The sequence below is a fragment of the Camelina sativa genome, chromosome 3, assembly GCF_030686135.1.
Source record: "Camelina sativa cultivar CO46 ecotype springtype chromosome 3, ASM3068613v1".
NCBI lineage: Eukaryota > Viridiplantae > Streptophyta > Magnoliopsida > Brassicales > Brassicaceae > Camelina > Camelina sativa.
The window spans coordinates 24,774,400-24,896,295 of NC_141882.1; the positions used below are offsets into that span (position 1 = coordinate 24,774,400).

A 121,896-nucleotide genomic window follows, 5' to 3' on the forward strand; every position below is an offset into this window, starting at 1 on the left:
CTTATAGTCACATATATATATTGCTTTAAACTTTGAAATGAGGAATATTTTATCCACAATAAGTTTATACGTAGTTACTAAATTTTACAATGACATTAAGAAAAGACTCTTTAAATCAATTATTAACCTCTATAAAACATTTTTTTTTGGTAAGGAACTAGGGGAAATCCCCTAGCTAGTATTATTAAAGAAGAGAAAAAATTACACCTGGACACGTTGAGGACACGACACATCTGACATATCCTCCCTCGACAGAGACTCAACACATATCGGAACCGAGCTAAGTACATGGAAACCCAAAGGTAAAGTAAACGCATAGTTCGCTAATCCATCTGCGAGGCGATTAACTTCCTATACACGTGTGTAGTACAGTCTAACCAGTCATTCAATAAAAAGCTTTGGCATAAACGTAACAGGAACGACAGCGGATGAATTCCCTCGATCCCCGTCTTAAGAAAACCGACCACCATCTCTGAATCCACCTCCAACTCCAGCCTTGTTATCCTCTACTCCCAAGTGATGACAAGTCCATAATAAACGCCCCATAATTCCGCCAAAGGGGCAGAACATCAACCAATGTTAAAGGCAAAGCCTCCACACCAATCCCCATACTCATTACAAATTAAGACACCTGCAGTTTCTAGCTCTGGGTTACCATGAGATGCACCATCAGTATTCAGTTTTAACCATCCAGTCGGCGGTAGTAACCAGTTCACCAATCTTTCCACTCGCTCTACAATGGAGCCTGATACCGCAGCTTGAGCCGCCATCACTTCAGACGGTGCATCCTCAAGGAACTTAACTCTGTCCTGACACAACTTATTCTCCCCAAAAACATTACCACAACGCCACTTCCACCCCCACCAAACGTCTATAGAAAACAAAGTTGACCATCGTCGGTTCTCTATATTCGCTCCCCCACCTAAATTTGCATACAACCATTCAAGTAGAGTCTGCTGGAAAAGAACCCTCTGCTTACTTATCGGGACAAAACGTCCCCATACACCTGACATGGCAGGACAAACATGGATAACATTTATAATAGTCTCCATACCCCCCCCCCTATACACCTGACAGACCTCTGTATCAGTCAAATGACGATGATGACGCTTTGTATTGGTCATGATAACCTGTCTGTCCACCAACCAAAGAAAAGTTCTAACCCGTTGCGGTACTACCAACTTCCAGACTCTATCATAAAACAGTCCCATACATTGCCTCGGTGCCTCCTCCTTAGTTAACAACGCATAAGCTGATTTAACGTTAAACCTGCCATTAGCAGTTTCTCCCCAAGACATACGATCTTATGCACCAGTCACACTATCAACAACCACGGCTGCTAGTTCCAATCTCTCATTTTCAGGCACAAAGGGTATAATATTCTCCTAGACCCATCCGAGACCATCCTGCCAAACATCTCTTACTGTCAACAACTCATAACTGGATAGGAGATCACGTATAACCAATTCTGTCAATGGTTGTCCAATCAACCACTTAGTAGTCCAAAAACGTATCTATCTCCTGTCACCAATAACCCCACTTAGACCCTGAATGATTACATCCCTCAAACCAACAACAATACTTCTCCAAGTAAAGGACCACTGACCTTTACTCACTAACAATCAAGGGTCAAGCATATCTCCAACCTTATATTTAGCTCTCATTACCTTGGCCCATAAAGTCGTTTTATCATGAAGAACTCTCCATCCTACTTTTGCAATCAACGCCTTACTCACTTCACATGCTTTGCGGACACTCAGTCCACCTTTACTCTTCGGGAGACAAACCTTTGACCACGTGACTAAATGCAACTTTCGTTTTTCTATAGTAGAGCCCAATAGGAAGTCTCTGGACACCCGATCTAACTTTTCAAGCGTGCATTAGGTAGTTTAATGGTACTCATAGTATGAATAGGGATAGATGAGAGAACCGCCTTTGTAAGTGTAAGTCGTCCTGCAAAGCTCAACATCCTACCCCTCCAGCCAGCTAGACGAGAAGAAACTTTCTCCAAAACATCCCTAAATGTATCCTTGTTGATTCGCTTTTGTAGAATTGGCATTCCAAGATACTTCCCTAGCTCACGCGTCGATTTAATTCCATTTTCAGCACTTACACGTTGCCGTAAGTCGCGAGATACATTCTCTAAGAAATTAATTTTTGACTTTTCCAAGCTAACATTCTGTCTAGGGCCAAGCAAAATTTTTCTAAGACCTTCCTCACTATGCGAACTTGAGAAACAGATGCTTCTACAAGCAGAATCAAGTCATCTGCAAAGCAAATATAAGATAATTGCGGTCCACCATTTGATAGCTGGATAGGTTTCCAGGCTTTACTACTAACCTCCCACTCAATCATATGATATAGCCGCTCAATACATAACACAAACAAGTAAGGCGATAGGGAATCACCTTCCTCATTTTCTCCAAAGCCTCACAGGTAGTAACATTACTATCCCACGAGGCTTGCAACAAATCTTTAAACCCTTGGTGCTGCAACCAAGCAGCTTCGAACCGGAAAGGTCTCCTCTTTGGATTTACCTCTAACTCTGGTACTAGCTGAACATACAGAGGTGCATGGTCTGACGCAAGGAAGGGCAGATGAATGACTAAAGCTTTCTGCCATTGGAGTCGAGCATGTGGAAAACATAGAACACGATCCAGTCTTTAAGCAACAAAATTTCTCCCCACTCCCCCCCATTGCCAAGTATATTGGCTCCCACGGAACCCATTATCAATCAAAGAAAGATCGTTAATCCACTCCCTAAAGGCAAGTGAATCCGACGATAGCAACCCATTTCCACCCGTATCATGAAGACGAACACTCATATTAAAATCACCTCCCACTACTACCGTTCCCAGGATCATTCTGACCACCACTCTTAGTCGATCCCACAGACTACCACGTCGACTCACCGTCGGAGCGGCATACACGAGGTTTTTGGGAGATTTGAGGTTGTTCCTGTAGAGATCTGTAGCTGCAATCATTGTAAGAGCTTCCTAGGAGCGTTGTTTTGCTTGTTTGAGGTTCAAAATCTTCTTGGCAAAGGTGAGTGCATGACCATGGCTTATCTAAGCTTGAGACTTCTCTGATCTGCTTGTTTATGGGTTGTTTAGCTTATTAGAACGTTGTTTAAGGCTTCTTGTAGCTTTCTTGTGGCTTGGGATCGAGTTTGATGGTTGTAGGAACGGAGATTCGGCGAGAAGCGTCGGGGAAAATGATGCTCGACACGTGCGTAGGTCGATGCATTTTGTGCGTCGGTCGATGCAATGCGAGGACGGCGTGTTTGACCTAGGAGCGTCGGTCGATGCCATGTGGAGGTGTCGGTCAATGCAATTAAGGATTTTGTGCAATGTCCAGCATGTGTCGGTCGATGCAGTGTTAGTGTCAGTCGATGCAGGTTAGTCGTGCATCGGTCGATGCAAGCTTGTGTTGGTCGATGCAACCCCTGTTAGTGTCGGATGATGCATGGTTGGTGTCGGTCGATGCAGTTCCTGGTTTGTTTGTTGATTGTTGTTTGATGGTTAGAGTATCTCAATTGCTTGTGTATATAGCCCAGTAGATGGGAGGATTGCCTCACTGAGTGTTTATCAAATACTCATGCATCTCAATTTGTGTTTGTGGTGCAGGTAAAGGCAAAGTGTGAACGTGGAATCAATGCAATGAAGAGGAGGATGTTCTAGTGATTCATTTGGTTGCTCTATGGCTTGCTAGGTTGCTAGAGTTGAGTCCATAGAACATTGTTAGGATTTCTGGTTCTTTGATTCTTGTTATTAGAATTATTGAATATTACTATGGTTTAGTATTGGTTATTGGTTTTATTGGATTATTGGTATTGGTTATATTTTTCGCTGTTTTGTTTGATTGTGGTTAGGTGGCTAGTGGATATGAGATCACTAGTTTAGAGTATTAATTATTATTATTATTTATTATTTAAAAAAAAATGGGTTGGGTCGTTTAAGCTATTTTCATGTCTTTGGATGTCTCTGCTATATTCTGAATGATAAGGACCAGCTGGGCAAGTTTGACTCCAAGAGTGATGAGGGAATCTTTTTGGGTTATTCCGTTCATAGCACTACATTACGAGTCTACAACAAACGCACATGTTTGGTTCAGGAAACTGTTAATGTTGTCATTGATGATATTTCCTTCCAGCGAGTGACAATGGTTCCTGTCATATCCGACAACGATCTGGTAACTGATGATGAGAAGTCTTCACAAGAACCTGTCAGTCCTCCAGACACAGCTGAGCAGTTGCCTTCTACTGAGGTTCTTCCTCTCACCTCTCAGGTACATCAGAATCACTCTTCTAATGATATTATTGGTGCGATTCAGGGGGGTAGAGTTACCAAAGGAGAGCAGATAGATTTTGCTCAGTTAGCTGGTAAGAAGCAGAAGGCTGTTCCTGAAATTGTATCTCAGGACTCTGATATTGTTCAGTTTACATGTTTTGTCTAAACGATTGACACTACAAGAAAACAGGCGATTAGTGACTATAAGTAGTGACTACAAATGTAGTCGCCAAAAATAACGACCACATAGTGACCACTTTGCGACTACGTTGCGACTACAGTAATTTAGTTGCTACTGAGTCACTACGGTACTGACCACAACTGATAGTCGTAACATAGTCGTTAAATTAGCGACTATTGTGTGACTCATTCGAGGAGTCATCAGATAGTCGTAAAGTGGACGTAACATAGCGACTACATACCGACCATAGCTGATAGACGTATATTTGGCGACTGCTCTGCGACTCATACGGAGAGTGATTAAATAGTCATCTCGTAGTCGTCAAATAGTCGTAAAAGACAGTTTACCAAAGGAGAGCAGATAGATTTTGCTCAGTTATGAAATGCATGAAGTATGGCTTTGAGAGAGAGATAGTGCATGGACCTTGGGTTATAGTTTTCCATATCTTATATTTTTATAAAAAATTATAGTTTTCCATATCTTATATTTTTATCAAAACTTAACCCAAAATATTTGTTAAATAATATTCAGTTTAAAAAAACCTGTTTTCATGTGATGAAATGCATGAAGTATGGCTATGAGAGAGAGATAGTGAATGGACCTTGGGTTATAGTTTTCCATATCTTATATTTTTATTAAAAAATTATAGTTTTCCATATCTTATATTTTTATCAAAACTTAACCCAAAATCTTTGTTAAATAATATTCAGTTTAAAAAAACCTGTTTTTCATGTGATGAAATGCATGAAGTATGGATTTGAGAGAGAGAGATAGTGCATGGACCTTGGGTTATAGTTTTCCATATCTTATATTTTTATAAAAAATTATAGTTTTCCATATCTTATATTTTTATAAAAAATTATAGTTTTCCATATCTTATATTTTTTATCAAAACTTAACTCAAAATCTTTGTTAAATAATATTCAGTTTGTTAAATAATATTAAGTTTGTTAGATAATGTTATGTATGTTTCAGTATTTTCATCAAAATCAATTATATTTGTAATTTGTAATTTATATTAATTTCACCAAAATAATAAATTAAATTTCCTACCCTATTCTCGAAGCCCACTAAGCCCAAAATTATAAATTAAATTTTCTACCCAAATTTTCCTAAACTAAGCCCACTAAACACTACCCTAATCTCGAAATCCTCTCCGCCTCTCTCACAGACAAACCCTAATTCGTAAACTTGATTCTTCTTCTCAGTTTCTCTCAAACTCTCTCGATAAATCCAAACTCGAAACCCAAACTCTCTCCATTCTTCCTCTCAGTTTCTCACTCTCTTCGAATCTATAACTCTTCGAATCACTCTCTATCAATCAGTAACAAGATGCCGACTCGAGGAACAAAGAGGAAAGTTGCTCCTAACGTTGCTCAGCGAACGAGAGGGACAACACCAAATCGACGGCCTAGCACTCTGCCTAGTCAGTACAACTTCACTCCGGCAGTCCAAGATACTCCTCCTCTGCAGACACCTGAAGTACAAAACCCTGATTTGCAACGATAGTCTTCAGCAGCCCAGATCCGAAACTATCCTCCGCCGCAACAACTTTTTCAGAACTCATTTACACACCCAACTCAACCCAAAGCACACCGGACTCCTTCAGAAGAAGTTCACTTCAATCCGCAGACTCAGTACAATCTTGGGGATAACCCTCCGCCTTCTCCAGTTCTACCCTCTCAAACTCGATCGCATCCATCGTCTCAAGGGAACAACTTCCAAAAAGAATCTTCTCCGGTGTCGCCGGAACTCCAGGATGACCTGTTTGTCTGCTCTAAATGCATTGCTTCTCGTTCCAGACAGGGATAAGTTCACCACCGTCCTCTCTCCAACACCAATTTCGAACACCCAATGGTATGATTTTTCCTCTTCTCATGGTCTTTTGTGATTATTAGAATAGTTTGGTGGGTTTTGTATTGTTTCATGTTTTATGTGATTGTTAGAACAGAATTGGTGAGTCAATGTATTGTAATGGAAATTTGTGATTGTTTTAACTGAAATTTGTGAGTCAATGTATTGTAATGGTGTTTTGTGATTGTTAGATACAGAAATTTTTAGAAGAGAGTTTGGTGGGTTTTGTATTGTTTCATGTTTTTCGGATTGTTAGAACAGAGATTGTTTAGTCAATAAATTGTAATGGTGTTTTGTGATTATTAGAAGATAGTTTGGTAGGTTTTGTATTGTTTCATGTTTTTTCTATTGTTAGAACAAAGATTGTTTATTTTTCTATTATTTGATTTAAATTAACCGACTTACTTGTTTTATTGTCTCATGTGTATGGAGGTTTAATCGTGACAAAGGATCTAAACTTGTAAGGAAGATTACTAAAATTCTTACAAACAAGTTCGATGCTCCCTACTACAGCTGGACATGTGTGCCGTGGGAGAAACAAGAGAGATACTTCCTTGAGTTCGCGGTAAGGATTTATGTCACATAGCCTTCATACATAGCTTTACATTTCTTCTTCTTACTCACAATAGCTGCCTTTTTGTCTAGAAAACTCACACCTGGGATCCTTTCATAATCGGGACTGTTCAAACTTACTTTGATTCAATATGTCAAAAGCGGATAAAAGACATGATAAGAACTGCAAGGACTAGTCGAGTTCAACCAAAATGGATTAGAAAAACTCTCTGAAAAACAATGACGGAATACTGGGACACCGAAGAAGCACAACAAAAGAGTAAAACCTATTCTGATGCTCGTATGTCTGACAGTGACGGCCTAGGTCCTTATGTCCACCTCTCAAGGCCAAAGTCTTATCAACAGATCCAAGAAGAAATGGTGAGTCAATTGTGTTGTTACAACTTTCAATTCTTACATAGCTGTCAAAAGCGGATAAAAGACATGGTAAGCACTGCGAGGACTAGTCGAGTTCAACCAAAATGGATTAGAAAAACTCTCTGAAAACAATGACGGAATACTAGGACACTGAAGAAGCACAACAAAAGAGTAAAACCTATTATGATGCTCGTATGTCTGACCATGACGGCCTAGGTCCTCATGTCCACCTCTCAGGGCAAAAGTCTTATCAACAGATCCAAGACGAAATGGTGAGTCAATTGTGTTGTTACAACTTTCAATTCTTACATAGCTGTTATTTTTTAATATTAATCCTTGTTTATTTGCTAACATCGAAGGAAGAAGAATTGGGAAGAGTTGTCCGTATTGGTGAGGTTTTTATCAACGCACATACAAAGCTTGATGGTACATATGTTGATCGGAAGGCAGAGAAGATTGCTCAAACATATGAGAAGAATGTGAAATAGAGGTTGTCTCAGCTCGAGGCAGATCCTTCTGCTGTGTCAGATGGTTCTTCTCGGCCACGGGATCTCACAACAGAAGAATATACAACAATTTTCCTTCAGGTTACATTTTCTTAACTTTAACCAATACTCACCAAATAGTCTTCTAGATTTATTTACATGCTCTAATCTTTAATATTCTCTTACTTTGTAGTCCACTGAGAAGGACTCAAGAGGAACACCTTTTGGAGTTGGAAGCCTCAAGGACTGCCTTGTCAATGGCAAGATGATGCAAGGACGTGACTCTTCTACTTTTGTGGCTATGCAAGAACAATTGAACCAAGCTCAACGCATGATAGAAGAGCAAGCGCCTCAAACGTTGAGGCGTGATGCAGAAATTGCTGTTCAATCCGAAGTTATTGCTGAACAGAAGGACAAGATTGACCAATTCTCCACGGTTCCAGAATTTCATGGCAACACATTCAGGTAAAGCCACAACCACATACCCTCTTCAACAAAAAGATCCAACTTGAACTCCAACAACATCTGCTTCATAGGTTTCTAAGTATTAATTACCTCTTTTCTAATGAACTCAATGACAGTTTGATATTGTGTTGTACTTTTTGTAATTTGTTAAGTTGACAAAATACATTGGTGTTTAATTTTCAATATTATGTATTGCTTTTAGCAAAAAAAAAATGTATTGCTTTTAGTTTTCCAAATTCGAATCAATATTTTTGGTTTTGTCAGGAATCAGTATTTTCCAATTTCGAACCAATTTCTGAAAACATTAGTCGCCAAATAGTCGTTGATATAGTACATATAAGTCGCTAGATTATGTGACCATATAGTGACTAATTCAGCTTTTAGTCGCCAATAAGTCACCAAACATATACGACTATATACCGACTACACTAAGGAGACATTATGTTAATCACAGTATAGTCGCAAAATAGTCACTATATTATACGACTATAAGATGACCAAAAAGTGACAACATGTGTATAGTCGTCAAATAGTCACTAAAAGACAAGTATTTTTACGACTACAAAAAATTAGCGACTCTCGATTAACGACTGTACTATATAGTCGTAAGTTAGTCGTAACTTCTATTTTAACGACTATATGGCGACTAATATCGTAGTCGCTATTAGGCTGTTTTCTTGTAATGTGAGCCCAAGAATCATAAGGAGGCCCTTCAGGATGAATTCTGGATTGCCGCAATGCAGGATGAGTTGGAATAATTTGCACGAAGTGATGTGTGGGAACTCACTCAATGTCCTGCTGATGTTAACGTAGTAGGAACGAAGTGGATCTTCAAAAATAAGAGGGATGCTAGTGGTTGCATTGTGAGAAACAAGGCAACGTTAGTAGCTCAAGGTTACTCACAAGTCGAAGGTGTGGACTTTGATGAAACGTTTGCTCCGGTAGCAAGGTTGGAGTCTATTAGGTTTCTGTTCGGAATGGATTGTGCTCTCAAGTTTACTCTGCATCAGATGGGAAGTGCATTTCTGAATGAAATATTACTAGAAGAAGTCTATGTTGAGCAACCCAAAGGGTTTGAGAATCCACAGCATCCTGAGCATGTGTATCGACTTAAGAAAGCTCTTTATGGTCTAAAGCAGGCACCAAGAACATAGCATGAGAGGTTGACGACGTTTCTCATAGATCAAGGATAAATTCGAGGGAATGTTGACAAAACGTTGTTTGTTCTATATAGCAACAATGAGCTGATGTTTGTTCAGATCTACGTTGATTACATTGTCGTTGGGTCCACTTGTCACCCATTGGTGAATCAGTTTGTGTAAAGCATGACTCAGGAATTTGAAATGAGTATGGTGGGTGAACTGAAATTTTTTCTAGGTTTGCATGTGGAACAATCAGCTGAAGGAATTTTTGTGTCCCAGAGCACCTATGCTAAAGAGTTGGTACAAAGGTTTGGATTAAGCAAAAGTAAAGAATCCAAGATTCCCATGGGCACAAATGACAAACTCTCAAAAGATGAGTCAGGGGAGGATGTAGATGAACGTCTTTACAGGGGAATGATTATAAGCATGTTGTATCTAACCGCAAGTCATCCAGACATATGTCTGTCAGTGGGGATCTGTGCTCGATATCAAGCTAAACCCAAGAAGTCACACTTACTAGCAGTGAAGTAAATCATCAAGTACATTAAGGGAACAGTGAACTTCGGTATTCACTACACCAAGGATACCAACACAAGTCTGAGTGGGTACTGTGATGCTGATTGGGCCAGTTCAGTTGATGATCACCGTAGCACAAGTGGTGGTTGCTTCTTCATGGGCAACAACATGATATCATGGCATAGCAAGAAACAAAATAGTGTCTCACTATCAACTGTTGAAGCTTAATACATTGCTTTAGGGAGCTGTTGCACTCAACTCTTGTGGATGAAGCAAATGTCTGCTGACTATGGTATGGATTCTGATACTCTTTTAATTTAGTGTGATAATCTGAGAGAAAATTTCTAAGAATCTTGTTCAGCATTCACGAACTAAGCACATTGACATTAGACACCATTTTATTTGTGATCTTGTAGAGGCGAAACTGATTGAGATTGATCATGTGAGCACAGAATTTCAGTTAGCTGATTTGTTTACCAAGCCTTTGGATTTCAACAGATTTGTGAATTTGAGAAAATCCATTGGAGTTTGTGAGTGCTAATCTTTTGCCTGAGCTGTGTTGATCTGAGACAAGAACGTATGCTAGGACAGATCATGTAAATCCTGGAATATATAGAAGATCATCACTCTGTAAGCAATTGTGGTAAATAGCTGCATGTCATGCCGGTTTGTCCACCCTGTGAAATGTTGTCAATATTTAAGGATGTTAAAGAGTTGTGAAGAGACATGCACGTACACCAACAGAAATAATTTCCTAGTAGATGGTTGGTCTTGCATCTGAAGTTTGTTTAAAGAGAAAAAAATATTAAAAAAAAAACAAAATGCGTGCTCTTCAAAGAAACAATCTTCAACTGCCTTAACATGTTGGGGTGGATCAACAGATTAAAAGGCATGCCAGTGTGGAAGACTACCCACAAGCATCAAGCGTTTGATCTTCAACAATTCAAAAGGTTGTGATAGCTCCTGGTAAGCGTTCCGAACATGTGGTTGACATAGCACAGGTATGGAGTTTGCTCTGTTACTTGAATGCTACATGTTTATAAAAGGAAAAAGGGGATTGCTCACATGGTGTTATCTTTGATCTGGGTCCCTGTATACATGTTCACAATAAATGGATGTGCATATCTTTAACCATGTGTATGAGTCTCTTAAGCTTGAAAAAGGACAAAAATATATTTGTGATTGCTTGGTGATTTATCATTGATGAGATGAATTGATAGAGTTTTTTTTAAAGGAAAAAGATAGCCGTGCGCACTAATTGGTTATTTTGAGTGTTTTTCAGGGCCTTAATTTTTGTTCTGGGCTGAGTGTGTGCAGCCCATTAGGCCGGTCGAAGCTTTATAAAAGGATAAACTATGGTTTTGGCATTTTTCCTCTTCTCTCCTGCAATTTCAACCCTTTGTCGTTTAGACTTCTATTGCTTCGTCTCTCTTGTTTCTTTGCTCCAGTCTCTAATCACCATGAAATCAATCTTCAGTGGCTTCCAGCGCCTGGTACACCCAATCTACGACTCGAGTTCGGATGAGGATCTTCTGAGTCCACCATCATCACCGCCTCCACCGTCATCTAATGTGACGATCGATTCAACCAATGAAATGGTTGTGTATGAGCCTCGTGCGTAGCCATCTACAACGGTTTCGGCTCCTGAAGATCCTGTGATCACACCCTCAGTTACCGAGGTGGACCATGATGCATGTGCCTCTTCGTCTTGTCCACCAAAGGAGATGCCGCTTCGTTTCCCTGTGGTCAATCTCACTGGTGATGTTTCGGCACCTGCACTATCGAATCTGGGAGTGTCATCCCGTTTACACAAGAGACAACCGATTGTCGATGCTGCCAGCCGAGATCCCAAGTGTCCGTCTCTCGCTAAGGAGAGGTGTGTCTCCACTTCCCGAGGGGCAAATTCCAAGGATTTTGACTCCAAACGGTTCGAGTCGTCCGAGGCTGCTCGTAGGTATGGTTTCTTTGCTTCTCGTACCTTGGCTTCAGAAGCTTGCTTCTCTCTAGGGGTTCATGATCCGGCGAGGGAGTTGATAGATAGGGCTGGACTATTGAAAACCTTCACTCAAGTAGGATCCTATGATTCGGATGTTGTCTATGAGTTCTGGGCGAATCTCCCTGCAGTTAAGGTTGAGGGGGGATTCTGTTGATGTTCTAGTGAGAGACTGGGTGTATGAGTTTTCTCCAGGTCGAATCAATGGCCTGTTCGGTTTACAGTCAGTTGATGTACGTGAGCAACGGTTGCAGACAGCTGCAATATTGGAGGAGGACCTGACTCTTTTCTTGTCAGATGGCAAGGTTAAATCCTGCAAGCAGCTGGTGCCGACAGCAATAAAGAACCCTGTGCTTAAGGATCTACATAAGATTTGCTGCAACAACTGGTCTCCAACAGTGAACACGGGCTATATCTCGACAACCAGAGTGATGGTGATCATGCACCGCATCCCGTTTGACTTCGGGAGAATGGTCTATGATCAGATCATTTAGTTGGGGTTGCAAGCTCAATCCGGGTTCCGGTTGCCACTTCCCAGCCTTATCTACCAGCTGTTGGAAGCTCAGCATCCTGTTCCAAGTCTTCGATCTCATGATGCTAGACGAGGGCTAACCGCAGAAAAAGGTTAGCACTCAAGAGCATAGGTTGTGAGATTTGTGACCTTCAAGCAATCATAAAAAGCTTAGAAGGTGAGTGTTGTTTATCTTTTTTAGATCTACACAGGATGTTGTGTTAGATAAATAAAAGAGTGTGCTGAGTTTCAAGTTTTGTAAGAAACGTGAGTTTTTTTATAAGATTAAATAAAAGTGTTTGTTTGGCGCGTTACAAGTGATTCTAGTTGTTGTGTGCATCTCTATATCTTAACACACTCTTCCTACCGCTCTCGTTATCTATTGTGACAAAACAATGGTGCGACTTACTTGTGCGCCAATCCGGTCTTCCACTTTTGAATGAAGCATATTGCGATATTACCACTTCATTAGACATCAAATACAAGAAGGAATGCTTCGCGTCTCCCATGTGTCAACACAAAGTTTCGCATTGTCCGATAAATTGGTGTTACTAGAGTACCTCCATCATGTGAGGACGTATAAAGATATAAATGTAGTTAGTATAGTTAGCATTACTTGTAACCTAACTCCGCTCATGTATGATGTAGCTATGTATATGTGTACAGATCTAATAATATTCATTATGTTCAACATCTATATTTTTCACCCCCCTAGTAACCACTATTTTCTTTCTCCTTAAGTTTGACTTTCTATACGATATTAGTATCCTTATCCAACAGTTAAAAAACAAAGAAATCACCAAAAAGCTTTTTGATAGCTACGTCAAAGTCGATGGGGAGGATTATGAGAGAACACGGACGCATGAATAATTTAAGGGCATTTTCTTTCTTTTCCATAGTTGATCAAATTTATTTTCTTAAGTGACTCCATGAGGCACTTCATCGACAAGGATTTATGAGGCCAGTTCACCAACAAGACACACAGACACAAATCATAACACTTTTGACGTACTATAATCATTAATAAAAAAAACAAAAATTTATATTACTCATGAAACTGAACATTTTTAGAAAGAGTATTTAGAAGACTTGGTCTTCTCTCTTATATTATATGTTTTTGTTATTAAATCATCCTCCAAAATATAGATATATATATATATATATATATATATTTAATTAAGTAATAGAACACTACAGTAAAACCTATCTCCTATATATTAAAAGATAAATATTTTTGAAGAAATGTTGACGTGTCGTCAGAGAGCTTTATGCCCACTTTATTACTTGCCCTTAATATTCTATAATATTACATAAAACTGTCATTACTATTCAATTTATTTGTATACACAATATTTTGTTCCTATAAATTCTAAAATTGGTAAATATTATTCAAATATTAATAAATATTATCCCCTACATGTTTTCGAAATTATTTTCAAAACCTATGTATTATAATATAATAAAAAATTATAACATGAGAGGTAAAAAATATATATTTAAATCATATTTTCAAAAATATTAATAATATTATTTCTTATTGTTTAAAATTTTTTGACAAAAAAAAATTGAAATTAATTTTAAATAATAGATATTGGAAAATCTTTAAAAAACAATTGACGGCATCTTAAATTTATTTTAAACTATAAACTATTTAAATTTATGCAAATCCTAATTTTCAGTTTTCCATATAGAAATTTCTGATATATAAGACCAACATATATTAAAGATTCCTTAATTTCAAAATTAACATATTAAAAAATAGAAAATCTTATATATATTTTAATATTATTTCTTAAAGATTTTGAGGGACGAGTTTTTATAGATAAAAAAATATTATACCCCTTATGGAGTATGGCTACCGGGACGGATTTGACCCGCTTAAAAATTTAGGTCATTCGTTTCGAAAAATTTTAATATTTTTGATGGTTTTTAACTTTTTATCCGTTTCATAATTTACAAGTTTTATACAATTCTGATTAATCACTAATTCGATAAATGTTAGATTCGGGTATGTTGTTTTGTGAATCTTAATTTTATGTTGAAACCTTTTTTATTTCAAAAAATCACAAACTGAATGAAACCAAACTAATATAAATTTGAACGGTAAATGATTTAATAAATAATTATATCTATAAATGTAACTCTATATGTACATAATATATTACAAACCTTATAATAAGTATAGTTTTTGAAATTAATCATCTACGTACGAGTGGATCCGTACCTAGTAACTTAATACTCGATAAGATACTAATTTTTTTAACTTTTTTTTTTTGTAAAATATGATCTCAATAACATTATATATTAATAATCATATATCTATGACAAAAGAAAATAAATAAGTTATGGAATCTGAAATTACTGGGCAAAACAGCCACCAAATAAATGTGGAAAATGAAATCTGCAAAAGCAAAAAAAAAAACCCCAAAATTTGGATACTCAGTCAAATCCCTAAATTATTCGAAATCGAAAATTTCACACACAGAGAAGCGCCATGACCTAAAAAACCTCAAAACTTCCCCCACAAAAATGGCGCTTTTACTCTAACCCATTTCCTTTTACCTTCCTCATACATTAACAACCCTTCTCTCAAATCTCTCTTTCCCCATTGAAAAAAAGAAAAAAAACCATGGCGGAGAATCAGAACTGTACGAGGATGACGAGGGCGGCGGCGAAACGTAAGGCTTCGTCCATGGCGGTGGACGAAAACAACCCAGTTACCAAGAAGAGAGTTGTCCTCGGTGAGCTTCCGAATATGTCCAATATAGTCGCTGTTCCGGTGGAACCCAATCTAGAAAGAGATACCCTTAAGGCTAAAGCAAGTGTTAACGCCGCGAAGAAGCAGATGAAGAAGAAGGCTTTGATGGTTCCTGAACCTATCGTAGTGATTGAACCGAGATCTGTTGATCCTCAGATGTGTGAGCCTTTTGCGAATGATATTTGTGCCTATCTTCGTGAAATGGAGGTAATACAAACTTCTCTAGTAGATTTATTCCTCGATTAGCCCATTTTGGAAAGAGTTCAAAATTGTGGTTTCAGTTTATGTCATTTGGGAAATTAGGACTGTTTTTGGGACTTGATGTTGACTAGTTGCAACTTGCATTCATGGGTTTGATTAAAGTTATGTTTTTTGATTAAGTTTCTGTGATGTTGTCCAGTCTCAGTTTATGTTTAAAGAGCTTAGGGATTGAGGATACTTTGGGACTAACTAACTAACTAATATAAATTTTTGGATTGGTGAAATTCAGGGGAAGCCGAATTATAGACCTCTACCTGATTATATTGAAAAGGTTCAGAACGATCTAACACCTCATATGAGAGCGGTTTTGGTGGACTGGTTAGTTGAGGTTGCTGAGGAATACAAACTCGTCTCGGATACGCTTTATCTCACTGTATCCTATATCGATAGATTCTTGTCTGTGAAGCCTATTAACAGACAGAAGCTTCAGCTTGTGGGAGTTTCTGCAATGCTTATTGCGTCGTAAGCATCTTAACCCTCTTTTGCGTTATTGTTTTCTTGGTCTGTAGCTGCTTATGGAATCTTTGTTTTGCTTTTAAAAAAAAGTAGGAAATATGAAGAGATTGGTCCTCCTAAAGTGGAAGATTTTTGTTACATCACGGATAATACATTTGCAAAACAAGAGGTGGTGTCCATGGAGGCAGATATACTTCTTGCTTTGCAGTTTGAATTAGGAAGTCCAACCATCAAAACATTCCTAAGGTTCGACTCTGATCAATCAGTTCTGGTGTTTTGTACTTGCTTTTGATTGTATGGTTTTACTTATCTTCATTCTGAGTGTTTTGCTTCTTCTTTTCTTATGTTCCGTATGTGCAGACGGTTTACACGGGTTGCACAAGAAGATTTCAATGTAAGCTCAAAACCAATCTACCTCTAAATTGTGGCATATGTATCTTATAAAGTGTCAGATTGTTAAATATTCTCTTATTTCCTTGCCTTCTTTTTCAGGACTCACAATTGGAGATAGAGTTCCTTTGTTGCTATCTATCAGAATTGAGTATGTTAGATTACACATGTGTGAAGTATTTGCCATCTCTTTTGGCTGCTTCAGCTGTCTTTCTTGCCCGATTCATCATCCGTCCAAAACAGCATCCTTGGGTTAGCAAATTAAAAAACCACTACTAATTCTTTTACAAAGAGTTCTTGTATTCTAACTCTCTTCTGGTGATGTATAACAGAATCAAATGTTAGAAGAATACACGAAGTACAAAGCAGCTGATCTGCAACTATGTGTGGGTATCATACATGACTTGTATCTAAGCAGAAGAGGAAACACTCTAGAAGCTGTTAGAAATAAATACAAGCAACATAAGGTAAATTCAACAAAATACAATGATATAGCGTCAACTTGTAATATATGTTGCAACTTATATCTGATTTCTATTATTTGTTACAGTACAAGTGCGTTGCGACCATGCCTGTTTCACCTGAGCTTCCTCTTGCATTCTTTGAAGATATTTCCATTAGAGGAAAGGCGTAAAAGAAGCATGAAGCTTATGTATTGGAAATTGCTTGTACCTAAGTTTTTTTGAGTTGTATATATCTGTTATTAGAGTGGCAGATTAGTATTATCGAGTATCTCTTTTTAATTTGTGTTCAATGATTTTTTTGCTAACGTTAGTTAAGAAACTCCTTTCTTGGCTTGGCCAATTTTTTCAGTGGTTATATTATTAGCTTTTGTATTGGATTCGCTTTCTGCTTTTTTCTTTATGATGTAATCGTGTAAAAGCCTCTTTCAATCATATTGGAATGTGCACATCCTCTTAAAAAGAAGAAAAGTACAACAAAGACTTTGTCACTACATATTTAATATTTGTGATGTCACATTCACAAAAGCTATGCTAAATAACTCTTATCACCACTTTGGGGTATGTATAAAAGGTGAAGTTGTTTACCGTATCTTGAGGGTAGTTATTTTTTGTGCACCTAGCTATCTGAGATGGACACTCTTTTGGGTAGTTCTATTGACGAGGAAGACCAAGGAGAAGGAAAAAAGTTGCTGTGTGAGATGAGGTAGACTATAAAGGCAACATAAGCAGTTGTCCAGACGCAGACGGTAACTCCAAACATGAACCCGTCAACTTCTGAGACAAAGAAATCCAACAGAAGATACCCATTGATGATCATTACAAGGGCAGCCACAGTCCAAGCTATTCTCTGCAATATAATCATAAATCCAATCAACACTCATCATGCTTCTTTCTTCAATTCAAGGACTTGGAATCTAAATCAAATACTAAGATAACAGCACAAGTGAAACAGAGGCACCTATAAAATGATAGACTACACTAATTCACCTAATGATTCTAATGGAGGCGCATAAAAAAGTGGGAAGCTCAGAGCATTTAATTAAAAAGTGGAAGTTAACCTGAAGGATAGGCCCAATCTTGAAGTCTCCCATAATTTCTTCTTTGGATACCAAGGTTAGAAGAGGGAGAAGAGCAAAAGGAATTTGTACAGACTGAAGCACATTGAGCCATTCATTCAAAACATCCAAGGAAGCTTCAGAAGTGTTGAAGACAATTGCCACAATCATAGTTGGCACTATAGCACAGCTTCTTGTTATTACTGCCCTCATCCATTTCTTAAGCCGGAGGTTCAAAAACCCGCCCATTATAAACTGTCCAGCATATGTACCAGTTATTGTACTGCTTTGTCCGGCTGCTAACAACCCGATACCCCAGATATATAGAATCGGTAGAAGTCCACCTCCAAATTTCTCTTGAAGATACTGACCCGCATTAACTAGGCCAATGTTATTAGCTTTCTCGGTTCCATAAAATCCTTTTGCAAAGACAGTCGTCACAAACAAGTTAATCATGAACGATATGAAAAGGGCGACCGATGACTCGATCAAATAGTAATTAAGTGCCTCTTGAACTCGTGACTTCCTCTTTGGATCGATTTTCCTCGACTGTACAAGAGCCGAATGCAAAAACACATTGTGAGGCATTATGACACAGCCAACCACACCTACAGCTTGCCTAATTGTCTTTGAGCTAAGTCTCGGGAGTAAAATACCTATCCATGATCACAAAGACTTGATTTTTAAACACTCAAATCAAAGCAGAAGAGAGTGAGGAGCAAAAAAAAAGAATCTGAAATCTTTACCTATCATAAGTTCTTTTCCATTTGGCTTGGTTTCACCAAACATCCAAGCAAAGGACAAACCCATCGTTGCTATCAAAACTGCAAAAACAGCTTCTAACTTCCTCACACCGTAATTCTCTAGAAACAAAAATAAAAAACTGTTTGCAAACAGATTCATCAGCCAAAATTTCCAAGAACAAAGAAAACAAAAATTTCTTAACTTCAGATTTAAATCACAGATCTTTCAACCAAATCTTCTACTGATCTTTCGAATTCAGATCATCTTAGCCAAGTTTTTTCAAGAAAAGAACCAAAGCAAAAGCAAATTTCTCAAATTCACATTGAATCATATAGATCCGTAAACCAAGTTTCTACTGATTTCCAGGTTCCAATCTCAAATTCACTAAGAAGTTTGAATCATAGAAATCTCTAAATCAAGTATCATCAAAAAAGAATGATCTGAATTCAAATTAAAAAGAACTCACCAATCGGAAGCCGTAATGACAACACCAGCCCAAAGAGGCAAGACACCACGGCTAAGAATCTGAATAGCAATAGCACTACCAATAACCTCTTGTATATCAGCACCAATCAAAGCAAGCTCCGCCATAGACCAAAGCACATACCTAGCCCAAGTAGGATACTCATCACGGCAAAGCTCAGCTAAATGACGACCAGTAGCAACACCAACTCTAGCTGACAACATCTGAATCAACAAACCCATAGCCGTAGCCCACATTAGAAGCCACAGCAGAGAGTACCCAGCGATTGCACCAGCTTGTAGATCTCCTTCTAAATTCCCCGGATCCAAGAAGGCTATACTCATCAAAAAACCAGGTCCCGTGAACAGCCACAGTTTCCTCCACGAGAACGGCGGTGCTGCGTCTCCGGTGGTCGGATCGTCGGGAGATTCGAAATCGACGATCAGGATCTTTTCGTTTGTTTCGTAAGCGGCTTCGGATTCGGAATCGTCGGAGGAGGTAAGGTGATGATGAGATTGAGGATGAGGAAGAAGACGGTCAGCTTCTTCTACCTTCTCGTCGACGACCTTGACGTCGTTTTCCATGGTGGAAGAGGAGGAGATCGGGATATTCTGTCGGTGGTGGTGGTGTGGTCGTCGTCGCCGTGTACCTGAATGTTGTATTGAGGTGGAGGGAGGATAAAACAGGTTGCAGCAGCAGCAAGCACTGAGGCATGAAACAAAATACTTTTTTTTTTTAATATATATTAATGCGTTTCTTTTTCATATCTTTTTAAAACTATTAATGCACCCAAAAATAAAATAAAAAAGGAGAAAACTTTATGTTATTAATTTTGCTTTTGAAATTTTGTATAAACAGATTACGATTAGGGTTAGGAATATGACACAACAACTAGTTTTTAGTGGGTTTTTGTGTTAGTGCTGTCATAGTAGTATTGTCACGACTTGAATCTATAAAGCTTGCTTTTTCTCATGTGAACTTAAATAAGGTCTGAGTAATGCATGTTTTAATACATTGTTTTTGGACTATTGCTAGACGTCACATAACTTTTAGATTTCATTGCTTGTTTTGATCGACCTCTTCCTCTCTTTCATAGATCACAAACGTGTGAGATTGAATCAAACATCCTAATTCCCAAATCAAAAGTTTCCTATATATAAGATTCATGATTGCTTTCTTTTTTCCTTAAGATAACTTTGTCTAATTTGATCTCCTACCAATACCATCATTATATTACAACAATACTACATATTGAATGTGATTTTATAACTCGTGTTCCAAATATCTTTTAGTTGAAGACTAAGGTATAAGTTTGTCTTAATTTGATCTTCCCTCGTTTCTAGTTAAACGCTAAAATTCTTGTCACACATATTTCCAATTAAAATTCTTTGGATGCAGGTTATGCATGCAATTTTAACCTCCTCATCTTTTACCAAAACATTGCTTTTTGTTTAATTGTTGTGTGCAAATACCAGAACTCCCTTTACTAACATTTACTGAAAACTTTGTTGAGTCTGTCACGGTAATTAAATTGTAAAGATACTTTGTGACTATTTTCGCAATTTTTCTTTCATCATTCATTAAAAACATATTATTTGAATTTTATGTGAGTCTTATTTAATAGTAGCCAATGTTCAAAAATGCGTTCAGCACTAACTACGAGATGATCCTAGATCTAACATATAAAACATCTAATCAAAATTTAGGCAATTTTAGGTGGTTTAGACAATTCTACTATAACCTGTTATATATATGATATTAAGTATGAAAAGTATACAAAAATATTTACGCGAATATAAAAAACATTAAATCGTAAATGAAAATTAAACAAAAACATTTATTTAATTCATATCAGATAACATATATTAACATTTCTAACTACGTATATTATTTTAAGCAGTCAAAACAGGGACTTAGACATCGCTATAACATTTAGTTGAAGCGTAAGTCCATCGCTATAACACGATTCATAAACCCATAAGTCCATTGAGTTTCTCGTAAGCCCATCTTGCTTTACTTCTTCTAAAGAGAGAGACCATCCTCCCTAGCTTGAAGCAAACGAAAAGCTCCTAAACGAAGAAGACGAAGAAGAAAGCTAAGAAAAATGTTCAGGAACCAATACGACACAGATGTGACGACATGGAGCCCCACAGGTCGGCTATTCCAGGTAGAGTACGCAATGGAAGCCGTGAAGCAAGGCTCGGCCGCAATTGGACTCAGATCTCGCTCACATGTCGTCCTCGCTTGTGTCAACAAAGCTCAATCTGAGCTCTCTTCTCACCAGAGGAAGATCTTCAAAGTAGATGATCATATCGGTGTTGCTATCGCTGGTCTCACTGCTGATGGTCGTGTTCTCTCTCGTTATATGAGATCTGAGTCTATCAATCACTCTTTTACTTATGAGTCTCCTCTTCCCGTTGGTCGTCTTGTTGTTCGTCTCGCTGATAAGGCTCAGGTAAATTGAGATTTTTGGGTGAGCTTTTGTGGGTTTCGTAATCGTATTTACTTGATTTTGACCTAGAATAAGATGTGTAGTTATCTGAAAGTTCGAAGCTTTATGAAATTAGAGTGAAGTTTAGGTTTTTTTATTAGCAATGTGGTCAAGATGATCAGTGAATTGTTGTGTATGGGTTATGTAACTAGAGCTTCTTGATGGTTGAATTAGAGCTTTTCTTGAGTTGTTTGGTTATTCTAGTCATTTCCAATTGTGTTGCTAGTTTTAGCTTCTTATCTTACCAAAAGCTTTGTCTAAGCTGTTTAATCCGAATATATACCAAGAGGATGCCTTAGACTGTCCTGTTTTGCTCCTTAAGTTGTATTAGTTGTTTCTGGTTGGCATCGTTGAATTATCTTCTTTGTCGATAGAACTGTGAATGTGCTGGTTTTCTCCTTCGGTTGTATTAGTTGTTTTTTGTTGGCATTCTCTGCCTGGTGAAGAAAGTTGTTTTCTTTAGCAGTTGAAAATGGGTATATGTTCTTGTTGATCCCTTTTCCTTGTCGTGTCTCTTCACTTGCATGATGAACCATTACTTAGCAAGATGTTGTTGTTTTATGATTTCCATATACTGTAACTTTTTGCTACATTTTCACTACTTTTGGCATCTAATGTAGTGTTTTTAACTTCAAAAGGGTTTTGTTTGCTGCGACCTAGTCATTTTCATGTCTGTCAAACATATAGTTAGCGGCTGTATTGCCAATTTATATTGTTTTCTGAGATGAACCCTCATATATCCGTCTTGTACTTTGAACAGAACTCTGAATTTGTTCATCGGTGAACCCATTTATTGGTCTTGCATTTACCTTCTTCATACTTCTCCTTGAGCAGGTATGCACGCAACGGTCATGGAAACGGCCTTATGGTGTTGGTTTGCTGGTAGGTGGATTGGACGAGTCAGGAGCCCACCTCTACTACAACTGCCCTAGCGGAAACTACTTTGAGTATCAAGCATTTGCTATCGGCTCACGTTCACAAGCTGCAAAAACCTATTTGGAACGCAGATACGAGAGCTTCCAAGAATCATCAAGGGAAGATCTGATAAAAGATGCTATTATGGCCATAAGGGAAACTCTGCAAGGGGAAACACTGAAGAGCTCGCTCTGCACTGTTTCTGTTCTAGGACTCGAGGAGCCGTTTCATTTCTTGGACCAGGAAAGCATACAAAAGGTGATCGATACGTTCGAGAAGGTTCCTGAGGAAGAGGAGGATGCTGGTGAGGGTGAGGCCGAACCCGAGGCTGCTCCTGTTGCTGCTGGAACTGGGGAACAAGGTGGTTCAGGTGATCAAGATGTTGCACCAATGGAGATGTGAGCAAGTGAGAATATGTTAAAGTTGGATTTACAAAATCAACTTGCGGGGTTACAATTTCTCTTGTTTAGTTCTTTGGTGTCAAAAAGTTGCAAGTCACTCGATGTCCTAAGTATTTTGGTTTTTACTCTTTATAACTAGCTGTGTGACATAATGGATTTAACTCGAATAACAATGAGACGTTTAGGGTTGAAGATTAGACATGGTGGGGATAAAAGAATTGTTGAGTTCCACTTCTCCCTGTTTTTACCCTTTAAGTTCGAATAATTTACCTTAGATAATTGAGAATATTAAATAGAGCCCCTGAAGTCTTATATGATTCTCTTATAATTGTTTAATTGTTATAGAAAGGGGAAGAACAGTGAGAGAAAGAGAGCAAAAAAGTAGTGAATGCAACTTTGTTTCTCTTTCTGCAATTGTTCCTCGAAGAAATGACTTCATAATGTAACCGTACATTATTGAGCAAGGGTGATAAATCCCTTTGCTTGCTCGGAAGAAAAGTGAAAACCAAACTAATCTCTCTCGACCATCCAGAGAATCAATTCTGTCTTGAAATGATTGAACACACAAAAACAACCTGAGACTGGAATTAGTAGTACTGAGTTGTCGGGACCTGGGCTGGGGGTTTACCACCAGGTAACACATTGTCGGGAAGAATCAACTCGGGAGGAATTTCACGGGTAATCCCAAGCATTGAATCGTAATCCTCGTCCTTGCGTGCATACTTCCTCCTAAGCGCCCTCTCAACCTCGATCTGATCAAATGATTTTGAATTCTCTGAGGCATGAATCTGTGCGAGATTGATGTAGTTTTTTGCTGACTGTGAGATATATTCTATCTCTTCATCTGTTAACTTCCTCATGAACTTTGCTGGATTTCCTCCCCACACCTGCCACATAAACCCCATTAGATATGTCCTTGTAAATATGTTTTCAAGGAGATGGTTGAAGAAAGTATTTCAAAAGAATAGCAAAACAAGAAATCAGTTTAGATCCTCATCAAACAAATGGAAACACAAGCACTCTCTATTACTCCAGTCACCCTGCATTGCGGTACGTAAGTAACAATGTATCAACCAAATTCTAAAGCAAAGACACAGTGGGTCTACTTGAGAAGTTCAGCTGGGCAAGCCTTTGTTATAAAAGGTCTACGATAACTAGCCTATGATTGAATGCAATTCTTGCTGGTGTTACTTTTGGGAGAGCTTCTATGTTCTAGATAACAAACCTAGGTGTCTATCTTTGTTTCTTATTACTATTGATTCTCTGGTTCTACTTCAATTCAGAGAGAAATAAAGCAGTTTCCGGTTCCAGACCTATCACAAACCCAGTAAGGAAGTAGTAAACTACAGAAAAAGATAAACAGAAAGATACCTCTCCAGAAGGGATCCGCGTGTTCTGTTTCACAAGGGAACCAGCAGCAACCATGGCATGTTTCTCAACCACCACACCATCGAGTAGTGTAGCTCCCATGCCTACAAAGGCATCATCTTCAACAGTACACCCATGTATGACAGCACTATGACCTGCTCGGTTTCATTTAATAAGTTAATAGACAGAACATTTAAGTAACAATGATACAACTATGTCCTGCTCAATTACATAAAACAGATATTCTAAAACTGATAAGTCACTTTTTAGGTTTACCTACTGTTACATTGTCCCCAATTAGAGTAGGTAGAACCTTGCCACTTATGTTGGTTTTTGCAACATGGACAAGAGTATTGTCTTGGATGTTTGTCCCTGATCCAACGCTAATGTTATTCACATCACCTGCATAAGTTTAAAACCCAAGATCAATATACAGAAAGGTCTTCCATCAACAATACACTAAATCTAGAACCAAGGATCAGACCAGTAACCAATAACAGCAATTAGAAGGACTCTTGAACTTCATTTCCTAAAACTAGTCCAACGAAAAAGGCCAACCCACAACTCACACAAGTCTTACTAAACGAAACTAGACTAGTGTTTGTATTATGATGTATGATTCAACCAATCAGTTAGATTCCTTAACACTAACATTTGAGGCAAACAAGAGACTAAACTATGACTGCAAATTTGGTACTTCGTTTGAACCAAAACACCATTAAGACTATATACTCCCATTATCTAGGGCTCTCAGGAATAATAACATGGAACCAAAATCTCTTAAGACTAGTGAAAAAAAAATCAAAGCCTCACCTCGAAGAACACACCCATACCAAATGGACGAGCTTTTCCCGATCTGAACATCACCAATAACAGAAGCACTTGGAGCAACAAACACATCCTTATCCACCAACGGAGATTTACCAAACACATTCATCAACGTCCTATGCCTCGACACTGAAAAAACAAAAACAAACCACAAAATTTCTCGAATCAAAAGTCCTCAATCCAACCGCAAATTTCTCGAATCAAAGGAAAATTTCTGTAGAAGACACAAATTAGAGATATGAATTGGATCTAGGGTACAATATAGAGCGTAAGAAAGTGAAGGATCTGAAGAAGCTTACGATGTTCCTCGATGCGGTGGCTCCCTTGAAGAAGAGAACCTACGCGATCAAGAGCTTGACCAGTCCCACGAATCCAGTTACCCACAGTGTAAATCGCTCTTCCTAGGGTTCCCATTTTTGTTTGTTTGTTGTGATTCTCCGATTACACAAAGACGGACGAATCTGTGAAATGCGAAGGTTTATGGAGGCGTTCTGTGGCTAAATGTGTACGGATTTTTTTTTTTTACTCGAGTGAGTTGTTTCGTTGTTTTGTTGACCTCTGAAATTTTTTTTTTGAGTGGGATGATAAACCAAACCGAATTGAAGTGAACCAAACCGACATTTATTAGTCTAAGATCGAACCAAATGATATACAGTAAAACCTCTATAAATTAATATTCTATAAATTAATTATTAAATTTGGCTAGTTCCAAGTTGGACAGTATAATACAATAGTTATATTGTATCTTCAGAGTATAATGATATAAAATATTTTATAACATTTCATAAAACAGCTAAAACTTTTTAAAGTTTTCAATTCCTAAATATGCATCATTTACATTTTGATAGTTTGATAGACTACTAAAATACGATAATTGATATTCTTATTTATAAATATAAATATTTATGTCATGTGTTTAAGAGAATTTGTCTATAATATTTTTAATTTATTTTCAATAATATTTTTTAATTATTTCAAATTCAATTCCAATACCATAAAATTTACAATATTCTTTAATTTATAATATTTGTAATTTATTGTTAAAAATTTTCGTGAATATTTGTAATTTCATAATCTTATTTTTGCAAAAAATGTCTCAATTCATAATTTAAAAAATAAAAAATTAAAAATATACCTATAAATTAATAATTATTAATTTACACTATAAAATAATTATTCTAACTTATAGATAAATTAATGATAAATTAATAAAATATCTTGGTCCCAACATTATTAATTTATAGAGGTTTTACTATAAGAAATAATAGATAGGCCGCGTAAATATGCGGGTTAAAAACTAGGATAATAATACAGTAATTGTACATTCAAAAAGAACTAAGAAAATACTATCATGTAAGAAAATTTAGGTAAGTACCATCATTTTTGAGAGAACAAAAAAGATCAAAACTGCACTCAAACAAACAACAACCCATATTGTTATTTGTGAAATAAAATATGTCAGTTAATAAAAATATCATGATATATTGAAAGAAGCGTATGATTTAGAAAAACAATGTGTTTTAATATTACAAATTATGTTTTCAAAAGAAATCACATGTAATCTTAATAAAGAATATGTAATTTAAGAAAATAACGCATTAAAGAGAGATATTATGTTGTCATGTGTAATTTGATAAAGTAGTGTAATACAAAAAAAATGCCATGAATGAAATAAGAAAAAACACAAAGATGGAGATTCCAAGAGAATTTGAGATCCAGAGTGATAAAATGAGATATTTTCTGCAATTTAAAGAAAAGAAGAAAGATGAAGCGAAAGAAAGAGTTGATGTTGTTTGCTGTGTTTGTGAAGTCAATTGTGACATATTATGACCAAGAAATGATGGTGTCTCATGGTGAAAAGAAGAATATGGTGGAACAACAATGAAAATATTAAAAAGGAGAGAAACCGAGGAAAAAACAAAAAGAATAAGATAAATTTTGGTAATTTTATTACACTTTTGACAAAAACATTATGGACAAATGATATTTTCTTAATTCTTTTCCATTTCAATGTTATTCTTCGATAAAACATAAATGTAAAATTTTATAGATGATAGTATTTAAAGCTACATTTTTTTTTACTTTTTTTTTCTCCGGGTTTCAACCTTACCACATACTCCATTTTTCAATACAATTTAAATTTTTATTTTAGCACAAAACCAGATTTTAATTTGATGTACTTGTCTAAATGGATAAAATTAAAAATATATATATTAAAAAAATAATTTTTCATCGTATCAAATATATGTCTTAGTTAGTGTTAAAGATATTAAAAACTTAACAAAACATAAATAGTATAAAATTTCATAAATTTGTTTTGAAATCCAACATTTTCCTAAATTTAAATTTTCTATCTCATAAGTAATAATTTTAGCTCATGTCAAAAATAATTTTAAATGACTTTGAATTGATGAAATAAAATATACTAACATTTTCATCAAGTTATCAAAAAATTCATTCCTATAAGCTAATTTTATATTATTTAACCTAACTCATGAATCTACTGAATAAACAAAATTAATTTGTGACCTGAAAGAATATGAAAATACATTTACGTTTGTGAAAATAAGGAATACGGTACTTTCATTCGTTTTTGTGCATAATTAAAAAGTTTACTTAATCAACCTAAAGCTAGTGAAAAAAGAATGTTGGTCTTGGCTTATAAAGAAATATTAAGGTGATTTTACAAGTAAACAAAATTCTATGTCGGTTTAGATTTATGAAAGAGTGGTTGAAGTTTTTAATTTACAATTAAACAAAATTATATGTCGGTTTGAATTTATAAATATAGATTATTGTTTAAATTTTACAATTAAAAATTTTATATGTTGGTTTTGGTTTATAAAAGAATGATTAGTGTTTACATTCTACAGTTAAACGAAATGAGATGTTGTCTTGGTTTATAAAAATGGTTAGAGTTTATATTTAATAATTAAAAATAAAATAAATAGTATTGGGTCATTGACTTTGCAATTTAGGATTTTTTTCTTGTCTTATTAAGTTATGTTGATTTATTTTAATTGTTTTTTATATAATTTTAATATTTTGTTTATTTAGGGGGTGTTATTGGATTAAAGATTTTAATGGATTTTAATTAACGTAGGACAATAGTGGATTTAAAAGTCTAATGTATTTGTGTGGATTTTATAATGCATATAAGGTGGATTTGAAAATCATTGATAATGTATTTTTGGTGATTGTTATGGATTTTTTAAAAATTTATTTATAGAAAAAAAAAATATCCATAAACTGTATTATACACCAAAACCATATTAAATTAACAACACCGAGACTTTTACACAGATCACCATATTTGTCTTCTCTAGACATAGGGTTTATGGAAGAAGAAACAAACATTGAACCCAGAAAAAAAAAAGTGTGATTATATCATGAACCCAGAAAAAAAAAAGTTACAGATAATGAACCGAGAAAAAAAATGTTAAAAGAACACAAAAAGAATTCTCAAAAATAACACAGAACTGATGAATAAGTGTGATTATATAAAACGATTGAGAAAAAAATCAAACAATAATATGTTAAAGGCTATAGATCCATCTAGAGAGAGAGAGGGAGGTAAAAAAATGAAATGTTTCAGAAAAGTGTGGTATTGTATTTGTTCATATTTTAGAAGCAAAGTACGTTGAAATCCAAAATCACACAAAATCCAATGGATATTGAATAACACTATATTTTAATAGATTTTTAAAATACACAATTGAATAACACCTGATTTCTAAATACATCAAATTCCTTTAAAACCCACAATCCAATAACATCCCCTTAATTAAAAACATGGTAAATTTTGATTGGCTAACTAAGAGAAGGTGAATAAGAGAGGTTGACCCCTAGAAGAGAAATCGTGTGAGGAGTCCACTCTGCTGTTTCAATAATCTCTTATCTCCCTATTTAATCTACATATCCCTTATCCATTCAGAGAAATGTGAACGGACAGATTTACTCTTCCTTCTTATTTTTCCATTTTTGATTTTTAATAATTAAATTTGAATAATAATAAATAAATAAAAACAAAACAAAAACGAGCTCGAGCTCCCCCTCGAGATCCCCCTCTCCATCGGCGCCGTGCCTTCCAGAATCTGCATTGAAGACGCCTTCAAGTAAGTTCTTCTCTTCATTTGTGGATTCGTAGTGAATTGCAGATATGTAAATTGATGAGAAGAAAAGATCTTGAATTCCATAATATGCATTGAGCTTGAATCTTGATTCCATTATTGGGGTATGTACATTGGGTGTTATGTCATTGTTTTTAGTTCGATTAGTAGTTTGAATTAGCAAGAAATAGATTTCATTTGTGGAATCGTAGTGAATTGCAGATTAGAGAAATCTCAACGATTTAATTTGTTTCTGTGCGGCGATAGTAGAACTTGGTAAAACTGTGTATCACTGTTTTATATAGTATAACGAGTTAGTAAGTAAAACTTGATAAAACTAGTATTACTATTCAACATAGTACAACTATCAAAACTGGTAATAACTAGTAGAACTTGGTAATACTGAACAGAGTTTTGTATGGTTTTGGCAGGATACAATGAGCGTCATCATACATTTTAAATTTCAAGGTCTCATGTATAGTTTAATGATGAAGATAACTTTGTCGATGGTAGAAGCTAGGATATACAAGAAGCTTGCATTAGATGAAAGTGAAGCTATACTTCGATTGACTTACAATGCACTGCTGGTGGGAAGTGGGGATCCATGGAATATTACTGACGATGATGATATGCAAGTTTATCTATCGTCCATGATAAGGAGAGTCGTAGATGTATATTGTATGTGGAGGTCATCACTAATCTGGAAGAGCCCGTGCAAGTGTCGAAAGTGGTGAAAAGTTCTACTGGTGTGAACTATGATGAAGAAGGATGTAATGCCATCACTTTGTATGTAGAAAAAGAACAAGTTGAGCCGATAAAGGAGGTTGATGGTAGTAAAAGTAAAACCGATGGAATCGTATCTTGTGATGAAGGTGTGGATAACGGTATAGTTAGATCGGATATGGGTGATGAATATGTAGAGCCCCCACCTGTTGTAGAAGCTAGTCAGTATGTAGAGCCATGGGAAGACGGTTTGGGTTTGAGTCTCCGTCAAGAATTTCCTAATAAGAAGGCATTGCAAGATGTGGTGAATAAAGGCGCATTTGTTCTCAGTTTTGGTTTTCTTATTAAGAAGTCCGATCCTGTACGTTTGGTGCTTAAATGTACTAAAGATCTGTGCAAATGGGGTTTAAGAGCCGCAAGAGTTAGAAATACATATATTTCTTGATTAGAAGTTACACCAAGATGCATACATGCTCTAGGGTAAGTCAAAGTAGAACTAACAGCATCGTGAAAAGGCATGGAACATCAGAATTAGTCGCATCTCTTTTGCATGATCATTTTCCTGGAAAAATGGAAACTCCAACTCCTAAAATGATCATGGATCTTGTGAAGACCAAATTAGGTGTGAATATATCATACTCGACAGTGTTGAGAGGAAAAAATGAAGCTATTACCGATTTGCGTGGTAGCTCTGAAGATAGCTACAAGAAGTTGTATTGCTATTTGCACATGTTAGAGAAGGTGAATGAGAGCACAATAACACGTGTGGAATTGGATGGGAAGGAAAGATTCAAGTATCTATTCATAGCTTTGGGAGCTAGCATTGAAGGGTTTCAAGTAATGAGAAAAGTGATAATTGTAGATGCAACTTGGCTCAAGAACGGATATGGTGGTGTAATTATTTTTGCCTTGGCTCAAGATCCTAATCGTCACCACTATCCCATAGCGTTTGGTATACTCAATGGTGAGAAAGATGAAAGTTGGACTTGGTTTTTGGAGATGCTGAAAACTGTTATACCAGAGACTTCCGAATTGGTATTTATGAGTGATAGAAATGCAAGACTTATCAGTGCCATAGCTAATGTGTATCCCCAAGCTCATCATGGATATTGTATTTGTCATTTGTCTCAAAATGTCAAAAGTCATGTTTCAAACGTGAACAAAGACGTAGTCGCATGGAGATTCATGGAGGTGAGTAGGCATTACACAGTGGCTAATTTCAGCAGTGCATATATTGCATTTAAGATGTGATATCCTTCTGTTGCGGCTTATTTTGAGGAGAGTACTGTGAAAGAAAAATGGGTAATGTGTTGTTTTCGTAGAGAAAGATACAACTTAGATACATGCAATTGTGTGGAATCTATGAACAATGTCTTCAAGGATGCAAGAAAGTACACCACGAATTATGGCTCGTTGCTGAGAAATTGATTGTGACAGAGCTAAACAGTTTTGAACTTGAATACAATGTCGTCGATTGTGATGGAAAGCCTTATTTCGTGAACTTGCTTCAAAAAAGTTGCAGTTGCAAGGTGTTCGATATTGAAAGATATCATTGCTTACACGTTGCAGCCGCTTTAATTGAATTCTTAAGGCATGATGATAGAACTCATGAGATCGAACTACATGAGTTGTGTTCAAAATATTATTGGACATAGCTGTGGGTAATGGCTTATTATAGGACAATATATTTAGTGCCAGACAGGTCGCAATAGGATGTCCCAGATGAGACCAAAAACAAAAAAATCATACCTCCACCTCGGAAAAAACAAGCAGAGAAGAAATAAAGTTAAAAGGAATCCATTGGTTGGGGGAAAACGGCCAAGGACACAGAATAAAAGGAGGCCGAGACAAAGACTCCAATGGTTGATATTTGGGAATGGTAGTGGTAGTACTGTCTGATAAGATGTAATACTATATTTTGGTCATGTTGCAACTTGGTAATACTGTATTTTGATTCTGTTGCAACTTGCTAATACTATATTTTGGTTATGTTATACTCTGGTAATACTCTGGTAATACTCTAGTAATACTATGTGGGACTTTGGTACTATAAAACACTATTAAACACTATAACTGCATAAAATACTATTAATCATACCTTAAACACTATAAATCAATTGTAAAACTAGAAAAGCAAATGTTAATGATACGTAATACTAAATAAATGGTAAAACACCAAAAGTACAACTATGTGGGACTTTGGTACTACTAAAATCTCTAGTATAACTACGTTGATTGAAATAACGGCGCACATGGGGAAAATACGGCGCACATAGGGATATTATGCGCATGTGGGGGTACAACTAAAAATTTCACAAAAACTTTATTTCCCTCTCCCAAGCTTTATTTCTTGAAGACCTTGTCATTCGCTTCGGTGGTGAGTCTGCAGGACAACCCGTATCTTTTGGTGCAAGGTTTGAATCGTCTCCAGTGTCTACAGGACCAGCCGTATCTTCACGCGTCTGCAATCTAATAATCTAGTGTTAACAAGTATTAACAACTAACTGTTATACTCTAGTATTACCAAAAATATCAAACCTTACCTTCGATTTCTCTTCCAATGATGCAACTCTTTCTCCCAATGTTGCGACTTTTTCTTCCCACCCATTAAGCCTATCCACAATTCCTTTCATCTTCTATCCCATCTCATTTTAAAGGTGTTTACGAGATCCACCAAATCAGATACACTAGGTTATACCGGTCCTTCAATCAAGCCTATTTCCTCGTTCATGTTCTCAGGTTCCCCTCCTACTCCTCCTACTCCTGCTCGGGAGTTTACATCTTCATTGAACATGTTTTCAAACCAGACATGATATCCTCGTAGATAACGTTGCATCCAACTGTTGACAACAACATCATGTGCATCATCAACGTCATATTCTTCAGTGATTCCAGCCAGAAGAGACTTCTCATTATCATCTTCAGGTATTAGGATACTATCTATGTCCTGCGAACATAAAAAGATTAAAACCTATTACCCGAAACTCATTCATATGAAAAGGATAAATAGGATGTTAAGAATAACTATAAAACTAACATTAATTGTACCAAGTTCATCATTTATTCTCTCAAGAGGAAACCCTCTCAATTCGCATGTAATGTCTGCTCCTGGATTATCTTCTACAAATTGATTTCTCAAATGTTGAATCGCCTTAAATGCTAAAAGCTACACAACAAACATATAATTAGACTTAGCTTCAATTATAAGAACAACACGCAACATCCAATACTAAATATATTTTACTTACCTCCAAAGGAATACATAAACCTGCAACCGGCCATAATACACTTTCTGTGACGGTCCCATCAAAATGATTCATCGTGTGAGCTATCGATTCCAGAATGTAATCAAACGAATATCTCCCCCAAGGAAACACCGTACAAAAATTAAGATCATTAACCGCTTTTTGCAAAAACTCATCAATTTATGTTGCTTGTTCTCCTGTCTTTACTGGTGCTCTAACAATGCTGGATAAGAAGTATATGACAACCATCTTCAACCTATCTTGAGACCGTTCCATAGGTACCATCTCCTTGAGATTTTCTCTCACTTCTTCACGAGTAACCTTCTTAGACGAAAAATGATTGTTCACGAAGGTCTTACTTCCAACTTTGTTATAGTCAATTGGATAGTTGCGGCAATTGAATCATGATAACAAGGTGTGTTCCTTGATACCATAACGGATGGGCACGCCATTAACAACAAACCAAACTTCCCTTTTCTTTTCAATGCATGCCGTTCGGAGAAGGAGCATCCACATGCTCATAACCTTGTGATTTTTGTCCCTTGGCAAGTGCCAAATGTGTTTGAAATGTGAATGGTTCTCAAACCAATTCCTCTCAAACATAGTGAGCGGATGCTTCAATTTATCAAATGTTGTCAAAACTTCCTTTATATAACACCTCATACCTAACTTAATCTTCTTGTTATACTCCGCCGCTGGGAGGTACACTCTTATAGGTTGTAGTGCCATCGGTTCATCATCATCGGCATCCTGCAACAAACAGTTGTCTCAAGTATTACCAAGTTATACCAAACTAATAGTTCTACCAAGTAATACCAAGTTTTTCCAATAAATATAGTTATACCTAGATATGCTAGTTTTTCAAACCCAAACAGTTATACTATGTTATCCTAGTATTACAAACCTAGAATAACATGTTTTCCCTATTTCTACATGGTGAAGCAATTGGTACTACGTACCATTGCCTCGGTGGAGTCGCCGAATCGGTCTCTCCCAAGGATGCGTCTAAATCTACTTCTTCTTCCCCATCGAGATCTGGTTCGTTCTCTTCTTGTCACTTCTGACATCCTCTTCGTCTCCATTCTCATCTTCTCCCACAGTCTCTGAGTCAACTCGCTCATCCTCTTTATCACTCCTTTCGACTTCGTCCTCACCATCTCCATCACCAACCGCAGGGAGATCCGCCGGCTGAGAAATCTCCGTCGTCTCTGAATCTTGTTCTTCCTCGACAATATTTCTCTTCTTAGTCCACCTCGTCTTCACCATTCTGCTAACAATCGATGAGTGACCACAATCGATCGAACAACACAACAATTAAAGAGAGCAAATGATCTCTTGATTAGTATCCCCTAGTTTTCACGAAGAGAGAGAGACAACCGTTATTTGGAATTACAAAAAATAGTGGAGTAGATAGATCTGATTGGGCTTGTGGGTCATTTGTGGGTGGAGCAAAAAAAACCTAGATATTTTTGGTAATTTCTGAGTTTTAACTAGGGTATGGTTTTTTTTTTCTATCAAACACTCCATTATATTAGATTAAAGGTTTACAAGCTTCCTTTGAAGAGGAGCCAAATACACCAAGAAACTTACACAGGAAGAAAAGATAAGATAAAGAGTTGCCCCACAAAATGAGGCCACTCGAGGTAGAGAGTGACCGACCACTGCCACATAGCCAGCCACTTTGATAACCATTGCCGCAGATGTTGCGAAAGAACGATCGCGGTGTTTGGATTCCGTACGTGCGCCAAAGATCCCTGGAAAGGGTGGTCACACGCTAGACAAGACGAGAGTCTTGAAAACCAAGAACCTAAAAAGATAGTTGGAGGAGGTGTTGTATTGCAGAGAGCTTTAATTGCCATTTCTAGGCCTTCCACAAGGCTCAATCGGAGAGGAGAATATGCAAAATCCTTTGTGACTTGTAAAACCCAAATGCCTACCTTTATATGGACTTTCACAAAGTTTTTTCTAAAAAGATAGACACACGCTCTTCCATCTGAGGTATAGAAGAGGAAGGAGCTCTCCCCAAGGGAGGAGTTAGACATCACAAGCGCAAAATGGCGCCATATGCATACCTTTAAAGGGGCGTTCTTGAAGATTTTCCTAAGGAGGTGGACACACGCTCTTCTATTTATGATATAGCAGAGGAGGGGACACTCCCTCAGGGAGGATTTAGACAACACAATCGAAACAAGATGGTCTCGGCTTACACTTCTAAACCGCTGTGGAAAAATAACAGGCGGATTACCAAGACTTGACCTTTGTTTAGTGTCATGCCTCAAAAATAAGGAAGTTAGTATGATACTCTTCAAAGTGGAGGATTGCAAATTAAGATATCTCTCCAAACAGGAAGAAAATGACAATATATCATAAAAAAAATTTGGAGGAAATTGCGGTTACAAGACCTTTACGGTCAATATAAAACTTAATTAAAATGGTCAATACCAACATAATTACACACTGGTCCAACAACCAGGAAATGAAAAATTGGCCCACATTTTTAAGAAATCTTTTTAGGCTCGTTAGGCCCACTAACAAAGAACAAGATATCTGGCCCAAATGCTTGAGAAACAGCAACTGGCCCACCAACATTAGGGTTTCTTCCCTTACTCTGCCGGCAAAGAGGTGTTTAACCAGAGAGATAAGAAAGCTCGCCGGCCAAGCATTTCGGATTCGTGGACTCGATCTCACCCGCGGTTGGGAGAGGGCGCTTTGGGCGGCTTGTGGAATCGACGTATCAACCAAGTTAAATGTTAGACAAAGTGGATGGTTGGCCGTACCAGGGGATTTCTCGACGACGGCAAGATGCCTCATCGGAAAGAAGGAAAGAAAGGAGGTTGACGGTGGAGAGCTTCCCGCGTGTCCGCATCGAAGGCCTGTGACCTACGGTTGCCAATGTTGCAGCTTGTGGTAACATATCTGGATGACCGGAATCGGGTCATGGGGAAAGCCATAGATCCGTTGGTGGAGGAGGGTACATGGGAGAGTTTGACGATGGCATACGGTGGTATGGATCTTTGGGAAATGCGCCAGAAGATTCTAGATCCGGCAGAGGGTTTGTTTATAAGATGAGTCGGAGATCGGAGGTTGACAGGCTCTCGTCGTGTCAGCGACAACGGAGTATAGAAAGAAAATATCTTCGGGGCTTTAAGAGGGATCCCGAGAAAGTTTACCTTAGGATTCATAAAGAATAGGTACATAGGTCGTTGCTTTGGACTATGTGCATTCGAACTTGATCTCGCCGGCGAAAGGATCAACCAGCGAAAGGAGAGCAAGAATCTCACCAGAAAAGGCCGACAGAGGGAAAGAGGTATGAGCACCGCAAGGATAATAAAGTCTTCGGCCACCAGATCCAATATGACAGACATAATACGGTGGCCGAGAAAGATCGAAACTGAAACAAACATGGACTGATGAGCTTCATACAACAGGGAAAGAGAGGGGAGCGAACGGTCCGACGCCGGCGAGCAACTGCTCTACCAGCGTCGGCAAGGGTTAACTCGAGACTTGTCTTGGAAATAGTGCCTTAGAGAAAATAATTTTTTTTTTGTTGCTCGTGAACAATGGGAGTAATGATTGTGATTGTAAAATAAAAAAAATGTTTTATATAGGAGAGGTTTCAAATTTTCCTTCGAAATTTAAGGACTCCTCCTTGGCCGATTTCTCCCCTAGAATCCAATATAATTCAAATCATTAAACTTATTAATCCATATAATCATTAATCTTGTAAAATCCAAATTTGAACTTATGGAATCCATGGATTGGATTAGTGTGAGTTGATCCATCAATTTTAATAATATAATATAATCCATTAATTTCTTGAACCATTTTACTAGATTTATAAAATAAGCCCTTGTCAAAATCTCAGATATGTTTACCCAATTAGTAAACATTTTGAAAATCCAGTTGTAATAAATAACCCTCTAAAAAGCAAAATGTAATTTGGTTCTTCCATAATCCTATTTTAAGTAATTTACTAATTTCAATTGCAAAAAAAAAAACATGAGCCACGCTGACTAGTCTTTTTTGTCCGTTTTAATAATTAATTAAGAAAAATAAAATAAATAAAAAAACTCTAGGTCTTCTCTTTTTCTTTCTTCTTCCTCGAAATTATTGCGGTTACTGTCGTCTTCCTTCCTTCCTTCCTTCCTCCCTCCTCTCCGTAATCGAAACTCACGTCGGCTAGGAGAGGTGGTGGTTTGGTAGTAGTGGTGGTGGTTCCGTTCGTTTTTTTTCACCTCCATTTTCTGGGAAGACAAGCTTTAATTTCATCGGAAGAAGAAGAAAGAATCGAAAAAACTTTGTCTCAATCTGATTTTTTTTTGAGCTTCCCCATGGATTTGTCGCTTTTGTTGGTACATTAAACCTCTCTCTCTTTCTCTTTTCTCAATGTTTTCGTTTTTTTATATAAAAGCTTTTCTCGAAGTCTTCACGATAATGCCGGAGAAGCCGGATCCATGCTCTTTTCATGAAGTGGGGGATTTTTATTTTTATTTTCTTTTGCTTTATTCGATGAATAATTCATGGAATTGAGTCGTTTAATATTTTGATTAATCTCTGATACATTTCTGTTTCTTTTGAAAAAAATAGCTTTAACGAAGCTGAGAAATTTCTTGGGGGAGCAGACAACAAATTCAGGTAAATTTATATATATATATATATATAACATAAAATTTGTGTTATTGTTTTGATTTGGTTTGGTTTAGTTTCAATACAGCAGCAGTGTAGAGCAATGTCGTTTAAGAACATAGTAAGAGAGTTTAGGGTGAAGAACAAGTACAAAGGTATTGGTTGTAGACGAGGGAGGTCACATATTGCACCAGAAGGATCATCTCTGTCTTCTTCTTCTTTATCATCAGCTAATGAAGGTTTGAATCAGAGTATTTGGGTTGATTTGCCTCCTGAGTTGCTTCTTGATATTATCCATCGGATTGAGTCTGGACAGACTCTTTGGCCGGCTAGGAGAGATGTCGTTGCTTGTGCTTCCGTTTGTAGGTCTTGGAGAGAGATGACTAAAGAAGTTGTTAAGGTTCCTGAGCTCTCTGGTTTGTTGACATTTCCTGTTTCTTTGAAGCAGGTTAGGTTGCGTTCTTTAAACACTCTAATCAGACGAGTTTATGAATGGATCATTGTCTAAAAATTTGGATTTTTTTTTGGTTCAGCCTGGTCCTAGAGATGCTCCAATTCAATGCTTTATTAAACGGGAGAGAGCTACTGGAATATTCCGTCTCTATCTTGGTTTAAGCCCTGGTTAGTTTTACTATTATCACCTTCAGAACCTCTTATGAATTGAGTTTGGACTATATAATATCACTCCTTCCTCTTTATGGTTGCAGCTCTTTCGGGTGACAAGAGTAAGCTGTTGTTATCTGCAAAGAGAGTCAGGAGGGCGACGGGTGCAGAGTTTGTTGTATCCTTGTCTGGGAATGACTTCTCAAGAAGTAGCAGTAATTACATAGGAAAACTGAGGTAAAGTCTCGTTTTTTTCCTTGCCACCTTCATCATCATGTCAAGTTATTATAACTTTTGTTGTGTGTGTGTGTGTGGACAGATCAAATTTCCTGGGAACCAAGTTCACAGTCTACGAAAACCAACCTCCTCCGTTTAACCGAAAACTCCCACCATCAATGCAAGTGTCTCCATGGGTATCATCAACATCTAGTAGTTACAACATAGCTTCCATCTTGTATGAGCTGAATGTTCTGAGAACAAGAGGGCCAAGAAGAATGCAATGTATCATGCATAGTATCCCGGTTTCGGCAATTCAAGAAGGCGGCCAAGTCCAGTCACCTACTGAGTTCATAAACCAAGGAAAGAAGAAGAAGAAGCCTTTGATGGATTTCTGCTCGGGGAACCTAGGAGAAGAATCCGTCGTAAAGGAACCATTAGTTCTGAAAAACAAGTCGCCGAGATGGCACGAACAGCTCCAATGCTGGTGTCTCAACTTCAAAGGTCGAGTCACGGTTGCCTCGGTGAAAAACTTCCAGCTAGTGGCAGCTGCTGCAGAAGCAGGGAAGAACATGAACATTCCAGAAGAAGAACAAGATAGAGTGATATTACAGTTTGGGAAGATAGGCAAAGACATTTTCACTATGGATTATCGTTATCCGATCTCTGCTTTTCAAGCTTTTGCCATTTGTTTAAGCAGCTTCGACACGAAGCCAGTCTGCGAATGAACCAAACATATCCAATTATAATTCTTCTATTTGCAAGTTTGTGTGGTTTAATGTACATACTTTTCCCTCTTGGAGCAATCAAACAATCAAGATCTTTTTCATCCAACTTTAACTTCTTAATTTTTAATTAAAAAGCAATTAACTTTTGGTTTAGGCAAGGTATGTCTTAGTCTTTCTTTGGAAGCAAAGAGTCTTTCACCTTCCTTTATTACAAAACCCAATTCGTGTTTTTGTTTCATTTTGTTTCCAAAAGAGAGCCTATCAAGACAAAAGAATGAAAGCGTTTGTGAGAGGTTTGTTAGCAAGAGCTCATGAGGTCCCTAAGATTCAGAGGAAAGTATCAGCCGGTTTTGGTTGCGTTACTTCACCTCCGCCTCCGGAAAAAGGATTGGAGAATCTGACGGTGGCGGATGTGCTCTCCACAAAGGAGACTGATGTTGCTACGTGGATCTCATGCCGAACAAACGACACTGTTTTTGACGCAGTTAAGAATGTTCGTTCAACTCCTTACTTTTTATGATCTCGTAAAATGTATGATTTGCTCATCACGTTACTTACATACACGTATTTCTAAGCGTGTTTAAGTTGGGCACAAGTCTCTATAATTATTTAGGACTGATTACTTGACATCTATGATCTATGTGGTCTACAGTGAGCAATATATTATTCTATCTATATATATTTGCCGATTAGTTTAGTTTAGGTTCATTGTCTACTCCACGTTGTATGTGTCCCAGCTAATAAGACATGATTACATGTATTTGTCTTTTATGTAATAACATTATAGTGCACATATGTTTGTATATTATGTCATGCATACACGTATAGAAAAACTTAATTACAAATTACCATGGCTCTGATGGGTAACATGATTTATTGATGTTAAGTTGCACAAAATATTATAATTTGATGTAATTTGCTGTAAAAATTATATGGTAAAAACAACGGTTTGATGTAATGGATCGCTGTAAAAATATGATTTATTAATCTTATTAAAATCACTGACTGGTGATATTTTTGTGGTATATGTTACAATATGTATTATTTGACTATAATTATTAAAAATATTAGTAAATATAATTCACAAAGTTTTAAAAAATAAAAATAAATAAAATATACAAATAATAAAATAATTTTAATATACTAAACTTCTTTGTTACATTGCAAATTAAAAAATTAACTATGTGCATGCCATAATATTTACAATCTTATCATATTTAGATTTATGCCTATTTTCATTTCAAATGATAATAAAAAAAAAAATAATTTACGAAAAATATAAAATAACTAATTAAAAGAAGTTATTAAATAAAAGAAAAACAGTAAAATTTTTTTTATTGATATATGAATTAAATAAAACCGAAAAAAATAAATATTTGTATTATATAACTGAATTTTCGTTTTTTTTAATTAAAAAATAGATAACTCAACTTACCACATCTTAACTCATGAAAATTTCATGATGTTAAATAATGTTTTGAGTTAATAATTTTACAAAGGATGTAACTCAAAATTATAAATCAATCATAACACATTATAACTGAAAATTTTAGTTTTGTTGTTGATTGGTAACATTTTTTAATAATCTATGAATTAAGTCCATAACTCAACTTAAGTCAATGGTAACTCATGTTGGATTAATGGTCTTAGCAATCGCGACTATGTAGTTCTTTCTATTTGTCGCATATATAGGATATAGATTTGTTTAGCTTGCTAGCCACTTTCAAATTTGTATAATGAATGCGAATCCGTAGAGTATTTTGCTGTTTTTTCGTCTTTTTTTTTTAAATGTTTGGGATGTCTTAGTTATAGCTTTATTTTTTAAAAATCAAACAAAAAGCAGATGGCAAACCATAATATTGGATCGTTGGTTGTCTTGAAACCTGGAGACCAGCACTATATTGCAGGAATAGTGACAGAGAGAGGTATAAAACAAATAGAGTTAGGCTCAATTTCATGAAATTAAGTTACTTTGAAGTGCTATTTTTTTAATAATTTTTTTATAACGACACTACATTTGATTGGTTGATTCTTCATTTGTAAAACAGACTATATGAAAAAGATTATTTGGGCCGGAAGATCATCAAAACTTACAAAAGTTGGAGAAGTTATGACTGATGAGGTCAGAATAAACATAAACATTCTCAAGTTAATATTTGGAAACATTTAGTCTTTTACTGATCAAGTTAAATTTATTAAAAAAAATTGTGGGAATTAATTTGACCAGAGCAAATTGGTCACTGTTTCGTCTGGAACAAACATAATCAAAGCAATGCAGCTTATGTCAGGTAGTTTACTATACATATACTGATATACATAGGATATACAAGAATCCAATATGTAATTCTTCAATAGCTACAATGATCCCGCTTAAAACCGTTTTTTCAATGTTTGCTTTTAAAATGATGTAGACCATCATATAAGGCACGTACCGGTGATTGATGGAAAGATAGTAGGACTAATCTCTATGGTTGATGTGGTTAGAGCCATCGTGGACCATCAAAACGGAGAGCTCAAACGATTGAATCAATTCATCAAAGGAGACTACTACTAGTTTAGATCAAATCCACAGATGAAAAAAGAAAAAGCCTAGCTTACATAATACTATCAATAACTATGTTTATACTATTAATAATGGACCTATATGATATCATATATTTAGATCCCCATTCAAAGAGATTATGAGCATAAAGTCCAAAATATCTAAAAGAAGTTGTTTATACTTAAAAAAAAAATGTTGTTTATACTTTATAGGTTTCTATGGGTTTGGGCTGCATATATAACAATTAAAATACAAGAAATCGAGACATATCTAATCTACGAGTGTAAGAACTTAGCATTCGACAGGTAGCTCTAAAAGGTTTTTAGAGTTAAACCCCAAGAAAAATAGACGTAAAATCAAGATTTTTATTAAACTTAACAAATCTACACTGAGTTTTATGAACCCCAAAGATCTTACTGATCACATTAAGGCGTGAAAAAATAAAAGATCTAATCATCTCGAAAATTTCACCCGGATAACTTATAACTCAAGTGTCTGAAGGTAAAATAACACTTAAAATCAATACAATAAAACTAGAATGTTTCTCACCAGAGCAAGACACCTCAACTTTTTAGTTGAAGGAGGAGTTGACACATAAGTTAAAATATATAACCAATAAAATTATAACATTAATACACATCAGTTTTTTGTTTGCCTACATGGACACATCATTGTCTCAATGTTAAAATCGATTTCTTCTACTTCCAATATCCCTATCTCACCCTCTCTTTAGTGTGGTGGTTCTCATGGTCCCAAGGTTCAGCATTTGTATGTCTGCAATAGTTGATCCTAATTTTGGGGGTTTTCAAGAATAACCAGAGTTAGTGTTTGATTTTATCTTGTCACCATTTTCTTACTCATCTTTACAAATCTCCACCCTGAGGCAAAGATGATCAAAACCAAAGAGCACACACTTTCAGATAGATAATACCTTGAAAACCAATCCTCTGTTTGATTCCAAACCAAACTTTACACGTTTCAGAGTAACGTCACGGTAAAAACCCTTTGGCTATACGGTTCTTGTTACACCACAAAGAGGACACAAAACTCCACCTTGGTTTGAACTTTGAACGTACAAACCAAAATTGATTCCCTTTTGAGAATCTGAATAAGAGCAGCACTTAAGAACCTTTTAACACCTGCTAAAAAACATGCAACTTCAATGTCTGCATAAATTACAAAATGCATGCAAACCAAATACTCAGCAAACTGATCCATACACAAGACTATAATCACCAGCACATGATATTTATGTATCTTATGCAAATGCAAAGAGAGATTGTATAAATCCAAAGTCTCACTAACACATATTGTACCTGTATTTTTATTGTTACTTTGATTTTTGGCCTCAGGATGGCGAAGAACACTGCAAATATCACACACAAACATATTCTCATCATTTTCATATGTACATATTGCACATCGCCATGAAAATTCAACAAAAAAAAAACCCAACATGACTCTCGCACATTTCAAACAAACCAGCCTAAGACTGTACCTCTGTTCAATCACAACCTAGCTACTTTCTTCCAAGAACTACATTACATTTGGTTACCTTATCTACATCTTGTAGAACATGTGTAATCAAGTCGCCATTAACAGCAACAAACACAACAATGTTAATGTTACTATTGTAATTAAAACTCTTCCCATCTTTGCAGCTTGCATTCACCACAGGATGTTGAGCAATGATTTAAGCATTTGCTTCATACATAACAATGTGCGTCTATGTTTCATTCAATTCAATCTCACCTTTTCGTATAGTGCATCAAGAGCATCGGTGTTCACGTGGTAACCAACACGGAAGGTATGAACATAGACTCTCAATCATATTCTTCAATATTGCAGATTGAATCAGGCAATAGAGGAGGCAAATTGGTGGTCGTGGTAGCTTTTCCCTCCGTCGCCGCAGCAGGAGGAGGAGGTGGTGGTGCCATGGAAGATTTGGGCGGAGCAATTCCAGCCACCGCAGCATAAGGCGTCACTATGGTCTTCCTCGGACAATCTACTAAAGTCGTCACCAAAGTTTTTTGAGCGATCGTCGGAGCAGGAGTTGGTGATGACGACGGACAAAGATTGATCGGCTTGGAGAAGTGGAGAGAGAACAGAAGGAAGCGAAGAAGGAAAAAAAAACAATCACAGCTTAACAGACACTCAATAAAAAAAAAAGCTAAATTAAGCTACAATCACAACAAAACTTTAGCTGGTATAATTAAAAATAAACTGTTTTAATCAATACAATCCTTAACACTTTTTTTAGCACCACTGTTGGACATGACCTTATGGCCCTGTGTATGCTTAAGTTTTTTTTGTTGCAGGCTTGTTAGTGGTACAAGACTGGTCTTCATTGGCACCACTAACGGTTTTGATTGACATCAAAACCTCTGTTTCAATTGGAGTATTCTTAATCGCAAAGACAACTGTACATGGAAAACAAAGAAAATTTTTCTTAAGCGCAATTATGTTTTTTTACATTATTACATTACCTACACAATTGGTTTTAGCTCATCTACCAATAGTATGTATAGAACAATCACTAAAATACATCGAAGTTGCTAAAATAGATTTTTTAAAAAACATGTATCTCACAAGAAGACACTTATTCAATAATAAATGCAAACAAAGTCAATGTTATCAAAGCCTGCATGCTAATGATTCATTAACAAGTTAATCAATACGTAAAATCTAAAAACAAATACCATTTAACATTTATCATTTCCTTTATAACTTATAAAATCTTAAAATAGATAGCCCCAATTAAATTTAAATAATACAGTTAAGCATTTTATGTTCAGTAAAAATCCTTTTATGTTCCACATCACGTTTATCATTAGTTAATAATATTCCTTTGTGATATTAACAAGTTATGATTAGTTAAGTTATTCATTTCTTTTGTTTATTTTTGTCAACGCTTTGATATTCTAAATTTGAGAACAAACCATACAATTGCTTCTCGACCAAAAAGAAAGAAAAAAACCATACAATTGCTTAATTTACAGTTCATTCTAAGAATGAGCTACGTTAATCTCTCAAGCCTGTGTGGAGGATAAACATTAGTTATTAGATTCTTGGAGCAACATACATAAACTTTACATATTATCAAACAAAAATTATCATATGTCTATCTTATTGCATGCATTTACTACGAATATATATGTGATTTCTTCTATGGTGATGATTATAGTGTTTGAATTTTCGTTAAGCCAATTATACAATTAAATTTATCCGACTTAAAATGTAAACACATAACAAATACTACGAAGTTACAAACCATTGTAGTTTTTTTTGCAATACACTTTTTTTTTATTGTGTAAATCATAATTTTTATGATTAATATAATTTCAGAAAATTAAAAATCATATATTTAACATCAAATGTATTTAAAATGTAATAAAAATATTCCGCGGCATCGGGCGGGTCTAACCTAGTAACACTTAAAACTATGAAACAAATATAGTTAGGCTCAATTTCGGTTCGGTTCAAGCATTAGCATCATCGATTTCGATTTGTTCGGATTAATTACTGGGCTGAGAGCCCAATGGGCTTAACTAAAATAATTATAGGGTTTTATTTTTATTTTTTGTTCGGGGTCTAAGGGTTTTGTATTTTCGAAGCTTCTCTGTCTTTCTCAATCTGCGCGATTTGATTCACCATTTCTCTCGTCTCTCTCAGAAGTCGTTGATTCATCTTTACTCCTACATTGTAAGTACCTCTTTCTCCCATTCTCTCTGTGCAGATTAGTGTTTTTGATTCGTTATTCGACGATTCTGAGTTTTGATTTGATTACTTAGGTTCATTTCATTCTTCGCTCGGGATCTGAGATTCTAAACTTAATTTTGGTTTTGATTTTGTAAACCATGATTCCGACCTTTGGTTCCTCATATTTGTTTCTTCTTCTTCTCTTACGATTTCATTTCATATGTTTCTACAATTTAGAAACTATGTGTTCTTCATTTGTTAGATTTTGGAATCTTTTCCTTACAAGCATTCAGTTTGTAATTATAGTAGTAGTTTTAATATCAAGCAATAGTTAGTTTACGGTTCCTCCTTAGGAACACTGTGTCTGTAATTGTAACTGTTACAAGAGCACATGTGTAATTGTAACTGTTACAAGAGCACATGTGCTCTCTTATTAGACTAGTCTTGATGGTCTTTGTTTGAAATTAGTCGTCACTTAACCCCTGTGATTGTTTTGATACATTGTACAAACCTCTCAGTGTCATAGAAATGAGTACTTCTTAGTGTTTTGTGGGTTAATCTCAATGTTCTTCCTTTCTCTTGTTTTGGGTATCCTTATTTAATACCAAGGGTTTAATCAGTCGCTGTAAAATGTAATTGATTGATTGATTGTTTCCTGTTTTTTTTTTTTTTTTTTGGTTTCTGGTTCTGCAGTTGGTTGAAGGAGCTATGGGGAGAAAGGCTGGGAATTTGTACATAAACCCGAAAAAGCTGGGGAATATGGCAAAACCGTGTATGAAGGAAATGGTATCGTTCCTCAACTGTATGGCGCTTAACCATATCAAAGATGATAAGTGCGAGAAACAGAAGCAACTCCTGAGTGTTTGTATGCACGGCCAGGTCTATAAACTTAGCATTTTGCACCGCGTCTTTTTTACTTTTATTTGTCACTGCCTTTGCTAAATGATGAACTTATTATTATTTTTGTTTTCTTTGAAACCCTTTGCTTTGCAGACGGATAATAAGAACAAGTCTTGGGGAAACATTAACTACCATTTGCAGAGGCTTACCCGAGGAAGAAAGTGATATAAGCATGGATATTTTGTATCCATAGACCGATAGATTCCGTTGTTGATCTCTTCATTTGTCTCTCTGTTCTTTGAGGTATTCTATATGTACAAGTTGTTGGCATCTAGAAGACGAAACATTGGACACATTGCTCACCAAAAGAAATGATTTTTGGTCTCTTTGTTTTGCAATAATCATGTCTTCTGAGTGAACTGTGTCTAGGCAGAAAGAATCCCTTAGTGTTAATGATGTTTTGTCATACGATTATCACTTTTATGTAAGAAAATAAAGAGGATATGATTAGCTTTGTTTAGGTTGAAACTAAATCATTCACGGGTTTTGGTAATCAAATTTATTTGAATGGTGCATGTTATCGTTGCTAAAATTTACGGTTAAGCTGCATTTTGTGTTTCCTCAACTTGAGTTGTGTGTTAGTGTCTTGAAAAATTACGTGTTAGCATTACTGGAAAAAAGTCTTATACAATAAGAGTTTCCGTGAGGTACAAGTGAATGCAACAGAATTGTTTACAATATGTTTTCTTGATAAACATTTATGCATATTGTTAAGATAAATGTTTACTTAAAGACTTCGATAACTTTCAATCTGATCCGGGTACTTTCTCCAAACCGCCAGGATGTCTTAAAAACATAAAATAAAAAATGGTTAGTGATGACGATGGTAGTACACAATATATCAGTAAATGGTAACAATATGAATAATATTTCTCTAAGCTTTTGAAAAGTTTAGGAATCATAAATTTTCACTTCAAAATTAATTGGTGATAAGCTTTTTTATGCAGTCCAAATGTTTTTGTAATATGGTCCATTTCTTCTATTCTATCCATCAAAGAAATCAGTCAATGGCTACGAATGTCACAACGGATTTTAATTTGGTGTTGATTTTGAATTTAGGATTTTTGGTTATGCTATATTTTAAAAAAAAAAATGACCAATCTCGTTGAAAAGGCTTTTGACAAGTATTTATAAAATCATGGTTTTCTAGTTTGTTTTTGTTTTTGTTTTTCTATAACACGTAGGCAAACCATTCAAGAACTAGTTTCTTGAATGGTGAACAAACGAAAACCAAAAAACTAGTTAATTTTGGAACCCTAATATACAAAAGCATATTCCTACAAGGTTTAAAAAACCATACCAAATTATGAAATCTTAAAAATTAATTTCTGTTCAAATAAAATATGCATTCACTTATCTCAACAAGAGTCAAAATAGAAAATGAAACTAAGTCAGTTGGATTGTAATTTAACAATAGCTAGAAAATAAAAAGAATCCAAAGTAATCGATAATCGTTTTTGCACAAAATATTTGACATTTAAGGCACCAAGAAATACGAAAAAGTCACCTGATTTTGCTAGTAGCCCAATCAGCCCATGTCTTGGCTCCTTGAGCAGCCTCTCCGGCGCTGCTTTTAAAACTTGAGGCGGCAGCCTCCATCGCAAGAGTCACCTCATTGGTCGTCACTTGCACCGGTAGCTCTTCCGCCGAAACACTTGTCATAACCATTGTCACAATGAAGATTATCGCAAAGAATTTGACTTTTTCCATTTTTGCTTGCACGATTTGCACCTATTAAAATTTTAGACAATTATTACTATTGGTTACGATTTTTGTTTTAAGATAAAAGTTTGTTAGATTGATTTGTCTCTTTTATGACAAAGGAAGTGTACTATTTATAGGGATATAAAAGCGATTTACAAGGCCAAAAGAGTGGAACACAATTTTATTGTTAAGTATATTTTTGATTTACCTAAAACTTGAATGCATGAATATTTACAGCGATTTTCCTTTTTAAAACACTTGCATAATTTGATTAAATGAGAATTTTTGATTCACAAACTCTCATTTCTATCATCAGAAGATAGCTAATAATAAGGTATATGAAATTTTGACATGAAATGAGCCGGATATAAGAGATATCATTTACATATATGATATAGTGCGGTTCAGTAACTAGCCATGTCAATTTATCCTCTTTAACATTTTTCTAAATACTAAGGATAAAGAAAAATAATGGAATTCTTGCTTCTCATACTAAAAAAGATGGTCATTCGGTTGGAAAAGATGTCGGGCTGAGCAGTATGTGAAAAAGCTACATCTCGCTTATCTGCACTAAGCTATATCCCAGATAAGTGCTTCCACTTATAAATGAAGAGAAGTAAGACTTCGGCATAGATTGGAGTATTAGATTAGGTATAATCTGAATCGATGATATGTGAGTATTATTAGACAGAGGTTATATATATACAGAGCATAGAAGAATATAGCCGTTAGAGGCTAGTTATGAGGTTCCCTAAATTACTTACAGAGATATATAATTTCCTATTCTAATACCCTCCCACAGTCTAAACGTTATGAATGTGTAATGTGGAGGCTGGACTTGAAGGCATTGAATAAAGGAGCAGGTAGCCCCTTTGTGAATATATCCGCATACTGATGGGAGGAAGGCACATGGAAGACTCGAACTTGTCCTAGTGCAACCCGTTCTCGGACAAATAATATGTCAAGCTTGATATGTTTTGTGCGTTGATGTTGTATGGGGTTTGTGGAGAGATAGACCACACTCACATTATCGCAATAGAAGAGTGTGGCCGTAGATAGAGGACAGTCGAGTTCTAGGAGAAGATTGCGGATCCATATGGTATCAGCTACCGCATTCGCAATACCTCTATATTTGGCTTCTGTACTAGAGCGGGAGACCGTCGGTTGTCGTTTGGAGGACCAAGAGATAAGGTTGTCGCCAAGAAAAATACAAAAACCAGAGGTGTATCGTCATGTGTTTGGGCACCCGCCCCAATCCGCGTCAGTGTAGGCCGTAAGAGTGGAGGTTGTTGATTTGGACAAGCGTAAGCCTTGAGAAATGGTTCCTTTAAGGTAGCGAAGAACACGCTTCATTGCTTTAAAGTGTGGCTCTCGAGGATCATGCATAAAAAGACATAATTGCTGGACTGCGTATGCAGTGTTGGGGCCTGTGATGTTTAGATATTGTAAGGCACCAGCGAGGCTTCGATACAGTGTGGGATCTGCGACTGGCGGGCCAACACCGGCTTCAAGCTTGGCGGAGGTATCAATGGGAGTGGTACACGGGTTGCAGTTTGACATGTTAGCTCGATGTAAGATGTCTGCAGCATAATTTTGTTGTTGTAACATCATGCCATGAGTGTCCCTGCGAACATATATACCTAGAAAATAGTGAAGTAATCCAAGATCGGTCATTGAAAATTCAGAGTTAAGTGAGGAGAGGATTGACCTGAGTAGAGTGGGTGATGAAGCTGTGAGAATGATATCATCCACGTAGAGAAGAAGATACGCAATCGATGAGCCTCGACGTAAGATAAAGAGTGAAGTGTCACTTCTACTGTTTTTGAATCCGACTTTGATGGCGTATTGTGCAAAACGTTGGAACCAAGCCCGAGGAGATTGTTTAAGACCATATAGAGATTTCTTGAGAAGACAAACGTGATTTGGTTTTGTTGAATCAATGAAGCCTGCTGGTTGATGCATGTAGACAGTTTCTTCTAGATTGCCATGGAGGAATGCATTTTTGACATCTAATTGGTGAATAGGCCAATCTTTTTCAAGAGCTCGGTGAAGGACGGTTCGAATCGTCACTGTTTTTTACAACGGGCTGAACGTATCTTCACAGTCAATATCAATTTGTTGAGACTTGCCGTTGGCAACGAGCCGAGCCTTGTAGCGAGAGAGAGCCATCTGCATTAAATTTATGTCTAAACAACCACATAGAGTGAACCAAATTAGTATTAGGTGGCCTTGGGACTAAGGTGTAGGTGCCAACAGACATTTGAGAATCATATTCAGCTTGCATTGCATTGGTCCAATGGGGATCTTTGAGAGCTTGAACGTGAGATAGAGGAAGAGGAGAAATGAGATCAGTGTGAAGAGATAATATTTGTTTTGGCTTGTTGATGCCGCTTTTGCTTCGAGTTTGCATTTGATGAAGTTGTGGGGGCAGCGGCAGAGGTATAGGTGCGGGTTCGATTGGAGGAGGCGTAGGCGGAGAAGGTGAAGGAGATGGTGAATTATCAGGTGTAGGAGAGGATGATGGTGTGGTGGTGTTCGATAGAACAGGAGGAGAGGATGGTATAGTAGGTGGTAAGACAGGTCGTGGTGGTTCAGGTACAGTAGTGAGAACCAGAGTAGAAGTAGAGGCAGTAGTGGAGACTGGAAGAATAGAAGACTGAGAATGTGGTGAGAGAGGTAAGGTGTGAGAAGTAGGAAGAGATGAACTAGATGAGGAGATAGAAAATGGAAAAATGGACTCATCAAAAACGACATACCGTGAAATAATTATGCGACGAGAAGAAAGTTCAAGGCAACGATATCCACGGTGGTTGGACGGATATCCAAGAAATACACATTTAGTGGAGCGATGTGAGAGCTTGTTGGCGGTGGTGTGAAGAAGATTGGGGTAACATAAACAACCAAAAACACGAAGATGATCATAACGAGCAGGTTTGTTAAAAAGACAAGTGAAGGGGATTTGATTTTTTATAGCACTTGAAGGGAGAATGTTAAAAATATGAGCAGCCATGTTTAAAGCTTCAACCCAATAGGTGTTGGGCATTCTAGCTTGAAAGAGAAGAACACGGGCAAGGTTGTTAATGGTGCGAAGAGTGCGTTCAGCACGACCGTTTTGTTGGGAGGTATATGGGCAAGAAAACCAAGGTTGAATACTATGAGCGGAGAAAAAATCCAAAATTTGGCGATTGTTTAATTCTCCACCATTATCACATTGAAATGCTTTAATGGGGGTTTGAAAATGAGTTTTAACAAAATTAATAAAATGTAAAAATTTGGCAAAGACCTCACTTTTGTAACGAAGAGGGTAAATCCATATGAAATGAGAATATTGATCTAAGAAAATAACATAGTATTTGATGCCACTAACACTTGCAACAGAGGAAGTCCATATATCAGAGTGAGTTATTTCAAAAGGAGAAGAAACAATAGTAGTAGAAGTATAAAATAGTTGACGAATATGTTTTCCAATTTGGCAAGCATGACATAAAGAAGAAATATCATTGTTTGAACAATCAAATAAACGGGAAGAGATTAAATTGCGAAAAACAGAGTTGCCAGGATGACCTAGGCGGCGGTGCCAAGTTGAAGCAGAAGTGGAAGTGAGAAAGACTTCATGAGAGGCAGGAGAAGAGGATGAGGAGACAGAGTATAGAGGACCTTGGCTATCACATCGGATGAGAGGCACTCGGGTATGGAGATCCTTAACAAGAAAACCAAAATGATCAAATTCAACGGAACAAGAATTGTCAATGGTAAATTGATGAACAGAAATGAGATTTTTAAAAAATTTTGGACAAACAAAAACATTGTTGAGAAGGAGAGGACGAGAAGAAGACGGGATGAATGAATGGCCAAAAGAGATAACAGGTATGACAGAGCCATTACCAACAGTTACCAAGGGAAGAGGAGTCTTAGAAGACGAGGATAAGGAAGAGAGTGTACCTGGTTGAGATGTGAGATGAGCAGTTGCAGCTGTGAACAAAACCACATCTAACCTTGAAAATTTATTAGCTTCTTTCAGTAATCATCTACAAAACGTATAAATCCCGTGAAATTTGTGTTTTGTAAAATTTTATGTCCAATCCTGAGACCCTTGACTGAGACCTCCCAATCACCCCTGATTATCAACCATAGTATCTAATTGTGCCTCCCTCTAACTTTCTCCTTGATAAACTCAAATTTAACCATGAGCTACTCTCTCAAACAAGAGATCAATGTAATACTTAGGGGTCGAATCCACAGAGACTCAAGATCAAACACAATGGATTATAGAGTTTTTGTAATTACGCTAAACGAATTAAATTGTATTAAAAACGAAAGAAGACAATGCAAAATATTAAATCAAAGTGTTGTGAAATCAGGAAATCAAAAGGTTAAGCCTAGGGAATTTCCCAGGTAATTATGAAATACTAAATCAATAAATTAATTAGGGTTCATGCAATAAAAATCAGATCTAGAACTCTAAACAGTTTTGTAAAATACTTCTGTTCTCACTGCAATTATTATCTAGATTTAAAACCAGAAAATCCAAATCTCTTTGTAAAATTCTAAGTTAAAAACCAGCTTTAAGAACAGGTTTAGAAAAGTTTACAAAATCACTAATCCAAATCTCTTTGTAAAAAGTGATTTTGCTCATCAATGGTTTTAATCAGGAAAACAATTATATTCTCATATTAATTAATTTCATTATGATAATAATTCTAGGTAATCAATCAAGAACTATTGTGAAGAACAACCAAAGATGAAGATCATAAAAGATTAAGAACCCTAAAAATTTCAGATCTAATAAATCATAAAAACCCTGAACCTAACAAGCAGATTACTCAGACATGTTTAATGAAGAACAAATCATTCTGAATAACATGCAATATATATTAAAAGTAAAAAGAGGGAGTTTAGAAATCTTCTCTCTACAAAGAACTCAGATCCTTCTCTCCCAAAAGCTCTCAATATCTCTCTCTCAACAACTGCTAGAAAATAAATTAAGGGTTTTCTAAAACCCAAAAACACTATATATATGTCCTAAAACACGTCAGGAACTTGTGTTGCAATTTAGGAAATCATTGGGTAAAATTGTAAAACTTCCAATTTCTTCTTTCTCTCGTCTGATAAACACGGGTGCGATGCTCTTTCGGTGTCGGAGTCGATGCCATAACTCTGATCCGACTCCAAGTTCTTTTCCTTCTGTAAAATGCTCCAAAATCATCCAAATTGCTCCACTTTGCTCCATCCGTGCCAAATTCCTAAATAACCTGTAAAGACTCAAAAACAACCTAGAAACAAATGAAAAGACTCAAAAAGCACACTTATATCATGGTTAAAAACCGTAAAAACCATGATATATCAACTCCCCCAGACTTAGCTTTTGCTTGCCCTCAAGCAAAACAGAAACTTAGACCTGTGAAAGAGGTTTGAAAACATAGGAACTCACTCAACTGCAGATAACTGATCTTCGCACTCTTCACCGCCTTGACTCTCAAGAACTTACTTCATATACTTTGTCATTTGAAAAGCATCAACATTCCTTACTCAAATCCCACAATCCTCTGGAATCTCTAGTCTCACCATTGTCATCTCATTACATAAATTAAAGCAAGTACATGTGAGTTTTTACCTTGGTGAATCGATCAGTGGCATATGGACTCTCTTCAGGCCAAGACATTCTTCATACATCTCATTTCCTCTTTATTTTCTCACTTCGATGAATTGTTTTCTCCTAACTTTCTCTTGTTGTTTTTTTATCAAAGATGTAAGTGAATACCAGGGTCATTGGTAATTTACCTACCCCTCACTTCCAAGCTTTGTGTGATCATTTGACTCAAGAATAGAATAATAAGGTCACGGGTAATTTACCTACCTCTCTAAACTGATCAAAATCATCACATCTTTTATTCTTCCTTTTTTTTTCTGATCTTTCTCTCTTTTTTTACACAACACTGAAGGGAAGAGAGAGGGGGGACATACTTTGAAAAATTGCACTGTCTTGTATGGCCTGAAAAAGAAGTCTAGTCCACTGATTTCCAACCCAAAATTAAGAGATTAAGTCCGGTTAAAATCCTGATAAAAGTTGAGAAAACATTAGTTTAACTAGATATCCTTTGAATAAGGGTTTTCGGGATTGTTGATACAGCTCATAGTCTTTTCCACACTTCAGTTCTGAGGTCAAGCTTAGTCAAGAGTCATTAGAGTGTTAGCCAAAGAAAAATAACCATTAGTTAGAGATCATAATTGATGAGTGTGGAATTTCACTTCAATCTTTTACCTCAAAAGACTACAGAAAATACTGCAAGTGCACAATTGATCGGTAGTAGTATTTAAGGATCGATCCCACAGAGACGAATAAATCACGTTAAGAGTTTGTTTAGAGAGGACTATGGCTAAGACAATAATAAGATGGGGGTTTTGGTTGGGTTTCTAACTAGAGAAAACAATAACTAAATGCGAATAATCTAAGAAAATATAAATGGACGGAATGTTGGGCTGTAGGGAATTCTTAGGGTATCAAGCACCGGTCTAAGCCTAAAGGGAATAGGATTGGAAGTTCAATGGTTAAACGTTCTTGGATTACGAAACACGAAAGAACGGGAGATAAGCTACTCGCTAATCACCTATCTAAAGTCCATATACTTCGTTACTCGACTTTCGCAGGCAACGACGCATATACACTAGCAGTTAAAGTAAGTTCGATTCTAATCCGTAAGGTTCTATAACTCAACTTACGCAGGTTATAACACGATACTTGTCTAGGCTATTGCGAGCGAGTTTACAACACTTGTGATGTGTAAAACGCCTAAGATCAACCTGCTGTTGAGGCGTGAATGAGTGATTAAGAGGCGGAAAAGAGACACCAAGGAAGCACACCTCAAAACCCTAGGTCTTAAGAATATTTATAGGGTTTTGTTTAGGGTTAGGGTTTTGTAAGGGTAGAAACGTCTTCTCTTCTTAAGTGCAGGACAAAGGGCGGCGAAGGAGGCTTCTGGACTGTGGAGGAGGCTGCGACTGGGCCGTGGTGATTGTCGCTGGTCAGGCCTTGGATAAAAGCCCATCCGTAGGTCGGTTCTTCTTACATCGGTTTATAACACGTCTCGGTAAATCGGGCATAACTTCCGGATGAATGAATGGATTGACTTGGTTCCACTTTGAGGAGAAAGATGACTCTTCCAGATTTTCATAGACACCAAGCGTGATATATTTTGATTTGTGGAAGGTCTTAAAAAGTGGCTCGTACTGTAAAGCTCTGAAACTTTCCTAAAACGTATTTTCCTTGTCTTTTGGTCCTTTTTGCTATAAAATCTGTAAAACCTTCTTGAAACCTAAAATACTTGATAATAGACATTAAAGCATTGAAATCATATCAATCTCTTCCTAAATGCATATGAAAACTATAGCTTATATGAGTAAAATAATGATGTTATCAACTCCCCCAGACTTAGACTTTGCTTGTCCTCAAGCAAATAATCAGAATAAGTCATGGAAAAGAGGTTTTGAAAATACTGGGAATTCACTTATCTTTGGGGATATTGTCTTTGCACTCTTCTTCGCCTTGACATTAGGAAATTCCATTTGTAATCCACCATGAGAATCATCAACTCTCCTTGATCCCACAGTTCTTTAGAGTCTCCAGAATCTCTATTGTCATCTCTTTACATAAATTAAATCAGTAATAAAAAGTGAAATCTTACCAAGGGAAAATCGATCAATGGCTTGTAGACTCTCTTCAAGCCAAGACTTTCTTCATATGATTCCTTTCCTCTCCCTTTTCTCACTTCTCTTTTTTTTTTAATCAAAGGTGTAGGCGAATACTGGGGTCATAGGTAATTTACCTACACCTCGCTTCCAAGCTTTGTGTGATCATTTGACTCAAGAGTAGAATAATGAGGCCACAGGTAATTTACCTATCTCTCTAAACTGATCAAAATCATCTCATCTCTTATTCTCTTTTTTTTTATTTTATTTTTTTTCTTTTTTTTTAGAGTATTGAAGGGAAGAAAGAGGGGAACATACTTTTGAAGAAGTGCAATGTCTTGTGTGGCTTGAATGTAGAGATCTAGTCCAATGTATACCAATTCCCAGGGCTTGAAAATTAAGTCCGGTTTAGGTCCTATAAAAATTAGAGACAACGTTAGATCATCTGAATATCCATCGAATAGGGACTTTGGGGATTGTTGAGTCGGCTCACAGTCTTTCCAAACTTTGATCTTGTTGTCAAGCATAATCAAGATTCATAAGAGTGTTAATCCAAATCAAATAAACCATTAGAATAAGATCATAATCCCCTACTAGTTTTGACTCAATAAAAAAAATGTGACTCGACAAAAACTTCAAAATTATTGGTGTAAAAAGTGGAAAAAGGTCTCAAGTCAACAAAATAGAAAGTAGCATTAGTATAGGATGGAATATCCTTCCCCCCAGACTTAAATCACACCGTCCTCGGTGGGAAAAAAGAAAGAGATGAGGATTAAAAATCATAAGGAAAAGTGTAGGGTTTAAGAACATTGTCACCTTGATGGAATGATGTTTGTGTCGACTCTTAGACATTTTATGGTTGCCCCAAAGAGTCTAGAGTTCGGCTGTGGTAATGAAAATGTTGTGACTAACCGTTTGTACTTCCTATGGTTGCTTGACATCGAGTTTGAACTAGGCTAAGTTCAATCGAATTCTATTTGATATATCTCTAAATGCATCCTCCTTGAAACAAAAACCTAAAACCATCAATAATAATGAGAAAATAAAAAAAGCATACTTACTAGCTTGGGTTGCCTCCCAAGAAGCGCGCTTGTTTAACGTCGTTGGCTCGACGTTTGTTGTCCTTATCAGGCCTGTGGAGCATCGATTAGACTGATTGATGCACTCTCTTCCTTGCCAATTTCTGCTAGATAAGGCTTTAGTCGCTGTCCATTTACGGTAAACGGTTCACCTCTATCGTTGAGAAGGACGACGGCTCCGTATGGTTTACCTTCCTTTATTTTAAATGGTCTGGACCACCGAGAACGTAGCTTTCCTGGAAAAAGTTTAAGTCGACAATTGAAAAGTAAAACCTGATCATTTGGGGCGAATGATTTGGGTATGATCTTCTTGTCGTGGTATGCTTTAGTCCTCTCCTTGTAAATCCTTGCATTCTCATAGGCGTTGTGGCGGATTTCGTCTAACTCGTTTAATTGAATCAAACGTCTCTCGGCTGCGCTTTTTATGTCATAGTTCCACTCCTTCACTGTCCATGCTGCCTTGTACTCCAGTTCAACGGGTAGGTGGCAAGCTTTTCCATAGACATTATGAAAAGGTGTAGTACCTAATGGGGTCTTGAACGCAGTTCTGTATGCCCATAGAGCGTCATCCAATTTGGTGGACCAATCCTTCCTTGATTTTGATGTAGTCTTTGGCAAGATAGACTTGATTTATCTGTTTGAAATCTCGACTTGGCCGCTTGTTTGTGGATGATAAGGAGATGCTAACTTGTGGAGAACTCCATTCTTCCTGAAACGGTTAGCAAGGTTTTGATTTATGAAATGCTTACCTCCGTCACTTATCACCACTCTTGGTACTCCGAATCTTGGAAATATAATGGTCTTGAACATCATGACCACCACACTTGAGTCATTCGTAGCACTTGCTATAGCTTCCACCCATTTAGAAACATAATCAACATCAACAAGAATGTATTCGTAGCCGTTAGAGGTGGGGAAAGGGCCCATGAAATCAATCCCCCATATGTCGAAGACTTCCACTTCAAGTATGAAATTTTGGGGCATCTAATTTCTCTTACTTATATTGCCCATCCTCTGGCAAGCGTCACATCTTTAATGAAACTTTGGGCGTCTTGAAACATGGTTGGCCACCAAAAACCTGCTTGCAAAATCTTAGAAACAGTTTTAAAGGTGGCGAAATGACCTGCATAATAGGACCCATGGCATCCAAATACAATTCCTTCGACTTCTTCTTCGGGGATGCATCTTCGAAATAAACCATCAAAACACTTCTTGTAAAGATAGGGTTCATCCTAGTAGTATCTCTTTACTTCTCGCAAAAACTTCTTTTTTCTATAACCATAGAATTGTGGTGGTTCAACGTCGGCTGCTAAATAATTAGCATAGTGTCTAAACCAAGGTGTATCATAAGTTTGTGAACGTAGTGCTTGCGGTGGTTCTGGTATGTTAGTCATGGGGACAGCTTCAATGACGTAGACATTTTCTTCGGGTAAGCTATCATCTAGAGGCATTGGTTCCTCTACTCTCATTCGCGAAAGGTGGTCGACGACTCCATTTTCTGCTCCTTTTCTATCTTTAACTTCAATATCAAACTCTTGTAGCAAGAGGATCCACCTTATGAGACGTGGTTTGGCATCTTTCTTAGACATTAGATATCTAATAGCTGCATGGTTGGTGTGAACAATTACCTTTGATCCTACAAGATATGATCGAAACTTCTCAAAAGCAAACACAATGGCTAAAAGCTCCTTCTCCATAGTTGCGTAGTTGCATTGTGCTTCATCCAGGTTTCGGCTAGCATAATAAATAACATTCAGTTTCTTATCTTTTCTTTGCCCTAGTACAGCTCCAACTGCATAATCGCTGGCATCACACATAATTTCAAAGGGTAGTTCCCAATCTGGTTGCACAACCGGAGCTGAGACAAGTGCGTCTTTAATCTTTTGGAATGCAGCAAGGCAATCTTTGTCAAACTCAAAATCCACATCTTTGCAAAGTAGGCGTGTGAGTGGTCTTGCGGTCTTGGAGAAATCTTGAATGAAACGTCTATAAAACCCAGCATGCCCAAGGAAACTTCTTATTCCTTTAACATTCTTCGGCGGTTGCAGATTCATCATAACTTCAATCTTTGCTTTATCAACTTCAATTCCCTTGTCGGACACTCTATGACCGAGAACTATGCCGTCTCTCACCATAAAGTGGCACTTCTCCCAATTAAGAACTAGATGTTTCTCCTCACATCTTTGTAGGAATTTTCCGAGATTGGCTAGACATGCTTTGAACGACGAACCGTAAACTGAAAAACCGTCCATGAAGACCTCCATAAAATCTTTAATGTATTCCGTGAAGATGGACATCATATAGCGTTGGAAAGTGGCTGGAGCATTGCATAGACCAAAGGGCATTCTACTATAGGCGAACGTTCCGTAGGGGCAGGTGAACGTCGTCTTTTATTGATCGTCCGGATGGATTGGAATCTGGAAGAAACATGAATAACCATCTAGAAAACAATAATATTGGTGATTGGCTAACCTTTATAGCATTTGATTGATGAATGGTAAGGGGAAATGATATTTTCTTGTTGCACCGTTGAGCTTCCGGTAGTCGAGACACATACGGTGGCAGGTGATCGTCCTTGTTGCGATTAATTCATCGGTCTCGGTTTTAATGACAGTCACTCCTCCTTTCTTGGGTACCACGTGAACTGGACTTACCCATGCACTATCTGAAATAGAATATATCACTCCTGCATCTAAAAGCTTCATGATTTCTTTCTTGACCACTTCTTTAAGGTTTGGATTCAATCTCCTTTGATGCTCAATGGAATTTTTGGATCCTTCTTCCAAATGAATCCTATGCATACAAAGGTCGGGAGATATTCTTTGAATGTCTTCAAGTGAATAACCTAGCGCTTTTCTATGCTTTCTCAGCTCGGCGAGAAGCATGGCTGTCTCAACATCATTTAAAACTGAGTTAACAATAATAGGGTAAGTATACTTAGGTACAAGAAAAGCGTACTTGAGACCAGTGGGGAGCTGCTTGAGCTCGGTCTTGGGGGCTCTTAGTTCGCTCCACGGATCTGCTACAGCGGCTGGTGTGTTTTAGGTGGTGTAGGAGCATCGCTCTCTTCATCGAGGTCAAGATATGCAACGATGTTTTCACAAGTTTCAGCGGTATCAAGAATCTTTGTGCAGTTTTCGACTTCTTCTTTTTGAAAACTGTACTCCTATTGAGCTCTGGTCAATGCTATCTCCAAGGGGTCATCAAAGAATATATATTCGCATACTCTGCTAATATCTTCTTCCTAATCGTTCATGGTGAAGATCGGGTTATCTAAGTTCTCCGAAATCGATAGCTTCAATGATTCATTCATGTCAAACTTCATAACATAGCCTCCCAGGTTTAAGTCGATCTTTCCATTGGGAACATCAATGATAGCTCCGACTGTGGAAAGGAAAGGACGGCCAAGTATCAAAGGATCTTTAGGCTCCTTCTCAAGCTCTAAAATCACAAAGTCTGTTGGGATTTGACAATCTCCAATAACAATCAGTACACCAACTAGAATTCCGACAGGGCGTCGAATCGATCTATCCGCTAGGACCAATGAGATCTTCGTAGGCTTGAAAAAATGGTATCCCAGGCATTTAGGAACTGACCGTGGCATCATATTGATACTTGATCCCAAATCGCAGAGAGAGCGTTTGAAAACTTCATCTGTAATCTTGCATGATAAAACAAAACTGCCTGGCTCTCCTCGCTTTTGAGGAATGCCATTTTGTAGAATTGCACTGCACTCTTGTGTAATCACCATGACACCATCCTCTAGACTGATGTTATTTTTCAAAATAATCTTCATGTACTTCCTTAGAGGGGGAATCATTGCACAAGCTTCAACAAAAGGTAGCCTTACCGATAATTGCCCGACAAGCTCCTTGAGTTTGGCTCTCTCTTTTTCTTTCTTAGAAACTTTAGTTGGATATGGTACCTTGGTTTGATAAATGCGCGTCGGAGGTGGAACTTGAGGTAGAGTGTCCTTGGTGAGCTCCTTGTGGATAAGCTCTTCTCTTTCCTTTTTCCCTATGGCTCCTTCTTCTTCTTCGATGGGAATAACTCCTGGTGTTCGATCTTTCTCTAAGTACCCTTCTGGATATTCTGGTTCTTTGTAGGCTGTTCCGCTCCTCAACGTTATAGCTTTTAAGTTTCCAAGGTCAAGCACTTGCTCATTGGTCTCCAAAATGGGCTCCTTGAATTTCTCAAGAATAAAAACGTTTTCCCTATTCTGCTTCTCGAGGTTACCAACCTTGATTGTAAGGGAAGGCATCTTGTCGTTCAGATCCTTATACATATCGCTCATCTTCAAATTAATGTCTTCAGTAAAGGCTTGTACATTGGCCTCCATACCTAGCATCCAATCTCTCAAGTCAGGGCCTTGATCTCTCATGGTTGGATTAGGAAATCCTCTTTGAAAACCTTGAAGGTCGGTAAATGTAGCTCTTAGTCGGAAATTGCCTCGGTTGAATTGATGTCTTGATCTTTGAAGTTTCGGTTATGAAACCTCCCTTGGTAGTTGCTTCTAGCTCCAATGTAATTCAACTCTTCTTCTTTATCACAAAATCCTTCCTCATCTTCGAACGTGTCATCTCCTTTTTGAATATGCTCGACGATCAAACTCATTGTTTCTTTGAGCTGTCTAATATCTGAGGCTTGATTAGAGTCTTCCTCTATGTCCGAAGGGGTTGAGCGGTAGTTGTCGTCGCTCTCAGCTAGATTGCAGATTAAAATTCGAGCGTCCTCAATCGTCTTTGTAGCAAAATTACAGTTACTTGCTACATCTAGAGATAGCTGGTTTTTAGGGTCAATTCCTTCATAAAATTTGTTCATCAAGCCACCATCTGTAAAACCATGATGAGGGCAGTCCCTCTTATATGCTCTGAAGCGCTCCCAAGCTTCACTAAACGATTCAGTTTTTTCTTGTCTAAATCCTTGTATCTTACTCCTTAAGAGGTTGGAGCGAGATCTGGTGTAAAAGTGATTCAGAAAAGCGGCCTTACACTCCTCCCAAGTTGTAAGCAATGCTGGAGGCAGAGACTTCAACCATCTACTTGCCTTGTCTTGAAGGGAAAACGGGAAAAGTTTGCACATCGAGTATTCCTGAGACTCCTTGGATGTGGCAGTTACTCCACATATTTCTTCAAATTGTTCAATGTGGTCTATTGGGTGCTCCGTGCTAAAACCATGGAATTGGTTTTGCTTCACTAAGGTGATAACTTGAGGGCTTATTTTAAAATGATCTTGTGGCGGTCTTTTAGGTTGAATCGCGGACCGGTCTTGAATGTGTTGATAAGGGGTATCAAATTCAGCAATGGTTTGAACGAATGGATCAGGTTGATCTTGCTCACGAACATCATCATGTTCCCGGACTTGCTCTTCGTCATCCATAGCAACTCCTTGAACTTTCCTCCCAGGTGGAGGATCGTTAAGGTCTCCTAGATTGTGGTTCTCCATTGAGCTAACTCTAGAGCTCCTAAAAATTAAAAAGAAAATATCAAAGTAAACTGAAATATAAATGCAAAATTAAAGTCTAAAAACAAAAGTAAAAGATCCTAGACCATAATCCTAATCTTAAACTCAAAAGTGACTTAATAGGTCCCCGGCAACGGCGCCAAAAAGCTTGATGAGTGTGGAATTTCACTTCAATCTTTTACCTCAAAAGACCACACGAAATACTGCAAGCGCACAGTTGATCGGTAGTAGTATTTAAGGATCGATCCCACAGAGACAAATAAATCACGTTAAGAGTTTGTTTAGAGAGGACTATGGCTAAGACAATAATAAGATGGGGGTTTTGGTTGGGTTTGTAACTAGAGAAAACAATAACTAAATGCGAATAATCTAGGAAAATATAAATGGACGGAATGTTGGGCTGTAGAGCATTCTTAGGGTATCAAGCACCGGTCTAATCCTAAAGGGAATAGGATTGGAAGTTCAATGGTTAAACGTTCTTGGACTACGAAACACGAAAGAACGGGAGATAAGCTACTCGCTAATCACTTATCTAAAGTCCATATACTCTGTTACTCAACTTTCGCAGGCAACGACGCATATACACCAACAATAGTAAGTTCGATTCTAATCCGTAAGGTTCTATAACTCAATTTACGCAGGTTATAACACGATACTTGTCTAGGCTATTGCGAGCGAGTTTACAACACTTGTGATGTGTAAAACGCCTAAGATCAATTACTAGTTAGCTAATCAAGCAATATGCATTAGGAATAAACCTAGATCAAATAATTAAGATGAACTAACCAGATCGAAACACCCTTAAACAAACGATAACATGAATCCCCTTTGAAACCCTATTACCCAACAAGTAAACTACTCACACATACTCATGCAAATCAAAGCCATATGAATAAGATATTGCATATAAGAATAGAAGTATGAGAAAAAGGGTTTAGAAATCTTCTCTGTGATACAAAGTAGATGATTTTTCTTCCTTAAACAAGTAGGAAACCGAAAATAAGTAAACTAGAAAGATGTTTGGTGACTTCAAAGGTAACGGTGGTGGCTTTCAAGAGAGCTGTAGATTAACAAACTTCAACGGCTGAGTAGAGGTCTATGGACGTCTCTAAGCCTTCTGTTGAGGCGTGAATGAGTGATTAAGAGGCCGAAAGGAGACACCAAGGAAGCACACCTCAAAACCCTAGGTCTTAAGAGTATTTATAGGGTTTTGTTTAGGGTTAGGGTTTTGTAAGGGTAGAAACGTCTTCTCTTCTTAAGTGCAGGAAAAGGGGTGGCGAAGGAGGCTTCTGAACTGTGGAGGAGGCTGCGACTGGACCGTGGTGATGGTTGCTGGTCAGGCCTTGGATAAAAGCCCATCCGTAGGTCGGTTCTTCTTACGTCGGTTTATAACACGTCTTGGTAAATCGGGCATAACTTCCGGATGAATGAATGGATTGACGTGGTTCCACTTTAAGGAGAAAGATGACTCTTCCAGCCCAGTCCTTCCTTGTAACACCAACTGTTTTCTCAAGAATCTCCTTAATCTGTCTGTTGGAAACCTCTACTTGCCCACTAGTCGGAGGGTGATATGGAGTAGCCACTCTATGTTGAACTCCATACTTTTTCAGCAGCTTGTCAAACACTTTATTGATAAAGTGCTTACCTCCATCACTGATGACAATTCGAGGCAATCCAAACCTTGGAAAGATGATGGTCTTAAACAGCTTAAGAACCACTGCAGAATCATTCTTTGGACATGCAATTGCTTCAACCAACTTTGAGACATAATCAACAGCAACTAGGATGTAATTGTTCTTATAGGAAGATGGAAACGGTCCCATAAAGTCAATACCCCAGCAATCAAACACTTCAACTTCAAGAATGAAGTTTTGTGGCATCTCATTCCTCTTGCTAATCTGACCTTTCCGCTGACAAGCATCGCATCTTGAGACATACTCATGAGCGTCTATGAAAATCGTTGGCCACCAGAAGCCTGCTTGGAGGACCTTGGACACTGTTTTGAATGTAGCAAAATGTCCTGCATAGTCAGACCCATGACAATGAAACAAAATATCATGTACCTCAGTCTCTGCCAAACATCTTCTGTAAACTCCATCACTGCAATACTTATACAAGTAAGGTTCATCCCAATAATATCTCCTAAGCTCTCTCATGAACCTCTTCTTGTTATAGCCAGTGAATTGCTCTGGTTCTACCTCTGCAACAAGATAATTGGCAATATTAGCATACCAGGGTGGATAGGAGCTAGCCACAACAGCTAAATCTCCATCATACGACCAATTTGTCTCTGGAAAGCATGGGTGTCGACCGATGCTATGGTGGTATCGATCGGCACCACATGCATCCGAGAACAAACACTTGCTTTCATCAGTCTGAAACCCTGTATCAACAAACTAAATATGTTCCTCAGGCAAACAGTCTTGTATTGGCACATCATCATCAATTCTAATCCTAGACAAGTGGTCAGCAACACCATTCTCAATCCCCTTCTTATCCTTTACTTCAATGTCAAACTCTTGAAGTAGAAGAATCCATCTCAAAAGTCTAGGCTTTGCATCCTTCTTCTGCATCAAGTACTTCAAAGCAACATGATCAGTATGAATAATGACTTTAGATCCAACTAGATAAGACCGGAACTTTTCAAAAGCAAACACAACCGCCAACAACTCCTTTTCTGTTGTTGCATAATTTCTTTATGCATCATCAAGTGTTCTGCTTGCATAGTAAATTGCATGAAGCTTCTTGTCTCTTCTCTGTCCCAACACTGCTCCCACTGCATAGTCACTAGCATCACACATAACTTCAAATGGGAGATCCCAATTTGGTGGCTGAACAATAGGAGCACTCACAAGTTCTTGCTTAATCCTTTCAAAGGCCATCCTGCACTCATCAGTGAATTCAAACTTGACATCTTTGCACAGCAAAGCAGAAAGTGGTCTAGCAATCTTGCTGAAATCCTTAATGAATCTCCTATAGAAACCTGCATACCCAAGAAAACTCCTTACTGCCTTCACATTCTCTGGCATTTGAAGACCTGTCATCACCTCTATCTTAGCGCGGTCAACTTCAATACCAGCTTCTGAATCCCTGTGACCAAGCACTATACCATCTCTAACCATAAAATGGCACTTCTCCCAATTGAGCACTAAATGCTTCTCCTCACACCTTGCCAACACCTTGCATAAATTGTCTAAACAGTTCTTGAATGAAGACCCGTAAACTGAAAAATCATCCATGCCTCCATATAGGCTTCAATCATATCAGTAAAGATAGACATCATGCATCTCTGAAATGTCGCAGGAGCATTACAGAGACCAAAGGGCATTCTTTGATAAGCAAAAGTACCATAGGGGCAAGTGAAAGTGGTCTTCTCTTGATCATCAGGATGAATCGGAATTTGGAAGAACCCGGAATAACCATCCAAAAAGCAGTAGTATGGATGATTGGCTAACATCTCAAGCATTTGGTCAATGAAGGGCAGCGGGAAGTGATCTTTTCGGGTTGCAACATTCAGCTTCTTGTAGTCTATGCACATCTGGTGTCCGGTGATTGTCCTTGTAGGGATCAGCTCATTCTTGTCATTCTTCACCACTGTGAATTCACCCTTCTTAGGAACAACATGTACCGGACTAACCCAATTGCTGTCAGAAATCTGATAGATGATCCCAACATTCAGCAATTTTATGATCTCCTTCTTGACAACATCTTGCAAATTGGGATTCAGCCTCCTCTGATGCTCAATAGATTTCTTAGCTCCTTCCTCAAGATGAATCCTATGCATGCACAAGTCTGGAGAAATTGCTGCAATATCATTAAGAGAATAGCCAAGAGCCTTGCGAAACTTGCGCATCTTGCTTAGCAGTAAAGTGAGCTCTGCATTGTTTAAGGAAGCATTAACTATAACAGGATAAGAGGAGTTCTCACCCAAGAATGCATACCTTAAACCAGCAGGAAGTGGCTTGAGATCTAGCTTTGGAGCTTTCTCTAAACTCTAATCAGAAAAAATTTCAGCTTGTGAAGAAGTACTAACCAATTACTCTTGTGCAACTAGCTTCTTCACTTGTTCATTAGCATCAAGTAGCTTGACAAACCCAGCAGAAATGTCATCTAGATGCTCAACCTCTTCTACAGAAGCAACCAATGCTCTCTCAAGTGGGTCTGACCATCAATGGTTGGCCTCTTGACCAGCTTGTCCATGTCAAAACGCATTTGTAGATCACCAATATTAAGCCCAATTTGTAACCTCTTGACATCAATTATAGCTCCAGTAGTGGCTAAGAATGATCTTCCAAGGATAAGAGGGTCCTTAGGTTCTTCTTCATACTTGAGTACCACAAAATCAGTAGGTATCAAGCATTCACCAATCTTAATTGGAACATCTTCAAGAACACCATCATGAATGCGAATTGAGCGATCCGCAAGGATAAGAGTGATCTTGGTAGGCTTGAAGTCTGTCATACCCAGGCTGAGAGCCACTGATCTTGGCATTAAGTTGACACAAGAACCAAGATCACACAAAGATCTAGCAAATATGTCAGTGAATATAGTACAATCAAGAACAAAACTACCTGGATCAGGAAGCTTTTCTGGGATCTTGTTCTGAATAATAGCACTGACTTAAGCTGATATCATCATGACTCCTTGCTCAGCATTCAAATCCTTAGTCACCATCCTCTTGACATATCTCCTAAGCATTGGATAAGTCTTGACAACATCAATCAAAGGTAGCTCAACAATAAGCTTGTCCATCATTGCCTTGCATTTAACATCATCTAGCTCTTGTTTGGACTTCCTTGGATTCTTGGGGAAAGGAACCTTGGGTTTGTAAACTCTCTCAGCAACTGGAGTGGAAGATGTGGCTTTCTGGGTTTCTGTCCGTGGTTGGCATCGATCGGTACCCAGGTGGCATCGATCGATGCTGACCTCTGGTGTAGAATCCGTGGTTTCAGGTGGACAGGGTGTCGATCGATGCTCATCAGTGTCGGTCGGCACTAGCTCCGCAGAGACATCCTCTTCGTCTTCAACATCAATCAACTCCTGTAGATCATCAGTCTGATTCTTCTAGGGTATAGAATGGAGTTGTTTGCCACTTCTCAAGGTCACTGCATTGCATGAATGCTTGGGATTTGATTATGTTCTCCCAGGGAGAAATCACTCTTGTCTTTTGACGGATCCAGCTGTTTGTGCAACCTGACTTTCTAGCTTCTTGACATGAATGTTCATAGCTTCAAATTTCCCATTAAGGTCAGCGTAGACATTGTCAAGTTTCCCATTGAAAGTCACTGTCATCTGTTCTTGACCTTGCAAAAGCTGCTCAAGCATAGCTTCCATCTTACAAGTTTCAACTGTTTTTGGAAGAGGAGACTGATATGAATTGTTGCCATAGGTCCTTGTGTATCCATTGCTTTATTGCTGCTTTTGATAGTCAGGTTTGGGAGTGAAACCAGAAGAATTGCCTTGAAAGTTACTGCGCTGGCTGTTTCCACTGTAAGGTATGTTACCTTGCTGATTTCCAAACCGTTGTCCCTGATTCCCATAGACATAGTTCACATCCTCTTCCTCATGATTTTCTTGATCAGGCTCTGGCTCATATGTCTCAACTTCAGCAGCAAAGTGAACATATTTCTTACCCACAAGGAGATTGTGCATTGAATCCAGCTTAGCATTAACAGAAGCTAACTGGTTTGAATCAAATCCCACATGTAGTCTCTTCCTTTCAGCATCTGCTCTCTTAGTACTATTGCTAAAAGCCAAATTTTCAATCAAAGCTTCAGCATCTTCTGGAAATCTTGTCTTGAAATTCCCATGACTTGCAGCATCTAGAGCCAACTAATACTTCCAGTCACATCCTCTGAAGAAGATACTTAGCAATTGAACCCTTGAGAAACCATGGTGTGCACAATCCCTTTGATAGGCTTTGAATCTCACCCAAGCGGCCTTGAAATCTTCATCTGGTCGTTGCTTGAAAGAGAACAGCTTGACTCTCAACTCATCTGACATTGCGTCATCATAGAAGTAGTTTAGGAAAGCCACCTTGACGTCACACCAATTTTTCAACGATCCAGCTGACAACTGCTTCAACCACTGAGATGCCTCTCCTGCAAGTGAGTAAGGAAAGAGTTTGCAGTAAATGTAATCTTCAGTCACTCCATTAGCCCATCCCTAGAAACTTTACTACACTAATCAGATCTTATTGCAGAAAACATAAAAGCATAGATAAACAAAAATTGCATTATATTAAAAGTAGAAGTGTAGTAGAAGAGTATAGAGTAGAAATCTAAGAGAAAGATGCAAAAGATATAAAAATAAATCCTAACAAAAGTGAAAAGAGTTTTTAGTTGCTCTCAATCTCTCCCAGAAGCTCTCGCTCTCTGTTCTGAGGGTCTGCGGCGTGCTCTCTTGCGAGGAAGAAGAGGGGGGGGGGGGTTATATATGGAAACCCATTAACTCTAGCTTCCCATTCCTGCCCGAGGGTCTGCTCGATAGGATGCGCGAGGATGTGCTCGGGTTGAACTTCGGGTAGACTCCCGGGTTGTTCTTCTTGCTCTTGGATCCTCCTCGATGGTGTTGGGGTTCATATTGTTCTTCCAGCTCGATGGCTCCTTCGGGTACATGCTCGGATTTGTCCTTGTTTCTCCCCATTTTAGGCTCTAAAACACCTGTTTTCATCCAAAGTATGCAAATGCAAGAATGCAACACCCTAAATGGCCTAAAAGTGAATTCCTACAGTTAATGACCTAAAAATGCTAAGGTAAAGTTATAAACAATGCAAAATATGGATAAAAAAGGATGCTAAAAACATGTAAATTAGAGAGTTATCAGACCCCCAAACTTAAATCTTGCTAGTCCTCTAGCAAGGAAGTAGGAGGGTGCGGTTTGAAAACTGGGACTCATAACCTTTATATGCTAAGCAAAGGATTCAAGCTACAGTCCTTAAAGATAGTTTAATGGTGCTGAGATCAATCAACATAATTACAAATATTTTTCTATGCTTATTACCATGCATCGATCTAGTTCAACCTCCATCTAAAAGTAAAGAACATCTCTTTCACATTCAATTAAGCGTTTGGCGAATTCTTGCAAATGGAAAATGAATGAAGCTCAATCGGTTTCAAGGGTAAGGCTTCTTAGTAAGGTGGTTTCAAACAAATTCTTTGGATGGTTTTCTCTCAAAAGAAGAAATGCTAGACAGTTGTGAAAACTATCTAAGATTGAGAACAATTTGGGCATACAAAGCTTAACTCTTGATAATCTACCCTTTTCTCATTCACTCTTTTTTTTTATTTAAAACCCCATAGAATTTAACTACCTACAACCTTGATTTTAATTTCCCTTTTTTTTTGTAATCCCTAAGGTTTAAACTTTAAACATCTAGCTCTCTTCTCTTTTTTTTTTTTCTTTTCTTTCTTTGCTAAACTCCTAATATGCATCTATTTTTTTTCTTTTCTTCTTTTTCTAGGAGACTAGCAAGATGTTTTTCCTTTTTTTACTAAAAGACTTAGAGCTACTTGATTCTAACCTTAGGGACTTCTTTTCTTCTTTTCTTTTATTCCTTAACCCAACCCAAATGAACATGCTAACTGCCTATCTTTCAAAACCAATTCTATTAGCTAGTTCAAATTCTAACTTAGCTAAATCAAGATGCAGTTCTTTGTCATTCTCAATACTCTCAAGGTTTCACAACTTATAACACAATGACAAAGGCCTCACTCAACAATTCACAACAAGGTTTGAAAGAAAGGTTTGGTTTCAAGAGTAGGGAAAAACAAATCAGGTTAAACGAAAAGATTGGTAAAAATAGAGTGCTAACCCGAGTTTAGAGTTACCATGAGCAAGTAGTCAAATTCCATAAGCAAGACAATTTAAGTTCAAATTAAGTCCAATTATATAGAGATGTTCAAACAAGTGGAGGAAGCATTCAAAAGACACAAGGTTCTAAACAAAGATTTTTCATTTTTTTCCAAAGATTGATCTAGCAACAATGAATTGTGTGCTCGATGTGTGCATGGGGTAGTGCATCGTATATCCCATCGGGTTAGGCGTCAGATAGGCGTCTGAAAGGCTTCTCCGCGATGCTTCTGGTCGGGTGACATCTCCCTCTGCTTGGGGTTCGTATGATGATGCTCGGTAGGGCTCTGGAGGTGGCAGTCCTCGAGTTCCTCCTAGCAGTCCGCTCCTCCCCATCCAAGTTGGTGCGTATGACGAGTTAGGAGCTGAGGAACAGCTTGCCTTGTCTTGCAGCTCCTTGATCTGACCTCCCATAGTCTTCACTGAACCGGTGAGATCCTTCACCTTTCTCACCAAATACTTGTTCATCCTCTTCAGCCATCCGATTCTCTTGTGGGATTCCCTCACCCCAACTGGTTGCTTTTGAGAGCACACATACTCCTCAAAATCGAAATCTTCCAAGCTATCTCCCTGTCTTTGACCGGTTTCCTCTCTCTTCTCAGCTTCGGACTCCTCCTCCGAGTTGTACAACTCCTCCAAAGGTGGTGCGAAGTCGATGTTGTCTCCTATCCAAACTTTGGCGCATAATACATTGGGTAGGATCATTTGGGCGGCTCCGGCGGTTGGGTGGACAAACCTGAAGAGCGTCATGTCGTTAGGCCTCTCATAGGCCAAAAATCTCGCCAGCACGAGGTAGTCGATGTCCAGCCATCTCGGATTATGTACCACTCCCTTCAAGGGCACATCGCATGCCACCAAGATTGGTGTGACCAACCCTCCAATGGAGATCTCTCCGCCTCCTTCTCTTCTCTTAACGGCCCATGACTTGAGGTAGAGGAACTGATCGAGCAGCACAAACACCATGCTAGTATCCGCAACATCTCCAACTAGCGGTGTACCATCCCTAGCATTGTCCAAAACTCAACACAATGAAACATCCATCAGCTGGAGCTCGTGGTCATTCACATTCCCAGTCTCCTTTCTAGCAAAAAGAGTGCATGCGAGGGACTTAAGAAAATACCTCAAGACAAGGCTCCTTATTTGAGCGGATTTGGAGCTTGTGGACTTGTAGGGGAGTTTGTCTCCTATTGTCAGCCATAGGGACCTCATTTCCTCCTTGCTAACCTCCATTCCTTCTCCATCACCAGCGTTGAAACCATACCGCTTCTCCATCTCCTTGAAAGTGAGCCGGTACTCTTTGTTTCTCATGGAAAAGATGATGAACCCGATCCCCCCATCGGGTAGCAGGATCGAGTGATCCTCAAAATAGTGCAGCTGAAGTGTGGAGAGAAAGTGGACCGTCTCCTCCTCATAAGCTTCAAGGTGAGCTCTCATCATTTGGCCCAGGTGGCACATGTCGAACAGGAACTCGACATCTCTAGTGATGCCCAACTGCTTCATTGTCTCACGGTGAGGGTATCGGGTACCAACGAAGCTAATCTTCCAGAAAACCTTGAAGAGTTTTGCCGGAGTCTCCACTTCCTTATGTTTCAGCCTCCGCGAGGCTTGGCGTGTTCTCTCCCTCTGCTCCTCTTCTCTCTCTCGGTTCTCCTCCTCTCCTTGTTGATCCTCTTTCTCAGCTGCTCTATCAGCTACCTTCTCAGCCTTCTCTGAAGTCGGTCTCTTCCCTCTTGCAACCGCAGCTCTGCTCTTTGATCGAGAGGTTTGGATCTCCCCTTGCTCTTCTCCACCAGCATCAGAATCGACCTCCATGGGGTCGATAAGGGTTCTTTCAGACGTAGACAAGTCCCCACGTTAGGGAGATCGGCGAACAGCACTTGCCATTGGACTCGGTGAGCGAACTCGACGGTCTACACGATCAGTTGCTCGAGCACCGGGTTGGGTTGATTATCGGGTGGAGCATCGGGTTGGGGGAAGCAAAACGTCCAGCCAATGGTTGGGAATGCGGAACGTTTCCTCTCCCTTGGGATTCTCGAGGTTCGACGGCATCAACTCCGGCTGCAGCTGCGTAGAGGTTGATCTTCTCCCCTTCCTTTGGTAGGTTTTTGTGTTTGACTCCATGTTTGAATCCTTGAGAAGAAAAAGCTAAGCCTTGAGGTTAATATGGTTAGTTCCCAAAGAGATCGAATGAGACTTGAGATCAAGAGAGAGTAGAAACTTTGGAAACTCAAAGGTTTAGGGTTAGAGAGAAACTTATCGGTGATAATGAGGGAGAAGGGTTTCGAAACCCTTAAATAGGCTAGGGTTGGTTGGTGGGCTTCGCCGAGAGTGGGCTTGGCTTGTGGAATTCGGACTCCAATCGCCACCCGAGCAGGGACACGATCAGGCGCGTCGAGTCCGGTGTCGGGTTGACCATTGGGTTCCTCAATTCACTTTTTTTTTTATTTGCAAGAAGAGAAAAATAGATAAAATAAGACAAATAAACTAGAATTAAAAGATACCTTTGGGACTTCCTCCCCAAGTGAGGTTGTTTAAAGTCACTAAGCTTGACTCTTCATGCTCCATAAGCATGGGTTCTTTCAGGGAAAGATTCTGGAATCCTCTCCACTGTAGCAGGCTGGTTCAACTAATTCTCCAGGTTTTGTCCAGGTTCCAAGGCAAATGCGGTGTTGACTTCCTCAAGATGTTTGACTTTTCTCTGCTTTGTCTTAGTGGAAAAAGCTTGACCATCAATAGTCGGTCTCTTTATTCCCTTCTTCACATCAAACTCCATCTTGAAGTACTCACAATGCTCAATTCTGATCTTCCCTTGCTTCACCTCAATCACAGCGGCTACTGTTGTCAAGAATGGTCTTCCTAGGATCAGCGAATCTTCTGGTTCCTTATCCGTATCAAGGATCATGAAATCAGTAGGGACTTCCACCCTTCCAATCCTGAGTGGCAAGTCTTCTACGATCCCAATAGGATGTCTGACTGTTCTATCAGCTAGAACCAAATACAGACTACTTGGTTTAAAGCTGGTGAATCCCATCTTGTTGGCGACTGACAGTGGCATAATGATAACTGAAGCTCTAAGGTCGCACAAGCAATTCTTGAAAATCCGGAGTCCTATCGAGCATGGCAAAGTAAAGGAGCCAGGATCCTCCAATTTTTCCTCAATTTGCAGCTCAGGATCTAAGCACACTCCACTCCTGAGAATTTCAAACCCAATTTCCTTGACAGCTTCCTTAACCTCATTCTCCAGCCGAGCTGCCCCCTTGGCGGATTCCTCTCAAAGTTCGTGTGGTGGCAAAAGCATAGGAGGTGGAATCCTACGCTTGGCCATACGCTCTGTAAGTGCCTCCAGCTGGATGTCAAGTGCAGCATTGAACTTTTCCTCTAATTCCCTTTCTGCTGCTACAGGTGGTTGAGGATGACTCTCGTTTCAACATCTACTCGATGAATCATCCGATCACCCTCATCGGGTAGGTCACCGGGTTCTGCTTCGGGTGGTTCTTTGATTTGTGATCCCCCAACCAGTGCTCGATCATCAACTCGATCAGTCTCCCTAGGTGAAGGCTCGGGTTCATACTCGGATATGTAGTACTTGGCCTCATTTATCATTGAGTAATTCCTATCCTCCACATCTTGAACATCACTATCCTCAGTGAGGTAATCCTCATAGTTATCATCAAGGAAGATGGCTTGGGAAGTGGCGTAATCCTTAGGGTTTTGAACTGCTTTCCCTGGGAGTTGGTTGATCTTTGGAGCCAGTTGGTTGTTGTGGTGGCCTTCTAGACATCGAACATTAGTATTGAGCGACTCGTACTTTACGTTCAAATCATTGTATCCTAAGTTGATCTTGTTGCTCATTTCTGCAAACCGTTTTGCGATGTCCATATATGCTGAAGCCTGATTCTGAATCATTTGCTGAAGTAGGCCGCGTAACTCAGCTTCTTGTGATTGATTTTGCGGACCTTGAGGTTGTTGGAATCCAGGTGGTTGGTTATAGTTGCCAGAGTACTGCGGCTTAGGTGCGTAGCATTCATTGTACTGGGCGAAAGGCTTCTGTTGTACCTGGTTCCCTTGAACCGCAAATGGGTAAGTTTGGTCCTGAGGGTTGGCAACATTTGGGTTCCGATAAGATAGATTCGGATTGGGCTTGTAGTTGTTGTACCCTTTGTTATAACCTCCTTGATTGTTGATGTAGTGAATATCCTCTGTCTGTACAGTCTCCCCATCTTGTTGTAAAAACTGATCTTCCTCAGATAGTGCATGAACATGCTGCTGCTGGTTGAGGAGCTTGTCGAGCTTGTCATTGAGGGCTTCCATGTCTCTCTTGTACTTGGCATCTTCCTCTTTCGTAGGTCGCACCGAGCGATCATATTCCTCATTATAATTGCCATCAGATTGAACCAAGTTCTCCACTAAGTCCCAATCTTCATCAACATCCTTGTTGAGGAAGTTACCATTGCTTGCGTTGTCCAGCAACATCCATATCTTGGGGACCACTCCTCTGTAAAGTGTACTCAGCAATGAAACATTGCTGAAACCGTGATGAGGACATTTGGTAGTGTATCCCTTGAAACGTTCCCAAGCTTCACTGAACGTTTCATTGTTCTTCTGAACAAAGCTGGAAATGTCATTTTGCAGCCTTGCTGTTCTGGAGTTGGAGAAGAATTTGGCCAGGAATGCCTTCTTGCACGCTTCCCAAGTGGTGATGGATTCTTTGGGCAGTGATTTCTCCCAGATGTGTGCTTTGTCTCCCAAAGAGAATGGGAACGTTTGAATCCATCCTCACTAACTCCATTTATCTTTGTGAGGCTACAAAGCCTATCAAATTCCTCCAGATGATCCAATGGGTCCTCCATCGGCAATCCATGAAACTTATTACTCTGTATCATCTGGATGAGACTACTCTTGATCTCAAAATTGTTGTTCTGGACAGCAAGTGGCACAATGCCATTCCTTTGAGTATGAGTAGATGGAGCATCTCCTACTCCTATGTCGGTCCTTGCTTGAGGAGCTGGTGGACCGTTTTGATTGTTCAATGTCTCCTCAATGATTGCTGGTTGCGGTTGAACTTGTTGTTGTCTGAGTAGCCTTGGTCTGTCGATGTTATCAATGAAAGGACTCAGGTGTTGGCTACCTTTGGATCGTGTTTGCATGCACAGGAACGTGACCGAGTGTGTACACGAAGGTCTACCCGATCAAGGTGATCGAGTGACGGGTCGGGTGGGTTCTCGAGTTGTACCTGAGATTGAAAACAAACAAGAACGAAAGCAAACAAGTCAGATTCTGAACCAATATAAACAAAAGAACTTGATCTAGCAAGTGCTGAAATCCTAAACGTAGCAAAATAAAATCAACCAAATGGCAACAGCGCCAAATTGATAGTAGGATTTTCACCCAGGGTATCAATTCCCTATGCAGTTGTAGTACAAAGGGTTATCAATCCAAATGGTTGTTATGCTAACATGAAGGATGCAATCAGAGCTATGCAAGTCAAGCCAAGCACTAGTTGGGTTTGATCTAACAATCCTAAAATAAACTAAAGAAAGCTAATGAACAAGAGCCACACGACCTAAGCACTCGATGCAAGCATTCGAGTACCGGATCGGGTGGAGTGATCGTGTGAAGAAAGAAAACAAAAACAGTTGGAAGGGCTACTCGAAGCAGGTGATCGTGTATCTGTTCGGGTAAGTGATCGAGTAATGAATAAAAATGCAAAGAATCTAAATACGAAAGCTCCTAAGGATGGGGTACTCGATTCCTAAGTGTTCCTAACCAGTATGGATGTCCTACATGCCTCAAGCAAATATTCCCTAGACAATGAATCTCTAAAATCTTGTTAAAACACTCTCATAATAGAAACAATCAACCTTGGTCACTCCCCTACCCAACTCTCGTTGGAGAAACATGACCAAGCAGGCAGTACAAACCGATTCATTATTGTCAATAAACCCCTTACTCATCTAATCTCTTAGGCTAAGTGAGTAAATCTCTAGCATTAATTGATTCAAGCATTTCATCTACACCTCTCGATGGTTAAACACCTTAGATCTAATGTCAACCTCTCAGTCTGTTGATAGCATTAAGAACACCAATCTAGAAGGGAATTTATAAAACATAAATAGAAAAGCTAAGACATCCTAACTGATCAAGAACACAAAATTGTCTATCCCATCCGTAGAAACTTTACTACACTACTCAGATCTCATTGCAGAAAACATAAAAGCATAGATAAACAAAAATTGCATTATATTAAAAGTAGAAGTAGAGTAGAAGAGTATAGAGTAGAAATCTAAGAGAAAGATGCAAAAGAAATAAAAATAAATCCTAACAAAAGTGAAAAGAGTTTTGAGTCGCTCTCAATCTCTCCCAGAAGCTCTCGCTCTCTGTTCTGAGGGTCTGCGGCATGCTCTCTTGCGAGGAAGAAGTGGGGGGTTTATATAGGGAAACCCATTAACCCTAGCTTCCCAGTCCTGCCCGAGGGTCTGCTCGATAGGGTGCATGAGGATGTGCTCGGGTTGCTCTTCGGATAGACTCTCGGGTTGTTCTTCCTGCTCTTGGATCCTCCTCGATCTTGTTGGGGTTTGGACTGTTCTTCCAGCTCGATGGCTCCTTCGGGTACATGCTCGGATTTGTCCTTGTTTCTCCCTATTTTAGGCTCTAAAGCACCTGTTTTCATCCAAATTATGCAAATGCAAGAATGCAACACCCTAAATGGCCTAAAAGTGAATTCCTACAGTTAATGACCTAAAAATGCTAAGGAAAGGGTATAAACAATGCAAAATATGGACAAAAAAGGATGCTAAAAACATGTAAATTAGAGAGTTATCACTCTTCTTTCGCCCAATAATGTTTCACCCTTTAGCCATTAACAGTGAACTTCTCTCCTTTAGAATTCAGCAACACAATGGCTCCATATGGTCTAACTTCTTGGACAGTAAAAGGACCAGACCAACGGGAACAATGTTTACCCGGAAACAGCTTCAAACAAGAATTGTAAAGGAGTACCTGGTCATTAGGCTCAAAGTGTCTAGAGATGATCTTCTTATCATGATATGCCTTGGTTCTCTCCTTGTACAGCTTTGAATTCTAAAATGCATGAAATCTCAGCTCATCCAACTCATTCAACTGCACTAACCTTCTCTGTGAAGCTGTCTTGGAATCAAAATTCATTAACTTAACTGTCCAGGCCGCCTTGTGCTCTAATTCCACTGGAAGATGATATGCTTTCCCATAAAGCAGATGAAAAGGTGTGGTGCCAAGTGGTGTTTTATTTGCAGTCCTATATGTCCATAGTGCATCATCAAGCTTTGCAGCCCAGTCCTTCTTTGTAACACCAACTGTTTTCTCAAGAATCTCCTTAATCTGTCTGTTGGAAACCTCTACTTGCCCACTAGTCGGAGGGTGATATGGAGTAGCCACTCTATGTTGAACTCCATACTTTTTCAGTAGCTTGTCAAACACTTTATTGATAAAGTGCTTACCTCCATCACTGATGACAATTCGAGGCACTCCAAATCTTGGAAAGATGATGGTCTTAAACAGCTTAAGAACCACTGCAGAATCATTCTTTGGACATGCAATTGCTTCAGCCAACTTTGAGACATAATCAACAGCAACTAGGATGTAATTGTTCTTATAGGAAGATGGAAACGGTCCCATAAAGTCAATACCCCAGCAATCAAACACTTCAACTTCAAGAATGAAGTTTTGTGGCATCTCATTCCTCTTGCTAATCTGACCTTTCTGCTGACAAGCATCGCATCTTGAGACATACTCATGAGCGTCTTTGAACATCGTTGGCCACCAGAAGCCTGCTTGGAGGACCTTGGACACAGTTTTGAATGTAGCAAAATGTCCTGCATAGTCAGACCCATGACAATGACATAAAACATCAGGTACCTCAGTCTCTGCCAAACATCTTCTGTAAACTCCATCACTGCAATGCTTATACAAGTAAGGTTCATCCCAATAATATCTCCTAAGCTCTCTCATGAACCTTTTCTTGTTATAGCCATTGAATTGCTCTGGTTCTACCTCTGCAACAAGATAATTGGCAATATCAGCATACCAGGGCTCGAGCTAGCCACAACAGCTAAATCTCCATCATACGACCAATCTGTCTCTGGAAAGCATGGGTGTCGACCGATGCTATGGTGGTATCGATCGGCACCACATGCATCCGAGAACAGACACTTGATTTCATCAGTCTGAAACCCTGTATCAACAAAATAAACATGTTCCTCAGGCAAACAGTCTTGTATTGGCACATCATCATCAATTCTAATCCTAGACAAGTGGTCAGCAACACCATTCTCAATCCCCTTCATATCCTTTACTTCAATGTCAAACTCTTGAAGTAGAAGAATCCATCTCAAAAGTCTAGGCTTTGCATCCTTCTTCTGCATCAAGTACTTCAAAGCAGCATGATCAGTATGAACAGTGACTTTGGATCCAACTAGATAAGACCGGAACTTTTCAAAAGCAAACACAACCGCCAACAACTCCTTTTCTGTTGTTGCATAATTTCTTTGTGCATCATCAAGTGTTCTGCTTGCATAGTAAATTGCATGAAGCTTCTTGTCTCTTCTCTGTCCCAGCACTGCTCCCACTGCATAGTCACTAGCATCACACATAACTTCAAATGGGAGATCCCAATCTAGTGGCTGAACAATAGGAGCACTCACAAGTTCTTGCTTAATCCTTTCAAAGGCCATCCTGCACTCATCACTGAATTCAAACTTGACATCTTTGCACAGCAAAGCAGAAAGAGGTCTAGCAATCTTGCTGAAATCCTTAATGAATCTCCTATAGAAACCTGCATGCCAAGAAAACTCCTTACTGCCTTCACATTCTCTGGCATCTGAAGACCTGTCATCACCTCTATCTTAGCGCGATCAACTTCAATACCAGCTTCTGAAACCTTGTGACCAAGCACTATACCATCTCTAACCATAAAATGGCACTTCTCCCAATTGAGCACTAAATGCTTCTCCGCACACCTTGCCAACACCTTGCATAAGTTGTCTAAACAATTCTTGAATGAAGACCCATAAACTGAAAAATCATCCATGCCTCCATATAGTCTTCAATCATATCAGTAAAGATAGATATCATGCATCTCTAAAATGTCGCAGGAGCATTACAGAGACCAAAGGGCATTCTTCGGTAAGCAAAAGTACCATAGGGGCAAGTGAAAGTGGTCTTCTCTTGATCATCTGGATGATCGGAATTTGGAAGAACCCGGAATAACCATCCAAAAAGCAGTAGTATGGATGATTGGCTAACCTCTCAAGCATTTGGTCAATGAAGGGCAGCGGGAAATGATCTTTTCGGGTTGCAGCATTCAGCTTCCTGTAGTCTATGCACATCCGGTGTCCGGTGATTGTCCTTGTAGGGATCAGCTCATTCTTTTCATTCTTCACCACTGTGACTTCACCCTTCTTAGGAACAACATGTACCAGACTAACCCAATTGCTGTAAGAAATCGGATAGATGATCCCAGCATTCAGCAATTTCATGATCTCCTTCTTGACAACATCTTGCAAATTGGGATTCAGCCTCCTCTGATGCTCAATAGATTTCTTAGCTCCTTCCTCAAGATGAATCCTATGCATGCACAAGTCTGGAGAAATTCCTGCAATATCATCAAGAGAATAGCCAAGAGCCTTGCGAAACTTGCGCAGCTTGCTTAGCAGTAAAGTGAGCTATGCATTGTTTAAGGAAGCATTAACTATAACAGGATAAGAGGAGTTCTCACCCAAGAATGCATACCTTAAACCAGCAGGAAGTGGCTTGAGATCTAGCTTTGGAGCTTTCTCTAAACTTTAATCAGAAAAAATTTCAGCTTGTGAAGAAGTACTAACCAATTCCTCTTGTGCAACCAGCTTCTTCACTTGTTCATTAGCATCAGGTAGCTTGACATACCCAGCAGCAATGTCATCTAGATGCTCAACCTATTCTACAGAAGCAACCAATGCTTTCTCAAGTGGGTCTTCAGGATGTAGCTCCTTGAATACCTCTTCAGCAAGATTAGACAAAGTGTCTACATAGAATGTCTGACCATCAATGGTTGGCCTCTTGACCAGCTTGTCCATGTCAAAACGCATTTGTAGATCACCAATATTAAGCCCAATTTGTCCCCTCTTGACATCAATTATAGCTCCACTAGTGGCTAAGAATGATCTTCCAAGGATAAGAGGGTCCTTAGGTTCTTCTTCATACTTGAGTACCACAAAATCAGTAGGTATCAAGCATTCACTAATCTTAATTGGAACATCTTCAAGAACACCATCAGGAATGAGAATTGAGCGATCCGCAAGGATAAGAGTGATCTTGGTAGGCTTGAAGTCAGTCATACCCAGGCTGAGAGCCACTGATCTTGGCATTAAGTTTACACAAGAACCAAGATCACACAAAGATCTAGCAAATCTGTCAGTGAATATAGTGCAATCAAGAACAAAACTACTTGGATCAGGAAGCTTTTCTGGGATCTTGTTCTGAATAATAGCACTGACTTGAGTTGATATCATCATGACTCCTTGCTCAGCATTCAAATCCTTAGTCACTATCCTCTTGACATATCTCCTAAGCATTGGAGAAGTCTTGACAGCATCAATCAAAGGTAGCTCAACAATAAGCTTGTCCATCATTGCCTTGCATTTAGTATCATCTAGCTCTTTTTTAGACTTCCTTGGATTCTTGGGGAAAGGAACCTTGGGTTTGTAAACTCTCTCAGCAACTGGAGTGGAAGATGTGGCTTTCTGGGTTTCTGTCCGTGGTTGGCATCGATCGGTACCCAGGTGGCATCGATCGATGCTGACCTCTGGTGTAGAATCCGTGGTTTCGGGTGGACAGGGTGTTGACCGATGCTCATCAGTGTTGGTCGGCACTAGCTCCGCAGAAACATCCTCTTCGTCTTCAACATCAATCAACTCCTGTAGATCATCAGTCTGATTCTTCTGGGGTATAGAATGGAGTTGTTTGCGACTTCTCAAGGTCACTGCATTGCATGAATGCTTGGAATTTGATTCTGTTCTCCCAGGGAGAAATCACTCTTGTCTTTTGACGGATCCAGCTGTTTGTGCAACCTGACTTTCTAGCTTCTTGACATGAATATTCAAAGCTTCAAATTTCCCATTAAGGTCAGCGTAGACATTGTCAAGTTTCCCATTGAAAGTCACTGTCATCTGTTCTTAACCTTGCAAAATCTGCTCAAGCATAGCTTCTATCTTACAAGTTTCAGCTGTTTTTGGAGGAGGAGACTGATATGAATTGTTGCCATTGGTCCTTGTGTATCCATTGCTTTGTTGCTCCTTTTGATAGTCAGGTTTGGGAGTGAAACTAGAAGAATTGCCTTGAAAGTTACTGCGCTGGCTGTTTCCACTGTAAGGTCTATTACCTTGCTGATTTCCAAACCGCTGTCCCTGATTCCCATAGACATAGTTCACATCCTCTTCCTCATGATTTTCTTGATCAAGCTCTGGCTTATATGTTTCAACTTCAGCAGCAAAGTGAACAGATTTCTTACCCACAAGGAGATTGTGCACTGAATCGAGCTTAGCATTAACATAAGCTAACTGGTTTGAATCAAATCCCCCATGTAGTCTCTTCCTTTCAGCATCTGCTCTCTTAGTACTATTGCTAGAAGCCAAGTTTTCAATCAAAGCTTCAGCATCTTTTGGAAATCTTGTCTTCAAATTCCCATGACTTGCAGCATCTAGAGCCAACTGATACTCCTAGTCACATCCTCTGAAGAAGATACTTAGCAATTGAACCCTTGAGAAACCATGGTGTGGACAATCCCTTTGATATGCTTTGAATCTCACCCAAGCGGCCTTGAAATCTTCATCTGGTCGTTCTTGAAAGAGGACAGCTTGACTCTCAACTCATCTGACATTGCGTCATCATAGAAGTAGTTTAGGAAAGCCACCTTGACGTCACACCAATTTGTCAACGATCCAGCTGGAAACTGCTTCAACCACTAAGATGCCTCTCCTGCAAGTGAGTAAGGAAAAAGTTTGCAGTAAATGTAATCTTCAGTCACTCCATTAGCCTTGATACTAGTCACCAGATCCTCAAAATGCTCTATGTGGTCCAAAGGCTTCTCATTGGGCAGGTTAGAGAAAGTTCTCTGCCCAAGTAGTTGAAAGTAAGCAGGTTTCAACTCAAAATCATTCCTCTGGAATGAAGGAGGAACAATAGCAGACCGGTTCTCATACACAATATCAGCCCAGTTGTAGTCAGCAATGGTCCTGATCAAGTCTCGGTTGTTCTCCTGTCTTCGAACCGGATTGTTAACGTGGTTTGCAGCTCCACGTCTGTCTGCATGAAGGGGGTGTCGATCGATGCCCTGTTGGCGTCGGTCGGCACCATCGGCCTGTTCGTCAACAACAAGAACTTTCTCGCCAGCAGCCTGCTCATTGACAACAATAGCTTCAGCAATAACATTCCCTTCTGCATCAAGCTTTTGGCCCTGCTCATTGCGCAAGTGGCCCTCTTGATCCCGCTAAGCACCATCCTCATCACGAACCAAAATGATTGTGTTAACCATCTTCAAGGATTTGGCCGCTTTCCTGTTCTCATGCTCAAGTTTTCCCAACTCTTGGTTTGAAAGCGACATAGTAGGAGCAGTCTTGTTGCTTCTTTGTGTGAGGTCTTGGAGGCATGCACCTGAAACACCAAAGAGAAGAAAAACAAAAACGTGTACGTAGAAAGAAAAAAAATTTAGACGAAATACAAAGCTCAAATCTAATGGTAGATCAAAGAGTCCCCGGCAACGGCGCCAAAATTTGATAAGCTCAAATTTAACCCTGAGCTACTCTCCCAAACAAGAGATCAATGTAGTACTTAGGGGTCGAATCCACAGAGACTCAAGATCAAACACAATGGATTATAGAGTTTTTGTAATTACGCTAAACGAATTAAATTGTATTAAAAACGAAAGAAGACAATGCAAAATATTAAATCAAAGTGTTGTGAAATCAGGAAATCAAAAAGTTAAGCCTAGGGTTCATGCAATAAAAATCAGATCTAGAACTCTAAACAGTTTTGTAAAATAATTATGTTCTCACTGCAATTATTATCTAGATTTAAAACCAGGAAATTCAAATCTCTTTGTAAAATTCTAAGTTAAAAATCAACTTTAAGAACAGGTTTAGAAATGTTTACAAAATCACTAATCCAAATCTCTTTGTAAAAAGTGATTTTTCTCATCAATGGTTTTAATCAGGAAAAAAATTATATTCTCATATTAATTAATTTCCCTATGATAATAATTGTAGGTGATCAATCAAGAACTATTGTGAAGAACAACCAAAGATGAAGATCATAAAAGATTAAGAACCCTAAAAATTTCAGATCTAATAAATCATAAAAACCCTGTGAAAAACCCTAAACCTAACAAACAAATTACTCAAACATGTTTAATGAAGAACAAATCATTCTGAATAACATGCAATAGATATTAAAAGTAAAAAGAGGGAGTTTAGAAATCTTCTCTCTACAAAGAATTCAGATCATTCTCTCCCAAAAGCTCTCAATATCTCTCTCTCAAAAACTGCTAGAAAATAACTTAAGGATTTTCTAAAACCCAAAAACACTATATATATGTCCTAAAACACGTCAGGGACTTGTGTTGCAATTTAGAAAAACTTTAGGTAAAATTGTAAAACTTCCTATTTCTTCTTTCTCTCGTCGGATAAACACGGGTGTCGACCGATGCTCCTTCGATGTTGGTCGATGCCATAACTCTGATCCGACTCCAAGTTCTTTTCCTTCTGTAAAATGCTCCAAAATCATCCAAATTCCCCTTTGCTCTATCCGTGCCAAATTCCTAAATAACCTGTAAAAACTCAAAAACGACTTAAAAACAAATGAAAAAAAATTAAAAAAACGCACTTATATCATGATATGGTTAAATCATAATATATCACTCCTCACTTTCGGCCAATGGAAGAACCTTAAGTCAACATTCTCAAAAATCTTATTATTTATGGCTGTCCATATATACCATTTTATTAAAGAAACTCTGAACTAATTGTTTTTAAAGGTTTTCACCAGAATAAATAATCCATATTTGCATACAATGATTCCAATTGAAACATCCCTATTGTTGTTGGGATTTATGATAACGCCCATGTCTTTAGAGCCGACAGACACAAAAATTACGTGATTAATTGTTTCTTCTGACCCCACACCTTTCACATATTGTTTCACAATTTATATTCCTTTTCTGTAAATTTATTATGATCGACAAACATCCATGATGACCTGCCACATAAAATGTGCAGCTTTGGCAGACAATTAACAATATTGATATGTGAAAGGTTAAAAATAAATAAGAAAATCTCACTGAGTTTCCGGATTTCAGTTTGAGGACCAAGAGCGTCATCCCTACGAAGAGTAAACACGAGGAGAACAAGAAATATCATGCAAGAGCTTGTGGAAGACGTCATCTTAATAATATCTATGTATGTGTTACTTTTCAAACTCTATGTAATCACTGTAATTCACGTTTATATATGCATTTACACAGAATAGAGAGAGGTAGAGAGATAAGAGAACTTCGAGAAGATTGGAAACATATACTGTGACTTAATTTATCACATGTGGGGTTTTGGGTTTTAGTGGTCTCCGCACACCATTATTGACATGTACAATCCTTTTTCCATGGAAAGGTTTTTTTTTTTTTTTTAATGACAAAATAAAGGAGTTCAGTTGACACTTGACTTGATCAGAAGTATTCGTACGTACTCCATATCGTATATTTTCTCTTTGGGTACTCTCGATCTCTATCTTTAAAACCAATGGATGATGACTTTCTTTCTCCCTACTTTAAGAAATTGCATGCATGCAACTCTTTCTCCTTTTGAAGATTTGGAATAAACCAAAATCACAAATATTTTTCCGGCAAATTGCATAATCAGAATGCAACAATTATGGAATTAAAAATTGGTGCAATGTGGCAGAATCCAAATATAGTGCCGAAAAATTAAACCCCCTTTTTTTTATTTGGGGTTACCTAATTTGGTAACAGCTAGCTAAGAAAAACTACATGAAACTGATTTTTGTTAACTGGTGCCTGAAAATAGCCTTTACTGAATTCTTCTTTTTTTTTGGTTTTTGCATCACATGTCTCAATTCTTTTGATGAAGAGGAACAACTGAATTATAGATTCTTCAAAGGTACGTTTCTTAAGCTCTTTGGAATATTATATACAAAGCTAGTTCTAATTAAGCTTGTGCTTTGATTTGGTCTCCAAGATCTGAAGATCAAACCTATATGCTCGACTCACCCTTGTTACTTACAAATCAAAATTGGACATGCATGTACATGGATACAATGTGTTATAACTTATAACAATATATATATATATATATATATATGTTCAACAAATTTATATATATGTATTGATTTTGCATCCGATAAATCTATCTCTATGAATATTCTATAAGGCAACACAACTCGGTGACGGTGCACCTCCAGGGTGAGCCATTGGACGATCTGCACTTTCTGGTCTTGGTGCAACTATAACAGGAGCCGTTCTTTACGTCGCACTTTATACATGGGGAAGACGATTCATTAGTAATTAGATAAGTAGTGACGGTCGTGGTATAACTTTTGCTGTGGCATTTATTCGATACACTCCCTCCAGCTTGCCTTTTAGAGCTTTTGTAGTCATTGTCTTCCAAATTCCTCCCCACCTTGATTATCTCTTCTGCATCACGTACACATAATTCACACTTCAGTTTATACAGTCACGCAGGTTATTTTAAGATATATAACTAATTAATATAGCTAAATCCAAATTTTCAAAAATAACGTAAATATTTATTATATTCTCTAATGATAATTTTCTTTACTAATCTTGTAAAAAAAATGACTAACAAATGAATATGAAATGTTTTCTATTTAATAAGAGATTAAAATATATATATATATATATATATATGATGGTCACAAAATAATAAACATAAAATAAGAAAACTATATGAAAACATGTAACTGGATCAAATAATTTTTAATTATCGACTTATACTTTACTAGAAATTCGATTTGAATATATTAATATGTAAAATGTTTTTAAGGGGGAAAAAAAATCTTACTCAGTTTGCGGATTTTACGTTGAGCAGCAAGAGCTTCATCCATATGAAGCGAAAACACGAGGAGAAGAAGAAATAGCATGGAAGAGATCAATTTCGAAGATGCCATCTTACTAATTCACTCTGTAATTACTTATATATATTACTTATCACAAATTTAACTGTAATTTAATTTGCTTGCGTCTGAATCCGACCTTATCAACTCTCTGGTATCTTTACTTAATCAATGTGAATCGCATTTATGCATTTATATATATAGAAGAGTGAAGTGGAGATAAGAGAGAGCTGAAACGTATGGTAGAGACATGAGCCACACAAATAAAAAGGAGAGAGAGCTGAAACTATATGGACGACTTATAGTGGTCTCCGCACACCATGTATCCGTACACTCGGTCAAGTGCATAACAAAATAAAGGATTGACTCATTGACAGTTGACTTGAGAAAAGAATAGTCGTCGGACGTTCCAAATGACATAGGATACGTTAATCATTATAAGATAGAGACAAAAGACCAATAGACGAAGACCCGATCGAACTCACAGCCATCTATAAAAAGGAGTGAACCTAATGAACGTTGAAAATTCTGTAGAAAAATCCCAACATTTTTGGCGTCTGCTCAAGCATGTCACTTGTCTTTTGGTCCCATGTTTTCGTTAACTATGTCACGTGTGGGGTGACAGTGGCGGATCCAGGAGGAAAATTAACATGGGCACATATGAATACTTACCTTAACAAAAAAATTTTAGCAATATTAATACAAGCCAAAACATAAAAAGTGATAAAAAAAATTGTAGATAGAAGGCATTGAACCCTCCTCTTTTGACATAGTATGTGGCACTTTTAACCAAATGTGCTAAGATATGTTATACACAATAGATAAAACTGAAGAATTATTAAAAATGAGTATGGGGCACTTGCCCCACCTCCATTACACCTACATCCGCCCCTGGGGTGACTATGCACTATTTATCATCCGTCGTCTTCATACTCCTCGAAAGAGATTCATTCTTTGTCGTCTGTGGAATAGATTTATTACTTATTAGCCTTTGCGAAACATGAGCTTCTATTATTATTTTTTTCAGCTGTGATTTTATAAAATATAAACATAACATAACAAACCCGATGACCACAACATAAAAAGTGCTAAAACATACACAACAACAACGACACAAACAGAAACACTAACATAGACATTCACCATCTTCAATACGAGCATGAAGCCAAGCAGGCTCCCCTAACGGCAAATAAGATTGAAAACGCCCAGTCATCTTACACTCTTAGCTATGTCACGAGCTATATAGTTAGCTTGAGGCAGCGATACCTTAAATTTACACCATTTAAATTAAAACTTGGAAGAAGATTTGTTTATATAACAAAGGTATGTCCGATAATGGGGCCACTTGTCGGGATTGTTTAGAGCTTCAATAGCAGCAGGACAGTCTGACCATACCTGTATATTTGTTAGACGGAGATCACTTAAACTTTGAAGCATCCACAAAATACAACGCAATATTGCAGTGATCTTGTTAAAGGCCGGTAAAAAAGCATCACGCGCGTCACGTGCATGAAAAACTGCTGCACCATTATCATCTTTTGCAAAGTTGCAATCCACGCTCCACCACACATTAAAGATGGATTAATCCACGAAGAACTCCCATTGCATTTGATGATACCATTCACAGGTACTTGATTCTGTTTTGACCAGTTTGTTGCTTCTTCCATGGAAAGTGACACCAATATTTTAAAATCTCCTGTTTTACCAGCAATCAAAGTAGCATTTCGAATTTTCCAAATACCCCATAAAATTCAAGGAATGGAAAATTCTGTGAGCTTCACGTAATCTATCATTTTCCATCAAAGTAAAAATGTAATTCATATTTTCACTTAGAGAAATCGAAAAACCTTGACAAGGAGGGGTATCTTAATTAGCCAGCGCACATACCCGCTGAGAAGCACATGACACACATATTCAACTCCCACTCCACAAACCTAACATATAGGATTCAGACGACCATGAGAATATTGAGATTCTGAGACAGCTAGTGCTGTAGTGAAAGCGCTCTCCACATGAATAATTTGATCTTTGGACAGTTTAAGCAAGTTTATATAGGCTGTAAGCTGGCTTGAGTATTGGGATAACAAGGTTCTGATACGAGCCTGAACCTTTGCCGCTGATATGGTAACCAGAGCCTGGATTGAAACTAAAGATTAAACCTTCCCTTTTAACCCAAGTCTCTTTCTAGAGAATTAGGTTAATTGTTGGTGGCTAATTTTTATTAATCATAAAGAATCTTTTATAGACCTTTCTTGCAAGCTCCTAAACCGTCATTAACAAAATGAAAAACTCCACAACCATAGTTCTAATGTAAATCAGAAATTACTCTAATCCTTAAACCAAAACACAAAACCAAAACAATGAAACCAAATCAAATAATAAATTTATGTATTTGAAAAAAAAAAGAAAAAAGAAAAAAAACCACCTCGATTTCATCAGCAATCTACTGTACCAAGTTGGTTTCTCCGAACGTTCTCTCCTCTCAGTCTTCCGTCCAGCACCGCCGCTCTCGCCGTTGACTTCCACCTGTAAACTCGACGCCGTTGAATCCGCCTCGTCGTAAAAATGTAACTCCTCCGATTTTGAGCTCGGCTCTTCTCTTGGCTCTGAGTTCCCATCTAACTATTGTTTATCTGTTTTCGATTTGTATATAATAGTTTCGGTTTTTGGCTGATCAATTTTTGAATACATTATAAGCAATTTTCTTCTACTCTTTTGGATTTGAGTAGTTTCGGCGGAGAAGAAGACAACAATGGTGATGGAAGTTACGGAGACTGAGCGATGGTGCGTCGTTACCGGTGGTAGAGGATTCGCAGCAAGGCATCTTGTGGAAATGCTCATACGTTACGAGATGTTCCACGTCCGCATCGCCGATTTAGCTCCGGCGATACATCTCGAGCCTCACGAGGAGACTGGACTTCTCGGTGAAGCGATTAGATCCGGTCGAGTTCAGTACGTCTCTGCTGATCTCCGGAACAAATCTCAAGTTGTCAAAGGTTATTTTTGCTTTGAATTCGATTCAGTTTAGTGATTCTTCGAATTTGGGTATCTGATGATGAAGTTGAACAGGTTTTGAGGGAGCAGAAGTGGTGTTTCATATGGCAGCTCCAGATTCATCGATTAACAATCACCAGCTTCATTACTCAGTTAATGTTCAAGGTTTGAAGATACTTCAAATCTGTAAATCTTTCTCTGTTTAGAAATGGAAAGATCTGTTAGTGTTAATACCAACTTCTTTGTGGGTAGGGACTACAAATGTTGTTGATGCTTGTATTGAGGTTGGAGTAAAGAGGCTCATCTACACTAGCTCTCCAAGTGTCGTGTTTGACGGAGTCCATGGTACTTTGAATGCCGATGAATCAATGCCTTACCCACCCAAGGTCTTCCTTGTTTTGTTCAGAACTTGATATTTTTTACAGGATTATGATGCATCATTTGCTTGTGTTGCTCTTTTTTGAGATTCTGTTTACTGAGTGAGAAACTCTATTTTGTTTTCAGCATAATGACTCATATTCAGCTACTAAAGCTGAAGGGGAAGCTTTGATCTTGAAAGCAAATGGAAGAAATGGACTACTCACTTGTTGCATTCGTCCTAGCAGCATATTTGGTCCTGGTGATAAATTAATGGTTCCATCGCTTGTTACTGCTGCCAGAGCTGGGAAATCCAAGGTTGGATATATTTTCTTTGTTTATCTCTTGGTCTAATGCTATATTTGTGATCTATTACTGTGCTCTTGTCTCTCCTTTTTAAGTGATGGTTTCATCAGTCTTGCTACTTCCATCACAGTGTGTGTAATTCATGACCATGCTACATATTGAAACATCTGATAGTTTGCAGATATGCGTTTATCTATTTAGCAAAATGGCGTGCTTCTTAAGAAAAATAAGGATCTTAATAAAATGAATAATTAGCTAAAGATGCATTGTCTCATGTCTTTTGCTTTGTCTAGCACATTCAATAATTTAGTTTACCTTTATGATTCGTTTTGGATTCTTTATTGTCTAGTTCATAATAGGTGATGGGAGTAACTTCTATGATTTCACTTATGTTGAAAATGTTGTGCACGCCCATGTCTGTGCTGAGCGAGCACTAGCGTCAGGAGGAGAAGTATGTGCAAAAGCTGCAGGCCAGGTATTTGATTTCAATTGATACCATGTTCTAGTTGTCTATAATTTCATAGTGGTACTGTACTACTGCTGTTCTTGTTTTATTGTATATTTATTACCTCTCTAAGTTTTAGTCTTGTCTGTTATAACGTTAACTGTAGTAAATGAAAGCATTGGGGAAACTGGCACAACCTTATATCTGCTCCTTAGGGAATTAAGAGACTCAGAAAGTTGGATCACATTTCATGAAAACATATACTGTATACGAGTTTGGCTGCAGTCTGGTTGTATTTGGAAATTTAAATTGTCCTCGTTGCTTTTCTTGGACTTAGTTTGGGTTATTAGGTGACATACTACATGTAGGTTGTGAATGTGTGCTAAGTTCGTAACTAAACTGCCCATTATCTAGAATTATGGCATTTTTCATATAGAAGTTAATCTCCTCGTAGGCTAGTTGAGGAATGTTTATGATGTATGGAAATAATCGCTGTAGTGATGCTACATGAAATGGCTGTGCAGGCATACTTCATTACCAACATGGAGCCAATTAAATTTTGGGAGTTTATGTCACAGCTTCTTGAAGGACTTGGTTATGAGAGGTATATTTTCTATAACAAAAGTTACAAGAAGGTTCTTCCACTTTTTGAGGGTTTCTATCTGTAGTCGTAATTAGATATCTCGTTTCCTTCCTTATCATTTTTCCTACCCAACGTAAGTAAAAAATAAAATCTCCGAGTACACTTGATTTGCTTTTGTTCATGATGAGTTAATTAGAAATTGGTAAATTGCTGTATGTTTTTCAGGCCAAGTATAAAGATACCTGCAATTATAATGATGCCAATAGCACATCTTGTGGAACTGGTATATAAATTACTGAGACCATATGGGATGAAAGTACCAGTGCTAACACCTTCTAGAGTAAGGCTACTCTCTTGCAACAGAACTTTTGATTCTTCAAAAGCAAAGGATCGTTTAGGCTATGCTCCTGTTGTCCCACTTCAGGTTTATACAATCTTTTCCTTCATTTGAGACAGAGATCGATATATCTTCTGCTTCTCTATTGCTTACCCTTGCACTTTCATTGTTTTTTTTTTGCAATGCTAGGAAGGTATAAAGAGGACAATAGATTCGTTCTCACACTTGGCAGCTCAAAATCAACCCAAAACAGAAGGTACATATAGCTACATGTCTCTGAATTTTTTGGGAATTTCTTTGTAATTAATTAACTAACTAAAACCTGAACCCTGAACTGACACTGAAACCGTACCTAAAAGATTAGAACTAAGATTCACGAAAATCTAAACCAAAATCTTGATACTAAAAATTAAACTACCCTCCTCATAATAGAAATTCACTAGTAATCTTGGCTCACATACTGAGAAAGTCTTATTGGTGGCATATGAACCTTGTAGTTACTGATACAATTCAATGGAAAAAGCAGACTCTCATTGCCATAGTCATTCTGATTACTCTCTATCATAACTTTGTTGCAACCGAGGGATCTTCTTCTGTCATAATAATTGTTCTTTCCAAGGTTTTGTTGGTATCATCAATGTTTTTGTTCATCCATGGCATGTTACCAGAAAAAATGAAGTTGCTCGGGAGCAAGAAGAAAGCCTAAAGAAGATTCAAAAGTTTGAGCTTTGTGTAAGGTAACGGCTTTATGTTTCCTCTCTACATTGATAGACATGACTCTCCTGTGTAAATGGATGTTGCTTGGTCTGAGTTGAACTCTGTAACAATCAAGTTCGATTACTCTGATACCAAAATTTAAGAATCGGTTTGGATCAATACTTGTGTTTGTCAGCTGAATTTTTAATCAACGTAATACTTTTGTATAGTTTTACACGACAACAAAGATTACGATTATAAAATCTGGTCATCATCAAGCCAGTGAATATTTTTCCAGTTTTTTCTTCTGTTGATTGTAATCAAGTGATTGATCGTTTGTAGGGCCATTGTTGTTGCTGTGATCTCTCGTTTCTTTAACATATTTTCGTTTCAGTAGTGAAAAAATTCAGCATCTTCTGATTTTGGCCATCATAAATAAATGCTATGCGTCAAATTTTTATTTTTTTCCCGTCTTATTTTATTTGATTTTGAAACCCTTCTGCTACTTGCTCTGAGAAATACAGTAAAACCTATATAATTTGATACTCCATTGATAAATTAAAAAAAGTTATAAAATAACAAAATATTTCTGTCCCAATGTACAAATTAACACAATTTGATATGATATATATATATATATATATATGATATTATATGATAATGGACCAGCAGCTTGAACCTAGGTCTGTGTCGACCGCCGCTAGGTTGGTGTCGACCGAATCAGACACGACCATAGTGTCAACTGACACCTAACTGGTGGCGATTGACACCACCTTCGTAGACACGATCTGCATGAAGCCAAACGTCGAACCTCCGCTCCGAATCGCTTTCAATCCGTTCCAAATTCTCCCTAACGCTTCAGGAACCTATGGAAACATGAAACCAACCAACCCACACAAACAAAACACCACAAACAACAAAGAACAACCAAAACAAAAGAGATTTCATGCTTAGATCGGCCATGGTCGAGCACTCACCTCTTTGCAGGAAGATTTGGTTGAGAAATGATGGAAACAACACCTTAAGAAGCTTTTCCTTCGTTTCCAGCAACAACTATCCCTTCTCCAGCCACTGATCTCACCAAAACAGCCAAGAACAATCCCAAAATCCTCTCAACTCACAAACTCTTTTTTCTCTCTTTTCTTCTGCAAACGGAGACAAAACACTTCAAAACCCTCGACTTGGATCGCTTCTCCCCTTATATATTCGGTTTAGATAACCCAATTAAACCAAACCAACCAAAAATCGCGAATTAAAACAATCTGGTCGAACCGGAAAAGGTGGTGTCGATCGACACCATCCCCAAATGTCACTATTTGGTTCGCGGATGTTACACTAATGTATGGTTTTCTTTTTCTCTAAATTTTTTTTATTAGAGCTTAATCAAAATTTTATTGTATAAGACCATTTTTATGCTTTAAAGCTGTAGTGTTTTAGTATATTCTATAACTACTTTTCATTTTGATAGTCCTATATTTCATTAAAAATATGACACTTTAGATCAATACTCATAAATTTGAATTTATGTATACCGTTTTACAATGAATTCATTGATGAGGACATCAAAACCAAATCAACTGAATTTGAAGAAGACACCATCAATATCCCCACTATGAATCAAGCACCAAGAACTAGATCAAGTAAGAGGACACTATGAGAAGAGTTCAACATTTTTGTAGAGAATCTCATTGCTGTCATAAAGCTTGAAGAACTCCAAGAAGACAAGAACGACAAGGAAATGCTAGAAATCACTCAAGATAAACTCAAGACTCCAACAACTGTGTTCCTACCAGTTTTCCAAGGAATCCAGGAAGCTTCTTTGTTTACTAGTTTAAGTGCAGGAGAATCTGCCGATTTAGGAGATCTGCCTAGCCACAACAAAGCTTCAGACTGGCTTATACTCCCAAACCCGCCAGGATGACAGTTGGTAAAACCAGCCAATTTGACAAACTGCTCACAACCTGGCCAGTTTCACTTTTCTTGTTTTGCAGGATTATGACTATTATAGTTTTTCTGTGTCCTTTCTTTTAAGAGTTGTTGTTTTGCAAGTTTAGTCATTTTATTATGTAATATTTTTTGACCCTATAAGGTCCCCAATTGTTGGACTAGTATATAAATTCCCTCTTAGCTATGTAACCCTTAAGACGATGAATGAAATAAAATTGATTTTTTTTCTTAGGTTTTCTTCTGAGATAGAAACCACCCTCTTCTTCTTGTGTATGGTTCCTTGAAGCTTGAGAGTTATGTGGCTTATCATAGATATTTTTACAGATTTTTGTGACATCTCCCTGTCCACCCATCGATCCATATCTCTCTCTATTGAATCTGTTGATAGTGCCCTTTGGCTAGTGACAGTTTCACCATCTATCCACTTTACTTCATCAACCATTTACTAGAGTTTTTAAAAAGTGCAGAGTGCCTTAGGCCAGCTATAGATTATCCATCTTACTCTAAAATAGTAAAACAACTTAGAGCATTTCCATTGGAAAAATAGAATATATTAAAATAAAATAAAAGAATAAAAAAAATTAAAAGATTTAAAGAGATGATTGTCTTCCAACAGATAATATAAAACCTTTCATACACCATAACATTGGTCATATTTTCCACAATTACCAATAAAAATCTTCAGTTGAAATTTAGTAAAAATTATTAATTGAAATTAATATTAAATTAACTATTAATTAAAAGTTTTGACATCCTTTAGGGAATGGCCAATGATGATGAGCTTAGGAACTTAAATTCCTCCTAGAGTTTTCCTTAGCAAATATCATCAATTAGGATTTTTTTCCTAAGATCCATATGATATGATAAATATTTTGCTATTAGGAGTTTATGGATCTTAGGAAAAAATCCTAAATGCTTTTACTTTTATAATAAATAATTAAATATATGCATGCCTTTGAATGACAAGTGTGAAAAAAATATAAGTAAATGAGTATTTAAAGGAATGTAAAATAAAAGTTATTAATAATAATATAATATGTATTATTTTTCTTAATCTTGATGCTAATCTTAAAAAATCAACTATTTTAATGGGGAGTACTATGCATTAACTAATTATACTGCCATCTTCATGCTCCAAAATATCAAAAACGTCTTTATAAACTCTCAACCATAAACTCCTACACATCAAAAACGTTCACTCAAAAGACATGGCGGCATCGAAAACAACAATCTTCATCATTTTTGTTTTCTGTCTCTCATGTTAGCTATATATATTTTTATATTTCTGATATTTTGTTTAGTCGATCTATTAAACCGAATAAAATATTAAATATGGTATGTGTTTGCAATTAATAGGTACATTGTTGGTGAATAGATTTGGAGTACGAGCCGATGATGATATACCATGCAAGACAACAGAAGAGTGTGTGTTTCGATGTGTAGAAAAACATGCAAAGTGCCTTAACGGAAAATGCCATTGTGCACGTAAGCTTTGCAAGACGGATAATGATTGTCCTGATACTCATCCCTGCCCTAAAGAATTTTATTATGGTTGCCTTTTTGGGGAATGTACTTGTATGGCTATTTAAGAAAGCGTTGCAACACCTGGACCCTGTTCGTTTGGTGAACTAGACAAAATATCTGGATACAGTATCAAGATGCAGTATCTGGACGCAACATCTAGATGATATTCGTTTGTGCTATTGGTTCATGTGTCCATAAATTTTATCTCGATTCAATTATGTTTGTTTTGTAATTTGATATCTGTATCTCGATACAATATATGTAAAATACCAAAAAGCCCTTTATTTTATGTTGAATATGTTTTAGTGGTTTAAATTAACTTATGTTTTTTTTCCTTATTTTCATATATATTAAATAAATATTTAAAAATGAGTTTTTGTGTTTTTGGTAGAAAAAACAAATTTTGCAGTTTTGGCGAGAAAATAAAATTTTGCATTTTTTTGTGGAAAAACGTAATTTTGCGGTTTGGCGGAAAAAGAGATTTTGTGGTTTTGGCGAAAACGAGATTTTGCGGTTTTGGCGGGAAAACGTAATTTTGCGGTTTTGGCGGGAAAACAAGATTTTGCGAGTTTGGTGGGAAAATGAGATTTTGCAGTTTTACGGAAAAACGAGATTTAGCGGTTTTGGCGGGAAAACGAGATTTTGCAGTTTTTACGGGAAAACGAGATTTTGCGGTTTTGGCGGGAAAACAAGATTTTGTAGATTTGGCGGGAAACAAGATTTTGCGGTTTTGGCGGGAAAACGAGATTTTGCAAGTTTGGCGGGAAACGTAACTTTGCGGTTTTGACGGAAAAACGTAATTTTGCGGTTTTGGCGGGAAAGCAAAATTTTGCAGTTTTGGCGGGAAAACGAGTTTTCGTGTTTTTGTGTTTTTTTGTAGGAAAACGAGTTTTGCGGTTTGATGAGAAAAGCGAAATTTTGCGGTTTTGGTGGGAAAACAAGATTTTGCGGTTTTAGATAAAAATGAGATTTTGCAAGTTGGTGGGTGAAGAATTGGAATTTTAGAGTTGTATGTAAATTAGAATTGAGAAAAAATATTTTGCAGTTATTTAATTAAAATAGGGGTATTTTTGACTTTTACAATTTATGGATGAGTTTACCTCATCCAAACTCTCTAAAAAATCTCATCCAGAAATTCAATTTTTTTTGGATGAGTTTTTAAAATGTATTCAGATATTGTATCCAGATGAGTTCCTAATTGTTACTAAACGAACAACAATAAGCATTTGCATCCAGATATTGCATCTGGTTCACCAAACGAACGTGACCCTAATTAATCCTAACGGTCTTTAGACTATTTAGGTGTTTAATTTACAACATAAAAAAAAGTTATACCTTTTTTGTTTTGTTGATATATTCAGAAATAAATAAAAGTTCCTTATAATATTAAATTATTAAGTAGTTTTAATTTATTAAACATTTAACTTCATTCTATTAGATTTGTTGTTTATATATTCATAAAAAGATATTGTATCAGGAAAAAAATATAAATTTGTTAATGCAATTATATAAAATCTTAACATTGTCACCAGAGCATGTCATGTGGCAAATTATGAATCTAATTCTATTAAAATTTCTGTTGTTAAAATACTTTTAAAAATTGAAGTCCTTTCTATTTTATCAAAAAATATTTATATTTGTTATTGTTATTATATAAAGTATTAATAATAAATTACGTAATCACAAATATATATATGCGGAAATTTATTTTCTAATGGAAAATATGAACTACTATTTTATAACAAATTTTAGGGGATAAATGCTAAATTAAAATTTTTAAAAATTTGGTAATATTTCTCAATTTTTATTTTTTGGTGATTGAGAATTTATGAAGAAACCAAAAATTGATATTGAAATCTGGGTACTAATTAAGATTAGACCGTCCTACTTATGTTAATAGAACGCTAGTAATCTTGGCTAATGATATGTAGTGTTTTTGGAGTCTTTTGTCATTCATTTAGTATTCGTTTTTGAGTCATTTGTCACATTTTTGTCCGTCTTTTGTGTCTTTTCCGTCCTTTGTGTATTTTTCATTTTTTCTTGGATTCAAGCTTATTTGGAGTAAAGAAGTAGGATGTGACTTTTGGACATCTCAAAGTTGAACTGAATCATGAAGTCTGGAGAAGTCTAGTGAAGTTTGTTGACAAGTCTGCTGAAATCTGGTGAAAGATATAGACAAGTATGCTGAAATATAAAAAAGTCTGGTGAAGTCTAGAGAAGTCTGGTGAAGTTTATGGAAAAGTCTGCTAATGTCTCGAGAAGTCTAGTGAAATATGTTGTCATTCCGCCTGCAATCCAGACACTTATTTCATTTTTCTAAATTTTTCTATTCTCATTTTCATTTTTCTTTAATTTTAATAGATATAAATATCCCAAAAACTTAATTAGCAAGACATGTTATATTATATTTTCTGAGTTTTCTTTATTGCACTTGAGACTTTTTGTGACACACATTCTGAAGATTATAGATTCACTCATCCTTCTTGAAAATTTGGAGAAGAATTATAAACTCTTTGCATTTTATTTCCTCAATTAAATTATGTTTTCTTCATCTCTTTGTGTTGTTAAATTTAGTTTGTGTGAGTATCCTAATTGGGGTTTAGGGTTATCAGTAGGGGATCAAATGATTTAATGGTTTAATTGTTACTTGAGAATTCTATTTTCTTTGTGAATCTTTGGGGTTTGTGTAGACAATCTCAAACAAGATAGATAATGCTCTTAAAGAGATTATTGAAAGAGAAATCTAAAACTGAAAATACAATAGCTCATTCGAGCTTTATTCAAATGTAAACAAAGAGAGGGAGAAGGTTTAGGTTGTCTTCAAGAACAAAATGAATTTTTTATTTGATATTTTATTAAAGGGAAGAAGGAGAGTTGTTTTGAGCCTACTCTCAAAGTTACATTTCTTAGAGTCATTACACACATATATATAGAATCTATCTCACTTGGAAACCCTAGTTACATGGGCTTTAAGACTAGTAATGGATCATACTATTGGGCTTTGTGGTTTCCTTTAATACTCCCCCACAAACTTGGCGTGGTGTGAAACCAGCATGACAAGTGTGAAACCGCAAATGCATTGGCTCAACAACACATAAAAGTCTTCCTTCTCGATTCTCAGATTAGAACTTACCTTTTATGCCTCGAATTCTAATTTCGTTCTCATCCTACTTTATTTGGATGTTTCGAGAATTAAGAATGTAAAAAATAATGAGTCGACGTCCTAATAATTTATAAACCGGTTTAGTATAAATTAGAACTAATATTATATGCTTTAAAAACTATTAATAAAGAAAATATCATATTCCCACCATTATCTTATTATATAAAGTTTGATGTCAAAATTACTAATTAATAAGATCGCGACATGTGTCAATTGTATCATTCAGATGTTGACACATGTCAATTTTAAATTTATTAAAATTATAAAAAATAAAAATGTAAAAATTCAAAACCTACCATAAAAAGGTTTTATATAAAAGTAAAATAGACAAAAGAAAACCTAATTTTATTTAAAATATTTAAACAGTTTTAAAATTTAGAAAAAATCATTATAAGGAAATTATATATATATATATATATCATAAAATTCGAACTTATAATATTGTTTAATTATTTTAATTTTAAGTTGCTAATTTTACAAGAAAAATATTACTTTTTTATATAAGAAAAAATAATGATTGTGAAAATTATACAATTAATTACTGTTTCTAAAAAAATGTAATTACTCACCTTTACACAAAGAAAAATATTGTTGAAAAAAAACATTAAAAAAGTAGATTGTCTCATATTTTTTTCACCAATCAAATAATTTATTCAAAAAGACTGCTATTGTAATATATAAGATAGGAGTATGTAAGATTAACATATGCGTTTTTGTAATTAAAAGTTTATCTCTTTACTTTTATATATTGTTTTTACTTACGAAAATAACTAAATAACTTTGATTTTATGTTAATAACTTTGAACTCATCTACATCTATTTTCTTTACCTAAAAGTGTATCTATTTACTGTTTTTTTTTCAATCAAACAATTAAAAGAAAATTTATCGGTTAGCTGCCCAAACTGGAGGGAAAGGATTTACAAAAGAAACTTTAGAGATAAGAGAACACGAAGCACGGGCAAGACAATCCGCCTTCGTATTTGACGCACATGGGATCCAAGAGATGGAGAAGAGCGGGAAGACTCCAGCGAGTTAAGCTCGTCGAGCAACTTGGAGAAGGACGACCAATATTCAGAAGAATGCACCATAGTGAGTAACTCAGCACAATCAGTCTCAAAACGTTGACAAGCGATCCCTTCAAAACGTATCCGCTCAATGGCCCACAACAACGTTTTTAACTCCGAATGCAGGGAGAAGAGCTCTGTTTTAGACACTTGGTCCCCAACAACAAGGTCCGCTCCTCACCGACGCAACACCACCAGCCCAATCATGAATGCACATTGGTTGCTTTCCAAGAACCATCAATCTGACAACGAGGTGAAGAAACCTGGACATCTGAATACGAAGATAGAGCTGACATGACTGCCGTAAAAGAGAGCGCCTATTGCCAGGCTAAATTATCGCCCAAAGTCTGAGTAATTATATCATTTGCCTCTATCTCTTAACCTTGATTTTTTTTATGGCCTTCCAGATTGCCCATAAAATCCATGGTAATTGAAAAAGTTGATCAGGATCACCCTGTTGAGAGGTGTCCCTCCAGAAAACAAAATCCAAATTTTAGTACACCGACTCATATGGTAAACCCTTCTGACAAGACCGGAGTCAGAGATAAATCTCAAACTTCACACGAACGAGGACATTCAAGCCCTCCCACCTCTTAGTTGTCCTTCGTCTTCGGTCTGGTCTTTGGTTTTCTAGGGGGTGGTTTCCGGTGAAGGTATCGGCGCGTGAAGCGAAGTCTCGTCGCGGTGTGGTCGCTAGAGCTTCTACGATGAAGTTGCTTGAGGACGATGATGAATCTGTGGATGGATCTGGCAGATCTGGGTTAGCGACTTCGTGTTCCGGTGGTCTCTCCGGTGGGTTTGTTTGTTTGTGCCGAGGCGTGGCTTTGTTGTAGGGTTTGGTTCGTTGAAAGGTAAGGTTGGGCGGCGCTTAATGGAGGTCTTGAAAGTGCAAGGAGAAGACAGTGGTGGGTAAGTCTTCTTCTCCGGAGACAGTGGTGTGGTTGTGTCTCCTTCCTGATGCGGCTGTGGCTTCATTTTTGGTGGGTCTAGAAGCTTGTGGTCAAGCCGTGTTTGCTCGCGGTGGAGCTTCTTTCATGGCTCACTCACCCAATCGAAGCTGCGATTTGCGGCGGAAGTCGGTGGGAGACAGGATGGTGTGTTGCTTTGTTACGGTGGTTAGCCAAGGATGTTATCTCTCTTGGGCTTTCGTGGGTATTGGTTTGTGGAGGGTGAAATGAGCCACCATCCTCTGTTAGCTGCCACAGATTTGCTTCCATGTGACCGGATCTGAAGAGTCTTGCCTAAGGTCGCGGTGGTCGCTGTAGGAAGAAGAGGGGTGTTAGTTCTGAGTGAGCAGGTTGCTAGGTTGGGACCTGTCTTCGCGGAGCCTTTGATCGTTGGCTCGAGCATGCCGGAAGATCGGTAGCGGGTCAGGAGGGTCATCGGAGAAGAAGCCGCAATGGAATTTGGTTGCTTCCGTCAAGGTTTTTATCTGGTGTTCCCGACGCAAAGCCGTCGTTCTTGCACCCACTAGCATTAGTGTTTGAGCCTCTGTCATCGGTTATCAGCAAGTTCCGATCTCCTTTTCCGGCAACATCATTGACTTTCCGATGTACCTCTTTTTGTAACATAAATTAGTTTAGACTAACTTTTTGTGAATTTAATCTCAAAGTGAACAACTTTTACCTAGCTATTATCGTAGCTTTTTTTTATAGATAGAAAAAGCAAGCATAATCCAAGTTTTTTTAGGATCAAACGAGATTTGAGAACTTACTTTTTTATCATCTCATTGGATGCTCCTTTCGTCGGAGTAAGCATTTTGGAAGCATTTTGGAAGAACCTTGGGCGATGACGATCTTATAATCACTCTTTTTCTTCCTTAATTTTGTTTTTGTAGCTTAGTACACATCATCTAACGTCTGGTCGCTATTATGGGTGAACATGAGGACGAATTTCACATAATTCTTGAAGAAAACGGTTTTTAGGACAAATTTTTAGTTATTGTATTATTATAATAGATTTACCCAGTTTGACACTAATTTGGCCAAAAATAAATGATTTGAACCCCAGTCGATCCTCATAACTAGATTGACACAAATTATGTGTTAAAAGTCCAAAATACCAAAACTTTAAAAATACCATTTTAATGTTAATTTAATTTTTTATTAAATTTCAGTTAATTGGTTATTTTTATTAAAACCCCGAAATAAAACACTGGACATCACAAGTCATTAAGGGTTTTTAAAAATAAAACACTAGACATTGGTTTCTTCTCTGAGCGTAGGACACAATAAAAGCTTAAAAATACCCCATTTATTTTTTATTTGGAAGTTTAATACCTCATGTTAATTTATTATAACAAAAATATTTCATTTAATTATTGTTGGATAAAAAATATTTGATCTTTGTATATTGGTAGATTCATATCTCTGACTTAACATCCGTTAGCGGGTGTGACGGAATCATTTTGACGGTGTTAAAAGTTTTGATTAAAGTCTTATCTGATATATATTGTACATTTAGTTATAGTACTAGTTATGTTAGCGTGGTCTGATGGTAATGATTGGGTTTAACCTCATACCATATGCGGGTTCGATCCACATTAAAAGTAGAATTTTTTTTTTTGGGTTTAATCTTCGTGTCCCGCCGGTGATGATGAATCAGAAGAAAATGTATGAGCAACAACATCTTCGTTCATCGAATCTTTTTGTCCACCTCAGTCCGCTGTGCACTAGACTGTCTTTTAAACTACGCTAGAAGCTACCTCGCCGGTCTTCTCCCTCCCTGTGTCCGCCGCATCGAATACCGATCTCCTCCCTCCTCCGATCCGTCGCGTCGTATACCTGTACTTCGATCTGATCCTCGTCGACGACATCGCTAAACTCGCCGCCACAGATCTCGGCCACAACTCAGTCCTCGCTGCGCCGAAGTACTACAACGAAGATGTTGTTGCTCATCACCGGCGAGACACGAGAGAGAGGTTAAACCGAAAAAAAAGTCTGTTTTTGATGTGTATCGAACCCGCACATGGTGTGAGGATATTCCCAACCATTACCACCAGACCACGCAAACATAACTCGTACCATAACTGTCTATATAATATATATCTACTAAAACTTTAATTAAAACTTTAAACACCATCAAATGATTTCGTCACACCCGTTAACGGATGTTAAGTCAGAGGTATGAATCTACCAATAATACAAAGATCAAGTATTTTTTATCCAACAATAATTAAATAAAATATTTTTGTTCCAATAAATTAACATGAGGTATTAAACTTCCAAATAAAAAATAAATGGGGTATTTTTAAGCTTTTTTCCGATCACAAAATTGGTTCGTTGTGGGTCTTGTTTTGAGTCTGGCGTAGGAGATTAACATATCGACATTGGGTGAGTCTCTGTGGGTCTGGTTTTGCGAAATACTTCGTATTCTCCGTTGGTGACTCTAATTTCCGGTGGCGTATTCGGCTCTCCAGTGGCATCTCCGGGCGGTGCTATTCTTCTTCCATCCACACACAACTTCTTTCTTCCATTACTGTCAAATTTAGACTTTTGGTGAGTTTATTTTTAATTCCTAGGCTAAAAATTGTCCAATACCGATTGTCAATTTCGTGAGAGTATATTTATCAATTTGTCAACTACATTGGTTTCTTTTTGGGGAACACTTAGGACAAGATTTTGTTTGATATGAATTTTTATTGTTGTAGCCACAGATTTATCCCATTTTAATTCTTTAACTGAGATTTTTCTGGATTAATTGTAGTATCTTATAAATTTTATCTGCGATGGTGGTATGTATGTTAGCTGATTTGTTTTGTCGATCTTATTCACACATGTTTTGTTTCCGATGGGTTTTATTTAAATTTGTTTGTAGCTGATCCTATCATCTTTGTTGACTCATGATTTAATTTTCAAAATGTGTAGGAATGACGTCCTCGAGTGTCAGTCTCCAAATATCTTCCACGCCTCTATGAAGAAGGAAGATATCCTTTGCAAAACAGGAGCATGAACCAAAATTGTTTTTTTTTGTCAAAAATTGGGATAATGAAAGAAGGTTTAGGTTTGGATTAGTGGGATAAATTGAAGAAATCATCTCTTGGAGGATTAAGTTAGCTGAACTAGGTACACATGGTTATTTAATCAAACCGTAACCGTATAAAATGGTTAAAAACCGTAATCGTTAACCGTAAATATGTGGTTAAATTATATTAACCATAACCGTTAATTAACTGTAACCGTATCAAAACCATTGGTTAACCGCATAGTTAAACCGCAATTTGTTAACCGTAACTGTTTTAAAAATGTAATAAAATATACTAATAATTCTTTATTTAATATGAATTATATGATATATAGAAATATGAGTACACTAAAAAAATATATTAATTATAAATAAATAATATCAATTATATTATATCATCAAATAATATTAACCGTATCATATTATCAAAGAACCGTAACCGTATATAACCGTAACCGCTTCAACCGGAACCGTATTTAACCGTAACCGTTTAACCGTTTATTAAACGGTGATGGTTAAGGTTAAAAAATTTTTTTAACCGTAACCGGTGGTTGATAAACCGTAACTGTAACCGTGGTCATGCCTAATATGCCACATGATAGTAGAGTTAATCTTTAATAATATTGATTAAATAAGTATATAAAGATATATATATATATATCTATTTTTAAAGCTTCAACATTGACCGGATCTATTTTTATACCCTTAACTATTTTTTTTAATAAATAAAATTCTGAACTAAAAGTCATTACTAAATTGAGAATTTTTGAGAAATAACTTTTTTGGTGTATCCCTTTTCAAAAATACTTCTTTCATCTATCCATTGTCAAAAATATATTTTTTATATGGTTCACAAGGCACTTCTAGTTAATAACTAGCTACTACCTCTAGACTCAATTCAAATATTTACGAAGTTTTCAAACATTTTAAAAAGTTTTTACAACGTTTTGAAAAGGTTTAAAAGGTTTTTAAACAGTTTTTAAAAGATTTTTAAAAGGTATTTATATTGTATTTATAAAACATATAAAACAAATTACACACATATAAAGGTAATTAGTGTATCTATTTATAAGCTTACACACAAAGTTTTTAAAAATTACAAATTTTTAATAACTTTTTTGGTAAAGTTTGAAAATGGGTTTTAAGTAAAGTTTGAAAATGGGGTATTTTTGAAAAATTCTCCCAACTAAATTTAACCCTCCATCTATGAAAACATTTATACTGTTAACAGTTCCATGTATTATATTATGTATGCAATCGAAGATTATTTCGATTATAGAAAAAAATGACGATGCTTTAGTTTTTTAACAAGGTTAATTGAGTGAACGAAAAACTGAAGTAGGCTTGGTATGCGACAAGGTTAATCGAGGGTGAGGGGCAAATTACTCATCGAGTCGCCATAATTAAGTGAGGGATTGCGAGAGCATGTATGTAGATGTCGAAGTTTCTTTTTTTTTCCGTCTTGTAAATATGGTTCACAATGAACATATTTTCTTTTAGGACTAAAAACAAACTTTTTTTTAAGAGTATAAACGTTTGGTGGAATTTGCAAACAGAGGATTAAATTTGCTAACAGGTTTTAATTTAAGAGTTCATTTATTAAAATAATAGTTGAGGAATTAAAAATGGATCTGTTGATATTAATTTCCCATATTTGTACTGTATATATTATTAAGGTGGTCCACCATATTTGGTAAAATTCGACCGGAGATTAATCCGGTTAAGATGTTAAAAACAATGTTAAATAAATACCCAACAAAGAAAGTTTTTTTTTTTTTTTTTTTTTTTTTTTTTTTTTTTTTTTTTTTTTTTTTTTACAACATTTTTCTTCTAACGATTCGTACAAATTTCTATTAAAAAACTCTCTCAACAAAAAGACGATGGCTTGGGCGACGGTGAATCTAGAGATCTGAATGAGATCGTTTGATTCTGATTCTGGTTGGTATTGGTTTATTAAGGTTTTAGATTTTTTGGGATCTTCCCTTGGTTCACGCTGTGATGCGAAGGAAAGAACAAGATTCGGTGATTATTGTGGAGGTTTTCTGCGTTTGTCATGGGGATCTATTTTTGATTTTGGAGATTGGTTTTCTCTGGGATCATGGTATCATAAATGGGGGATTTCGCCCGACATAATGGTGGCTCGATTTTCAGATCTCCGGATCTCTATTTTTCTGGAATTTATTTGGCTTCGATCGGATTACACATATGGTTACGAGGGTTTATCTACGGTAGGAGTTTTATTATTTGTCCAAATTAGATCAGCTTCGATTGATTCTAATTTATTGAGGACACGAAGTTGGTTTCTTCTTCTGGGAGATTTGGTAGTCAATGTGATTTGTTTTTCGATCTGGACGAATCGGGGGAATCTCCATGGCTGCTTTCACGAGTTTTTTTTGGTTCGATGTTTTTGGGAAGTGGGTTTGTATAAAAGGGGTAGCATCCGAACGATTATTCCTCATCACAACTTGTTTGCTATTCAATCATTTGCTCTCTTTTGCGATCTCTCTTTTTTTCTTTGGCTTGGCTTGATAAACTTGGTCATGTCTCAAAGCAGCCTTTTGGGTATGAATGAGTCTGGGAAGACGTCGCAAGGTTTGGTGGGTCAAATGAGATTGGTGAGGGACCTAACTAGAAGAACCAGGAAATGGAGAAGGGAGCAGCTGGTGGGTCAAAGCCACTTACACCACAGAATAAAAAATGAAGATCTTAAGTTGAAATTGTCAAGGGCTTGGTAATAAAGCGACTATTGGTTATCTCAAGGATTTGTGGGGGAAACATAGACCTGATTTTCTGTTTTGGAACCTTTTGTTGGTCATTTTGGTTATTCACATTTAAAAACGGTTGAACCTATTGGTTGTAGTGGTCGTCTTGCACTTTTTTATAATAATAATAATAATAATATTTATATTTTATTTAAATCTAATAGAATTATCGATGGAGAAGTGGTATATAAAAGAAAATTAATTATCTATGTTTTATTTATGGTGATCCGGTTCCAAAGAACCGAGATCTGGTTTGGAAACGATTAACAAGGATTGGTTTGAATCGAGATGCTCCATGGTTTTTAATTGGGGATTTCAATGAGTTAAAAGGGAATCATGAGAAACAGGGTGGCAAACTGCGCCATGCCTCTTCTTTTGTATCTTTCAACTCAATGATTCGACATTGTGGCTTACTTGAGTTTCCTGCTCTTGGGGACAGTCTTTCCTGGAGAGGGTGGCGAGATAAGAAACCGATAAGGTGTCGATTAGATCGGGCTTTGGCAAATGAAGAGTGGCATGATTTGTTTAAAGATTCCTTTACGGAGTACTTACCAATGATTGCATCGGATCATAAGCCCCTGCTAGCTGTTATTGAGGATAAGATTAGAGGGGGTCGGGGGTTTTTGTTTTGATAGACGGTGGTTGGATAAGGAGGGTTTCTTTGATGCGGTTAATGAGGGATGGGAGGCTACGTCGGGGGACGTACCCTCTTCCACCTTGGTGGATAAAATTACCAAATGTCGCCGTGCTATTTCTCGATGGAGGAAAGAGCAATTACCTTATGGACGGGAGACAATTGAGGACATAAAGTCTAAATTAGCGGTGGCTCAGGAGAATGATGCTACTTCAGTTGATGAGCTTGCAGAGCTGACTTGGAGGTTACGAGAGGCGTATAGGGATGAGGAGGTGCATTGGTATCAAAAAATCAGAAGTCGGTGGATGAGGCTTGGTGACCATAACACCAGTTATTTCCATGCTTAGACAAAGCAACGACGTGTTCGGAACGCATTGTTGGTCTCCATGACCAGTATGGTAATTGGATGATGGAGGAGAGTGATATCCAACAGATTACGGTCTCTTATTTTCAGAATCTATTTACATCCTCGGATCCTTCGAATTTTGCGGAAATGTTAGATGAGGTTCAACCAGCTATTTCACTAGAGAAAATGAATTTTTAACTCGAGAGGTTATAGAACAGGAGATTAAACAAGCGTTATTCATTATGCATCCGGATAAGGCCTCTGGACCGGATGGGATGACTGCCTTTTTTTACCAGAAAGCATGGGCTACGGTTAAAGCAGATCTAGTGCTTTTGGTCAATTCCTTCTTGCGGAATGGAGATTTTGATAAAAGGCTCAATGTGACAAATATCTGTCTTATTCCAAAGGTGGATAAGCCAACAAGGATGACGGAGTTACGCCCCATTAGCCTATGCAACGTTGGTTATAAAATTATATCTACGGTCTTGTGCGAGCGACTCCGCACTATTTTACCATCTCTCGTATGGGAAACTCAATTTGCATTTGTTGAGGGTCGTTTAATTTCAGACAATATTTTGATCGCTCAGGAAGTGTTCCACAGTTTACGAACCAACCCCTCTTGTAAGGGGAAGTTCATGGCTATAAAAACTGATATGAGTAAGGCCTATGACCGGGTAGAGTGGTCTTTTGTCGAGCACTTGCTCAGGCAGTTCGGGTTTTGTGAGAGGTGGATATCCTGGATTATGTGTTGTGTTAAATCGGTTCAATACAAGGTCTTACTTAATGGGCAGGCATATGGGTCAAATATTCCTTGTCGGGGCTAACGTCAGGGGGACCCTTTATCGCCTTATCTTTTTATTCTTTGCACAGAGGTACTTATTGCACATTTTCGGAAAGCAGAACGGCTGAAACTTCTTACTGGAATCAAGGTTTTGACTGCTAGTCCCGCCATTTCCCATCTCTTATTTGTGGATGACAGTCTCTTTTTCTGCCGGGCCACGAAGGAGCAATGTGAAGTGGTGTTGGATATCCTTAAGAAATATGAATGGGTTTATGGCCAACAAATCAATTTTCAAAAATTCTCGTTCCAGTTTGGACACACGGTGGATTCTAACCTCAGGGAAGAATTAAAAGGAGTTCTGGGGATCACAAATTTGGGTGGTATGGGATCTTACTTAGGTATCCCGGAAAGCCTGGGTGGGGCTAAGACGAAAATATTTTCGTTTGTTCAGGACAAATTGCAAGCACGGGCAAGTGGGTGGCCGGCTAGGCTTTTATCAAAAGGGGGTAAGGAGGTGATGATCAAGTATGTTGCTACGGCTGTCCCTACTTTTGTGATGTCGTGTTTCAGACTACCTAAGACGGTTACGAGGAAGTTGACTAGTGCAATTTCTAATTTTTGGTGGAGTTCATCTGGACAATCACGAGGACTACACTGGGTGGCGTGGGATAAACCATGTAATGGTAAAGATGCAGGGGGTTTAGGTTTCCGGTGCTTGGATGATTATAACACCGCTCTGCTAGCAAAGCAGCTCCGGTGTTTGATCACAGTACCAGAGTCATTTTTTGCACGATTTTTTAAAGGACGATACTATCGGCTCTCTGATCCTTTGGATCCAATTAAATCTTACTCGTCGTCTTATGGGTGGCGAAGTTTCTGCTCGCTCTCTGGTTAACAAAGGACTCATTAAACGAGTAGGATCTGGTGCTTCCATTTCTGTATGGACTGACCCATGGATCCCTGCTCAATCCCCGAGACCAGCAATGAGCACAAGATCGCCTTCTGATCCTCTGCTCCGAGTTACAAATCTTATTGACAGGAGTTCTAATTCCTGGGATATGGCTCAGCTTACAACTACTTTTGTACCGGAAGATGTTGCTATAATTTTTGCCTTACCATTGCGACAACCGGATAAACTGGATTTGCTGGGATGGCATTTTACTAAGTCTGCTAAATATTCGGTAAAATCAGGGTACCACTCTCTTCGCTCACATCTGCTGGTTCCCGCTGAGCCGAAAGTACTTGGGCCGGACATAGTACCTCTTCAGGCCTTTGTGTTGAAAATTCGGTGTCCACCGAAACTCCGTCACTTTATGTGGCAAGTTCTTTCGAGTTGTGTGGCAGTTACATCTAATCTACGGAAACGTGGTATGAGCTGTGATGCTACGTGTGGCCTTTGTGGTTTTCAGGAGGAAACTATTAATCATACCCTCTTTGAATGTCCACCAGCTAGACAGGTTTAGGCTTTGTCACAGTTCCCGACAGCCTTGGGTGTTTTCCCATCGGAATCAGTTTTCACAAACATGGATTTTCTCTTTTGGCGGTTTACAACTATTCCAACACAGGAATTTTTTCCCTGGATTTTGTGTACATCTGGAAAGCGCGTAATGATAAACTCTTCAGTAATCTGGATTCCAACCCTCTTGCGATCCTGCGGTTAGCGGAGGATGAGGCCAAAGGGTAGGCTCTGGCTCAAACAGAGGATATGGCATAAACATCGGATATTAATGTTGAGGTTGTTACCCGGGGAAGTAGGGGCTTATGAATTCCTAGTTCTTTGTCGAGTTATATTTGTTTTGTAGATAGTTTTTGGAAAGTAACGGATCGCTATGCGGGTAGAGGGTGGTTCTGTACGTCGCCATGGGGTGACACCCCTACTATGGGAGCTGCCAACCTTCGCCGTAGTCTCTCCCCTCTTCATGCTGAGATTGAAGCCCTTGTCTGGGCTATGCGTTGTATGATTGGGACGGATAACCAATCTGTCGTTTTCCTTACCGATTGCTCTGACTTAGTGAAGATGGTGTATTCGCCTTCTGAGTGGCCAGCCTTTACACCTAACTTGGAGGACATCCAGGCAGACGAAGAGGAGTTTACTTCCTTTTCATTAGCCTACGTCCCATGTTCTCAGAATAGCAAAGCGGATAATTTGGCGCGACGTATTCGCACAGTTTCGCATTTGACTACATTTGTTAACAATGTACCTTCGTATTGGCTTGTTTGAGTCAATCTTGTTTTTTTTATCGTAATTTTTTTTTTTTTTTTTTTTTGTGCAAAAGGAAAGCTCTAAAATATATATATATTTTTTTTGGACAAACAGCTCTAAAATACTAAAACGTATAATTGCGTCTGATTCGGATGCGCACTACTCTACCACCAAAGAGTCACACACACACTCTAAAATCAGCATCTTTTGCCTAATTCTCCCCAATCACAATTCTCAATTTTGTCGCCGGAACAAACAAACAAACAAAAAAAAAAATTCTCAGACTCCTGCCTTCCTCCGGTTCCGGTAGCTTAAAACTATGACGTCGGATCTTCCGTGCTGTGGAACCACGTTCTGGTTCTACGTCGTGATTATCATATCTCTTGTAGCTTTCGCTGGGTTGATGGCTGGTTTAACACTTGGTCTCATGTCTCTTGGTTTAGTCGACCTCGAAGTTCTCATCAAATCTGGTCGTCCTCAAGATCGAATCAACGCCGGTGAGAGTTTTCTTCTTTCCGAATTTGGGAATCAGCTCTCTGTTTTCGCTTAATTGTGATTTGAGAAAGTTGTGAATTGGTTTTTGTTTAGGTAAGATATTTCCAGTTGTGAAGAATCAACATCTTTTGCTCTGTACTCTTTTGATCGGAAACTCTATGGCTATGGAGGTAAATAATAGATTCCATCCATGGAGAGACTTGTTTGTATATATGATGATGATGATGATGATGATGATCTCTGTTTTATGTTTTTATTTGTAGGCTCTGCCGATATTTTTGGATAAAATTGTGCCTCCATGGATTGCTATTCTTCTATCAGTGACTCTTATACTCGTGTTTGGAGAGGTTTCCACATCTGTTTTTTTATCTATGTTTCGTTTCGATATAAGTAAATTTGTCATTTGTACAATTTTGTGATCATAGTTGAGTATCTGTAGATCATGCCACAAGCAGTTTGCACTCGATATGGACTCAAGGTTGGAGCGATAATGGCTCCTTTTGTCCGTGTTCTGCTTATATTGTTCTTCCCCATTTCATATCCAATCAGCAAGGTTAGATATAGCCACTGGACTTCAGGTTATTCATTCAAATGTTTCTCAGTTCTGATGAAGATTGTTGCTTTAGGTTCTTGATTGGATGTTGGGTAAGGGACATGGTGTTCTTTTACGTAGAGCAGAGTTGAAGACGTTTGTGACTTTCCATGGAAATGAGGTATGCAGCTAACTTAGGTATATTGTCAATGACTCAATAGTTTTAGGAATGTGGATGAACCGTGGTGTATCCTAAAGCCAACCTTCCTGACTTACTGACTTTTGTACGTAATTCTTGTTTTATTAGGCTGGGAAAGGTGGAGATCTAACAAACGATGAGACTTCTATCATCACAGGTGCACTTGAATTAACTGAAAAGACGGCAAAAGATGCAATGACTCCCATTTCAAATGCTTTTTCCCTTGATCTTGATACCAATCTTAATTTGTGGGTTTTCGTTTCTTCTGTTTCCTTTTATCTTCTCTTCTAGATATACGCTTGCATATTTTGGACTTATAATTTGCTGTCATTTACAATACAGGGAAACCTTGAATACAATAATGTCAGTTGGTCATAGCAGAGTTCCAGTTTACTTCAGAAACCCCACACATATAATTGGGCTCATTCTGGTAAAGTATCTTTCGTAGTTTCACTTCATTATTTTTGCATAGTTGATGTTTCTGTCTGTTGAATACTCCAAGTAAACTTTATTGTCGAGCTTGAACTTAACTATTTAAGACAATGCGTAATCTATTTGACGATAGAGGAGTTTCCAGAAAGACTATCTTGTAAATATCAAATCATGCATTTACATCATAACTGGTTTCTCTTTACAATGATAAAGAGTAGTTACATATGAAGAGTGTGAACTTCTCCTTTTACAGCATGTAATGTCTCGTTATGCTGGTACAGGTTAAAAATCTCTTGGCAGTTGATGCTAGAAAAGAAGTTCCTCTGAGAAAAATGTCCATGAGGAAAATTCCGCGGTAAATGACGCTCTCTAATGTTTGATTTTTCTTGACATTGTTTACGTCCAGGATTGTATAGCATTACACTGAGTTCTATTTGCAATTCTCTTTGTCTGCAGTGTCTCTGAGACAATGCCACTATACGATATCCTAAACGAGTTCCAGAAGGGTCACAGTCACATAGCAGTTGTCTATAAGGATCTTGAAGAGCAGGAGCAATCTTCCGAAACAAGCGAAAATGGTATTGAGCGCAGGAAAAACAAGAAAACAAAAGATGAACTTTTCAAGGACAGTTGTAGGAAACCAAAAGCTCAGTTTGAGGTATCAGAGAAGGAAGGTATGACTTGGCATGACTCAGCGAGTTTCCATAGATAAACATGAAAACACATGTCACCTTAATGTTTGTTTGGAATTCAGTATTCAAAATTGAAACTGGAGATGCAAAATCCGGCAAGAGCGAGAACGGTGAGGAGCAGCAGGGGAAAACGAGTTTATTGGCTGCTCCAGCTAAGAAGCGACATAGAGGCTGTTCGTTCTGCATTTTGGATATTGAGAATACCCCCATACCTGATTTCCCTACCAATGAAGAAGTTGTAGGAGTTATCACCATGGAGGACGTTATCGAAGAGCTTCTTCAGGTAACTGAATCCGAATCATAAGCATCTGCCTTATGTTTAAATGTGGCTAAATGTGTTTGCTCTGATTTCAGGAAGAGATCCTTGACGAAACCGATGAGTATGTGAACATCCACAATAGGATCAGAGTGAACATGCATGCTTCTCAGGAGAATCTACCAAGCGTAACCTCAGTCACACAATCATCATCAGGCTCCACTAGTCCCAACCGAACATCCCATTTGGCCACACCAGATTCGAGTCCTACAACAAAGCTTTCAGATTCAAGTTCTACAACAAAGCCTTCAGGTTCAAGTCCTACAACAAAGCCTTCAGGTTCGAGTCCTACAACAAAACCTTCAGATTCAAGTATTTCTTAAGTTTATATGAGTGAGGATATATAGTTACATGATTTTAAAAGAAAGCAAAAAGGTTGAAGCTGAAACAGCTTTACTTATTTAATCAACACTAATATTTCTTTGGTAAAGTTTTGGTCTTTGAGATAAGGACTTCGAATGGGTTACCAAAATACCTTATACAAAAATTACGCTTTGGGATCTATCAACTTTGGTCAGTATAGAGTATACTATTCGGAGCCATAGACACTTTTCGTTGAATGGGAAATTAGTTTGATGTAAACTTCACGGAAGATATTTGAATAAAATGAGCAAAATTTGTGTTCCACACAGTATATTTGAATTTACATAGAGTCGTGGTGGCATTCGAATATTGCGGACAATTGCAACAAATTGGAAATTAAGTTGCATCAACTTAACATGCATCAATTAAGTTGGCCTAGCGCCAAACTGAGAACTACCTGACAAGAAATACCACCGTGACCTGACTTTTTTGAGTGGGTAAAAATCATAGTAATCGGGTGGGTGTGGGTATGAGTCTTAATTGACTAGCCCAACTTTTTTTCTTTTATGACACATGAACGTTCTTGACAAAACCAACCTTAATTTTTGTGAGTTTCTGATACGCCCGCGAACGCTGAGTGATGATGATGAAAAGATCAGAGTTTATTTCAAATATATACTTTTTTATCATTCCAATATATTTCATATCTTTAACAACTCAGTTTATCTTTACCTAGGATCCAAGATTGTTATCATCATATATATAAAGGCGACTAAACATGTTTCTAGCTAGGGTACTATGAAAGAGCATACAGATCGATTTTCAACCACAAATAAAGAAAGAAAGTAAAAATCATGTGTTGGTATTTGGTAATATGAATATCCCTAGTACTAGAAGAGTTAATATGGGTTGACTTCGACATTAACTCTAAGGACCGAAGATTTGTGGGTTAGTAAGTCATATACTCAAAAAATATACAACGAATAATCTACCCAAACTTAAGAGTCCACCCAAACATTATGGAATCTTAATCTTAGTTAAATGTTGTTAGAAGATGACTTATTTAAAAGACTCCTTTTCTTTGTTTAAGTTTTTGGTGTTTGAGATTAAGTTTTTAGTTTCTGTTTGTGTTGTTTTATTCGAGCGTGAGTCGCAAGACACAACTCAATGTGTTGTAGTGTCTGTTTGTTTTCTCATTTCTATATACAGAAATCAATTTTTTCATGATGTAAATAACAAGTTTCAGTTTCAGTTAAACAAAAAATTATATTTATTCTGTCTTCCATGAAAAGAGGAGAAATCAATATTTTAACAGAGATCAATAGATTCTTTGTACGTAAAGAAACGGGTCAATCTTTTACCAAAAGAAAAAAAGAAGTTCATATTAATCGTTTTTCATCAAACAAATCGATGTTGCATAATTGTTTCTCATCACAAGACACAGCAAACTCTACAACCACAGTTTTATATTCATTAACTCGTAGAGAATATTATTAATTGATGATGTTGGGTATTCTTCTTAGTTCATCATGGAGGACAACTAGCCACGTCCACGGTTACCCCGGCCACGATTTCCACGGCCACTGTTTCCACGTCCACGATTTCCACGGCCACGAACATTAGACGACTCTTGTATACCTTTAGCTTTGATGGATGGCTGAACCGGTCTCTGACTTTCATGCAACAATCCAGACTCGCTGTCACTGTCAGCCCCATCTGAATCAACTGGCTCTCCATCTAAAGGAAGTGATTCTCCAACAGAAAAAGAGTAACCAAAACTGCTGAACCTGTTTTTAGGAACCCTATCTCCATCAGAATTGTATTCTTCGTCTGATGATTCTGATTCTTCGTATTCTTCTATCTTCGGATAAATAGATTCATAGAGTTTTGACTTGAGTAGCTTTGAATCATTAACATTAAGATCTTCTATATTGTCTGCATAGGCGTAGAGTCTACTACAATCCTTTAAAAAGACGTCGTCTACAAAGACGTGTACTCTACTAGGATTGTCGACTGCATCATGGTAATCTCCAAAACCTTGGATTTCAACACGCTGAAGAATGTTCCTTTCGGGATTGAAGTAGAAAACACAAAACGGTTGTTTAGATTTATAATCAGCCATCGACAAAACGATTTCACCCGTAGCAGTCACCGCAACGATGGACACGTAATGATCCAAGAACTTATCATCCCTCAAAGTGTAGTCATATTTTGACCATTCCTGTTTCTCGACATCTTCTAGAACCCACAAACGCAACTCAACAACGTCATCAGCGTAGTCATCATAATAAACCAAACCTAACTTTCCCATATAGTTAATCAATTCACAATAGCCTTCTGGGTAAATAAAGTCGAATTTCTCAGACCTAACATCAAAGCAAACTATCACAAATTCAAGTAACTCCTCAGACGTGTCACCTAAGTAATACACAACCCCATTGATGCATATCCCTTCACTCACATTCTCATGTCTTACGGCACATTTTTTTATCCTTCTCCAACTCATTTCTCCAGTTCCTAGTGTCAGAATTTTATTGTGATCACGACAATACGGGCAAGACATGAACAATACCTTGTATTTCTTCTCAATGGGATCAAATCCTAGAAAACTATACGTCTTTCTGTACCTATACAGATATGGTAAGGCTGCATACCTTCCGGTTTTAAGGTTAAACATCACAGGCACTTCTCTGTAATAATCTTTATCTCTGGTCCACATACCATAGAAATATATCAAACCACCGGCATAGCCACAAGAAAATGTTCGGTCATCACGAGAACAGATCCGCTTATCGTCTTGAGGGAACTTCATATGAAATTCGGCTGTTACTACAAGAGAAGACAATACAGACTTCTCACATAAACTTTGATGGTGAGGCAACGAGAAGATGCTCCACAGACCATCTTTTTCAATGGCGAATATGAGACGCGGCTGAGCAGAGGATCTGGTCAGGAACAGCTCTGTGAAATATGGACGAGAAAGCATTGATGCCCATTGCTTCGACACGCAATGAAACCTAGCGATTGACTTTGCAGGCAATCTCAATAATATCTCGAGGACGAGATCAGTCGGGATGGAATCTGAAACCATGATTGCTTTGTTTTGCTGATCGAAAAACACAAGAGATAGATTTGTTAATTCTTATATGAAGAACTAGAGAAACCCTAGCTACCGATTAAAATAGAGAGGCCATAACTGAAAATAAACCTAGAGGATGAAGACTGAATTTTTAAGACTATTTACTCACCGACGAAACGAACGGCGGGGGAGGATGTATATTGCTATCGCGGCGAGCTTAATATTCACCTGCGTGTTTCGAATCTATCGTGACAAGCTTAAGAAAAAAAAATTGTGAAAAGCGGCGGTGAAAATAAAAGTAAAATAGTGTGGCGGCGGTTAGAAACAAGAGTTTTAGGGGAAAAGTTCTCTTATTCATCCTGTATAAAACATTTATATAATAATATAATATTAGGTTTAAGCTTTATGCTTTACATTAGGCTAATAATAGATATCCACATAACAATAAAATCTTATTATATAAGGTTTGATGTCAAATTTCGTAACACATGTCAATTGTATCATTCAGATGTTGACACGTGTCGATTGTATCATTCAATGTTGATACGTGTCAATTGTATCATTCAAATGTTGACAAATGTCAATTTTTTTTTATAAACGTAGTAGGACAACTTAATTATATCTACAGAATTTTACATGTTTATATTTTAAAAAAAATTATTTTCTAAATCAAAAATAAAAACTAACAAAATCAATATATTTCCATTGTTTGCTAATTATATTATATGTGTGTTTTTGATAAAATTTGACATGTGTAATCAAAAACTTAATTTATTTAGCATGTATATTAATCAATAAATAATGAATAACAAAGTTAAAAAGAATAACATAAGTTATTAACATAATTTTAGTCAGATATCAATTGTATTTATTGTTGTAATATAAACTTAAAAAGAAAAAAAATTCAATACATGATGTGTATTACTATAGTTTTACATGTTTTATCTTAAAGATTTTAATGCATGTAGTAAAATGAAAAACCTAAAAATAATAGAAAATTTGAGTTTGTAGGAAAGATATTTTGGTTAATTAATGAGAATTGACAAAGTATTACTTACAAAATTATGACATATAGAAGAATAATATCTAGGATATTTTTGGATTTCCAAAAATTTTGTGGATGTTAACTGATTTTTTTACTGATTATTTTTATTGTTAAATTTAAAATACTAACCAATATACATATTATCTCATACGATGCTCATATTATTTTTTATTAAAATTTTAACTCTAATCCATGAAGAAGTGAATTATGGGTTTACGATAAAATAGACAGTAATGTGATTACTAAACTGAATGTCTAAGATGAAATTTATTTAAGTTTAATTTTTTTTCAAATATTAATATGTATTATCTTTAAAAAAAATCATTTAAAAATAGGGTGATTTTTGAAAAATATCACTTTTCCTATGTCACTTTTAAGAAATACCCTATCATGTTGTCTATTTTCAAAAATACGTCTTTTTCTATGTATAAAACAACTAAATTCTAGGTCCTAAATTCCAAAGACTAAATTTTAATCCCTCAAAACTATATCCTAAATGTAAAAGAGAGAATCCAAACCTAAAAACAAATTCCAAAAATTAATTTAACATGTTGTAATTGTGTAAAAGAGTGTAAAATAAAAATTTTCAAAAAAAAGTATTTTTGAAAAGGGGTATACCAAAAAGGGTATGTCTAACAAATTTTCTTAAGAATATTAGTAATATTTTTTTACATTTGATTTTATAATTTCAACACATGTATTTTCGTAATCCATATGTTAAAACATAAGATAATTCGAAATTAATTATAATTTATAGAAATGACTCTTAAGTTATTTGATGAGAATGTCTCTATGTTTTTATATATGTTTTTATTTTATAAAACTTCACTCATTTAAAATTGATTATGACATGAGGTAAAATTAGTACTTACGAGATAACAACATAACAAATACATCTTAAATAATGTTGATTCAGTTTTTGTTTTGAATTGTATTTTGTTAATTTTTATTTGTATTTATGATTCTTACTAAGATACAGATTTGATATAATGTATTAATTGTGTCTGATATAAAATATTTTGTTATATGCATTAAGATGAAATGTATAATTAAACTTAAAATATGGTTTATTATGATGGTATAGATATTTAAATGGTACTTCCAGTCCTATAAAAGTTTTAAGGTAAAAACACAAAGATTAATAAACAATAAATATTATGTCATTTATAAAATTTTAACCAATAAAAAAATATATTGCATAGTTCAAATAGTCATAAAGTGTTATATTAATAGAAATTGTACGTAGAAATTGGAGAAAATATTATAAAATAGAGCAAAAGAAAGCATAAGAGGTTTATATTTAATATTAAAATGTTACAAGAGAAATTCTAAAAACATGTATATTACTACTTAATTATTCTAAATAATTTTAATTTTTATCCGTATAATAACGCGGGCCTTATCTAGTTATTTATAAAATGGTGCTATTAGAAATCTCCATTTTTTATATTTTAGCTAACATAAATGTAATTTTTGGAATTTTGATTTGGTTATCACCGGCTGTTGGTATTTTACCTTGGACGTTTGTCAATGAAATGAAATTCATCAGACGAAAAAAAAAGAATTTTGATTTGGTTCCCATCTTATGTTAACATACGATTTTGAACAACCAATCACGACTAATCACTTCATTATTTAACATTTTTGAAAAATACGATAGTTTTATAAATTATTATGATATTAAAAAAGGAAAAAAAATAATCTATGAACTAAAAGAAATATGTAAAACGTCCCACATCCGCTAGCAAAGTTTTAGAAAATGTTTCAGAACCAATATAAATAACTAATATGCTTCCAACTACGAATGAGCACAAAAATTTGATTGGATGTTTTATTGGAGTAAATAAAAACTTTTAAAATTTTCAATATTTCTAATATTTAATTTTTCAAAAAGTTTTAAATATTATAAGTATCAAAACTTTTAAAAGTTTTGAGCTTTAAAAACTTTTAAAATATTATAATTTTAAAATTTTAAAATTTTATAATATTATAAATATTGAAACTCTTAAAAGGTTAAAAGATTATATAAATATTTTAACTTTATAGAATGTTTTAAAATATGATAAATACTTAAACTCCATAGAAGGTTTAAGATACTATAAATATATAAACTCTATAAAAAGTTTAAGTATCATTATTGGTTTGAGAAGTTTTGAGTACGTGTGGATCTAAAACTGCATATATGGTTGAAACTTGAAAGTATCAATCAATAACTGTACTATGTGGCGGCTATGTTGGTCTTCATGAATTGCACAAATCTTACAAAAAAAATTATTATGAGTTTGGTCTGGGAGTGTGCTGAGAATAAACAAAAAGTAAGTTGTGTGGTATTCAGTGGAAGAAAGCGAGGAAATGGACGAGGAAGAGGAAAAATAAGAGTATAACGAAGAAGAGGACGATGAAAATAACAATAACAAATACCATGGAAAAATGACAATGAAGATGACAAGAAAGAATATGAAGAGTCAATGAAAAAACACGAAGACATAAGATTTTTCATTAGATTGAATATGAGAAAACAAAATTGGTTCATGTTTGAATATGATTGATTGAATCCGCCCTCAATAGACCAATACCACCACGACAACCACACACACAAGCAATCAATCACCCAAAAAAACATACAAAACACACATCTAAACGCTTAGATAAGCCATGGTTTCACACTCAACTTTGAGAAAGAAGAAATTGATTCTAAACCCATGAAAATAGCGGAGTTACAGGTTCATCCTAGTGTGTCTGGAGACCAGGCTGGTTTGGGTGCCCCGGGTGTGGGGGATGCAGCGCAGGGTGATCCAGGCATGGAGGATGTCTTGTTGGGCTTGCTAACTCAGGTTTTGGCGCGGCTTCCAGCTGCGGTGCCGCTAGTGGTTGGTGGGCAGGTTCCAGTAGTGCCGCCAGTTGTTGGTGGGCGGGTTCCACCGGTGTCGCCTGTGGCGAGTTTGCAGCCAGGTGTGCAGCCGGGGGCCAAGGTAGTGGACGCTCAGTACGTGCAGATGATGGTGCAGCTGCAGCAAGTGGGAGCGGGATCTTTCTCGGGAGGTACGGATCCGAGTGTTGCGGATGAGTGAAGGGAGCGGATGGAGGATCTTTTCCATTCGCTTTGGTGTCCTGACCAGTTTAGGGTGGACTTGGCAGTGCATTACTTTTTAGGTGATGCACGTGTGTGGTGGAGGTCGGTGACAGCACGAAGGGTGCAACGGGATATGACTTGGGAGGATTTTGTGAGGGAGTTTAACTCCAAGTATTTTCCATAGGAGGCTCTTGATCGCATGGAGACACGGTTCTTGGGGTTGACTCAGGGGGACCGTACAGTGCGGGAGCTGGATGCTGAGTTCAGTCGACTTGTGGGGTATGCAGGTCGGGCTTGGGAGCCAGAGTCGGCTCAGGTGCGGAGGTTTTTGTTGGCTCTGCGGGATGATCTGGGTACTCGGTGCAGAGTGCGGAGTTATGCTACGAGAGCGGAGCTGGTTGAGGTTGCAGCTGGGATAGAGGACGACTTAAGGTCACAGGTGGTTGTGGTCAGTCCTTCGTTGCAGCCACAGCGGTCCCAGCCGCATTTTGTTCCTAGCAAGGGCGGCAAGCCTGCGCATGGGCAGAAGCGGAAGTTTAAGGAAATGCAAAGATCGAGGTAAAGTGGTCCGAGATGCTTTGGGTGTGGTAGCAGGGACCACAAGGTAACCAACTGTCCGCAGAGAGGTGAGAAGCGGGCAGTGACGGAGCAGCGGGCAGTGACGGAGTCGCAGACAAATACCCGAGTGTGTTACTACTGCAGAGAGACGGGGCATATCAAGCCTCGTTGTCCCAAGTTGCAGCAGATGGTAGTAGCAGCGGTGCAGGCTGGAGGTCAGCCAGGAGTGCAGCAGGGTGTGCAGCCGGTGGGTTGGATCGAGCCGACATCGCGGGTTTACTCGACTGTGGAGATCGGTTGCACCAGTGCGGGAGTGATCATTGGTATAACTTCTGAGATTTGAACTTGGTCAATTCAATAGTTCAGATTATGCTTGTTGTTTGCTTGTGATTGAATGTTAGGTTTTCAACACATGAGGTTTGTGTAGGGACCTTGTCGGTGGGCGGGTTTATTTCCCACGCTTTGTTTGACTCTAGAGCAACTCATTGCTTCATTACGCCGGAGTGCGCGGAGAGCGCTTGTATCAGCGGAGATCCCGGTGAGAGCACAGGTGTTGTCATGGTCGCAGGAGGGAAGTTCCTGAGGGGCTTCTGTCGTGTGAGTGATGTGGAGATTCTGATTGCAGGGGAGTCAAGACCGGCAGATTTGATCATCAGTCCAGTGGAGTTGTATGATGTGATTTTGGGTATGGATTGGTTGCATCGTCATAGGGTGCATTTGGACTGTTACAGGGGCAGAGTTGTCTTTGAGCGCCCAGAAGGGAAGTTGGTTTTCGAGGGAGTG

At 37.5% G+C, this 121,896-nt stretch overlaps 16 protein-coding genes, 2 non-coding genes and 2 pseudogenes across 32 annotated transcripts; 12 read left to right on the forward strand and 8 right to left on the reverse strand.

Annotated features, from left to right (window-relative positions):
* The first annotated feature begins 14,711 nt into the window (after nt 1-14,711).
* Nucleotides 14,712-17,163, forward strand: LOC104777656 (cyclin-A3-4). Of its 2 annotated transcripts, none has more exons than XM_010501941.3 (7): nt 14,712-15,331; nt 15,615-15,847; nt 15,935-16,087; nt 16,202-16,235; nt 16,334-16,483; nt 16,564-16,698; nt 16,782-17,163. In XM_010501941.3, the coding sequence occupies exons 1-7, from the start codon at nt 14,996-14,998 to the stop codon at nt 16,863-16,865; spliced, it is 1,125 nt and encodes a 374-aa protein (XP_010500243.1). In that variant the 5' UTR covers nt 14,712-14,995; the 3' UTR covers nt 16,866-17,163. The 2 variants fall into 2 exon arrangements, with proteins under 2 accessions (XP_010500243.1, XP_010500242.1); XM_010501940.3 differs by having other exon boundaries at nt 14,800-15,331; nt 15,932-16,087.
* On the reverse strand, nt 17,019-19,938 carry LOC104777655 (metal transporter Nramp2). Its single transcript, XM_019243865.2, has 4 exons — nt 18,961-19,938; nt 18,497-18,633; nt 17,754-18,406; nt 17,019-17,542 (listed from the first exon to the last, which is right to left on the reverse strand). The coding sequence occupies exons 1-4, from the start codon at nt 19,539-19,541 to the stop codon at nt 17,312-17,314; spliced, it is 1,602 nt and encodes a 533-aa protein (XP_019099410.1). The 5' UTR covers nt 19,542-19,938; the 3' UTR covers nt 17,019-17,311.
* Nucleotides 19,939-20,144: 206 nt separating this feature from the next.
* Nucleotides 20,145-22,995, forward strand: LOC104777657 (proteasome subunit alpha type-1-B). Of its 2 annotated transcripts, XM_087506752.1 has the most exons (3): nt 20,145-20,261; nt 20,356-21,412; nt 22,283-22,995. In XM_087506752.1, the coding sequence occupies exons 2-3, from the start codon at nt 21,062-21,064 to the stop codon at nt 22,763-22,765; spliced, it is 834 nt and encodes a 277-aa protein (XP_087362878.1). In that variant the 5' UTR covers nt 20,145-20,261; nt 20,356-21,061; the 3' UTR covers nt 22,766-22,995. The 2 variants fall into 2 exon arrangements, with proteins under 2 accessions (XP_087362878.1, XP_087362877.1); XM_087506751.1 differs by having other exon boundaries at nt 20,145-21,412.
* Nucleotides 22,996-23,146: 151 nt separating this feature from the next.
* Nucleotides 23,147-25,555, reverse strand: LOC104777659 (gamma carbonic anhydrase 2, mitochondrial). The gene is made up of 5 exons (XM_010501945.3): nt 25,260-25,555; nt 24,946-25,089; nt 24,409-24,534; nt 24,136-24,287; nt 23,147-23,651 (listed from the first exon to the last, which is right to left on the reverse strand). Exons 1-5 carry the CDS (start codon nt 25,372-25,374, stop codon nt 23,352-23,354), a joined length of 837 nt encoding a protein of 278 aa, XP_010500247.2. The 5' UTR covers nt 25,375-25,555; the 3' UTR covers nt 23,147-23,351.
* A 4,020-nt stretch (nt 25,556-29,575) lies between these two features.
* LOC147947660 (uncharacterized) lies at nt 29,576-31,691 on the forward strand (annotated as a pseudogene).
* Nucleotides 31,692-36,989: 5,298 nt separating this feature from the next.
* On the forward strand, nt 36,990-39,316 carry LOC104777660 (tubby-like F-box protein 6). 9 transcript variants are annotated; one of them, XM_087506757.1, is made up of 7 exons: nt 37,063-37,389; nt 37,625-37,672; nt 37,755-37,902; nt 37,980-38,111; nt 38,197-38,284; nt 38,371-38,503; nt 38,586-39,316. In XM_087506757.1, the coding sequence occupies exons 3-7, from the start codon at nt 37,897-37,899 to the stop codon at nt 39,208-39,210; spliced, it is 984 nt and encodes a 327-aa protein (XP_087362883.1). In that variant the 5' UTR covers nt 37,063-37,389; nt 37,625-37,672; nt 37,755-37,896; the 3' UTR covers nt 39,211-39,316. The 9 variants fall into 9 exon arrangements, with proteins under 9 accessions (XP_010500248.1, XP_019099412.1, XP_010500249.1 ...); XM_087506755.1 differs by having other exon boundaries at nt 37,079-37,389; nt 37,741-37,902; XM_087506756.1 differs by having other exon boundaries at nt 37,079-37,389; nt 37,752-37,902.
* Nucleotides 39,317-39,372: 56 nt separating this feature from the next.
* On the forward strand, nt 39,373-41,919 carry LOC104777661 (CBS domain-containing protein CBSX3, mitochondrial-like). The gene is made up of 5 exons (XM_010501950.3): nt 39,373-39,703; nt 41,054-41,135; nt 41,259-41,332; nt 41,438-41,498; nt 41,622-41,919. Exons 1-5 carry the CDS (start codon nt 39,485-39,487, stop codon nt 41,762-41,764), a joined length of 579 nt encoding a protein of 192 aa, XP_010500252.1. The 5' UTR covers nt 39,373-39,484; the 3' UTR covers nt 41,765-41,919.
* A 3,425-nt stretch (nt 41,920-45,344) lies between these two features.
* Nucleotides 45,345-46,866, forward strand: LOC104777662 (uncharacterized). Its single transcript, XM_087506759.1, has 3 exons — nt 45,345-45,454; nt 46,145-46,330; nt 46,445-46,866. Exons 2-3 carry the CDS (start codon nt 46,160-46,162, stop codon nt 46,514-46,516), a joined length of 243 nt encoding a protein of 80 aa, XP_087362885.1. The 5' UTR covers nt 45,345-45,454; nt 46,145-46,159; the 3' UTR covers nt 46,517-46,866.
* Nucleotides 46,867-46,929: 63 nt separating this feature from the next.
* Nucleotides 46,930-48,134, reverse strand: LOC104777663 (uncharacterized). Its single transcript, XM_010501953.2, has 2 exons — nt 47,859-48,134; nt 46,930-47,137 (listed from the first exon to the last, which is right to left on the reverse strand). Exons 1-2 carry the CDS (start codon nt 48,059-48,061, stop codon nt 47,098-47,100), a joined length of 243 nt encoding a protein of 80 aa, XP_010500255.2. The 5' UTR covers nt 48,062-48,134; the 3' UTR covers nt 46,930-47,097.
* Nucleotides 48,135-56,868: 8,734 nt separating this feature from the next.
* LOC104779173 (uncharacterized) lies at nt 56,869-57,804 on the reverse strand. Its single transcript, XM_010503555.1, has 2 exons — nt 57,509-57,804; nt 56,869-57,412 (listed from the first exon to the last, which is right to left on the reverse strand). The coding sequence occupies exons 1-2, from the start codon at nt 57,802-57,804 to the stop codon at nt 56,869-56,871; spliced, it is 840 nt and encodes a 279-aa protein (XP_010501857.1).
* Nucleotides 57,805-60,064: 2,260 nt separating this feature from the next.
* On the reverse strand, nt 60,065-61,201 carry LOC104779174 (uncharacterized). The gene has a single exon (XM_010503556.1). The coding sequence runs from the start codon at nt 61,199-61,201 to the stop codon at nt 60,065-60,067; it is 1,137 nt and encodes a 378-aa protein (XP_010501858.1).
* Nucleotides 61,202-61,657: 456 nt separating this feature from the next.
* On the forward strand, nt 61,658-61,767 carry LOC147947661 (small nucleolar RNA R71). Its single transcript, XR_015595687.1, has one exon. It is a non-coding gene; the product is annotated as a small nucleolar RNA R71 (small nucleolar RNA).
* A 10,285-nt stretch (nt 61,768-72,052) lies between these two features.
* LOC147947662 (uncharacterized) lies at nt 72,053-73,189 on the reverse strand. Its single transcript, XM_087507383.1, has 2 exons — nt 72,862-73,189; nt 72,053-72,285 (listed from the first exon to the last, which is right to left on the reverse strand). Exons 1-2 carry the CDS (start codon nt 73,187-73,189, stop codon nt 72,053-72,055), a joined length of 561 nt encoding a protein of 186 aa, XP_087363509.1.
* A 1,473-nt stretch (nt 73,190-74,662) lies between these two features.
* LOC147947663 (small nucleolar RNA R71) lies at nt 74,663-74,769 on the forward strand. Its single transcript, XR_015595633.1, has one exon. It is a non-coding gene; the product is annotated as a small nucleolar RNA R71 (small nucleolar RNA).
* Nucleotides 74,770-85,406: 10,637 nt separating this feature from the next.
* Nucleotides 85,407-86,531, reverse strand: LOC104777664 (uncharacterized). The gene is made up of 2 exons (XM_010501954.3): nt 86,232-86,531; nt 85,407-85,843 (listed from the first exon to the last, which is right to left on the reverse strand). The coding sequence occupies exons 1-2, from the start codon at nt 86,335-86,337 to the stop codon at nt 85,563-85,565; spliced, it is 387 nt and encodes a 128-aa protein (XP_010500256.1). The 5' UTR covers nt 86,338-86,531; the 3' UTR covers nt 85,407-85,562.
* A 1,822-nt stretch (nt 86,532-88,353) lies between these two features.
* Nucleotides 88,354-92,181, forward strand: LOC109124732 (3beta-hydroxysteroid-dehydrogenase/decarboxylase). 4 transcript variants are annotated; one of them, XM_010501956.3, is made up of 10 exons: nt 88,354-88,850; nt 89,013-89,279; nt 89,353-89,442; nt 89,530-89,663; nt 89,782-89,952; nt 90,290-90,415; nt 90,910-90,989; nt 91,194-91,392; nt 91,495-91,561; nt 91,974-92,181. In XM_010501956.3, the coding sequence occupies exons 2-10, from the start codon at nt 89,036-89,038 to the stop codon at nt 92,009-92,011; spliced, it is 1,149 nt and encodes a 382-aa protein (XP_010500258.1). In that variant the 5' UTR covers nt 88,354-88,850; nt 89,013-89,035; the 3' UTR covers nt 92,012-92,181. The 4 variants fall into 4 exon arrangements, 2 of the variants coding, with proteins under 2 accessions (XP_010500258.1, XP_010500257.1); XR_015594400.1 differs by having other exon boundaries at nt 88,511-88,850; nt 91,499-91,561; nt 91,803-92,181; XR_015594399.1 differs by having other exon boundaries at nt 88,511-88,850; nt 91,499-91,561.
* A 2,863-nt stretch (nt 92,182-95,044) lies between these two features.
* LOC147947664 (defensin-like protein 290) lies at nt 95,045-95,789 on the forward strand. The gene is made up of 2 exons (XM_087496073.1): nt 95,045-95,208; nt 95,305-95,789. The coding sequence occupies exons 1-2, from the start codon at nt 95,157-95,159 to the stop codon at nt 95,535-95,537; spliced, it is 285 nt and encodes a 94-aa protein (XP_087352199.1). The 5' UTR covers nt 95,045-95,156; the 3' UTR covers nt 95,538-95,789.
* An 11,028-nt stretch (nt 95,790-106,817) lies between these two features.
* On the forward strand, nt 106,818-110,407 carry LOC104779176 (uncharacterized). Its single transcript, XM_087507384.1, has 6 exons — nt 106,818-106,969; nt 107,061-107,331; nt 107,624-108,196; nt 108,278-109,058; nt 109,105-109,554; nt 109,989-110,407. The coding sequence occupies exons 1-6, from the start codon at nt 106,818-106,820 to the stop codon at nt 110,405-110,407; spliced, it is 2,646 nt and encodes an 881-aa protein (XP_087363510.1).
* A 100-nt stretch (nt 110,408-110,507) lies between these two features.
* Nucleotides 110,508-113,485, forward strand: LOC104777667 (DUF21 domain-containing protein At1g47330). The gene is made up of 11 exons (XM_087506760.1): nt 110,508-110,886; nt 110,978-111,054; nt 111,148-111,231; nt 111,324-111,437; nt 111,511-111,597; nt 111,724-111,863; nt 111,958-112,045; nt 112,329-112,402; nt 112,504-112,721; nt 112,802-113,022; nt 113,094-113,485. Exons 1-11 carry the CDS (start codon nt 110,709-110,711, stop codon nt 113,376-113,378), a joined length of 1,566 nt encoding a protein of 521 aa, XP_087362886.1. The 5' UTR covers nt 110,508-110,708; the 3' UTR covers nt 113,379-113,485.
* A 1,228-nt stretch (nt 113,486-114,713) lies between these two features.
* On the reverse strand, nt 114,714-116,792 carry LOC104777668 (F-box protein At1g47340 pseudogene; annotated as a pseudogene). Its single transcript, XR_015594401.1, has 2 exons — nt 116,607-116,792; nt 114,714-116,464 (listed from the first exon to the last, which is right to left on the reverse strand). The product of XR_015594401.1 is annotated as an F-box protein At1g47340 pseudogene (transcript).
* Between the last annotated feature and the right edge of the window lie 5,104 nt (nt 116,793-121,896).

Coding starts and splice junctions, on each gene's coding strand:
- LOC104777656 (XM_010501940.3), top strand. CDS start 14,996: ATGGCGGAGAATCAGAACTGTACGAGGATGACGAGGGCGGCGGCGAAA. Junction 16,088..16,201: donor ACCATCAAAACATTCCTAAG/GTTCGACTCTGA, acceptor CCGTATGTGCAG/ACGGTTTACACGGGTTGCAC. Junction 16,699..16,781: donor ATAAATACAAGCAACATAAG/GTAAATTCAACA, acceptor TATTTGTTACAG/TACAAGTGCGTTGCGACCAT.
- LOC104777655 (XM_019243865.2), bottom strand. CDS start 19,541: ATGGAAAACGACGTCAAGGTCGTCGACGAGAAGGTAGAAGAAGCTGAC. Junction 18,407..18,496: donor TGGAAAAGAACTTATGATAG/GTAAAGATTTCA, acceptor GATCATGGATAG/GTATTTTACTCCCGAGACTT. Junction 17,543..17,753: donor AGATTGGGCCTATCCTTCAG/GTTAACTTCCAC, acceptor ATTATATTGCAG/AGAATAGCTTGGACTGTGGC.
- LOC104777657 (XM_087506751.1), top strand. CDS start 21,062: ATGTTCAGGAACCAATACGACACAGATGTGACGACATGGAGCCCCACA. Junction 21,413..22,282: donor GTCTCGCTGATAAGGCTCAG/GTAAATTGAGAT, acceptor CTCCTTGAGCAG/GTATGCACGCAACGGTCATG.
- LOC104777659 (XM_010501945.3), bottom strand. CDS start 25,374: ATGGGAACCCTAGGAAGAGCGATTTACACTGTGGGTAACTGGATTCGT. Junction 24,288..24,408: donor TGGGGACAATGTAACAGTAG/GTAAACCTAAAA, acceptor GAAACCGAGCAG/GTCATAGTGCTGTCATACAT. Junction 23,652..24,135: donor CGCGGATCCCTTCTGGAGAG/GTATCTTTCTGT, acceptor TTTATGTGGCAG/GTGTGGGGAGGAAATCCAGC.
- LOC104777660 (XM_010501946.3), top strand. CDS start 37,767: ATGTCGTTTAAGAACATAGTAAGAGAGTTTAGGGTGAAGAACAAGTAC. Junction 38,112..38,196: donor TTCCTGTTTCTTTGAAGCAG/GTTAGGTTGCGT, acceptor TTTTTGGTTCAG/CCTGGTCCTAGAGATGCTCC. Junction 38,504..38,585: donor AATTACATAGGAAAACTGAG/GTAAAGTCTCGT, acceptor GTGTGTGGACAG/ATCAAATTTCCTGGGAACCA.
- LOC104777661 (XM_010501950.3), top strand. CDS start 39,485: ATGAAAGCGTTTGTGAGAGGTTTGTTAGCAAGAGCTCATGAGGTCCCT. Junction 39,704..41,053: donor TTTTTGACGCAGTTAAGAAT/GTTCGTTCAACT, acceptor AACAAAAAGCAG/ATGGCAAACCATAATATTGG. Junction 41,333..41,437: donor GAGAAGTTATGACTGATGAG/GTCAGAATAAAC, acceptor TAATTTGACCAG/AGCAAATTGGTCACTGTTTC.
- LOC104777662 (XM_087506759.1), top strand. CDS start 46,160: ATGGGGAGAAAGGCTGGGAATTTGTACATAAACCCGAAAAAGCTGGGG. Junction 46,331..46,444: donor GTGTTTGTATGCACGGCCAG/GTCTATAAACTT, acceptor TTTGCTTTGCAG/ACGGATAATAAGAACAAGTC.
- LOC104777663 (XM_010501953.2), bottom strand. CDS start 48,061: ATGGAAAAAGTCAAATTCTTTGCGATAATCTTCATTGTGACAATGGTT. Junction 47,138..47,858: donor TGGGCTACTAGCAAAATCAG/GTGACTTTTTCG, acceptor TATGTTTTTAAG/ACATCCTGGCGGTTTGGAGA.
- LOC104779173 (XM_010503555.1), bottom strand. CDS start 57,804: ATGCCCCAAAATTTCATACTTGAAGTGGAAGTCTTCGACATATGGGGG. Junction 57,413..57,508: donor AAGAATGGAGTTCTCCACAA/GTTAGCATCTCC, acceptor ATCAAAATCAAG/GAAGGATTGGTCCACCAAAT.
- LOC104779174 (XM_010503556.1), bottom strand. CDS start 61,201: ATGAGAGATCAAGGCCCTGACTTGAGAGATTGGATGCTAGGTATGGAG.
- LOC147947662 (XM_087507383.1), bottom strand. CDS start 73,189: ATGCCACTGTCAGTCGCCAACAAGATGGGATTCACCAGCTTTAAACCA. Junction 72,286..72,861: donor AAAGAGACCGACTATTGATG/GTCAAGCTTTTT, acceptor ATTAACCTCAAG/GCTTAGCTTTTTCTTCTCAA.
- LOC104777664 (XM_010501954.3), bottom strand. CDS start 86,337: ATGGCATCTTCGAAATTGATCTCTTCCATGCTATTTCTTCTTCTCCTC. Junction 85,844..86,231: donor ACGTAAAATCCGCAAACTGA/GTAAGATTTTTT, acceptor TACGTGATGCAG/AAGAGATAATCAAGGTGGGG.
- LOC109124732 (XM_010501955.3), top strand. CDS start 89,036: ATGGTGATGGAAGTTACGGAGACTGAGCGATGGTGCGTCGTTACCGGT. Junction 89,443..89,529: donor TTACTCAGTTAATGTTCAAG/GTTTGAAGATAC, acceptor CTTTGTGGGTAG/GGACTACAAATGTTGTTGAT. Junction 90,990..91,193: donor GAAGGACTTGGTTATGAGAG/GTATATTTTCTA, acceptor TATGTTTTTCAG/GCCAAGTATAAAGATACCTG.
- LOC147947664 (XM_087496073.1), top strand. CDS start 95,157: ATGGCGGCATCGAAAACAACAATCTTCATCATTTTTGTTTTCTGTCTC. Junction 95,209..95,304: donor TTTTGTTTTCTGTCTCTCAT/GTTAGCTATATA, acceptor TGCAATTAATAG/GTACATTGTTGGTGAATAGA.
- LOC104779176 (XM_087507384.1), top strand. CDS start 106,818: ATGATTCGACATTGTGGCTTACTTGAGTTTCCTGCTCTTGGGGACAGT. Junction 107,332..107,623: donor AGGCGTATAGGGATGAGGAG/GTGCATTGGTAT, acceptor GTTATAGAACAG/GAGATTAAACAAGCGTTATT. Junction 108,197..108,277: donor AGGTCTTACTTAATGGGCAG/GCATATGGGTCA, acceptor CTTTGCACAGAG/GTACTTATTGCACATTTTCG.
- LOC104777667 (XM_087506760.1), top strand. CDS start 110,709: ATGACGTCGGATCTTCCGTGCTGTGGAACCACGTTCTGGTTCTACGTC. Junction 110,887..110,977: donor TCAAGATCGAATCAACGCCG/GTGAGAGTTTTC, acceptor GTTTTTGTTTAG/GTAAGATATTTCCAGTTGTG. Junction 111,055..111,147: donor GAAACTCTATGGCTATGGAG/GTAAATAATAGA, acceptor TTTTATTTGTAG/GCTCTGCCGATATTTTTGGA.